This window comes from Salmo salar, chromosome ssa01 (assembly GCF_905237065.1).
Source record: "Salmo salar chromosome ssa01, Ssal_v3.1, whole genome shotgun sequence".
Taxonomy (NCBI): domain Eukaryota; kingdom Metazoa; phylum Chordata; class Actinopteri; order Salmoniformes; family Salmonidae; genus Salmo; species Salmo salar.
The window spans coordinates 161150869-161280653 of record NC_059442.1 but is presented as its reverse complement, the minus strand read 5'-3'; the positions used below and the strand labels follow the sequence as shown (position 1 = coordinate 161280653).

General features: G+C 42.9%; 2 protein-coding genes across 5 annotated transcripts; one reads left to right on the top strand and one right to left on the bottom strand.

The window, feature by feature from the left end:
- Positions 1-17792: 17792 nt before the first annotated feature.
- psmb7 (proteasome 20S subunit beta 7) lies at positions 17793-39648 on the top strand. Of its 2 annotated transcripts, XM_014143540.2 has the most exons (9): positions 17793-18033; positions 18847-18940; positions 19260-19357; positions 22939-23079; positions 23346-23461; positions 29432-29490; positions 38444-38595; positions 39030-39062; positions 39441-39648. In XM_014143540.2, the coding sequence occupies exons 1-9, from the start codon at positions 17972-17974 to the stop codon at positions 39550-39552; spliced, it is 867 nt and encodes a 288-aa protein (XP_013999015.1). In that variant the 5' UTR covers positions 17793-17971; the 3' UTR covers positions 39553-39648. The 2 variants fall into 2 exon arrangements, with proteins under 2 accessions (XP_013999015.1, XP_013999022.1); XM_014143547.2 differs by lacking the exon at positions 39030-39062.
- A 473-nt stretch (positions 39649-40121) lies between these two features.
- Positions 40122-127873, bottom strand: nek6 (NIMA-related kinase 6). 3 transcript variants are annotated; one of them, XM_045693385.1, is made up of 11 exons: positions 127574-127873; positions 121870-121948; positions 86767-86883; positions 79733-79861; positions 79168-79230; positions 72085-72195; positions 69097-69205; positions 61589-61696; positions 50436-50530; positions 43477-43590; positions 40122-41785 (listed from the first exon to the last, which is right to left on the bottom strand). In XM_045693385.1, exons 3-11 carry the CDS (start codon positions 86845-86847, stop codon positions 41675-41677), a joined length of 921 nt encoding a protein of 306 aa, XP_045549341.1. In that variant the 5' UTR covers positions 86848-86883; positions 121870-121948; positions 127574-127873; the 3' UTR covers positions 40122-41674. The 3 variants fall into 3 exon arrangements, with proteins under 3 accessions (XP_045549341.1, XP_045549340.1, XP_045549342.1); XM_045693384.1 differs by lacking the exon at positions 121870-121948 and having other exon boundaries at positions 127574-127871; XM_045693386.1 differs by lacking the exons at positions 121870-121948; positions 127574-127873 and having other exon boundaries at positions 79733-79871.
- Between the last annotated feature and the right edge of the window lie 1912 nt (positions 127874-129785).

Sequence of the window (129785 nt, the reverse complement as noted above, 5' to 3'; positions counted from 1 at the left end):
TTATAGATCCATCCCAACGTGTTCTCCAGTCTCATAAAACATTATAGATCCATCCCAACGTGTTCTCCAGTCTCATAAAACATTATAGATCCATCCCAACGTGTTCTCCAGTCTCATAAAACATTATAGATCCATCCCAACGTGTTCTCCAGTCTCATAAAACATAGATCCATCCCAACGTGTTCTCCAGTCTCATAAAACATTATAGATCCATCCCAACATGTTCTCCAGTCTCATAAAACATTATAGATCCATCCCAACGTGTTCTCCAGTCTCATAAAACATTATAGATCCATCCCAACGTGTTCTCCAGTCTCATAAAACATTATAGATCCATCCCAACGTGTTCTCCAGTCTCATAAAACATTATAGATCCATCCCAACGTGTTCTCCAGTCTCATAAAACATTATAGATCCATCCCAACGTGTTCTCCAGTCTCATAAAACATTATAGATCCATCCCAACGTGTTCTCCAGTCTCATAAAACATTATAGATCCATCCCAACGTGTTCTCCAGTCTCATAAAACATTATAGATCCATCCCAACGTGTTCTCCAGTCTCATAAAACATTATAGATCCATCCCAACGTGTTCTCCAGTCTCATAAAACATTATAGATCCATCCCAACGTGTTCTCCAGTCTCATAAAAGATTATAGATCCATCCCAATGTGTTCTCCAGTCTCATAAAACATTATAGATCCATCCCAACGTGTTCTCCAGTCTCATAAAACATTATAGATCCATCCCAACGTGTTCTCCAGTCTCATAAAACATTATAGATCCATCCCAACGTGTTCTCCAGTCTCAAATCAAATCAAATCAAATGTATTTATATAGCCCTTCTTACATCAGCTGATATTACAAAGTGCTGTACAGAAACTCAGCCTAAAACCCCAAACAGCAAGCAATGCAGGTGTAGAAGCACGGTGGCTAGGAAAAACTCCCTAGAAAGGCCAAAACCTAGGAAGAAACCTAGAGAGGAACCAGGCTATGAGGGGTGGCCAGTCCTCTTCTGGCTGTGCCGGGTGGAGATTATAACAGCACATGGCCTAGATGGCCTCATGGCCTCATAAAACATTATAGATCCATCCCAAAGTGTTCTCCAGTCTCATAAAACATTATAGATCCATCCCAATGTGTTCTCCAGTCTCATAAAACATTATAGATCCATCCCAATGTGTTCTCCAGTCTCATAAAACATTATAGATCCATCCCAACGTGTTCTCCAGTCTCATAAAACATTATAGATCCATCCCAACGTGTTCTCCAGTCTCATAAAACATTATAGATCCATCCCAACGTGTTCTCCAGTCTCATAAAACATTATAGATCCATCCCAACGTGTTCTCCAGTCTCATAAAACATTATAGATCCATCCCAACGTGTTCTCCAGTCTCATAAAACATTATAGATCCATCCCAACGTGTTCTCCAGTCTCATAAAACATTATAGATCCATCCCAACGTGTTCTCCAGTCTCATAAAACATTATAGATCCATCCCAACGTGTTCTCCAGTCTCATAAAACATTATAGATCCATCCCAACGTGTTCTCCAGTCTCATAAAACATTATAGATCCATCCCAACGTGTTCTCCAATCTCATAAAACATTATAGATCCATCCCAACGTGTTCTCCAGTCTCATAAAACATTATAGATCCATCCCAACGTGTTCTCCAGTCTCATAAAACATTATAGATCCATCCCAATGTGTTCTCCAGTCTCATAAAACATTATAGATCCATCCCAATGTGTTCTCCAGTCTCATAAACATTATAGATCCATCCCAACGTGTTCTCCAGTCTCATAAACATTATAGATCCATCCCAATGTGTTCTCCAGTCTCATAAAACATTATAGATCCATCCCAACGTGTTCTCCAGTCTCATAAAACATTATAGAAAACATCTCAGTGCCATTATCATTGTAAGGGAGGGTGCACAAAGTATTGAAAACGGGTGCCAATAATTTTGACAACTATCTTTTTGAGAATTTTTTGTATTACTTGTTAAACAAAATCACTTTCTCTGAGCAATTGTATTAGTATAAAAGAATATAATTTTCACATTTTTGGAGGATACAATATGTCGAGGTATTTGTATTATTTATTTTATAGTATTTTTTGCTCATCTTTATCAAAGGTACCAATATTTTTGGAGGTGACTGTATACACTAAACACACACACACACACACACACACACACACACACACACACACACACACACACACACACACACACACACACACACACACACACACACACACACACACAAACACAAACACACCCTGTCCATCTGTCCAGACTCTCACAGCAGAGAGAGGGGAAAACTCCCTTTCCCCTTGGAAAAGGGAGATGTTACCTTTCCTCCCTCAGTATGGAGAGAACATAGCAACACATCCTGGTCTCAGAGCAACACATCCTGGTCTCAGAGCAACACATCATGGTCTCAGAGCAACACATCCTGGTCTCAGAGCATTATTCTGAATGTAAATTCGAGAAACATTATTCAGTATGATATGTTACGTTTGTTGATGTCCATCACCCATTTCGTATGATATGTTACAAATTACAACACATGTTATGAATTTGCAAACGTATGATATGTTACGAATTCTAGCTCTAGCTGGCTAACGTTAGCTAGGCTAGGGGTTAAGGTTAGGGTTAAGTTTAGGAGTTAGGTTAAAGGGTTAAGGTTAGGTTAGGTTTAGGGGAAGAGTTAGCTAAATGGTTAAAGTTAGGGTTAGGGGAAGGATTAGCTAACATGCGAAGTAGTTGCAAAGTAGCTCAAAAGTAGTAAGTTGCTAATTAGCTGAAATGCTAAAGTTGTCCGTGATGACATTCGAACTCGCAAGCTTTGGGTTGCTAGATGTTCGCTTTATATGACCACCTATCCTCCCCGACCAACAACCCTACTTTCATTTTTGCCTTAAGTAACCATCTGTCTTATGTAATCATACCAAACGTAATACTAATTTGAGTGTCCCAGGTTTACGTTTACTATGTTACGTCTAGTCTATGAGACCAGGCTGAGCAACAGGATGTGCCACTGGGATCACAGTAAACGTCAAAACACTGACTCTGCTGTGTGGTCCCTGTTTAGACGTGGTGTCATTTTTATATTCAATTGACATTCTATTGGTAACAATGGGGCAAACAATGGCAGTGACTTCACAATGCATTTATCACCCACATTCATTAACGTGGGCATGCACTCACGCACACACATTGAAGTAAAAGAGAAATTGAGAAGTAAAACATTTTAATATATAGACTCCCCTAGCCACACACACACACACACACACACACACACACACACACACACACACACACACACACACACACACACACACACACCTTTTCTCTTGTACACACAGACCCCTACCACCCAGTTGAAAGAACTCTTGGCCTTGCTGTCTTTCTTTCCTAACCTTGTGCATTTTGTCTGTAATTATCCATCAAGTATCTATATAAATACTATGCTGTGCCGTGCAGCCTTAAGGTGAAGTGCAAGGGGAATGGTTGTCTTTGTTAGTTTGTAAATTGTTGAACACTATATGCACCTGGAGTTTTTCCACGTACAAGGCCACAAAGAGCAAATCAGATTTTCCATTAAAATGGTTGTGGGTGAAATAAGTTCTTAACTGTGTTTTTTTACTAACTATTTTCTGTCCTGTTACATCTGGCAAATTATTATTACGTTTGGTACTATTTTCACAAGTATGTGGTACATTTTCTCAACTTTAAGTGCGAAACTCCAAACTGGTCACACTTGCAACACAGCCAGTCTTTCATTCAAAACCTATCATTGTGTATTCATTTGGATTGTAAACATCTCTCATAACACAACCATTGGTTCAAAATATAAAATATAGAACATAGGTTGAATCACCAAAACAAAACATATTTTCAATTTAGTAGTCTTAACAACCAGGTAATCCAAAAGCAAATAATGCTAGATACAGTACGTGTTTCAAATGGCCCTGAGAAGTGTTGAAAGTAATATGCTACAGTGCTGAAACAGTATATTACAGCAGCTTACAGTAAATTACAGTTTTCACATGAGGCAATACGCTTACATTACCCAACAAAATGTCCATGATATCTATCCATTGTGTAATCAAAGGTGTGATCAATGATTTTATTTTTCAGATATAATTGCAATATAGGTGTCCTGTCTGCAATCAAATGTAAGAAATTAAATGAAGCAAATTAAATGAATTAAAATTAAACATTACATTTAGTACGCATTAATTTGCATCAAGCCTGTCTTGAGCATTTGGCCATAAATTCTCATCCACATTACAGTGAATGTCCTCATTGTTCATGTGCCACAGGAAACAGCTTTCGGCACAGTGAATCCAAGCTTGACATTGGTCTGTATTGATGTCGTCACATGCCTCATCGAGGGTCAGAAGGAGGGTGGCACGCTCATGGGGATGGCAATCTTACACCTTCTACCTCCATGCTGAAAAGATTCCTCAATAGGGTTGAGGAAAGGAGAGTATGGGGGCAGGTATAGGTTCACGAATCAGGGATGGGCCCGAAACCATGCCTGAACCACCTCTGCATGGTGGAACCTGACATTGTCCCACACAATGATGACATAGGTGACCCCTTCACTTTGACAGGCCTGCTCAATTTCATTGAGAAACACATTGAGGTGTGCAGCGTTGTAGGATACAAATAATGACCTACGTCCTACCACACCATCTTCAGAGATAGCTGAGCACGTTTGTCCAGGCACTTGTATGGCCAATGAGGTGCTGCCCACGGCGTCAAGTTTTGGCCAGGTTGAAGCCTGTTTCATTAACAAAGAAATACTTGTGATGGTTCACATCATCACCCTCCAAACATATATTTGGGTTAGTTATTTTTACAGTATAGTTCCAATATGATATTGTGAAGTAGCATGTGCCTCAAATTGTAACCATAATACAGTATATAGTGCTGTACCTGAACATACTCAGCCCGCAGTTGTTTCACCCAGTCGTTGTTTACCTCAAAAGGCACCAGGTCAATGTGTTTCATAGATAGCTGGTGCCTCTTCAAAAGGCGTGCGAATGTTGGTAGGCTGATGGATGCCACATTGGCAAAGGTGTCATCGTTCTCGTCAATGGCCTGCTTTATTTCAGACAGACGTATGTCATTCCTGGCCCTCACCATTTCACCACGGCCCACTACTGCTGGACGGTCAGCACACAGCCACCACCATGGGGTCTTCTGTCAATTCTGAGGGTAGAACAGAGTATACTGTCAACACATCATACTGTAATAATACTGGAACATGTTTTGTGAATTTACGTGCATTACAATAAATTATGTAATTTACTGTAAATGTAATGGTAAAGCATAGTGCATATCCTGCAGACTTACAGGTTTTCTTTGCGAAGTGTTCTCATGATTGAATTGACAGTTGATCTTTCCAGTCTCTGACATGTTTTTTTGTCGGCGGGAGGGGCTATATTGTTTATTAATTAAAAAAAAGATTCAGATTTATCAGCACACCTACTTCTCGCAGCTATGGACGCTCGCACAGACAGACGCTCGCGCAGGCAGACGCTCGCGCAGGCAGACACTCACACGCATGCATGCACACGCACACAGACACACATTCTCGCACATGTCCTCCCTCACATGTGTGTAATCAATTTCTATGTTTTTGATAGGAGAGATTCTTCTACAGCTTCTATCAGCACAGTTAGTTTCTGTTATTACCGTTTCTCTAATAACTGAAGGATGTTGCGTTCGCAACGCACAAGCATGTATACTGTATGTTTGTGCTGCTATGTTGGTTTTGCTGGTGTGTGTGTGTGTATGTATGTGTGTGTGCGTGTATGTATGTGCGTGCATGTGTGTCCGTGCATGTGTGTGTGTGTGTGTGTGTGTGTGTGTGTGTGTGTGTGTGTGTGTGTGTGTGTGTGTGTGTGTGGGAGGGAGTGAGGGGATATGTGTGTGTGTTTTAGGGCTTCTGGAAAGGCCTTATCTGTCCAGCACCTGGGCTGTGAAGACAGGAAAGGGCAGGGGAGAGAGACAGTCTGCGCTGTACCTAACAACACTGGCCAGACTGCCTGGTACTTCCCAAACTGGGCCAAAACACCAACAAGAGTACATTATAACAATCAGCAATACGGATACTTTGTTAATGGTCATCTTTCCTGGAAGTGTGTGTGTGTGTGTGTGTGTGTGTGTGTGTGTGTGTGTGTGTGTGTGTGTGTGTGTGTGTGTGTGTGTGTGTGTGTGTGTGTGTGTGTGTGTGTGTGTGTGTGTGTGTGTGTGTACATGTGAATATGCAGGTGTTTGAGAGGGAGATAGAGTGATGGGTCTACCGACAAAGGCTTGTGGTACTTCACTGTATGCAGTAGATGAATGAACATCTTTGTATTCTATCACCATGACAACCCTCCATGTCCTCTGTGATCTGGGGAAGAGTTGCCAATCAACATGAAAAGAGACACAAACATTTCCTCTATACTGTATATGGAGCATAGTCAATAAACAGTGTAGACATACTCACTTATTCATTCAAAACCAAACACACACTTACCTACATACATCAAAACATGCACAAATACATTGCGCACACGCGCAAGCACACAAATACACACGCACCCACTCACGTGAATGTCGAGCTTCATCTGTGTCTTCTCTTGCCCCCTGATTGTGATTCATACTGATATCAGGGGCTGAGAGGTTTAAAGTATTATCTTATAGTACAACATTGTACTGTATAGTATCTAACAGTACAACATTGTATAGTATCTAACAGTACAACATTGTACAGTATATTATCATTTTTATTTTTTATTTTACCAGGTAGGCCAGTTGAGAACAAGTTCTCATTTACAACTGCAACCTGGCCAAGATAAAGCAAAGCAGTGCAACCAAAAACAACAACACAATTACACATGGAATAAACAAACGTACAGTCAATAACACAATAGGAAAAAATATATATATAGTGTGTGCAAATGAGGTAAGATTAGGGAGGTAAGGCAATAAATAGGCCGTGGTGTCGAAGTAATTACAATTTAGCAATTAAACACTGGAGTGATAGATGTGCAGAAGATGAATGTGCAACTAGAGATACTGGGGTGCAAAATAAATAAATAAATAACAATATGGGGATGAGGTAGTTGGATGGGCTATTTACAGATGGGCTATGTACAGGTGCAGTGATCTGTGAGCTGCTCTGACAGCTGATGTTTAAAGTTAGTGAGGGAGATATGCGTCTCCAGCTTCAGCGATTTTTGCAAATTGTTCCAGTCATTGGCAGCAGAGAACTGGAAGGAAAGGGGGCCAAATGAGGAATTGGCTTTGGGGGTGACCAGTGAAATATACCTGCTGGAGTGCGTGCTACAGGTGGGTTCTGCTATGGTGACCAGTGAGCTGAGATAAGGCAGGGCTTTACCTAGCAAAGACTTATAGATGACCTGGAGCCAGTGAATTTGGAGACGAATATGAAACGAGGGCCAGCCAACGAGAGCATACAGGTCGCAGTGGTGGGTAGTATATGGGGCTTTGGTGACAAAACAGATGGCACTGTGATAGACTGCATCCAATTTGCTGAGTAGAGTGTTGGAGGCTATTTTGTAAATAACATCGCCGAAGTCAAGGATTGGTAGGATAGTCAGTTTTACGAGGTTATGTTTGGCAGCATGAGTGAAGGATGCTTTGTTGCGAAATAGGAAGCCGATTCTAGATTTAATTTTGGATTTGAGATGCTTAATGTGAGTAAGGAGAGTTTACAGTCTAGCCAGACACCTAGGTATTTGTAATTGTCCACATATTCTAAGAACCGTCCAGAGTAGTGATGCTGGACAGGTGGGCAGGTGAGGGCAGCGATCGGTTGAAGATGTATCATTGATGTATACAGAGAAAAGTGTCGGCCAGAGAAGAGTCGGCCACAGAACCCTGTGGCACCCCCATAGAGACTGCCAAAGGTCCGGACAACAGGCCCTCCGATTTGACACAAGTAGTTGGTGAACCAGTTGAGGCAATCATTTGAGAAACCAAGGCTGTTGAGTCTGCCGATTAGAATGTGGTGATTGACAGAGTCGAAAGCCTTGGCCAGGTCGATGAATACGGCTGCACAGTATTGTTTTTTATCGATGGCGGTTATGATACCGTTTAGGACCTTGAGCGTGGCTGAGGTGCACCCATGACCAGCTTGGAAACCAGATTGCATAGCGGAGAAGGTACGGTGGGATTCGAAATGGTTGGTGATCTGTTTGTTAACTTGGCTTTCGAAGACCTTAGAAAGGCAGGGTAGGATGGATATAGGTCTGTAACAGTTTGGGTCTAGAGTGTCTCCCCCTTTGAAGAGGGGGATGACCGCGGCAGCTTTCCAATCTTTGGGGATCTCTGACGATACGAAAGAGAGGTTGAACAGGCTAGTAATAGGGGTTGCAACAATTTCGGCGGATAATTTTAGAAAGAGAGGGTCCAGATTGTCTAGCCCAGCTGATTTGTAGGGGTCCAGATGTTGCAACTCTTTCAGAACATCAGCTATCTGGATTTTGGTAAAGGAGAAATGGGGGAGGTTTGGGCAAGTTGCTGTGGGGGGTGCATGGCTGTTGACCGGGGTAGGTGTAGCCAGGTGGAAAGCATGGCCAGCCGTAGAAAAATGCTTATTGAAATTCTTAATTATCGTGGATTTATTGGTGGTGACAGTGTTTCCTAGCCTCAGTGCAGTAGGCAGCTGGGAGGAGGTGCTCTTATTATCTAACAGTACAACATTGTACTGTATAGTATCTAACAGTAAAACATTGTACTGTATAGTATCTTATAGTACAACATTGTACTGTATAGTTTCTTATAGTCAGGGTTGGGTAGCTTACATTCTAAATGTAATCCGTTACAGTTATCTGTCCAAAATTGTAATCAGTAATGTAACTTTTGGATTACCCAAACTCAGTAACGTAATCTGATTACATTCAGTTACTTTTAGATTACTTTCCCCTTAAGAGGCATTAGAAGAAGACAATAATGTATGTTACCAATTGAACCACATCTATTGCAGGATAAATCAATGTGTCACGTCCTGACCAACAGAAGGTGTAGTTGTGTAGTATTTTGGTCAGGATGTGGCAGAAGATGTCTGTGTATGTTTGTTCTGGGTGTTGTGTTTCTATGTTGGTCTGTGTGGCTCCCGATCAGGGACAGCTGGTTATCGTTGTCCCTGATCGGGAGTCATATATTTAGGAGTATGTTTGTCACTTGGGTTTGTGGGTGGTTGTGTTAACACTGCTATGATTTTGTAAGTAGCCTGTCTGGAGTCGTTCGTGGTTATTGTTTTCTGTGTATACTTTGCTCTAAAAATATTTAAAAGATGAGTATCCACATTCCTGCTGCGTTTTGGTCAATTCAACACGGCAACAATTATGACACAATGTTTATGGGTTGGATCTGTAGGCTTCTTCTAACCCATCGCTTTCTACTACATATAATAATACGATTAAATTACGTTTACATTAAAAACCAAAAAGTCAATCAGAATTCCAGTCATTCTAATAAATGTTATAGCCCTTGATCTTCAAGAATCGGACTTGGAAATATGGATGTATAGATTAGTCAAATTGTTTTACCTGAGCATAACCCCAAAACAAAGGACTTATTAGCTAGCCCTACTCTGTCGTTTATGATTTTGTTGTCATGGAGGACTGATTGGGCTCATTGATTCCAGTTGAAAAATAAATGCTGCGCTCATGGAATAGTATGCATTGAGCACTACTGAAAAGTGCTATTTACGTGTGAAAAATGAATGCCATATGCTGCATTTGCTATAGGTCTATTGTTTACCTTTTTGTTGATGACACTTTGATATCTTGACAATCCACAGATGAAACAATAACAAACCGGACTGACCATCCATGATATCAAACGTATTCTTTTAACCATGTTATGAGGCTATACAGTGTTTGCGTTTACAATGTTTAAAAATATTGGAGAAAAACAAGCTTATATTTTGGGTTCTCATATTTTTTTATCCGTAGGCCTAATGGACACGTTTGATAGACTTAAAGGGACAATCTGTAGTTGCTACATCCATTTTTGGACTTATAAAATATATATATATATATATATATATATATATATATATAGAGAGAGAGAGAGAATGCCAAGAATGTGCAAAGCTGTCATCAAGGCAGCTGAACTAAGGCATTTATAAGTTATATTCTTCAAGAATCAATAGATATACAGTACCAGTCAAAAGTTTGGACACACCTACTCATTCAAGGGTTTTACTTTATTTTTACTATTTTCTACATTGTAGAATAATAGTGAACACATCAAAACTATGAAATAACACATATGGAATCATGTAGTAACCAAAAAAGTGTTAAACATTTCAAAATATGTTTTATATTTGAGATTCTTCAAAGTAGCCACCCTTTGCCTTGATGACAGCTTTGCACATTCTTGGCATTCTATATATATATATATATATATAATAATTTATAAGTCCAAAAATGGATGGAGCAACTACAGATTGCCCCTTTAAGTCTACCAAACGTGTCCATTAGGCCTATGGATAAAAAAATATCAGCATGAATTAGATTGAGCAATAAAAGCTCCACATTTATTCCATTGGCTGGGATCTGCACTGTGCAGCTGTTGCAAGAGAACATTTTTCACTGGCTGTTCACTGATTTCAAAAACAATGATTGTAGCTTAAACTTCTTGAATTCAATCATTATTCCGGTCAAATACACATTTACAGTGGCTTGCGAAACTATTCACCCCCTTGGCATTTTTCCTATTTTGTTGCCTTACAACCTGGAATTAAAATGGCTTTTTGGGGTGTTCGTATCATTTGATTTACACAACATGCCTACCACTTTGAAGATGCTAAATATGTTTTATTGTGAAACAAACAAGAAATAAGACAAAAAACTGAACTTGAGCGTGCGTAACTATTCACCCCCCCAAAAGTCAATACTTTGTAGAGCCACCTTTTGCAGCAATTACAGCTCCAAGTCTCTTGGGGTATGTCTCTATAAGCTTGGCACATCTAGCCACTAGGACTTTTGCCCATTCTTCAAGGCAAAACTGCTCCAGCTCCTTCAAGTTGGATGGGTTCCGCTGGTGTACAGCAATCTTTAAGTCATACCAGATATTCTCAATTGGATTGAGGTCTGGGCTTTGACTAGGCCATTCCAAGACATTTAAATATTTCCCCTTAAACCACTCAAGTGTTACTTTAGCAGTATGCTTAGGTTCATTGTCCTGCTGGAAGGTGAACCTCCGTCCCAGTCTCAAATCTCTAGAAGACTGAAACAGGTTTCCCTCAAGAATTTCCCTGTATTTAGCATCATCCATCATTCCTTAAATTCCAACCAGTTTCCCAGTCCCTGCCGATGAAAAACATTCCCACAGCATGATGCTGCCACTACAATGATTCACTGTGGGGATGGTGTTCTCGGGGTGATGAGAGGTGTTCAGTTTGCGCCAGACATAGCGTTTTCCTTGATGGCCAAAAAGCTCAATTTTAGTCTCATCTGACCAGAGTACCTTCTTCCATATTTTTGGGGAGTCTCCAGCATGCCTTTTGGCGAACACCAAACATGTTTGCTAATTTTTTTCTGGACACTCTTCCGTAAAGCCCAGCTCTGTGGAGTGTACGGCTTAAAGTGGTCCTGTGTACAGATACTCAAATCTCCGCTGTGGTGCTTTGCAGCTCCTTCAGGGTTACCTTTCGTCTCTTTGTTGCCTCACTGATTAATGCCCTCCTTGCCTGGTCCGTGAGTTTTGGTGGTTTGTTGGCAGGTTTGTTATGGTGCCATATTCTTTCAATTTTTTAATAATGGATTTAATGGTGCTCCGTGGAATGTTCAAAGTTTTGGATATTTTATTTGAATTTTTTACCCCCTTTTTCCTCCCCAATTTCGTTGTATCCAATTGGTAGTAGTTACTGTCTTGTCTCATCGCTGCAACTCCCGTACGGACTCGGGAGAGGCGAAGGTTAAGAGCCATGCGTCCTCCGAAACACAACCCAACCAAGCCGCACTGCTTCTTGACACAATGCACATCCAACCCGGAAGCCAGCTGCACCAATGTGTCGGAGGAAACACCGTACACCTAGCAACCTGGTCAGCGTGCACTGTTCCCGGCCCGCCACAGGAGTCGCTAGTGCGTGATGAGACAAGGATATCCCTGCCGGCCAAACCCTCCCTAACCATGGGCCATGGGCCCCATGGGCCTCCCGGTCGTGGCCGGCTGCGACAGAGCATGGGCTCAAACCCAGGATATTTTTTTATAACCCATCCCTGATCTGTACTTCTCCATAACTTTGTCCCTGACCTGTTTGGAGAGCTCCTTGGTCTTCATAGTGCTGCTTGCTTGGTGGTGCCCCTTGCTTAGTGGTGTTGCAGACTCTGGGGCCTTTTAGAACCGGTGTATATATACTGCTCAAAAAAATAAAGGGAACACTAAAATAACACATCCTAGATCTGAATGAAAGAAATAATCTTATTAAATACTTTTTTCTTTACATAGTTGAATGTGCTGACAACAAAATCACACAAAAATAATCAATGGAAATCCAATTTATCAACCCATGGAGTTCTGGATTTGGAGTCACACTCAAAATTAAAGTGGAAAACCACACTACAGGCTGATTCAACTTTGATGTAATGTCCTTAAAACAAGTCAAAATGAGGCTCAGTAGTGTGTGTGGCCTCCACGTGCCTGTATGACATCCCTACAACGCCTGGGCATGCTCCTGATGAGGTGGCGGATGGTCTCCTGAGGGATCTCCTCCCAGACCTGGACTAAAGCATCCGCCAACTCCTGGACAGTCTGTGGTGCAACGTGGCGTTGGTGGATGGAGCAAGACATGATGTCCCAGATGTGCTCAATTGGATTCAGGTCTGGGGAACGGGCGGGCCAGTCCATAGCATCAATGCCTTCCTCTTGCAGGAACTGCTGACACACTCCAGCCACATGAGGTCTAGCATTGTCTTGCATTAGGAGGAACCCAGGGCCAACCGCACCAGCATATGGTCTCACAAGGGGTCTGAGGATCTCATCTCGGTACCTAATGGCAGTCAGGCTACCTCTGGCGAGCTGTGCGGCCCCCCAAAGAAATGCCACCCCACACCATGACTGACCCACCGCCAAACCGGTCATGCTGGAGGATGTTGCAGGCAGCAGAACGTTCTCCACGGCGTCTCCAGACTCTGTCACGTCTGTCACATGTGCTCAGTGTGAACCTGCTTCATCTGTGAAGAGCACAGGGCGCCAGTGGCGAATTTGCCAATCTTGGTGTTCTCTGGCAAATGCCAAACGTCCTGCACGGTGTTGGGATGTAAGCACAACCCCCACCCTCATACCACCCTCATGGAGTCTGTTTCTGACCATTTGAGCAGACACATGCACATTTGTGGCCTGCAGGAGGTCATTTTGCAGGGCTCTGGCAGTGCTCCTCCTGCTCCTCCTTGCACAAAGGCGGAGGTAGCGGTCCTGCTGCTGGGTTGTTGCCCTCCTACGGCCTCCTCCACGTCTCCTGATGTACTGGCCTGTCTCCTGGTAGCGCCTCCATGCCCTGGACACTACGCTGACAGACACAGCAAACCTTCTTGCCACAGCTCGCATTGATGTGCCATCCTGGATGAGCTGCACTACCTGAGCCACTTGTGTGGGTTGTAGACTCCGTCTCAAGCTACTACTAGAGTGAAAGCACCACCAGCATTCAAAAGTGACCAAAACATCAGCCAGGAAGCATAGGAACTGAGAAGTGGTCTGTGGTCCCCACCTGCAGAACCACTCCTTTATTGGGGGTGTCTTGCTAATTGCCTATAATTTCCACCTGTTGTCTATTCCATTTGCACAACAGCATGTGACATTTATTGTCAATCAGTGTTGCTTCGTAAGTGGACAGTTTGATTTCACAGAAGTGTGATTGACTTGGAGTTACATTGTGTTGTTTAAGTGTTCCCTTTAGTTTTTTGAGCAGTGCATATACTAAGATCATGTGACAGATCATGTGACACACAGGTGGACTTTATTTGACTAATTATGTGACTTCTGAAGGTAATTGGTTGCACCAGATCTTATAAAGGGGCTTAATATCAAAGGGGGTGAATACATATGCACGCACCACTTTTCTGTTTTGAATTTCTTCTCATTTTTTTCATTTCACTTCACCAATTTGGACTATTTTGTGTATGTCCATTACATGAAATCCAAATAAAAATCTATTTAAATTACAGGTCGTAATGCAACAAAATAGGAAAAACGGCAAAGAGGGTGAATGCTTTTGCAAGGCACTGTAGATTTGTGAACAGCCATCCACAACAACCACAATCCGTAAGGCGCAAATAGCTAAATGAGAGAGCAACAGTGTGTTTCACATCAATGCTCTATGTAGATAACAATAATAAGTGATATCCGTATCGCCGTAGACTACACCACTGTTGTCATCCTTACCTCCAAGCGTTTATTCAAGTTGGATGTTCTTTGGATACCGACAGCAGTTGCCCTATTGGAAGACATAGCTTGGACTGTAGTCTACAAAAGCCTATTCCTGCTATTTTCCCGCAATCCATCAAACCCATTTGGTGTGTCATCGTAGTGGTCTCTGACTTGTAGTCAGACCCGCTCAGGTGGAACAAACATATATTTGCACCTTTTTTCAATGCTGTTTTGAATGTCGTTGAGGAAAGTGTCAAATAGTCAAAGATGATTTTTTCATAACCTTCTTTCTGAATTTAAAAGTCATCCTCGAAGTAATCATCTAGTTTTTCAAAAGTATCTGTAATCTGATTACACTATTTTTGCTGGTAAGGTAATGGATTACAGTTACCGTTTTTTGTAATCCCTTACATGTAATCCGTTACTCCTCAATCCTGCAACATTGTACTCTATAGTATTTTATAGTACAACATTGTACTGTATAGTATCTTATTTATTTATTTATTTATTTGATTGAACCTTTATTTAACCAGGTAAGACCCATTGAGGTTAAAAACCTCTTTTGCGAGGGCGACCTGGCAAGAAGGCAAAACAGGGAAATAGCAGAGTGTACATAACATATTACAGAAAAATACTAAATACACACAAAAGACAAAGTGTCACAAGTTACAGACACAATTGAAGATTAGAAACAACTGCAGCTATCACAAACAGTGTTGTGATCAGAGTCTTAATAACAGGCAAGGACACTAACTCCCCTAACTTTAATATCTTTTGAAGCATGTTCCAGGATGAAGGGGCATTATGGGAAAAATATTGTTTCCCCATCTCAGTTCTAGCCTTAGGAACAGACAAGGACAGTAGCGACTGTGAACGAAGACTATATTGAGTGACTAATCTGGTCAGTAAAGAACAGAGATACAAAGGGAGTTGTCCTATAAATGCTTCGTACACAAAAATGTACCAGTGCTTTAGCCTCCTGGTGGAGAGAGAGGTCCATTGCACAATAGTATACAGATCACAGTGATGGGTGAGTGGTCTAGCATGTGTAATAAATAATAAAGCACCATGATACACTGTGTCCAGAGTTTTTAAGGTCCTTGCTGAGGTCTGCATATAGACATTATCACCATAATCCAGCACTGATAAAAAAAAGTGCTTTGAACAAGATCCTTTCTGACTAACATTGAAAAGCAAGATTTGTTCCTAAAATATAATCCTAATTTCAACTTCAGTTTCTTGGTCAAGTTTGTATCTTAAAGTAGTACAACATTGTGTTGTATAGTATCTTATAGTACAACATTGTACTGTATTGTACTGTATAGTATCATAGTACAACATTGTACTGTTTAGTATCTTATAGTACAACATTGTACTGTATATTATCTAACAGTACAACATTGTGCTGTATAGTATCTAACAGTACAACATTGCACTGTATAGTATCTTATAGTACAACACTACATCTACTGTAACCATAACCTCTGGTAGGCTGGAACATAGAAATAGAATCTTAGAGGTTCCAAGCCCTTTCTATAGATTATATTTCTATGGGCTGGAATCTGTGCTCACATTCATAGAGAAGACATTCTCAAGACCATGACAGACAGCCCATTGTTTGCCTAGTAACTGTCCCTGTACCATTTAATTTATTTAGGGTATGTTTAATTGTGGATGACCTATGCTCCCCAAACAGCAAAAGTGTTTAAGTAAGTCAAGTATATAAAATGTAGTTTGAGTTGCCAATCACTTTTGCACAGTGTTTCTGAATATGATCTTAGATGATTTGTGCTTCTGCCTCTGCATTGCTTGCTCTTTGGGGCTTTAGGCTGGGTATCTGTAAAGCCCTTTGTGACAACTGCTGATGTAAAAAGGGCTTTACAAAATACATCTGATTGATTGATATTCAAAATAGGTATCTTTCTCTCACACAGAGTTCCCATACCCATATTATTTGAAATCAAAGTGTCCTTGATTATGATACATAAAAAAAATCAGTGTAGGGTAAGCCATGTATCTTCACACATTAAAATATTATGCTACCTACTTTGGACTGCTATCGCATATTGCCCCCTCCTGGATTTACAAGATAATTAGCACTATTATAAGGTTTATAATATGTTATGTGTCTCTATGTAGGACATTTCAACAGAAACGGTATGTTATTTAGTCGGAATAATCATGAGCTAATGCATTATACTTGCAGGCTAAAGTTTGATCATAATTCCAATCCTAGCCAAAACACTTGTAGTCTCCAAATCTCGCTATTACAGTACTGAGTGGGCAAAATGAGCTGTCCTAATGATGAGGAAAGAGCACTTCCTCACTTCAAGAAAGTGTTTCAGACTAGGATCAATAGATGAAAGGTTTGGGCAGTGTGAACCATTGTTTGCTTCAAAACGTTACATGCTTTGAAACCCCAGTGGCCTTGAGCGCATCCATTCAGGGCTCCATACATTATCTGTGGTAATGGCAGATTTAATACAGATCTATTCTAGGCACATTGTGATAGAGGCCTCTGTACCAGGGATGAGAGGTGTTTATGTCACAGCTTCTTATAATAAATGTTTTCATAAAAGTGCTTTTTTCATCCTCAAAGCTGCTATATATTTCTGTTTCTCACCTCCTCATCAACATTCTCTCTTCACTCTTTAATGTGCTCTATCCATATTTGGGGTCACGTATAAAGGCCACAGCTTTTGGAGCAAAGGACAGCAAAGGAGCTCTGTGGAGGGTCCTTGTGAAGTGGCTGAGTTCAAATTGTTTTTTTGGCTGAATTTATAGTGCAGTCATAGATCTTGCCCTTATGTCTTAAAGCATTCTGAGTCCTAGTGTTTGAATAGCTGTGTGTGTGTGTTTGTATGCGTGCATGCGTGCATGCACATCTCAATGTGTGTGTTTCAATGTGAGTGTGTTTAACTTTTGTGGATCTAGTCTTTAAAATGGTCTTGGTTTATAACCAAGGCTCTGTGTTCTCTCGACCCATGATTGGTGCATTTTATGCCATAGCTCGGAACTCTTGTAACTGGTCCTGTTTATAACCAATAAAGACAGCAGTGATTGGTTCAAAGAGCATACCCAATTGTGTGCTTTCGTGACACACAACATTGACCCTAGATTTGATGAGAAAAAGGGGAAAATGGGGCTATGTTAAATTCTTTGGACCTACTGACCTCCAGTGGTAACATGTAGATGCACACTGCTCCTTATTTATGGGTAAGGAAGCTCATCTAGCGCTATGCACTGCTGAATGGGCAGACAACTTGACAGTAATTCAGCCTATTTGATAGGTCTACCTGTTTCTGATAGCTTTTCGTTGTCCCTCAGCCTAACTCTTCACATGTTTTTAAAGAAATGTATATTTTTCAACACCCATATTAAAAATAAGAGGAGATATGTAAGGAAGACATTTTAACCACTTGCCACAAGGACATATAATGTTTCGTAAATTAATTTCCTTCTGTTATTCCGGAGGACAATCTGTGTAACCCAAGGAGAAGTTACCGCTTTTAGTGAGCCACGCTTCCCGGAAGCTGGAATTCAGTACAGGAAAAATGGCGACTCTGTCAGTGTGCCAGCCGCAGCTCGGAGGTTTCAGTTTCGAAAATTGCAAGAGGTAAGGATTCAGTGAGATTTCAAAAAGAGCGGCGCATGTCCACGTGTTTAGTGACTTTTAGATTTAGAAATTATTTAAAAATGTATTCTCTGTGTTGAGTTATTTGATGTCGGGCCGCTCCGTTCTTTTCACGGCCTCCTCGAATGACTCAGACATTTCTCAACGCTGTTTTTCTTGAGTTATGTGATGAATGAAAGAATGGGGGGGATTTTACAAAATTATTTCGTAGGCAGCGACAATTTACACGTGGTGATGAATACTCACTTTTCAAACTCCCAGAAGTAAAACTGAGTAAAAGTTAGCTACAGTTTGAGTATTAGCTAGCCTAGCTATAGAGCCAATAGTAGCCAGCCAGTATTAGCCGGCTAGCGGAAAACGATGCATACCGTAGTTAGTTGGCGAGGTTAACCGACTTGCTGGCTAACTACAAGTTGTTTAATCACAACCGTGTTGAATTTCTAAATTCAAATACATATTGACTTGTCACATTTTTGGTGTCAAGTTTGACATCCATCTCATTTCCCATTGGCTTGGCTTGCACTCAACCCGCATCGCTGCCCGCCGATGATACAGCAGATTTTAGTTTGATACCTATCAATTTACCTGGCCAGATCGTTATCAAAGATTGTTGTGTGCAATAGGTGTTGAATATTATGGATTAGCTACATTTGATTTTGAATTGGCCTACCATTTGAACACATTCGTATTAAATTTGACAAGATGCATAGTCATCAAGGCCCCATGTAGTTCTGAAGTCATGTGTCGATGACTGTCTAGCATGCACAATTTCTGACCATGTTTCTGTTGTTTTAGGAATGCAGTCTTGGAAGCTGAAGTTACCAAATTAGGATGCAACATACCCGCTGCCCGGAAAACAGGCACCACAATCTGTGGGGTTGTTTTTAAGGTAAGGATAACTTTGTTTACATATTTATTTCACCTCTACCATAGTGAAGATGACACTCTACAAATGTACTGATGATAATACATGCTGCTGTGTTTTCCTGAAGTAACCTAAATTCAGACTGAGCGCTCTATAATTCCACCATTCCTTCCTTTATCCTGTATGTGGTTAAGTTTGATTTAATGTATAAAACTCCACATTTTGACACGAGAGCTATCAAACATTGAGCAAGAAATGCATGCAATATGGCTACAATCACTCTTTAAAAAATAGATATTTATACTACTTGATTGAACTCGTTTTTATTTATTTTTCCCTGTAGGATGGGCTAGTTCTTGGTGCTGACACCAGGGCCACAGAGGGCATGATTGTGGCAGATAAGAATTGCTCCAAGATCCATTACATCTCCCCAAACATCTAGTAAGTGACCCCTTGTCCAATGTTATTTTTCTGTTTTAATATTAGTTGTGTGATTTAGGACTGGGTGATATGGCTAAAATATAATATATGGTATTTTTCACATCATTGATGGTATTTTATAATATTTTATGTAGAGGTCGACCGATTAATCGGAATGGCCGATTAATTAAGGCCGATTTCAAGTTTTCATAACAATCGGAAATCGGTATTTTTGGATGCCGATTTGGCCAATTAAAAAAAAATGTATTTTTTTTTTTAGACCTTTATTTAACTAGGCAAGTCAGTTAAGAACACATTCTTATTTTCAATAACTGCCTTGTTCAGGGGCAGAATGACAGATCTTCTTCTTAACACTCTTAACACTTAAAAAAATCTTCTTTACACTCTCTTTGGATAATTCATTCCAATCATTTTAAAGTTAACAGCAGGTATTTTGCATGTAAGTTTAAGTATTTTGATATCTTCACAAATCTACAAAACAGCCGTTTTACATCCTGGCACAAAATGTATTTGTCAGCTCAGGGATTCAATCTTGCAACCTTACGGTTAACTCGTCCAACGCTCTAACCACCTGCTTTACATTGCACTCCACGAGGTTACGCGAATGCAGTAAGAAGTCAAGGTAAGTTGCTAGCTAGCATTAAACTTATCTTATAAAAAAAACAATCAATCATAATCACTAGTTAACTACACATGGTTGATGATATTACTAGTTTATCTAGCCTGTCCTGCGTTGTATATAATCGCTTAGGTACACATTGCTCCAACCATAAACATCAATGCCTTTCTTAAAATCAATACACAAGTATATATTTTTAAACCTGTATATTTTGTTAATATTGCCTGCTAACATGAATTTCTTTTAACTAGGGAAAATGTGTCACTTCTCTTGCAAACAGAGTCAGGGTATATGCAGCAGTTTGGGCCGCCTGGCTCGTTGCGAACTGTGAAGACTTTCTTCCTAACAAAGACAGCCGACTTTGCCAAACGGGGGATGATTTAACAAAAGCGCATTTGTGAAAAAAGCACAATCGTTGTACGACTGTACCTAACCATAAACATCAATGCCTTTCTTAAAATCAATACACAGAAGTATATATTTTTAAACCTGCATATTTAGCTAAAAGAAATCCAGGTTAGCAGGCAATATTAACCAGGTGAAATTGTCATTTTGCATTCATTGCATGCAGTCAGGGTATATGCAACCGTTTGGGCCGCCTGGCTCGTTGCGAACTAATTTGCCAGAATTTTACGTAATTATGACATAACACTGAAGGTTGTGCAATGTAACAGGAATAACGTTTTGTTTTCGAGATGATAGTTTCCCGATTCGACCATATTAATGACCTAAGGCTCGTATTTCTGTGTGTTATTATGTTATAATTAAGTCTATGATTTGATAGAGCAGTCTGACTGAACGGTGGTAGGCAGCAGCAGGCTCGTAAGCATTCATTCAAAATAGCACTTTCGTGCGTTTTACCAGAAGCCCTTCGCAATGCATTGCGCTGTTTATGACTTCAAGCATATCAACTCCCAAGATTAGGCTGGTGTAACCGATGTGAAATGGCTAGCTAGTTAGCCGGGTGTGCGCCAATAGCGTTTCAAATGTCACTCGCTCTGAGACTTGGAGTAGTTTTTTCCCTTCCTCTACATGGTTAACGCTGCTTCGAGGGTGGCTGTTGTCGATGTGTTCCTGGTTCGAGCCCAGGTAGGAGCGAGGAGAGGGACGGAAGCTATACTGTTACACTGGCAATACTAAAGTGCCTATAAGAACATCCAATAGTCAAAGGTATATGAAATACAAATCGTATAGAGAGAAATAGTCCTATAATTCCTATAATAACTACAACCTAAAACATCTTACCTGGGAATATTGAAGACTCATGTTAAAAGGAACCACCAGCTTTCATATGTTCTCATGTTCTGAGCAAGGAACTTAAACGTCAGCTTTTTTACATGGCACATATTTCACTTTTACTTTCTTCTCCAACACTTTGTTTTTGCATTATTTAAACCAAATTGAACATGTTTCATTATTTATTTTAGGCTAAATTGATTTTATTGATGTATTATATTAAGTTAAAATAAGTGTTCATTCAGTATTGTTGTAATTGTCATTATTATAAATAAATCGGCCGATTTAATCGGCAGCAGCTTTTTTTGGGGCCTCCAATAATCGGCATCGGTGTTGAAAAATCATAATCAGTCGACCTCTAATTTTATGTTTTTGAATAATAATAATAGTTCTAAATGTGGTTTGAGTAGTTCATAAAGCACATTTAGACCCCAGGGTGGCAACAGATAAATTACAAGTTATTTCAATGGGGTTTTCTCCACTCTGATAGTTTTATACTGTTTCAATCCATCTCCAAACAAAGTTAATTGTCTGCATTTTCATCACTTTCTGCACTTTTATTATAATTTACACACTGCTACGCAGGGCTGCATTATATGTACAAACATCTAGGCCTAGTTAACTGTTGGAATCATGGAAATAAAATAATTCTAATTCTATAGTTGTAATATTGTGGGCAGCACCTTGAATACATTGTTTGACAACAAATGAATACAGTAAGCCAGGGAGGAATTATTGACAGGGTAGGAACCAAAGAGTTGGTCAGCGTTTCCAGGTGGCCCTAATTAGATGTTACATTACATGTTTTCTTACCTCATGTAGCTAGCTAGCTAACATACTCATACTTCGCCTATTCCTCTGATAAGATACTGTTGCACAAATATGCTTATCTAGGCCTACCCCAGCACTGGTACCAGGCTGTATTAGCCTGCAAGGTTTTCTCTGACTCTTAGTACATTTAGCTAGCCAGCTAACTAGCGGTAAGCATTAGCGGCTAACACAATTTACTATGAAAAGACAAACTAGCAGACAGTGGAAAGCAGCATGTCACCAACATCTTGTTGCGTCCTTCTGATCATGCAGAGTAAACGGCAAGAAAGTGCTCTTGACTCTGGTCGAGCAACTGCTCTCTCCTTGAGTGACGGGGACAGGGCTTGGTGTGGTTAGCGACATGCAGCAGGAGGAGAGGGAGAAAGATGACTCCAGTAACAAATGGTAGTAAACTGTAAAAATGGACATTACACGCGTTGGAGATGTGTATCACATTTAACAAGCCAAACAATAAAATACTGTTATAGAAGGTAAAGTAAAAACCCAAACCAGTCCGTGCATCAATACCGGTGTATATAGTCAATTATAAGCTGGGTGGTTCGAGCACTCCGTGATGCGTCGTGCAAAAGAGCAGCACTTAGCTGTGGTATATTGGCCATATGTCCATGCCCCCTCGTGCCTTGTTGCTTAAATAAGGTATACCGCCAGCCCAAGGGTGAATGACCTAACAGTGTTGTGGTGTACTACTGTGTAACAGGAGTTAACGGGAATGACATGTCTATTGTGTATCGCAGTGCTTCAGTGAACACTGGTTGGAACATGTCCTGCCATTTCAGACTTTAGTATACATCAGAGGCATCACGTGATTTAAAATCAATGTTTGTTTCAAGTGTGGTTTCATAAATGTATGCCAACTCCATAATCCTGACCTCCACTCTGTTCCCTGTCCATCCAGTTGCTGTGGAGCGGGCACGGCAGCAGACACTGAGATGACCACCCAGATCATCTCCTCTAACCTGGAGCTGCACTCCCTCTCTACGAGCCGGCTGCCCCGCGTGGCCACTGCCAACCGCATGCTCAAGCAGATGCTCTTTAGGTATGCCACCTATCCTGACCCCCCCTGAGTGTCTGTGGATTTTTGCTCCTCCCTAGTACTTGATTGATGAATTATGGTCACTGATTAGTAAGGGACTCCCCTCACCTGTTTGTCTAGATCTTAATTGAAAGGGAAAAACAAAAACCAGCAGACACTAGACCCTCCATGGAATTAGTTTGACAGCCCTGATGTAGAGTAATGCTGGGTGTCTGTTGTGAAAAGTAGTCAATAGAATAGAAGGAATAGTTTGATTGTTGCGTTCTCAGATACCAGGGTCACATTGGCGCTGCCCTGGTGCTGGGTGGAGTGGACTGCAACGGGCCCCATCTCTACAGCATCTACCCTCACGGCTCCACTGACAAGCTTCCTTACGTCACCATGGGTGAGTTTGCCAGCTCACTACTTCCCTTTTTTGTGCTTTGTCTGTCTTTAATACTGCCATGCGCCACTAGAGGCTGCTGCTGTTTGCACTCAACTGCTTTTCCTGATGCTGTTATTCTCAGTTAAACCACATTACAAGTCTACAGATGTGCTCCATCCTGTCAGATGGGTGTATTGTCAAGTCACTTTAGAGAGAAAATGTGAGTTTGGTAGGCCAGGAAGATTTGTCGAAACCGCCACTAGCACAGACCTAATTTCTATTGCAAGACTAAGCAGGGATCCCATCCACGCACATCTACAAACTTCTTACTCACGTCAGTCTACCCTGGTCCAGCTTTTCTGGCTCCATTCAGCTTTACCTCTTTCAGTTGAATGAAAATGGGGAAAAGTCGACGAGGAGGCATTCTGCAAAATACAGACAGAGCTCAATTTTAAGAACAGCTGTGTGGGTTGAAATGAAGGGCCCTGGTCAGTTCCCACGGGACCCTCCTCTGTACTCATTCCATTGCATGTATATGAGGACAGCCCTCTCCCTTTCACCAAACACCTGGCGCACCAACCCTATCCCCACGTCCGGTTGATGCTTATTCAATTCTGCTGTGGGCGGCATCTTTTCTCCAAAGCTCAGCTAAACCTCATATTCATTATGTATGCTGGGTAAGACAACCGCCCCAAGAATTTTAATTGTTTAGGCTACTTCAAGTGTTAATTGTTGCTTTCAAAGGTTCCCTCCCTGAATATGTTATGAAATGTGGCCTATAAGCAAAAGAAGTCTATCTTAGTCTACAAATTAGGGATGGGAAGTATCCATATTTTCATATCTCATCCTGGGATTTACTGTATTAGCAGCTTAGTAAAACTGTGAAAAAGCCCGTTGGGCATCTATTACCAGAATGCATAAAAAAAAAAAAAAAATAGTGAATTTCCATGGCGGCTTCTAGCTAACGAGCGCAAATGAGAGAGAATTATTGCAAAGACAGGCAGTCCAGCTCATAACGTTATAGATATATAGGTAGGTGCTACCAAATGTAATTTTTGGTGAGTTTGGACATTTTACAAGTGAAGGTGAACGAGACACTTTGTGCAAATAAAGAGTACTGGCTCTGGAGCAGCATGTGCTCACACTGTTTGTGTGGAGTCTGGAGTTGCCAGGGCAATGGGCCTGTCTGCTCTGTTCGGAGAAGATGTGGGAGGAGCAGACTGGCTGAGATTGGAGAGGAGAAAAAACGCAAGGAAATCAAAAGGTGGCAGCTGTACAGAACTCATCCAAAAGGCTTTGACTTCTCAAACACGGCAGAAAGCCAACACAATATGATGCCCCGTCACCTTATTAATTCAGCCACTTACTTAGTTACTTAGTTAACTTGCTAGTTAATGCGGAATTCTTACATTTACATGCAGGGGAAAAAAGATAAAACGCATAAGAGAAACACAAGTCAGTTTGTAAAATTTCTGCCCTGCTAAAGCTGCCCCGGTCAACTTTTTAAGTGCTGTTATTGTGAAGTGGAGAAGTCTAGGAGCAACAACTGCTCAGCCTTGAAGTGGTAAGCCACCCAAGCTCATAGAAGGGGACCGCCGAGTACTGAAGTGTGTAGTACGTAAAAATCGTCTGTACTCTGTTGCAACACTCACTACTGAGTTCCAAACTGCCTCTGGAAGCAACGTCAGCACAATAACTGTTAGTTCTGGAGCTTCATGAAATGGGTTTCCATGGCCGAGCAGCCGCACACAAGCCTAAGATCACCATGCTCAATACCAAGCATCGGCTGGAGTGGTGTAAAGCTCGTCGCCATTGGACTGTGGAGGAGTGGAAACACGTTCTCTGGAGTGATGAATCACACGTCACCATCTTGGAGTCCGACAGACGAATCTGGGTTTGGCGGATGCCAGGAGAACACTATCTGCCTGAATGCGTAGTACCAAAGTTTTGTGTGGGAGGTATAACGGTCTGAGGTTGTTTATCATATTTCTGGCTAGGCCCCTTAGTTCCTGTGAAGGAAATCTTAACGCTACAGCATACAATGACATTCTAGACGATTCTGTGCTTCCAACTTTGTGGCAGCAGTTTGGGGAAGGCCCTTTCCTGTTTCAGCATGATAATGCCCCCGTGCACAAAGCAAGGTCCATACAGACATGGTTTGTTGAGATCGGTGTGGAAGAACTTGCCTGGCCTTCGCAGAGCCCTGACCTCAACCCCATCAGACACCTTTGGGATGAATTGGAACGGCGACTGCGAGCCAGGCCTAATCGCCCAATGTCAGTGCCCAACCTTACTAATGCTCTTGTGGAAGCAAGTCCCCGCAGCGATGTTCCAATATCTAGTGGAAAGCCTTCCCAGAACAGTGGAAGCAGTTGCAGCAGAAAAGGGAGGACCAATTCCATATTAATGCCCATGATTTTGGAATGAGATGTTCGATGACCAGGTGTCCACATACTTTAGGTCATGTAGGTTATCTTCCTGCGTTTTGTAAAGGCAGATCTAAAATGCTTCTTATTGTAATTTGTGCTCGTTGTCAGACTAATTTTGTTTCTTTTGCACTTCTTCACTCGGATGAGAATTCACGAACGGGCATTCTATCAGCAGACAGTGCTCTGACTGATGTGTACCAACTTTTCTCTGGCACATTTCTCGGTGTAGCCAGCCTATTTGTATTTTTTTTCCTCTAAAATGCAAGATTAACTTTAAGAAATACTGGCTACTTTCTATTATAAACTGAAATATGATGGCCATGCATAGTTTTCGCGGAAAATACTTTGCTTTTTCATTAAGCTCATTTAGCTTACTTATGTGGCTGCCAGCCAAATAGCATTGCACTTCTGTTGTCATCTGATAAATGAAGCTATTTTCTGCCTAATGTGTTGTACTAATGTTTTTTCCGTGAAGGAAAACTAGTTGCACGTCCCTGATCACTCTACTGAAACAAAAAAACAACAGACTTTCAATATAAAATGCGACCCCTGTCAATACACAGCTGGACTCACCTGCTCCTGCTTTCTCCCATTGTGCTATTTACAAACACATGACTGTTCTGGGGAACTATGGTAAGCTTCATCATGTAAAATAATGTGACCGGTGAAATGAAGAACGCGATCTGCTTTATCTCCTAACATATTGCACAAGTTGACTGCAGATATCTACTTAAAAGTAGCTACAAATATTAAAATGTATAGAAAAACGTCAAAGAAATAGGTTTGACGGTATTGAAAAACCATCTGGTGTCTATTTATATACAGTATATACCGCCCAAGCCTACTACAAATAGCTTTTTCTTTACTCGTTTGGGAGAATGTTGCTTCATGTACGAACTGGTTTGTTCGTTTGTGGTCATTTTTAAACAAGTTTATCTCCTTCATATTCGACTCTGGTATTTCTCTACTGAGCTACGTGGAAGCGGAGGGCAATTTGGCTGAATATTCAGCCACATGAATAATAGAAGCCTGTTTTAAATCCAGTCACTAATAAAAGGAGGCATGTGAGGATTGGGGGAAAGGAAGAGGTTACACACACACTTCCTGCCTCTCTCCGAGAAACGCTTTCCCCGGCGTTTACTCAGGAGGAGCGAGGCCGTCACTTGAAAGGCTGTTGTGCTGACAAAGAACCTATGGGGGTTCTTCCACTACACCTTTCTAGCCAACGCTGCAAGATTGTCTGCTTTCTCAGACTTTCCATGAAAATGTAAGAAAACGGGGGGACTAGCTACATACGAGTTTTTTTTTTTTTCTCCCACTCCTTATTATTTTACAGTTTTTTTTCGTTTAATCAATAGCTTTTTAAAAATGTTTTTTGTTCTTTTGTCCCTTCCTACTCTATATACAATAAATATCAACCTCTTAACCCCTCTGTTTTTCTCCCTCATTTATACCAACCCCTCCCCTTTTCCACCTTCTCTCCCTCTACAATATTTTTGTCTCGTTCCCTCTCTCCGGCCCGGCTCATTCATATTCATGTATCAGTATGTGGCATGTCAGCGAGCCGAGGCCTCATATTAGGGAGTCCCACCAGGAGCTCATGTCTGCCCCTTCTAGAGAGTGAAACATGCATGAGAAATGATCAATGGCCTCCTCACATTCCCCCCCCGACACCAATGTCAATTGAATATTGTGCATGTAGTGGAAGTCTCACCATACCAGAACAGAGCCCAGTGACTGATGAGCCAGGGTAACCAGTAGAGCCCAGTGACTGATGAGCCCGGGTAACCAGTAGAGCCCAGTGACTGATGAGCCAGGGTAACCAGTAGAGCCCAGTGACTGATGAGCCAGGGTAACCAGTAGAGCCCAGTGACTGATGAGCCAGGGTAACCAGTAGAGCCCAGTGACTGATGAGCCCGGGTAACCAGTAGAGCCCAGTGACTGATGAGCCAGGGTAACCAGTAGAGCCCAGTGACTGATGAGCCAGGGTAACCAGTAGAGCCCAGTGACTGATGAGCCAGGGTAACCAGTAGAGCCCAGTGACTGATGAGCCAGGGTAACCAGTAGAGCCCAGTGACTGATGAGCCAGGGTAACCAGTAGAGCCCAGTGACTGATGAGCCAGGGTAACCAGTAGAGCCCAGTGACTGATGAGCCCGGGTAACCAGTAGAGCCCAGTGACTGATGAGCCCGGGTAACCAGTAGAGCCCAGTGACTGATGAGCCCGGGTAACCAGTAGAGCCCAGTGACTGATGAGCCCGGGTAACCAGTAGAGCCCAGTGACTGATGAGCCCGGGTAACCAGTAGAGCCCAGTGACTGATGAGCCCGGGTAACCAGTAGAGCCCAGTGACTGATGAGCCCGGGTAACCAGTAGAGCCCAGTGACTGATGAGCCCGGGTAACCAGTAGAGCCCAGTGACTGATGAGCCCGGGTAACCAGTAGAGCCCAGTGACTGATGAGCCCGGGTAACCAGTAGAGCCCAGTGACTGATGAGCCCGGGTAACCAGTAGAGCCCAGTGACTGATGAGCCAGGGTAACCAGTAGAGCCCGGTGACTGATGAGCCCGGGTAACCAGAGCTATGTTCACTAGGCACGACGTGGAAGGAAACTCTGATCCGGAGTGTTACAGGGAGGTGCCTTCGGTACTTGTCCAATAAGAAACTGTAATTAGTGTTTTCTGTTACAAACCGGTGTGCCATAGCAAACTCGACAGGATAGCTAGAGACCAGAATGCTATGGCTCACATAAAAAACTTTAATGTTTGAGTGTAGACTTTAGATAAACCTTGGGTGAGGCTTTGGCCCAACAGCCATGCTTTCACGCATTTTTGTTCTGCTTTTAAGTCAACCTATTTACCTCTATCGAACCATTTAGATGGTCTCCAGGCCTTTTCCTCTCCTCTTCACCTTCTACTGTACTGGCAAATCACAATGAAACTCAGCCAGTGCAACTCCTTAATGACTCCCCTGGCAACCTGGCTATAAAACACCAGACAGCGGCCGCACACGGAGAGGAAGATGGCATGATGGATGCTGTGGGGTTAAGGAGAGGGGGGAGAAGGTATGGGAAAAATGACTCTTCTGTTGTAAGAGAGACACAGCTGTAGAGAAGTCCTAATGGCCAGTCTCCACCAAAACAAAGGGATTCTTCAACTTCCTGCTTTTTGCTTTTGTCACAGATAAGCACTTTCTTCATCGGGCTAATTGCCCGCCCCGCCTGAGGCGCTTTAGAAAATGGACTCCAGGCGCGTCGTTACATAGTGTTTCTTTAAGAAGTGGGCGTTGGAAATGAACAGTCGGCTGAAACCTGAACCAGACATTCAGTCATGGTTACCAGGAGGGACCTTTGTAAGCATTTTTGAAAGTGGTGTTTTTCAAACTTTGTATTGTCCTCAACATTTTACTTTCCACTGGGACTGTCGTAAACCATTCGGCCCATGTCTTAGTAAGTTGACCCTTAGTCTTGTCTCGGTCACTGGTCATTTTTTTGTTTGGATGGTTTAATTCTGGTCACTCTAACAGTCATTAACCATGCAGTTTTTGTGTTTCTCTGTTCTTTCCCAGGTTCTGGCTCTCTGGCTGCCATGGCTGTATTTGAGGATCGCTATAAGCAAGACATGGAGGTGAGTTGGACCTGGCCCATCTGCCATTTTCTATATCCGCCACACGCATCATCTTCATGTATCAAGATGGAGGAATACATGGCCATACACCACCTATTTTAAACCACAATAGTCTAAACAAACCCGCAATTTGAAACAAGTCGACTATGCTTATGACAGCAGAGAATATACACCTGCTTTACCTCATTGTGAAGCTTCTCTGGATTTGGCGACGCCCTGGGTCAACGGTATGGATAGTCATGTTATGAGCATATACATCTAAGCCACTTTGTCCTGTTGGACTCCAGCATTTAACTTTCCCTCCCAAGATGGTACAGTTTGGCTGTATGGCTCGGTCATTGCCAGGCCCTGGGTGTTAATGGTTGGAGATGGGGCCACAGTTCTCCTCTCAGTGGACTTCCATTAAACTGATCAAGACACACACGCACACACAAATAATCATGCTACATACACAGTGCTGTGATGGCCATAGACTTTTGTATGACAGTTGTTTATGTGATACATGTGTTCACCCTAGTTATGAGGGTTATTTTCATGACTATACAATTACCGTGCCAGCCCTACATAGTGTCATGCCAACACATCCCTAAACACAATATATTTTATCCTCCCTCCCACACTGGTGTTAATATAAATCCTGGCTCTATTTTTGCCTCTCCATCACCGATTCACCCAAAGAGGAACTGATGCATTTTATCTTCTTTTTAAGTGCCATCAAAGGCTTTGCTGAACAAGGAAGCAGAAATATGCCACAGTCGTTTTTGCTATTTGCACATCTTCAGTTGGGTTGCAGGGGGAGGGTGGCGTGCGTGTCCGCACAGTTATCGGAATGCTGCTGTATTTTATGGCAACCTGAGTAATGGAGACTCTCATACACTCAGAACCTGGCTTCGTGTGTGTGTGGCCGGAGAGAGCAGAGCAGCAGACATCCCGGGGGTCTCTACTCCCTCAACGGGTGTTGGCTAGCTACCTGTCCCAGGGCCACCCCACAGCACCAATCCACTTGCAAATGAGCAGCAGAATTTGCGCCAGGATAATGGAGGGAACCAGAAATAATAGAAAAACAGTAATTGGGGGTGAGAGGACAAGGATAGGGAGAAGTGGAGTTGTCCCCCCCTTTTTTGTTTTTTGTAACCTTTTGTCTCTGTCGTTTCATTGAAGCAGGGCTTTCAGGCGCATCAACCTACAACGTTTCAATGGAGTGAACATGCTGGTAATCAACATCCATTTGAAGACGGCGGAAGGCTGCTGTGGTTGTTGCTCTTGGCACATACTGTAGCAAATTCCCCGGAGACGCCTGTCACAGAGCGACTTCTACTGAATTAAAGGCATTAACGGGGTTTTGTGCTAGTGTTTATATGGAGGCTTTTGTGGTAGTGTTCTTATTGAAGGGTTCAGGTGTTTCTCATTAAGGGTGGAGATTGGGGTCATGGACTGCCTATCATTGGGGCAGTGGCCATCTGCAGTGCCTTGTGAAAGTATTCACCCCCCTTGGCATTTTGTCTATTTTGTTGGCTTACAACCTGGAATTAAAATAGATTTTTCGGGGGTTTGTATCATTTGATTTACACAACTTTGAAGATGCTAAATATTATTTGGGGTGAAACAAACATGAAATATGACAAAAAAACAGAACTTGAGTGTGCATAACTATTCACCCCCCCCCCAAGTCAATACTTCGTAGAGCCACCTTCTGCAGCAATTACAGCTGCAAGTCTTTTGGGGTATGTCTCTATAAACTTGGCACATCTAGCCACTGGGATTTTTGCACATTCTTCAAGGCAAAACTGCTCCAGCGCCTTCAAGTTGAATGGGTTCCTGCTGGTGTACAGCAATCTAAGTCATACCACAGATTCTCTCTGGAAGACTGAAACAGGTTTCCCTCAAGAATTTCCCGGTATTTAGCGCCATCCATCATTCCTTCAAATCTGACCAGTTTCCCAGTCCCTGCCTATGGGGAAAAACAGCATGATGCTGCCACCACCATGCTTCACTGTGGGGATGGTGTCCTCGGGGTGATGAGAGGTGTTGGGTTTGCGCCAGACATAGCGTTTTCCTTGTTGGCCAAAAAGCTCAATTTTAGTCTCATCTGACCGGAGTACCACCTTCCATATGTTTGGGGAGTCTCTCACATGCCTTTTGGTGAACACCAAATGTGTTTGCTTATTTTTTTTCTTTAAGCAATGGCTTTTTTTGGCCACTCTTCCATAAAGCCCACCTCTGTGGAGTGTACGACTTAAAGTGGTCCTATGGACAGATACTCCAATCTCCGCTGGGGAGCTTTGCAGCTCCTTCAGGGTTATCTTTGGTCTCTTTGTTGCCTCTGATTAATGCCCTCTTTGCCTGGTCTGTGGGTTTTGGTGGGCGGCCCTCTCTTGGCAGGTTTGTTGTGGTGCCATATTCTTTTCATTTTTTTAATAATGGATTTAAATGGTGCTCCGTGGGATGTTCAAAGCTTTGGATATTTTTTTATAACCGAACCCTGATCTGTACTTCTCCACAACTTTGTCCCTGACCTGTTTGGAGAGCTCCTTGGTCTTCATGGTGCCACTTGCTTGGTGGTGCCCCTTGCTTAGTGGTGTTGCGGACTCTGGGGCCTTTCAAAACGTGTGTGTGTGTGTACAGTGGGGGGGGAAAGTATTTGATCCCCCGCTGATTTTGTACGTTCGCCCACTGACAAAGAAAGGATCAGTCTATAATTTTAATGGTAGGTTTATTTGAACAGTGAGAGACAAAAAAATCCAGAAAAATGCATGTCAGAAATGTTATAAATTGATTTGCATTTTAATGAGGGAAATAAGTATTTGACCCCCTCTCAATCAGAAAGATTTCTGGCTCCCAGTTGTCTTTTATACATGTAACTAGCTGAGATTAGGAGCACACTCTTAAACGGAGTGCTCCTAACCGCCGCTTGTTACCTGTAAAAAAGACACCTGTCCACAGAACCAATCAATCAATCAGATTCCAAACTCTCCACCATGGCCAAGACCAAAGAGCTCTCCAAGGATGTCAGGGACAAGATTGTAGACCTACACAAGGCTGGAATGGGCTACAAGACCATCGCCAAGGAGCTTGGTGAGAAGGTGACAACATTTGGTGCGATTTATTCGCAAATGGAAGAAACAAAAGAACTGTCAATATCCCTCGGCCTGGGGCTCCATGCAAGATCTCACCTCGTGGAGTTGCAATGATCATGAGAACGGTGAGGAATCAGCCCAGAACTACACGGGAGGATCTTGTCAATGATCTCAAGGCAGCTGGGACCATTAGTCACCAAGAAAACAATTGGTAACACACTACGCCGTGAAGGACTGAAATCCTGTAGCACCCGCAAGGTCCCCCTGCTCAAAAATACATATACATGCCCGTCTGAAGTTTGCCAATGAACATTGAATGATTCAGAGGACAACTGGGTGAAAGTGTTGGGGTCAGATGAGACCAAAATGGAGCTCTTTGGCATCAACTCAACTCGCCGTGTTTGGAGGAGGAGGAATGCTGCCTATGACCCCAAGAACACCATCTCCACCGTCAAACATGGAGGTGGAGACATTATGCTTTGGGGGTGTTTTTCTGCTAAGGGGACAGGACAACTTCACCGCATCAAAGGGACGATGGACGGGGCCATGTACCGTCAAATCTTCGTTGAGAACCTCCATCCCTCAGCCAGGGCATTGAAAATGGGTCGTGGATGGATATTCCAGCATGACAATGACCCAAAACACACGGCCAAGGCAACAAAGGAGTGGCTCAAGAAGAAGCACATTAAGGTCCTGGAGTGGCCTAGCCAGTCTCCAGACCTTAATCCCATAGAAAATCTGTGGAGGGAGCTGAATGACTTGGAGAAGATCTGCAAAGAGGAGTGGGACAAAATCCCTCCTGAGATGTGTGCAAACCTGGTGGCCAACTACAAGAAACGTCTGACCTCTGTGATTGCCAGCAAGGGTTTTGCCACCAAGTACTAAGTCATGTTTTGCTGAGGGGTCAAATACTTATTTCCCTCATTAAAATGCAAATCAATTTGTAACATTTTTGACATGCGTTTTTCTGGATTTTTTTTGTTATTCTGTCTCACTGTTCAAATAAACCTACTATTTAAAATTATAGACTGATCATTTCTTTGTAAGTGGGCAAATGTACAAAATCAGCAGGGGATCAAATACTTTATTCCCCCACTGTGTGTGTCTGTGTGTGTGTGTATATACTGAGATCATGTGAGACTTAGATTGCACACAGGTGGACTTTATTTCATTAATAATGTGACTCCTGAAGGTAGTTGGTTGCACCAGATCTTATTTAGGGGTTTCATAGCAAGGGGGTGAATACGTATGCACGCACCACTTTTCCATTTTATAATTTTTTGAAACAAGTTTTTATTTTTTATTTAAAAAAATTGCTTCACCAATTTGGACAATTTTTTTGTATGTCCATTACATGAAATCCAAATAATCATTTTAAATTACAGGTTGTAATGCAACAAAAAATAGGAAGAACGCCAAGGGGGTGAATACATTTTCAAAACTCTGCATGTGATGTGTGCCCTAGTGTACTCCTTCGCATCTTCAACCCTTGTAGCAATCGCGCTCTTCATCTTCAAACCTTGTCGCAATCGCGCACTTCATCTTCAACCCTTGTCTTAACATTTCCTGCGTAGCAGGCTGGGATTGAGGTGCTGTTCCTTCCTGTCACGGCCTGGTTCTGTTCAAGCCACCTCCTCTGGCCCCCCAGAGAGAAGTAGAGTACAGGCCCTGGGCCCAGTAAGATGGATGACCCATAGCCAGAGTGACACTCCACCAGTCTGTCTGATTTATGAAGTGCCCCTCTGCTGCTCTGTGGGACTGAGGAGGGTTTATGAGACAGCGTGAAAGTGTCAGCTCTTCTAGGCCTATATACTTCTCCAGTGTTTTTATATATATTTCTCTACTCGCTCTTTCTCTCCTGGAGAATAAACACTAACCCTGCTTATTTATCCTCGACATGAGATGTCATGAACTGTGTTTTGTTGTAAATCTCTTACTGAGCCTAGTGATCTTAAAAGTGAGTGGTGTGTGATGTTACGGGCTAAGCTGGGGACCTGCTCCAACATGCTTCTCCGTTAACTCTCCTAACTGTGCCAGAAGGGGCTCCGTTGTGTGTTTGAGAAACGCTAGGTGACAATGGCAGTGTATTATTGACTTGTCGCTAAACCAGATTTTTGATGATGAACAGTATAGAGCATCTGACTGAATTGCAGATATTTTTTTATTCTGCTGTTTTCTTGACCCCCCCCCCACCCCAAGACCTCCTTTTATATCCTCATTAGCAGCAAGTTGAAATGGCTCTAAACCAGAACAGACAGCTGGAACACGCCTTGTCATTTTCCTCCCCTTGTCACTCAACCTCCACTTCCTGCATCTCCACACCCAACACCCAACACGATTTCTAGTTATTACAAATGGAATATGACAGGGGGGGGGGGGGGTACCGGCTGCGTACCAATATGTAAAGGGGTCTCTGGTAAAGGGGTCTCCATGGGAAAGCGGTGTAGTAAACTGCTGCTTTTATTTGGCACGTGGCCCAATTAGAGATCAAGCCTGCCCCCCGCTCCCGGGAGTCGCCAATACCCTGAAGACGACAGATGTTGAACACTGTCTTCTGTGGCATATTTAATATGGTTATGAAATATTGAAATGGTGTGTGTTGGTGCCGTGGGGAGGCTGTATTATAATGTGGGGCAGGAGGCAGCAGTTGTGTTGTTCACACACTGATTGCAGGGGAATACATGTGTCTCAAGTGTGCGTTTACACACTTTAGTGTGCATTTTTATTTCACTCGAGTCTTACTTGAGATGGGTCTCTCAAACTTAGCTTTTCAGTTTACACGTAGGATCTTTTGGATTGTCTCCTATATGGTACATAATAAACATGCTTGATTTGACTTAGCTAGATGGACCATTTCATATTCGTGTCAGGGTCCATGATATTTTAAGTCCAACCCAGAGCTGGCAGCCATGTTGAATGATGTCATGGGTATATGGCAATGTCGATATCAATGTTATTATAGTGAACTAAAACTAATCATGAAAAAACTATTTAGTGAACTGAAACAAAATAAACCAGTTTGAAAAACTGAAACTCTGACTCCAAATCGAACAAAAAAACATGGTTATGTTGTAGTTTTCTGGTCCTATTGAGATTTAGTTTATCATTTAAAGGTGAACTCAGCGTGATGACGTTGCCACGAGCAACACTACAGATATTCTGCGGGTTTGAGTGGTGACGCTAAAGCAACTGACTGGACGAAGTCGTGAAGTTGGAGGTGCATCTGTGACAGCCAAAAGTCGGACACTAAGGCTCAGATCAACATGGCACTGTTGCCATTGTTTATAAAAGGTTTTCTTTAGAATGTCAAAATAAGTATGTATCTAACCCCATATCACACATTCACACTCTGAAATGATAATATACAGGGAGTGTACAAGACATTAGGAACACCTGCTCTTTCCATGAGACTCAGCTATTATCCCTTATTGGTCACCTGTTAAATCCATTTCAATCATTGTAGAAGAAGGGGAGGGGACCAGTTAAAGAAGGATTTTTAACTCTTGAGATAAGTGAAACATGCAAGACAAAATATTTAAGTGCCTTTGAACGGGGTATGGTAGTAGGTGCTAGGCGCACCGGTTTGTGTCAAGAACTGCAACGCTACTGTGTTTTTCACACTGAAATCTTTGCTCGTCTTCAGACCAATCAAAAGCAGACAGTGCTTTGACCAATGGCAGAGGGGAAGGACGCGATGGTTACTTTTCTCAGGTAGTTTTAGCAAGGTAAAGCAATATTAACTTCATGCAAAAGTAGCTGGCTACTTTCTATGGTAAACGTAATATCTGATGGCCGTGCATCATCTTTGCAAAAAATAACTTGCACTTTCATAGTAAGCTGATTTACTGTGTGGCTGCCAGCCAAATAGCGTTCCACTTCTGTTGTCATCTAATGAAAACAATGCTATTTTTTTTTTCCTGCTAAATGTTTTTGCATAAATGTATTTTGTGATGGAAAACTAGTTGCACGGCCCTGATCACTCCACTTGAAGCAACAACAATAAACGACCTTTCAATATAAAACGAAGGTGAAATGATTTAAGACACAGCTTTTTTGATGGACTGCATTTTGAAAATGCTAATTTCTGAAAGCTACTGCGTCCCCTGGTCTTTGTCTCTCCTGTATCATAAATCATATTTTAGGAACTAGGGTGTCTCAGCCCCACAGCAGCTGCCAGACTCGGCTGAATAATTGATGAAACCGTGGACACACGGACACTTTGTAGAAACATAGCAGTCTCTTCCTCACCCACACCAGTACCTCACACCCCCGCTTTAGTGTGGTTCCTCCAGCGACCATGGACTGTGAGGGTTTTGTGTTACTCTGAGTGGTGCCGTTTAAAAACACCAGGTGTCTGCTGGTGTCCGTGTAATGACGTCCCAGTAGGCCACCCAGCCCACTGCTGGTCAGAGAACCATGACCCAGCCCCTGCTAACCTCAGCACTGTGCTGGTGGTGTCACACACTGGGGATTAGGACAAACTTGGAGGATATTTCTTAACATCGTGTGTGTGTGTTTTGCGAAAGAGAATTAGACTGCTCAGGTTTCCACACAGCTAGGGGTGTGTGCGCCACTCATCTCTTGTCATCCAGTCAGATGTGTTCTGCTTTGTCTCTGTTGATATTACCTTAATAAAAGGGTCTGTTCCATAATAGAACAAAGTACTTTAGACCCCTCGGCTGTCTGCAAACCTAAACCAATCTCTTCCATGTTAGATGAGACACAAGCTGTGGGCAAAGTGTTGCCGGTGGCAGTTGAAGCTAGTGGATATTAGATGCATCCCTACCGGGAACGTTTTGCCTGTTTAGGATGTAGGAATGGTAGGAAGACATTTTGGCATCTTGTTTAATTACTGTAGTCATTTCTCTCTGCAGGGTTATACTTAAAACCAAGGTAACCTTATTAAATCCAGTGGGGGTAAAAACAACGATGAAACTAAGAGATATTGAACAACTGTGGAAATTGTAATTCTGTGAGTGGGATCGTAACCATGGTGTTCTTGTGGACAGCACAATACACTAGTGGAGTTTGATACGTGGTCACCAAGTAAGCTAAATATGCTTATTTAGCAGATGTCTTTAAACTTAGTACGTGCACAGTATGTGTCCCGTCTTGCAACATCAGGTACCTTATCATAGTCAAAACAGAGGGACTGTGCTGGTCTTAAATGCTCCTGTAGCAGGGCTGAACTTTACCACTCAGACTACAGAGGAAAGGCCATGAGTCTGACACGCCGCATTTACTCTTTCATTTGATTTATTTTTCATTTTTTTTGTCAGAATGCATCTCTAAACTCCTCACACCCCCATTAAACGCCAAGGTGAATTATGAAGCGCTCTTCGTCCCAGATATCAGGTGAAGAGCTCTGAGGTGGCGATGGCCTCCACTGTGGAGTCTGGTAGAGCTCACCTGGGAGCATGTCTCCTCCGTTAGCCATTGTGTTAAAACGCTCTGGCTGAGGAGGACCATTTATCTTGCGTGATGTGACAGATGCATTTATCACATGGCCTGGAGAGGATGGGGGGACGCTTGAAAATGAGCATTTAGCTCTACAGTACTTCAGGAAGGCGCTACTGCTCTTAGCGATGATGGTCAATAGAGGGAGCCCTTGCTTTTCCCATGGTGTTTGTAGATAGGTGGGTATCCCCACTCACTACTTCTTGCTCAGGTTGAGTTGTCTTCTTTCATAAGCCACAGCTATAGCCTGATCCAGACACAACCATGTGACAGACTTGTGCAGAAGGTTTGTATTTAGGGCTGCTCTATCCCGCCATCTTGAGCAGTAGTGGAATAAGCATTGGATTAATTCACTCAGTAGATGAAGAGATGATATTGGTCATGTTTACAATAATGATTGTTGTTTTTCCTCTCCTCAGGAGGAAGATGCCAAGCGGCTTGTTCGGGATGCCATCGCGGCTGGCATCTTCAACGACCTTGGCTCCGGCAGCAATATTGACCTGTGTGTCATCACCAAGGGCAGGGTGGACTACTTGAGGCCTCATGACATGGCCAACAAGAAAGGTGTCAGGTAAGGCCACCTACCCACCAACAGTCCCCACAATCTCCCCTCAATAGTCCCCACATTTTGATAAATTACTTGTCTTCATAATGTCCCTTCATTTGTCACCATGTCCCATCAATGTTATTGGTCTCACTCAATCTGGATTGCCTCGTCAATACAAGCACATTAACAAATGGCATAAATTTGTGCATGTTTTGAGTGCAAGAACCTTTTGCATGGTTTGAGTATTATTCCTTTCCAAACCCTTATTCACCCATGACAGAGAATGTTTTTTCCCCCCACAGCAGTGCATTGTTATTAATCATCCAATTTCTGAATGAGTTCTAGTCATGTGTCCTTTTTCATTTGTTAAGAATGTATTGTTGAGTTGCATTGTTGGTAATGAATCATCTGTAATGGCACGGCAAATGACCCATCCCTTTGGCCTGTTCTGTTTGAAGATGTGTGTATGAGTATGAAGCCTTGCCCCACCTGTGAGTAATACATACCTGGTTCTGTGTGGAGTGCACTAGACTTTAACCATAGCATTTTGCCTCACCCACCTGAATACTCTTGTTTGACTACTAACCCACTTAACCCAGCAAGTTTGCTTCTCTTGCCCTCGGCTGCTTGTTTAATTTCATAGAACTAAGTTGCACGTTTGTTTTTTGTCGTAAACCCCAAAAAGCGCCGTGGCGCAGTGCTAGAAAAAAATGCATTCTCCAGAGTCACGTGACTCATGGAAGCCATTTTTGTGTTTTACATCCAAGAACTAGCTCCCAGAGGCTCATCAGACCAGTTTATGCTGTATTGAATAATATGTCTATATATATTTTTTAATTAGAAGCTAATTCCTTTATTTTTCCAATCAGAACCGGTAATTACAAGTACAAGCAAGGAACAACCGGAGTCCTGACGAAGTCCGTGATCAAATTGGATCTGGAGGTGGTGGAGGAGACGGTTCAGACTATGGATACCTCTTGAAGTCTCAACGGAACATTCTGTTTTCCCTGTTACTTCCTTCAGTGGAGATGGCATGTTTTTCCATGGTTTAAAATAAAGTTTGCGTTGAGTCTTAAATGTCTCCTGTTTTGTGAAGATGTCCTCTCAAATGGTATGTAATTGCTTAGCTAGCTGGCAGTTTGACAAACACGTGAATTGTTATAATTATTGAAGTTTGAAGAGGGAACAAGTCGGTCTGTTTTAGGGAATAATATATATTTTTTAAACCAGGAAATATAAATGATCAGAATGTTTACTAGTGTGCTGGTGAATTCATTGATCCCACTGCGTGAACTACCACCTTGTCACAGACAACGATGTGGATGTCTCTTTGGTCAGTATCTAAAGATCACAGGTCAACCAATGTCAGTGCTGTTCCAGGATTGACAGATGTCTCTGTTTGCCAGCTGTCCAGTCAATATATAGCACAATATTCCTTATTTTAACAACTTATTGTAGGGTGTTATTCATTGATGGTTGTTAAACACAACTTACTGTCTTATAACGCAAACACACTTCGGGTAAGAAAGGAATTGAAATTGGATCAAATGTAAGAGTATAAGAATTTATATTTTATAAACCTTTTATCTACTACAAAATGCAAAAAGGGAAACACTTGAACGTGATTCCAGAAAATCATGTCAAATCCCCACAGGAAAGTACAATTACTAAATAAAACCATAATAGCCTACACAATACTTTTGAGTGAAAAATCATTACAAAGAATAGTCGTTGAAAGCTCTAGATATTTTACAAGCACATATAGTAGAATTGCTAAAATATTAGTACTGAGGTTTTTGCAGTCTTCTAAACTAGTAAACTTTGACTATCTAGCGTCTATCTGCCGCTTAGTGCTGTCAAGGCAAAACCATTTTCTAAAGGTTCTTCTTGCTGTTTCTACATGATGTAAATCATTTCACAGTACATCTCAAATTAAAACCCTTCTCTGAACGAAGTCATCAGTGGACAGTCAACTGCATTTATGATTATACACACAATTACAATATGTCACGGGTGTCAAGCAATAGCATAACACCCATCACCCAGGCAGTTTCCTGCAAATAACTTTGTTGTTGAAAAACCTAGTCTAAAGTTTTACAAAGCTCAGGCCATAAGCCTTGACAATGTTCTATATTAAGCCATTTGAGGTCCTTGAAAAGGGAGACATCAAGTCCTGAAGTCCATTTCAAACCAGTGTTGCTTGGTGGTTGTAGCAAGCGTCTCATGTTGCAGAGAACTCACGAGGTGTGACCTGGGAAGACCTAAAGCTAACTCAAATGTTTTGCATCTTATGGTTAATTATGAAACAAAGTCCACTTAACTGAATACCTTAGGATCACAAACGACACACAATGAATGCAAAATACAGATCAGAGGTATTTAAAGCAACATTTAAAAAAAAAAAAATTATAATTCTAAACAATGTTAAATGTGTATAAGGCAGAAAAATAAACAGCACTGAAAGAGATTTCTATTTAGGCCTTCAATTCATACGGTTTACCTGAAAAAGACAGGATCTATTTGGAATGCAACCCCTGCCTAGTCAAAAAAGGCCTGCCTAGCTGATGAGAGAACCCTCTGTGACATTGTGAAACAGAGCTCTCTCCTGTTAGCGAAGAGGCCAGACAAGATGCTGTCACCTTCCGCTGGAATCACCGCAACACCGTCTAAAAACAGAAATCCCCACGACCACCGTCGAAGCGACTCCCCAGGTCATTGAGGACAAAAACAACTGGACTTAAACCGCGTTCACATAATGTCGGAAATTTGCGACTCGCTAACCTAGGCGGAAGAGTCGGATCCCGAATTTCCCCACTTGGGAGGTATCAGAATCAACCCTAGAGGAAGTTCTACACAATTAACTCAGAGGTCCCGAGTTTCCGACGCGACCTGAACGCGGCATTAAGTCTAAGTCCTCATTTGAAGATAAAGAAAGTCAGTCCAGTTATGCCAAAGTCTCGATCGTTTCATCAGTTCCTCGATTTCTGAGACGCGAGCTAAACAACCTGGTCCAAGTGAGACCAAGCCAGGCAGGTTGGCAGTGGGTCTGGTGGTCTGTGGTTCAGTCAGGATGGGGGTCCACACGGAGGACTGAGGGGGGGGATCAGGTGCTGGAGGTCCACAGCTGCATCTGTTTGGCGATCTGCAGAACAAACACGATGTCAGGGCGCTGGCCCGGGTCGGGCTTGATGCACATGCTGACCAGGTCTCGCAACTGTGGATGACACAAGAAGCATTCAGTTTATTATTTATTGTACGAAACATAACTGCCCATTAAGAATATTCTAACACGAACATATGAGAAACATCACAGACCGAAGAGAACTTTCAAAACTACTACATAAGAAGTGTAATTGTTAAAGCTAAGTTCAATGCATTTCCACATCCATGAACATACAATACATTGGGAGAGTCTGCCCCTAGCTAAGGGTGAAGCAGCTGTCATTTATAAGATCAGAACTTCCTAACCAAGGGACTCCAGAGCACAGAGAAAGTTAAACTGTAACTGAACCACACAAGGATGGATCAGATCTCTTTGACTTCTAACATTTCATCACAAGACATTTTGGCATTTTAAAACCATGTGCAGAAGCTGCGGCGAATTGGCGAACAACGACTTCTTTTGTCAGCTGCAGGAAGAGCCTAAAGCATGAGTAATGCCTACAGAAAGTTGTAGTTGGTCTGTGCCTTGTTGTTTTGTCAGTTTCGACAGACAGAGGGCCTCTAATGCCAATCAAAGGCGATTGGGGGGGAGAAACACCTCAGTGACACAGCGTGTCCTGCGCCTATCATTAAACCCCATTTCCAGAGCTCTGATTTGAGTGGCGACATGAGCTGTTGGAGTCCTGACCTTTAAATCGCCAAAGCAGCTAACACCGAGCTGTCACTTCGCTCAGCAAAAAACAAGACCGGGGAGAGGGAGCAAGACGAGAGAGAGAGATGGAGAGACACGGAAAAGGGGAGACAGGTGCAGCACCAGAAGAGAGAGGGAAAAAGAGAAGGAACAAAAAGATAGGGAGGAAAATAGACAAGGGCTGCACTCAGAGAACAAGATGAGGAGAGAGAATGGGACAAAAGAGCGAGAGATGGAGCAGCAGAGAGACATGCAGGCAGACAGATTGGGGCTACACCAGAGCGAATGAGAGAGAGAATGAGAAAGGGCGAGATGGAGAGGCATGGTGGTGAAGGGCAGAAAGTGCTATGTGTGGAAGGCTAATCTGGTAGAGTGATGGTGTACAAGGCTTTGTCTGGCCTCATTTAAAGTGCTGTCAGTCTTGCTCCTCTTCTGTCATACTGTGCCAGTGGTGTAGTGCTGTAGCTATTCAGTCTCTGACACTGTGCTCTCTTAAACTGCCAATGACTGAAAAGAGTGGCTCAGACTGAGGCCTTTTTCTCTCTACCCCCCCACTTTCCCAGTTGGATAATGCTGAGTAGCACATTGAAGCAGCATAATGAAGCCATAGGCTAACATCTTCATTGATGACCCCTAATGGAATGCAAATCACCTAATGTCGTGGCGTTGTCTGAATTGTGTGAAAATCACCTAAAGATGCACTGCAGAAATCGCTCCGCCATTTCCTGGTTGCTAAAATTCTACTGGTTTGCCTCATTTCAGTTTGTGACAAAACAAGCAAGTATAGTGTACAGCCTTTCAACTCAACTCTGGACCTCAAAGCCAGTTCCACTGCATTTTTTCATTGTATTTTCAGCTGTTTGAAGCTGGTGTACAAAACCCAAAGTAAAAGATGCAAAAACGTAACTTAATACCGAGAAGCATAAAATTAGCACACATAGAACAGATCTACCACTTCTTAGACTTTCTTTCAATGAAAATGACAGTGTGAAAATCAACTTAATGCAGCTTCCAAATGAGTTCTTGGAGGTTCTACTCTGACCTGTTCTTACCTTCTCAGAGTAGTGGTCAGGTGGGAGTGGAGGGTAGTCACACTGCTCAATCTTTTGGCACAGAGAGAGGAGGTTCATCTTGTCCCCATAGAATGGACTCTGCAACGCAGCCATCTGTTACAGAAAAAAGATTCTAGATTATAACAATGCCATTATAATAACAAAATCACACCAGTGGTTATTGGGTGGATGAGAGACATAATGGACAAGTACAAAAAAATGATATAAAAATAGGATGAAGCAACATCCTGTATTGCACTTCCTGCCTGCAAGGAAGTGCACCTTCCTGAAAGTATTTATATTGTATGAATGTTGGGTTTGTCATTGCCCAGAAACACTTTTTATTTTATTTATTTAATCTTTATTTAACCAGGTAGGCAAGTTGAGAACAAGTTCTCATTTACAATTGCGACCTGGCCAAGATAAAGCAAAGCAGTTCGACACATACAACAACACAGAGTTACACATGGAGTAAAACAAACATACAGTCAATAATACAGAAGGAAAAATAAGTCTATATACAATGTGAGCAAATGAGGTGAGAAAAAAGGCCATGGTGGCAAAGTAAATACAATATAGCAAGTAAAACACTGGAATGGTAGATTTGTAGTGGAAGAAAGTGCAATGTAGAAATAGAAATAATGGGGTGCAAAGGAGCAAAATAAATAAATACAGTAGGGGAAGAGGTAGTTGTTTAGGCTAAATTATAGATGGGCTATGTACAGGTACAGTGATCTGTGAGCTGCTCTGACAGCTGGTGCTTAAAGCTAGTGAGGGAGATAAGTGTTTCCAGCTCAGAAACACGGGCTAATATATACAGGACATACTACTATGTGTTTGGAAGGAGTGGTTGTATGGATTATGTAACCTGGGTGATAATATGCCATTCATGCTGTGTGCTTTAGAGTTCATACTCTTGTGATGACTCATTAGTTAGGATAATAATTTCATAGAAAAATGACAGGACACTAGACTGGTGCACAGCTTTTACAGTAGGTAGGTGTTTACTCAAGCTAAACTCAAGCCATCATTACCACAAATTAGGCAGATTTAAAGAAGCCAACTCAGACATCTGACCATATGAGCTTCTCAGTTCATAAATCATGAAAGTAGAAATAAAAAGCATTTTATACCCTCTTTATGATTAAGCAATAAGTCCCAAAGGGGTGTGGTATACTGCCAATATACCACGGCTAAGGGATGTTCTTAGGCACGACGCAACGCTGATACAGCCCTTAGCCGTGGTATATTGGCCATATACCACAAACCCCCGAGGAGCCTTATTGCTATTATAAACTGGTTACCAAAGTAATTAGAGCAGTAAAAATAAATGTTTTGTCATACACGTGGTATACGATCTGTTATACAACGGGTGGGTCTAATCCTGATTGCTGATTGGTTAGTACCGCATTCCAGCCAGTGTCTATTCCACAAGTTACCACCGGCTAAATTTACAACGTTAAAATTCCTATTTACTCTGTTCCATCTGACTGCGCAATCCACTGGATCATCAGCTCAGCCAGGCAATTTATAAACTTGATCTCCACTATAAAAAGCATCTAGACATTATCTCACATTTCTTTTAGACTAACATTAGGTTTTCAACAGCAGAGATTTGTATAAACCTTGCTGTCTGTCTCTGACATTTGCAACATTGTTTGATTATTCGAATTCGATCTCCAGCTGTGTCGGGAGTCGGGACGAGACAGACAGACAGGCAGCGTTTCTTAGCCAGTCGAAATCATGAATCAGCTGGCATCATTTTTATGGATATGTACAACAAAAATTCTATTAAAAAAGGTCAAACAAAACGCAGCTAATTTGCAGTCTTTCCAGCTTCATTTTAAAGTGAGTGTGTTCCTGTAGCTGTGTTGTTGGCTAGCTCCTCTGAACAACAGTGTCCTGACGAGTGAGCACATTTTCTATGCCAGGCAAAATCGCGCCTCATTAGCTCATTGTTATGATGTATTTAAATAAGTGTCACTAGAAAACAGCTTAAACAAGTGCAAATGTAACTACATTTCTGTTATTCTGGCTGCACTTTTTGACGTGACTAAGTTAGCCGTAGTTGGCTAGCTATCAAGCAAGGGATAAGAACGTTGCCAGCCAGTATGACAATGGAACATTTTAGAACTAACAACTGGGTCGCGTCCATAGATACAGAACATAAAGACTGAACGACTGGTTCGAGGCCATAGATACAAAACAAAAGACTGAACGACTGGTTCGAGGCCATAGATACAAAACAAAAAGACTGAACGACTGGTTCGAGGCCATAGATACAAAACAAAAAGACTGAACGACTGGTTCGAGGCCATAGATACAAAACAAAAAGACTGAACGACTGGTTCGAGGCCATAGATACAGAACAAAAAGACTGAACGACTGGTTCGAGGCCATAGATACAAAACAAAAAGACTGAACGACTGGTTCGAGGCCATAGATACAAAACAAAAAGACTGAACGACTGGTTTGAGGCCATAGATACAAAACAAAAAGACTGAATGACTGGTTCGCGTCTCTAGCAACCCTAGATTTGTGTTGGGACTATGTCTTGTGGAAGGATGAAATAGTATGAATAAATTAATTAAAATAAAGTTAATGAAAATATGTCAATCATTATTTGAATATGGTGGTAACCCGTGATAATAATAAAGCCGGTGTTTGGAGGATATATTGGCACTGTCAGCCAATTAGCATTCAGGGCTCGAACCACCCAGTGTATAATAAGAAATGTATTTCATCATTACTTATTATCTCTCAATCTCTCATTTCTTTCATTCTCATGCCTGGTCATGGTGAGATGGTCTGAGTGGACTTGCCTGATAGAGATGGTTATATTTTTAATAGGGAGGAATCCGATAATTATTGTAACCTTTGACCCCGAGCTGTGACCCATGCTCATTAGCATGATCAGTGGCCCAATCCCAAATAGACCTCTAAACCCTATGCACTTGTGAAGATCTGAGACGATATGATCGGTATAAGCAACATGGTGAAACTTACACCTAGCTAGCCTATCAGAGGGCAAGGGGAAATGCTCTCAGATCTCCACAAGTGCATGGGGCATAGGCCTTAGGGATTGATTTGAGATTGGGCCAGACAGAGGGTAGGCGAAGGGAGAGGATAGGGGACACACACCCACCCACCCACACACAGGGAAGGAGGGGGAACTATACAGCACTGTTAAGATACAATGCTTTCAGAAAGGATATCGCTACCCTCCTTGTCTTTCAGAAAGCATTCACATATTTATTCATATATATATACAAAGTTTCTAAATATGAATAAATATATGAACATATACAGTAAATAGTTTTCTGTACTACATGTTAATGGACTGAAACTAAACCCACACACTCCTTTACAACAAAACAGACCCCAAAATATTCAATCACAAAGGAAGGAACACTTCTGTTTAACTAATAGTCTCTTAGCAACGGGTGCATGTATTTGCGAGCGTGTGGAAGAAAATGGTGAAAGAGATTTGTAATTGTGGTTATATTGGCTCCCACCTTCCGTGTATCTGTATATCAATCAGCCAAGTTCTTTGAAGATTATCATGGTGTCTGCATGAGTATGATTATATATATATATATATATCTCTCCAGTACTTTCTTTGGAAAAACATCTGAGTCTAAATAGCTCTAGTCCAGTGGAATTGTAATTTCAGAATCCAGAACCACTAGCGAGCTACTCAATTTGAACATTTATGTTAACAGTCTGTCAAGCGAGATTCTTGGAATGAAAATCAAATCACTATAACATTGATGTTCTCTCTCTGATTCCCATTTAAAACTCTGTGAAGCTCCCTATCAATATTCTTGATTTCGATATTGTTTGTCCCATGGCAGAGGAGAGCAAGTGAAAGAGAGAGACAAGGAAGGGGGAGACAGAGGGACATTTTATATGTAAATATAAGCAGAGACCAACAGAGAGAGAGTAGTTGAGAATTACATTCCATGCAGTTACCTGGTGATGCTGCATGGAAGATGTGAGAGAGGCATACTACTGGCCATTCAGCCTCCCTCACAACACATACTGCTGGCCATTCAGCCTCCCTCACAACACATACTGCTGGCCATTCATTCTCCCTCACAACACATACTGCTGGCCATTCATTCTCCCTCACAACACATACTGCTGGCCATTCAGCCTCCCTCACAACACATTCTGCTGGCCATTCAGTCTCCCTCACAACACATACTGCTGGCCATTCAGTCTCCCTCACAACACATACTGCTGGCCATTCATTCTCCCTCACAACACATACTGCTGGCCATTCAGCCTCCCTCACAACACATACTGCTGGCCATTCAGCCTCCCTCACAACACATACTGCTGGCCATTCAGTCTCCCTCACAACACATACTGCTGGCCATTCAGCCTCCCTCACAACACATACTGCTGGCCATTCAGCCTCCCTCACAACACAGCACACAGCTCCTTAGGCCCAGCGAGCTCTAGCCTTCATCCCAAATGGCACCCTATTCCCTATGTAGTGCATTATTTATGACCGGGGCCCATAGGGCTCCCATAGGGTTCTGGTCAAAAGTAGTGCACTATATAAGGAATAGGGTGCCATTTGTGATGCAGCCCTAGTATTTATCAACAGGGAATGCCAAGTCCATGACTGACTGAAGAAGCATTGTTATTGACAGTTTAATAATGCTGACGCAGCGTCAGCATCCAGAATAATGGAATTGTGAGCTGTATGAATGAGCTGTTTCTGTTATTTTTGTGTGTTTTCACACACACACACACACACACACACACACACACACACACACACACACACACACACACACACACACACACACACACGGATGCGTACACAGTTACGCACACATCCGTACAGCAAATAATTAGTGGGGAGGGAAACTATAAAAACTTCAACAATTGAAGTGGGGAGAAGTAAAAAAAATCTAACTTTTCTCCATACTATATTTGGTTTGAAAACTCAGTCACTATACAACACTGAGGTGAGATATAAAGTGTCTTGTCAGGTGTCCCATAAATGCCGACGAACAGCCCCAGACCAATATTCCTCCTCCACCAAACTTTACAGTTGGCACTATGCATTTGGGCAGGTAGCGTTCTCCTTGCATTCGCCAATCCCAGATTCGTCCGTTGGACTGCCAGATGGTGAAGCGTGATTTATCACTCCAGAGAACGCGTTTCCACTGCTTCAGAGTCCAATGGTGGTGAGCTTTACACCACTCCAGCAGACGCTTGGCATTGCGCATGGTGATCTTATACTTGTGTGCGGCTGCTCGGCCATGGAAACCCATTTCATGAAGCTCCCGACTAACAGTTCTTGTGCTGACGTTGCTTCCAGACACAGTTTGGAAATCGGAAGTGAGTGTTGCAACCGAGGACAGAGGATTTTTACATGCTGAGCAATTCAGCACTTGGCGGTCCTGTTCTGTGAGTTTGTGTGGCCTACCACCTCGTGGCTGAGCCATTGTTGCTCCTAGACATTTACACTTCACAATAACAGCACTTACAGTTGACCGGGGCAGCTCTAGCAGGGCAGACATTTGACAAACTGACTTGTTGGAAAGGTGGCATCCTATGATGGTGCCATGTTGAAAGTCACTGAGCACTTCAGTAAGGCCATTATACTGCCAATGTTTGTCTATGGAGATTGCATGGCTGTGTGCTCAATTTTATACAGCTGTCAGCAACGGGTGTGGCTGAAATAGCCGCATCCACACATTTGAAGGGGTGTCTACATACTTTTGTATATATAGTGTATATTACTGTTTTATTTTTCATACATTTTTTCAAATGTTTGAACTTTCTTCCGCTTTGACATTACTTTGTTAGAAGCTAATGGGGATACATAATAAATACAAAATACAAATACTTAGAGAATTTTGTGTAGGTCATTCACAAAAAATGGCAAATCCATTTTAATCCCACCTTGTAACACAACAAAAGCCATACTTTCTGAAGGCACTGTAATGTTTCCGCCATCGTTTCCTATGACCTAAAAGAGCTTCTGGACATCAAAGCAGTGATCACTAACCTCAATTTGGATGACAATTTCTACTACAATGAATCGGAAGTGAAAGACATACTGCTCATCTCGGACCAGTTCCAAATCCCTGACACTCGGAGGAGGAAAAGACAGCGTTATAGAGGCCGGCGTGCGGGATACCTGACGGGACTACGTCGGCGAGTGGATAAACTGCCTCCACCATCCGTTGTATTGGCGAACGTGCAATCCCTGGAGAATGACCTGGACGAGCTCCATTCGAGACTATCCTATCAACGTGATCTGAAGAACTATAATATCCTATGTTTTAAGAGTTGCGGATGAACAAGGACATGGAAAATACAAATCTAGCTGGGTTTTCTGTACATCAGCAGGACAGAACGGCGACGTCAGGTCAGGGGTGTGTCTCTGTTAACAGCTGGTGCGCAATCGCTAATATTAAGGATGTTTTTTATTTTTAAATGTAACCTTTATTTAACTAGGCAAGTCAGTTAAAAACAAATTCTTATTTACAATGACGGCCTACCCTAGCCAAACCAGGGGTATAATTTCCATTGAATTGTATTAGGAATAGTAATCAGTGTTTCAACTACAATTACATAGGCCTCTCCATCTAGATATGTTTCTCCCAGCCAAGCAGGATTTGGTTTAATTGATAGTTTGAGTGTCCGCAGCCCTACTGTGTTTCAGATGTGTAAATGTTTCCTGGAGAGCTAGTGGGTATGCAGGAGTGTGATCTAGCCGAGCACTAACTCTCACCTGTTAAGCAGCAGGTAGCCTAGCGGTTAAGAGCGTTGGACCATTAATTGAAAGATCGCTGGTTCAGACCCCCGAGCCGAATAGGTGAAACATCTGTTGATGTGCCCTTGAGCAAGGCACTTAACGTTAATTGCTCCTGTAAGTCGCTCTGGATAAGAGTGTTTGCTAAATGACTAAAATGAAAAAGCAGTAAACCTACCTCATAGAGAAGGCATCCCAGGGACCAGATGTCTGACTTGAAGTTGTAGCCACCCTCGTGGATCCTCTCTGGAGACATATAGTACGGTGTCCCCACTGAGACAAAAAGGTCTGGTTTTAGACAACTGCTTTTTAACAATAAATCGTACATTTGAAATTGAGACAAGTACATAGGGCTTGAGCAATCATTAATACATAGCTTTACTGATGACTACAGCAACACTTTGCAATTCCAATTGATTTGCCAATGGGGAGTGGATAGTGACAATACAAAATACACTTAAAAGGTTGAGTAAACATGAATTCTGTCCACAAATGTACCGACATTTATTTGTCAATCGTTTATGATTAGTCAATGCCATAATGTAGTTATTTAGTTAGATATGTTTCTCTATTAGCTGAAATCTTGTTTTTTCAAAGCCATTTTAGCTGTCGTGCTAGGTGTTCGGTCCAAACAGATTCACAAATCATGGGACTTTGTCGCTCAATGCATATGTTGACTTCGAGGAAGGTGTTGCTAGGCACCCCCTGAACTTTCCGGGGCAGGCCTGTTCCCTCCGTGGCTAAAGCCAGTGTGAGAAATGTGCTAACAAACCTTTGTGCTATGAAACGAAATAAATACTGCACTCTGACCCACAAAACGTATTTGCTAGATTCATGAGTGTTGTTAGCCAAAACAAGGAAAGTGAACTTCAAAACGTGGAATTTTGCAGCTGTTGTTGGTAAGTTATGAATCTGCTAGCTTCTGACATGACTTACTGCATATTTTTATACCCAAAATCATTTAGCCAACTTTTGATTGAATAGGGCCCCAAGACCAGCAGCTAATAATGGAAAGAGAATCAAATACAAAACACCTCACTAGCGACAATACACTGATACTTTTGTTTGGGTGACAAGTCAATCCACAAAACCAACAGGCGTCATACGCTAATTGGTTCGACAATCATTCCATCTTCAGCCCCACAAATCCCAGTCCATCTATTGGTTTGACAATCATTCCATCTCTAGCCCAAACCCCCTAAAACCCAGCCCATCTATTGGTTTGACAATCATTCCATTTCCATCCCAAAACCCCCTAAAACCCAGCCCATCTATTGGTTTGACAATCATTCCATTTCCATCCCAAAACCCCCTAAAACCCAGCCCATCTATTGGTTTGACAATCATTCCATTTCCATCCCAAAACCCCCTAAAACCCAGCCCATCTATTGGTTTGACAATCATTCCATTTCCATCCCAAAACCCCCTAAAACCCAGCCCATCTTTCCATCTCTACCTAAAGGGGGGAAAGCAGACACTGAATATATTTGCATATGCAAACGCATGCGTAGGTCAGCAACCTTAATGGAGCATGACACTGTGAGCAGTTGCCAAGGAGACCGAAGAGGGTTTGTTAAAAAGGTGCTGCTCTCTGAGGCTAGTTTTAGTTTTTAGTTTTATTTATTTGCACCAAAGAAAACAAGTGATAGACAACAATACAGATAAATAAAAACAATGTGCAGGTGTGGTTGGAAGCCCAAGGGCTGATATGAAAACCACACCACAAAAAAATATATACAATACCTAAGTACAAGAATAAAAAAGGTTTGCTAAAACAGATAACAAAACATACTAATTATAAATGTATGAATGAATTGATCAGTAATCCCCCCAAAATATATATATATATTTGTTTTGTTTAAATGTGTGAGAGTTAGGCTATATGGAGAAGATTACTGAGTAGTTTGGTTCATCAGGCTGACTGACTCCCAGTGCAGATGGAGACAGGTAATTAGAGGAGGTGGCTAGTCTTGCAAATGTATTTTGCAGGATGAGTAAATTGTGTACGTAGAAGGCATATGTACTGGCCCAGAAAATATTACAGTAAATGAGATATGGGTAAATTAAGCTATAGAATAGAGTTAAGAAGCAAGACTTATGAACTAAAACACTAATCTTTCTGATGATACTAGGCAGGTATCCTAGTGGGGGCGGCAGGTAGCCTAGTGGTTAGAGCTTTGGGCCAGTAACTGAAAGGTTGCTTAGTCAAATCCCTGAGCTGACAAGGTAAAAATTTGTCGGTCTGCCCCTGAACAAGACAGTTAACCCACTGTTCCTTGGCTGTCATTGTAAATAAGAATTTGTTCTAAACTGACTTGCCTAGTTAAATAAAGGTAAAATACTAACAGATTTGATCACTTTCTTATTCTTACTAGTGAATACAAAAAAAGTTAGATTTTTTTACATTTAAAGATCATTTGTTTATCTGGAACCATTCAGAAAGTTTGGCCATGCCTGAGTTTACATTTACGTCATTTAGCAGACGCTCTTATCCAGAGCGACTTACAAATTGGTGCATTCACCTTATGATATCCAGTGGAGCAACCACTTTACAATAGTACATCTATATCTTCTTTTTTTTTTTTGGGGGGGGTTAGAAGGATTAATTTATCCTATCCCAGGTATTCCTTAAAGAGGTGGGGTTTCAGGTGTCTCCGGAAGGTGGTGATTGACTCCGCTGTCCTGGCGTCGTGAGGGAGCTTGTTCCACCATTGGGGTGCCAGAGCAGCGAACAGTTTTGACCTGGCTGAGCGGGAACTGTGCTTCCGCAGAGGTAGGGGGGCCAGCAGGTCAGAGGTGGATGAACGCAGTGCCCTTCTTTGGGTGTAGGGACTGATCAGAGCCTGAAGGTACGGAGGTGCCGTTCCCCTCACAGTTCCGTAGGCAAGCACCATGGTCTTGTAGCAGATGCGAGCTTCAAATGGAAGCCAGTGGAGTGTGCGGAGGAGCGGGGTGACGTGAGAGTATTTGGGAAGGTTGAACACCAGACGGGCCGCGGCGTTCTGGATGAGTTGTAGGGGTTTAATGGCACAGGCAGGGAGCCCCGCCAGCAGCGAGTTGCAGTAATCCAGACGGGAGATGACAAGTGCCTGGATTAGGACCTGCGCCGCTTCCTGTGTAAGGCAGGGTCGTACTCTGCAAATGTTGTAGAGCATGAACCTACAGGATCAGGTCACCGCCTTGATGTTAGCGGAGAACGACAGGGTGTTGTCCAGGGTCACGCCAAGGCTCTTAGCACTCTGGGAGGAGGACACAATGGAGTTGTCAACCGAGATGGCGAGCTCATGGAACGGGCAGTCCTTCCCCGGGAGGAAGAGCAGCTCCGTCTTGCCGAGGTTCAGCTTGAGGTGGTGATCCGTTGGCTTCATTAATTTGTGAATCAAAATTCTTGTGTGATAAAATAAAATTGGTATCATCAGCAAAGCGAATAGGAAGTACGGTAGAAGACCCAGCAGCAAGGTCATTGATATAGATTAGGAATGACAAAGGCACACCACAAGATATCTTGGCCCTGGTAGATGCACAGCCATTTGCATCGACACATAATTCTCTAACATTTAGTCAATTACAGTGCATTCGGAGAGTATTCAGACCCCTTGACTTGTTCCACATTTTGTTACCTTACAGCCTTATTCTAAAATTGATTAAATTGTCATTTTCCCCCCATCAATCTACACACAATACTCCATAATGACAAAGCAAATTTTCTGCAAATCTATATAAAAAAAACTGAAATATCACATTTCCATAAGTATTCAGACCCTTTACTCAGTACTTTGTTGAAGCATCTTTGGCAGCGATTACAGACTTGAGTCTTCGTGAGTATGACGCTACAAGCTTGGTACACCTGTATTTGGGGGGTGTCTCACATTCTTCTCTACAGATCCTCTCAAGCTCTGTCAGGTTGGATGGGGAGCGTCGCTGCACAGCTATGTTCAGGTTTCTCCAGAGATGTTCGATCTGGTTCAAGTCCGGGCTCTGGCTGGGCCACTCAAGGACATTCAGAGACTTGTCCCGAAGCCACTCCTACGTGTTCTTGCTGTGTGCTTAGGGTCGTTGTCCCATTGGAAGGTGAACCTTCACCCCAGTCTGAGGTCCTGAGCGCTCTGGAGGAGGTTTTCATCAAGGATCTCTCTGTACTTTGCTCCTTTCATCTTTCCCTCGATCCTGACAAGTCTCCCAGTCCCTTCCGCTGAAAAACCTCCCCACAGCATGATGCTGCGGCGATGTGGGGATGGTGCTAGGTTTCCGCCAGACGTGACGCTTGGCATTCAGGCCAAAGAGTTCAATCTTGGTTTCATCAGACCAGAGAATCTGGTTTATTATGGACTGAGAGTCCTTTAGGTGCCTTTTATCAAAATCTAAGCGGGCTGTCATGTGCCTTTTACTGAGGAGTGGCTTCCGTCTGGCCACTCTACCATAAAGGTCTGATTGGTGGAGTGCTGCAGAGATGGTTGTCCTTCTGGAAGGTTCTCCCATCTCCACAAAGGAACTCTGGAGCTGTCCATCGGGTTTTTGGTCAACTTCCTAACCAAGGCTCTTCTCCCCCGATTGCTCAGTTTGGCCGGGCGGCCAGCTCTAGGAAGACTTGGTGGTTCCAAACTTCTTCCATTTAAGACTGATGGAGGCCACTGTGTTCTTGGGGACCTTCAATGCTGCAGAAGTTTTTGGTACCCTTCCCCATATCTGTGCCTCGACACAAGCCTGCCACTGAGCTCTACGGACAATTCCTTCGACCTCATGATTTAGTTTTTGCTTTGACATGCACTGTCAACTGTGGGACCTTATATAGACAGGTGTGTGCCTTTCCAAATCATGTCCAAGTATAAGAATATTTTGAAGATAAATACACAATGCAGAGGATGAGAGTACTAGAATTAATGGTCAATAGGGAATTGTTCATGTAAATAGGAGTTGGGTTTCGGTTCAACATCTGTTTAGAATCTGTGGAATGTCACTCCTGAACTCAGAGCTACGTGTTCCACGTTTTCATTTGTCTGTACATTGAGTCGAGAGCAGGATACTTGTTATTTGGCCATTGGACAAGTTGTACTGCAAGGACTTCTGATTGGTCAACCCCAGGCTAGGGTGGGGGGTTATAAATGGCATCCTGTTCCTTTGTTCATTGGAGAAAAGCTGAGGAGAGGGGAGACTAAACATCTACCTCCCACATCTTGATTTGTCCTTCTCAAATAAACCTATTTTTCTCCCAGTGATTTGCTTTGGAGTTGGTGTTATTGAAGAATAACTTAAATTGCTAACACTTGGTGCCGTGACCCAGATAAATTGGTCTGAACAACAACAACAATAAGAAAACTTATCAACTGTGTGTTGATCCAGAGGAAAGAGAGAAGGCTGTGCACAACCCACTTTGGGGAGTCAACTCTTAATCTCCTGATTGATGGCAGAATTGCTGGGTGAGTCGAGACCAATATCATTTTAAAAGAACCAAATCAGGTTAAAACAGTGCATGCAATGAGTGATATGTATCTGTGATGTATAAGTGTTCAAGTACTTTGTTTTATTACAGAGTTTAGTCCTTTGGTACTCTATTAAAAGGTTGGAGCCCTTACTCTATTAAAAGGTTTGAGGCCTCTGACTTTGTGAAATTTTCTTGTTGTATAGAAGTAGGTTGCTAGTTGAGAGGCAATTTTTTGAGGGTGAAACCTTGTTGCATAGAAGTGAGTTGTTAGTTGAGTAGCAATTTTTACACGTATGGTTAATGTAAACCTTCAACAAACTTTTTGAAGTGAACATACATTTTTATGGGTAGCCAGGCCCTACAGAGACAATTTGTGTTCTAGAAGAGTTTTGAGTCCTCAAAAAGGGTTTTATATATACTGCTCAAAAAAATAAAGGGAACACTTAAACAACACATCCTAGATCTGAATGAAAGAAATCATCTTATTAAATACTTTTTTCTTTACATAGTTGAATGTGCTGACAAAAAAATCACACAAAAATAATCAATGGAAATCCAATTTATCAACCCATGGAGGTCTGGATTTGGAGTCATACTCAAAATGAAAGTGGAAAACACCACTACAGGCTGATCCAACTTTGATGTAATGTCCTTAAAACAAGTCAAAATGAGGCTCAGTAGTGTGTGTGGCCTCCACGTGCCTGTATGACCTCCCTACAACGCCTGGGCATGCTCCTGATGAGGTGGCGGATGGTCTCCTGAGGGATCTCCTCCCAGACCCGGACTAAAGCATCCACCAACTCCTGGACAGTCTGTGGTGCAACGTGACGTTGGTGGATGGAGCGAGACATGATGTCCCAGATGTGCTCAATTGGATTCAGGTCTGGGGAACGGGCGGGCCAGTCCATAGCATCAATGCCTTCCTCTTGCAGGAACTGCTGACACACTCCAGCCACATGAGGTCTAGCATTGTCTTGCATTAGGAGGAACCCAGGGCCAACCGCACCAGCATATGGTCTCACGAGGGGTCTGAGGATCTTATCTCGGTACCTAATGGCAGTCAGGCTACCTCTGGCAAGCACATGGAGGGCTGTGCGGCCCCCCAAAGAAATACCACCCCACACCATGACTGACCCACCGCCAAACCGGTCATGCTGGAGGATGTTGCAGGCAGCAGAACGTTCTCCACGGCGTCTCCAGACTCTGTCACGTCTGTCACATGTGCTCAGTGTGAACCTGCTTTCATCTGTGAAGAGCACAGGGTGCCAGTGGCGAATTTGCCAATCTTGGTGTTCTCTGGCAAATGCCAAACGTCCTGCACGGTGTTGGGCTGTAAGCACAACCCCCACCTGTGGACGTCGGGCCCTCATACCACCCTCATGGAGTCTGTTTCTGACCGTTTGACCAGACACATGCACATTTGTGGCCTGCTGGAGGTCATTTTGAAGGGCTCTGGCAGTGCTTCTCCTGCTCCTCCTTGCACAAAGGCGGAGGTAGAGGTCCTGCTGCTGGGTTGTTGCCCTCCTACGGCCTCCTCCACATCTCCTGATGTACTGGCCTGTCTCCTGGTAGCGCCTCCATGCTCTGGACACTACGCTGACAAACACAGCAAACCTTCTTGTCACAGCTCGCATTGATGTGCCATCCTGGATGAGCTGCACTACCTGAGCCACTTGTGTGGGTTGTAGACTCCGTCTCATGCTACCACTAAAGTGAAAGCACCGCCAGCATTCAAAAGTGACCAAAACATCAGCCAGGAAGCATAGGAACTGAGAAGTGGTCTGTGGTCCCCACCTGCAGAACCACTCCTTTATTGGGGGTGTCTTGCTAATTGCCTAAAATGTCCACCTGTTGTCTATTCCATTTGCACAACAGCATGTGAAATTTATTGTCAATCACTGTTGCTTCCTAAGTGGACAGTTTGATTTCACAGAAGTGTGATTGACTTGGAGTTAGATTGTGTTGTTTAAGTGTTCCCTTTATTTTTTTGAGCAGTATATATATATATATATGTATATGTGTATATATATGTGTATATATATATATATATATATATATATATATATATATATATATAAAAAATGAGGTTAAATGTATTTGGCTAAGGTGTAAACTTCCGACTTCAACAGTTGAAGTTAAAAATTCCCTGTCTTAGGTCAGTTAGGATCACCACTTTATTTTAAGAATGTGAAATGTCAGAATAATAGTAGAGATAATGATTTATTTCAACTCTTATTTCTTTCATCACATTCCCAGTGGGTCAGAAGTTTACATGCACTCAATTAGTATTTGGTAGCATTGCCTTTTAAATTGTTTAACTTGGGTCAAACGTTTCGGGTAGCCTTCCACAAGCTTCCCACAATAAGTTGGGTAAATTTTGGCCCATTCCTCCTGACAGAGCTGGTGTAACTGAGTCAGGTTTGTAGGCCTCCTTGCTCGCACACGCTTTTTCAGTTCTGCCCACAAATGTTCTATAGGATGGAGGTCAGCGCTTTGTGATGGCCACTCAAATACCTTGACATTGTTGTCCTTAAGCCATTTTGCCACAACTTTGGAAGTATGCTTGGGGTCATTGTCCATTTGGAAGACCCATTTGCGACCAAGCTTTAACTTCCTGACTGATGTCTTGAGATGTTGTTTCAATATATCCACATAATTGTCCTACCTCATGATGCCATCTATTTTGTGAAGTGCACCAGTTCCTCCTGCAGCAAAGCACCCCCACAACATGATGCTGCCACCCCCATGCTTCACGGTTGGGATGGTGTCCTTCGGCTTGCAAGTCTCCCCCTTTTTCCTCTAAACATAACGATGGTCATTATGGCCAAACAGTTCTATTTTTGTTTCATCAGACCAGAGGACATTTATCCAAAATGTATGATCTTTGTCCCCCGTGTGCAGTTGCAAACCATAGTCTGGCTTTTTTATGGTGGTTTTGGAGCAGTGACTTCTTCCTTGCTGAGCGGCCTTTCAGGTTATGTCGATATAGGACTTGTTTTACTGTGGATATAGATCATTTTGTACCTGTTTCCTCCAGCATCTTCACAAGGTCCTTTGCTGTTGTTCTGGGATTGATTTGCACTTTTCGCACCAAAGTACGTTCATCTCTAGGAGACAGAACGCGTCTCCTTCCTGAGTGGTATGATGGCTGTGTGGTCCCATGGTGTTTATACTTGCGTACTATTGTTTGTACAGATGAACGTGGTACCTTCAGATGTTTGGAAATTGAAGGTTGAACCAGACTTGTGGAGGTCTACCATTTATTTTCTGAGGTCTTGGCTGATTTCTTTTGATTTTCCCATGATGTTAAACAAAGCGGCACTGAGTTTGAAGGTAGGCCTTGAAAGACATCCACAGGTACACCCCCAATTGACTCACATGATGTCAATTAGCCTATCAGAAGCTTCCAAAGCCATGACATCATTTTCTGGAATTTTCCAAGCTGTTTAAAGGCACAGTCAGCTCAGTGTATGTAAACTTCTGACCCACTGGAATTGTGATACAGGGAATTATAAGTCCGTAAACAATTGTTGGAAAAATTACTTGTGTCATGCACAAAGTAGATGTCCTAACCGACTTGCGAAAACTATAGTTTGTTAACAAGAAATATGTGGAGTGGTTGAAAAACGAGTTTTAATGACTCCAACCTAAGTGTATGTAAACTTCCGACTTCAACTATACCCTATGGCTGACAATTAAAATGCATTACAGCACTCTATAGGAAAAATTACAATATGATCTTCATGTAATGTAATAGATTATCATGTATTGTATATTGGAACCTAAGGCAAGAGATGTTTTGGGTTGAAACCTAAGTGTATGTAAACTTCCAACTTCAACTGTAGATGAGGAGATACAGATAAAATATTCAAAAAGTCAGATGTCAGTGAGTGGTTCTCACTTTTAAATAAGTTTGTTGTAATCACCCAATAGAAAACACATTTTATTTGAATTATTAATGAAATCCAAGGTTGATGCAAGGATATACATGAATCTACCAATGTTCGAATCGGGTGGCCGATAGATGCATCTAATTACCACTTTTTTACTCCCAAAAAAATGAACAGGAGGGAATTTCTATGAAAAGAGATTCAACATCAATGTTATCAGATGTAAGTGCGAGGTCCTCTCCTACAAAGAATTTAAAACGTTTATGAACAAAAATGGCCCCTCCTCCCACTCTTGAGGTTGTACAGTGATGAACAGCATTATTAGGAGACAAGTCATAAAGCTTGGTTGTCTCTTCAGTCAACCATATTTCTGAAAGGGCAACAATGGAATGATTGAGAGAAGACGGATAATGAACAAGGTGGTCATGATTTTTAGGAAGACTGCGAATGTTCAAATGAAAGATAGAAAATAAGCTTGTCTTGAAATTAGATCAACTGCTATACAGGTTGTTAAATTGCTTAACATTATAGTAATCACAAGTGATAGACTCATCTCTGGTAAATCTCAGGAAATTTGAATCAACACAATGATTATATTTATTGTTTATATTTACTCTTTATTAATATCTAATGGGTTAAAGACCATGTTATCAGGGTTGATATGTTATCAGGGTATGTTATGTAGTCAGGGTTGGTATGTTATCAGGGTCAGTATGATATCAGGGTATGACTTCAGGGTTGATATGTTATCAGGGTTGATATGTTATCAGGGTATGTTAGTGTCTTCAGGGTATGTTATGTTATCATGGTATGTAATGAATCAAGGTATGTTATGTTGTCAGGGTCAGTATGATATCAGGGTCGGTATGTTATCAGGGTCGGTATGTTATCAGGGTCGGTATGTTATCAGGGTCGGTATGTTATCAGGGTCGATATGTTATCAGGGTCGATATATTATCAGGGTTGATATATAAAATCAGGGTTGATATATATTATCAGGGTATGTTATCAGGCAAGATATGTGATCAGGGTCGGTATGTTATCAGGGTTGATATGTTAGCAGGGTATGTTATCAGGGTTGATATGTTATCAGGGTATGTTATCAGGGTTGATATGTTATCAGGGTATGTTATCAGGGTCGGTATGTTATCAGGGTTGATATGTTATCAGGGTATGTTATCAGGGTTGATATGTTATCAGGGTATGTTATCAGGGTTGATATGTTATCAGGGTCGGTATGTTATCAGGGTTGATATGTAATCAGGGTATGTTATCAGGGTCGGTATGTTATCAGGGTTGATATGTTATCAGGATATGTTATCAGGGTTGATATGTTTTCAGGATTGATATCCTGACCAACTAAGAGAGATACACAGTCGGAATCATCCAGAGAATGGAACAGAAACATAGAAGTGCAAGCCTCACATGTCCAATACAAACATACATTTGTGTTAGTTTTATCAATAGGGGGGCACTTCCTATGGAATGCACACATAGACCACAGGACATCTTAATTGGGGAGAACGGGCTTGTGGTAATGACTGGATAGGAATCAGTGAAATGGTATCAAATACATGAAATACATGGTTTCCAGGTGTTTGATGCCATTCCATTTGCTCTATTCTGACCATTATTATGAGCCGTTCTCCCCTCAGCAGCCTCCACTGATTGACACAGTCCACATAACACCACTGAAGACTTTTTTGGTCATGAGGTTATGTGAAACACATGAACAACGTAGAGTAAATATGTGTGTGTGTGTGTGTGTGTTTATGTGTGCCAAATCACTTGCCTATAGCGCAGTCACTTGCCATAGGCCTACGACTGTTAGAGGAGTCGTGTGTGTGTGCTTTCCGTACAGTGAGTAGATGTTTACTGAATTCAAATGCCTGTCCCTGGCATTTTTTTGTGTTTTTCAATGAGATTTCACGTGTTTTTTTGTTGTTGTGCGTTTGTGTGTACTTTCCTGTGTGTGTTCCTGTGTATGACTGTTTCTGTTTCTGTGTGTGTGTGTGTTACCTAGGGAGTGTGCGGCGGTAGTCTTGGAGCTGAAGAAGCGTCCCAGTCCCAGGTCTCCCAGCTTCACCTCTCCTGTAGCAGTGATGAACACGTTGGCTGGCTTGATGTCTGTCTCAAAGAAAGAGAAAACAGTTCATGTTATTTATCAAGGCTGTTAACAATACTGGGTTTATATATTGTGGCAAAGAAGGGGGTCGAGTGATAAATGGCAGATATGTGAGGGCAGAACTAATAAACGGGCTCTGCCCGATCACTAAAATGGCCACCCCGATCAGAACTACAGATCACAAAATGGCCGACTGCCAAAACTACAATTCCCAGAAGCAAGGGGAACCCTCAGAAGGTGGAGCCGACCCACAGATAAAAGGTCAAGAAAAACCAGGAAGAGAGAGAGAGGGCGGGAAGGATCTATGAACCATAGAGAAAGAGACTCTGAATTGGCTGGATTTACCGTGTACGAGCTGGACTGTTTTGGACTTACCTGTTGGCGTTTAGACCTGGACCTACCGAGAACCAGATTTGTGTACCGAACCCTGCTATCCTTGACCTTACCTGTGGCCTGGGTGGACCAGGACAGCGAAACAAACACACAGGTACTGTCATGTTCGAAAGAACTTTCATTCTGGGCTGACTTTGGTGACAGTTTCCCACTTAATTTGTGACAAACGCTCCTAACTTTGAAGAGGTTTGCCACAATATGTAGGTCATCTATGTTCTCTGCATTGGCATGGTAGTTTTAGGAGCATTTCAAATTATCAAATAAATTCAATCAATGTCCTAGGTCAGTGTTTCTCAACCTCAGGTCTGTGCACTGGCAGTTGACTTTGGTATAGTTGGCTATGGCAACACTTTTCCCTTGATGGTGTGTAGGGCACTGTGGTGTGTGGGGCGCTGTGGTGTGTGGGGCGCGCTGTGGTGTGCGTGGGGCGCGCTGTGGTGTGCGTGGGGCGCTGTGGTGTGTGTGTGTGGGGCGCTGTGGTGTGTGTGTGTGTGGGGCACTGTGGTGTGTGTGTGTGTGGGGCACTGTGGTGTGTGTGTGTGTGGGGCACTGTGGTGTGTGTGTGTGTGGGGCACTGTGGTGTGTGTGTGTGTGGGGCACTGTGGTGTGTGTGTGTGTGGGGCACTGTGGTGTGTGTGTGTGGGGCACTGTGGTGTGTGTGCTGTGGTGTGTGTGGGGGCACTGTGGTGTGTGTGTGTGTGGGCACTGTGGTGTGTGTGTGTGTGGGGCACTGTGGTGTGTGTGTGTGTGGGGCACTGTGGTGTGTGTGTGTGTGGGGCACTGTGGTGTGTGTGTGTGTGGGGCACTGTGGTGTGTGTGTGTGTGGGGCACTGTGGTGTGTGTGTGTGTGGGGCACTGTGGTGTGTGTGTGTGTGGGGCACTGTGGTGTGTGTGTGTGGGGCACTGTGGTGTGTGTGTGTGTGGGGCACTGTGGTGTGTGTGTGTGGGGCACTGTGGTGTGTGTGTGTGTGGGGCACTGTGGTGTGTGTGTGTGTGTGTGGGGCACTGTGGTGTGTGTGTGTGTGGGGCACTGTGGTGTGTGTGTGTGTGGGGCACTGTGGTGTGTGTGTGTGGGGCACTGTGGTGTGTGGGGCACTGTGGTGTGTGGGGCACTGTGGTGTACTGTGGTGTGTGGGGCACTGTGGTGTGTGGGGCGTGGGGCACTGTTGTGTGTGGGGCGCTGTGGGGTACTGTGGTGTGTGTGTGTCGGGCACTGTGGTGTGTGTGTGTGTGTCGGGCACTGTGGTGTGTGTGTCGGGCACTGTGGTGTGTGTAGAAAATGGTTTTTAGTTAACTTTTCCTTTAATTTCGGTTAACTGTCCCTTTAACTGCAGGCACCTCTGAGCCATAGAGATGTATAAATATCGCAACTTATTAGTCCTCAATGGCGCTGCCCATACTAATACAGGCTTTTGGGCACTAGAGTCCTCTTTGCATCTCTACGCTATGAGCACACCTGCAACCAATTTCCCCTGTTAAATACCTGAGCTATGTCTTTTAGTTCAGTGTCAAACAACCCATGCAGTTGTGAGAAATAAAATCTGGACCCCTACAAATCAGCCGGGCTAGACAATCTGGAACCTCTCTTTCTAAAATTATCCTGACGAAATTGTTGCGTCCCCTATTACTAGCCTGTTCAATCTCTCTTTCGTATCGTCTGGGATCCCCAAAGTTTGGAAAGCTGCAGTGGTCATCCCCCTCTTCAAAGGGGGGTGACACTCTAGACCCAAACTGCTACAGACCTATATCTATCCTACCCTGCCTTTCTAAGGTCTTCGAAAGCCAAGTTAACAAACAGATCACCGACCATTTCGAATCCCACCGTACCTTCTCCACGATGCAATCTGGTTTCCGAGCTGGTCATGGGTGCACCTCAGCCACGCTCAAGGTCCTAAACGACATCATAACCGCCATAGATAAGAGACAATACTGTGCAGCTGTATTCATCGACCTGGCCAAGGCTTTCGACTCTGTTAATCACCACATTCTTATCGGCAGACTCAACAGCCTTGGTTTCTCAAATGACTGCCTCGCCTGGTTCACCAACTACTTCTCCGACAGAGTTCAGTGTGTCAAATCGGAGGGCCTGTTGTCCGGACCTCTGGCAGTCTCTATGGGGGTGCCACAGGGTTCAATCCTCGGGCAGACTCTTTTCTCTCTATACATCAATGATGTCGCTCTTTCTGCTGGTGATTCTCTGACCCACCTCTACGCAGACGACACCATTCTGTATACTTCTGGCCCTTCTTTGGACACTGTGTTAACTAACCTCCAGACGAGCTTCAATGCCATACAACTCTCCTTCCGTGGCCTCTAACTGCTCTTAAATGCAAGTAAAACTAAATGCATGCTCTTCAACTGATCGCTGCCCACACCTGCCGGCCCGTCCAGCATCACTACTTGGATGGTTCTGACTTAGAATATGTGGACAACTACAAATACCTAGGTGTCTGGTTAGACTGTAAACTCTCCTTCCAGACTCACATTAAGCATCTCCAATCCAAAATTAAAACTAGAATCGGCTTCCTATTTCGCAACAAAGCATCCTTCACTCATGCTGCCAAACATACCCTCGTAAAACTGACTATCCTACCGATCCTTGACTTTGATGTTATTTACAAAATAGCCACCAACACTCTACTCAGCAAATTGGATGCAGTCTATCACAGTGCCATCCGTTTTGTCACCAAAGCCCCATATACTACTCACCACTGCGACCTGTATGATCTCGTTCGCTGGCCCTCGCTTCATATTCGTCGCCAAACCCACTGGCTCCTGGTCATCTATAAGTCTTTGCTAGGTAAAGCCCCGCCTTATCTCAGCTCACTGGTCACCATAGCAGCACCCACCCGTAGCACGCGCTCCAGCAGGTATATTTCACTGGTCACCAGTGGAACCAACAGCAAAAATCGCTGGAGACTCATATCTCCCTCACTAGCTTTAAGCACCAGCTGTTAGAGCTCACAGATCACTGCACCTGTACATAGCTCATCTGTAAATAGCCCATCCAACTACCTCATCCCCATACTGTTATTTATTTTGCTCCTTTGCACCCCAGTATCTCTACTTGCACACTCATCTTCTGCACATCTATCACTCCAGTGTTTAATTACTATATTGTAATTATTTTGCCACTATGGCCTATTTATTGCCTCTACCTCCCTTATCCTACCTCATTTGCACACATTGTATTAAGACTTTTTCTATTGTATTATTGACTGTATGTTTGTTTATTCCATGTGTTGTTGTTTGTGTCGCACTGCTTTGCTTTATCTTGGCCAGTTCGCAGTTGTAAATGAGAACTTGTTCTCAACTAGCCTACCTGGTGAAATAAATAAAAATAAAAAAAGAACTCGCCCGCATTTATCCTTTTATCTGTGACTCCCCAAAGCCAACACTTCCTTTGGCCGCCTTTCCTTCCAGTTCTCTGCTGCCAATGACTGGAATGAATTGCAAAAATAACTGAAGCTGGAGACTTATCTCCTTCTCTAACTTTAAGCATCAGCTGTCTGAGCACCTTACCGATCACTGTACCTGTACACAGCCAATCTGTAAATAGCACACCCAATTACCTCATCCCCATATTGTTATTTATCTTCTTGCTCTTTTGCACCCCAGTATCTGTACTTGCATATCATCATCTGCACATCTATCACTCAAGTGTTAATGCTAAATTTTCATTATTTCGCCTCTATGGCCTATTTATTGCCTTACCTCCCTACTCTTTTACATTTGCACACACTGTACATAGATTTTTTTTATATTGTGTTGTTGACTGTACGTTTGTTTATGTGTAACTCTGTGTTGTTTTTGTCACACTGCTTTTCTTTATCTTGGCCAGGTCACAGTTGTAAATGAGAACTTGTTCTCAACTGGCCTACCTGGTTAAATAAAGGTGAAATAAATATTAAAACTCACAACCAATGATGTATATAAACCCTGGATTGCTGATGCTATGTATTGGCCAATGAAAGGCTTTGAAGCCACCGGTCGGCCATATTGGCACTCCCCAGTACAGCCGTGGCCAAAAGTTTTGAGAATGACACAAATATTAATTTGCACAAAGTTTGCTGCTTCAGTGTCTTTAGATATTTTTGTCAGATGTTACTACGGAATACTGAAGTATAATTACAAGCATTTCATAAGTGTCAAAGTATTTTATTGACAATTACATAAAGTTGATGCAAAGAGTCAATATTTGCAGTGTTGACCCTTCTTTTTCAACGCCTCTGCAATCCGCCCTGGCATGCTGTCAATTAACTTCTGGGCCACATCCTGACTGATAGCAGCCCATTCTTGCATAATCAATGCCTGGAGTTTGTCAGAATTTATGGGTTTTTGTCTGTCCACCCGCCTCCTGAGGATTGACCACAAGTTCTCAATGGGATTAAGGTCTGGGGAGTTTCCTGGCCATGGACCCAAAATATCGATGTTTTGTTCCCCGAGACACTTAGTTATCACTTTTGCCTTATGGCAAGGTGCTCCATCATGCTGGAATAGGCATTGTTTGTCACCAAACTGTTCCTGGATGGTTGGGAGAAGTTGCTCTCAGAGGATGTGTTGTACCATCCTTTATTCATGGCTGTGTTCTTAGGCAAAATTGTGAGTGAGCCCACTCCCTTGGCTGAGAAGCAACCCCACACATGAATGGTCTCAGGATGCTTTACTGTTGGCATGACACAGGACTGATGGTAGCGCTCACCTTGTCTTCTCCGGACAAGCTTTTTTCCGGATGCCCCAAACAATCGGAAAGGGGATTCATCAGAGAAAATGACTTTACCCCAGTCCTCAGCAGTCCAATCCCTGTACCTTTTGCAGAATATCAGTCTGTCCCTGATGTTTTTCCTGGAGAGAAGTGGCTTCTTTGCTGCCCTTCTTGACACCAGGTCATCCTCCAAAAGTCTTCGCCTCACTGTGCGTGCAGATGCACTCACACCTGCCTGCTGCCATTCCTGAGCGAGCTTTGTACTGGCGGTGCCCCGATCCCGCAGCTGTATCAACTTTAGGAGACGGTCCTGGAGCTTGCTGGACTTTCTTGGGTGCCCTGAAGCCTTCTTCACAACAATTGAACCGCTCTCCTTGAAGTTCTTGATGATCCGATAAATGGTTGATTTAGGTGCAGTCTTACTGGCAACAATATCCTTGCCTGTGAAGCCCTTTTTATGCAAAGCAATGATGATGGCATGTGTTTCCTTACAGGTAACCATGGCTGACAGAGGAAGAACAATGATTCCAAGCACCACCCTCCTTTTGAAGCTTCCAGTCTGTTATTCGAAGTCAATCAGCATGACAGGGATCTCCAGCCTTGTCCTCGTCAACACTCACACCTGTGTTAACGAGAGAATCACTGACATGATGTCAGCTGGTCCTTTTGTGGCAGGGCTGAAATGCAGTGGAAATGTTTTTTGGGATTCAGTTCATTTGAATGGCAAAGAGGGACTTTGCAATTAATTGCAATTCATCTGATCACTCTTCATTACAATTATTATTTGTGTCATTCTCAAAACTTTTGGCCACGACTGTAGTTGCAGTCCTCCATAGGAATGAATGGAATTCCACAGTACTTCAATTCAATTACATTTATTTAAGTATTTTTTTGTAGTAGTGGGGAAAGTAACATTAGTACTCTCTAAAACAATATACTTTAAGGAAATTATTGTTGTTTATCTCACATAATATCATTTAAAAGTATGCATTGAGGTATTTGTAATAGAATAAATGTGTCAAAAATGAATGTAGACATTAATACATGCATTTCTATAGCTTCCAAAATATATTTTTTTACGATTGAGGAGTACCAAGATGGCTGCGCGGCGGCTTCAATACAGCGCCCCCTGTCGGTCATCCAGGATTTATTCGCATCATTGGTCACAATATCCAACATGAGTAACCCAAAATATTGTTTACATTTACTTTGTTTTTCATGTGTTTATAGATACATTGTTGTTGAGTTGTTGCCACGTCTAGATATGTAAAGGAATGTTTGCATACGTATTGAAATGATCAGATTTATACACTACCATTCAAAAGTTTGGGGTACTTAGAAATGTCCTTGTTTTTGAAAGAAAATCACATTTTTGATCAGAAATACAAATTGATCAGAAATACAGTGTAGACATTGTTAATGTTGTAAATGACTATTGTAGCTGGAAATGGCTGATTTTTAATGGAATATCTACATAGGCGTTAAGAGGCCCATTATCAGCAACCATCACTCCTGTGTTCCAATGGCACGTTGTGTTAGCTAATCCAAGTTTATCATTTTAAAAGGCTAATTGATCATTAGAAAACCCTTTTTCTAATGATCAACAACAGCATTTGTGGGTTCGATTACAGGCTCAAAATGGCCAGAAACAAAGAACTTTCTTTTGAAACTCGTCAGTCTATTCTTGTTCTGAGAAATGAAGGCTATTCCATGCGAGAAATGGCCAAGAAACTGAAGATCTCGTACAACGCTGTGTCCTACTCCCTTCACAGAAGGCTCTAACCAGAATAGAAAGAGGAGTGGGAGGCCCCGGTGCACAACTGAGCAAGAGGACAAGTACATTAGAGTGTCTAGTTTGAGAAACAGATGCCTCACAAGTCCTCAACTGGCAGCTTCATTAAATAGTACCTGCAAAACACCAGTCTCAACGTCAACGGTGAAGAGGCGATGCCGGGATGCTGACCTTCTAGGCAAAGTTCCTCTGTCCAGTGTCTGTGTTCTTTTGCCCATCTTAATATTTTATTTTCATTGGCCAGTCTCAGATATGGATTTTTCTGCCTAGAAGGCCAGCATCTCGGAGTCGCCTCTTCACTGTTGACGTTGAGACTGGTGTTTTGCAGGTACTATTTAATGAAGCTGCCAGTGTAGGTGTAGAATGAGAGAAGGGGAAAGGGGGGAGAGGAAAGGTGGGACTGATTAAAAAGAGGGGGAAACGAAAAGGGGGATTAGAGAAAAAAGGTTAATAGATAAGAATGAAGGTAATAAGTGAGAAAGGAATAGGAGTTAATGAAAGTGGTTGTTTACCGCGGTGCATGACTCTACGGGAGTGCATGTGCTCCAGGGCACTGCACAGCTGGACAAAATATTTCCATATTGTTCTCTCCGGGATGAGCCGCCTCTTCTTCTTAAAGTGCTGCGAGAGAGAGAGGAGAAGTTAGGAAAATAGACAGAAACAGAGCTGTGAGTAAAGCCTGGATTCTCTCTCTCTCGCCAACGCACACACATCCCACACGCGCACACACACACATCCCACACGCGCACCCACAAACACACACACTGCCTTCCCTCTCTCCCCAACAAGTGCACACACACTCGCCTCAAAACCCCCTGATTCAATGTCAGACAGCCCCCAAAACAGTGCGGAACATCTAAAGAATGAATCTGTGCATTACCATTTACCCTGTATTTGAGTGTGTAATGAGAAGCCATTTGGGAGAGGTAGCCTAACGAGAGTTGACACTGCCAGCGCACAGAGCCAAGCACCTAATTAACAATAATCTGGCTAATTAAACTGCCAAAACTTTGTTTAATGCCCCAAAACAACAAATGTTAGTATTTTCTTTCAACTTTTTTTTTCTCCATTCCCCAAACTTCTTCAGGTTTTTTGGAAGAAAACACCTTTTTTAATTACAAGGACATTTGCCGCCAGCAAGATGTTTTTGACTGTGATCTGCATATCGGTTGAATTGAGAGCTTGGAATTAGGAATCTCTTTCTACATCATTATAATGATGCCTTAAAAAGATAAGACAACAATAAAGTCAAACTGAAGATGGGAAAGGGATTAGTTTGGGATTTAAACTTTTTGGGAATGAGAGGATAGAAAAAGACAGATGGACAAGGAGAGGACAAGATGAGGAACAAGCAAGAGACAAGGAGAAGAAAGAGAGGAAAGAGAGGAAAGAGACAAGGAGAGGAAAGAGACAAGGAGAGGAAAGAGACAAGGAGAGGAAAGAGAGACAAGGACAGGAAAGAGAGACAAGGACAGGAAAGAGAGACGAGGAGAGGAAAAAGAGACGAGGAAAGGAAAGAGGAAAGAATGACGAGAAGAGGAAAAAGAGAGACGAGGAGAGAAAAGAGAGACGAGGAGAGGAAAAGGAAAGAGACGAGGAGAGGAAAAAAAGAGAGACGAGGAGAGGAAAAAGAGACGAGGAGAGGAAAGAGAGATGAGAGATGAGGAGAGGAAAAAAAGAGATGAGAAGAGGAAAAAGAGACGAGGAGAGGAAAGAGAGATGAGGAAAAAAAGAGATGAGAAGAGGAAAAAGAGACGAGGAGAGGAAAGAGAGATGAGGAAAGAAAAGAGGAAAGAATGACGAGGAGAGGAAAAGGAAAGAGACGAGGAGAGGAAAAAAGAGACGAGGAGAGGAAAAAAAGAGAGGCGAGGAGAGGAAAAAAAGAGAGGCGAGGAGAGGAAAAAGAGGCGAGGAGAGGAAAAAGAGGCGAGGAGAGGAAAAAGAGAGGCGAGGAGAGGAAAAAGAGAGAGACGAAGAGAGGAAAGAGAGACGAGGAAAGGAAAGAGGAAAGAATGACGAGGAGAGGAAAGAGAGACGAGGAGAGGAAAGAGAGACGAGAGGAAAAAGAGAGACGAGGAGAGGAAAAAGAGGCGAGGAGAGGAAAAAAGAGACGAGGAGAGGAAAGAGAGATGAGGAGAGGAAAGAGATGAGGAAAGGAAAGAGGAAAGAATGACGAGAAGAGGAAAGAGAGACGAGGAGAGGAAAAAAGAGACGAGGAGAGGAAAAAGAGAGGCGAGGAGAGGAAAAAGAGAGACGAGGAAAGGAAAGAGGAAAGAATGATGCTGAGAGAAAAGAGAGACGAGGAGAGGAGAAAGAGAGACGAGGAGAGAAAAGATGGAAAGGAAAGAGGAAAGAATGATGATGAGAGAAAAGAGAGACGAGGAGAGGAAAGAGAGACGAGGAGAGGAAAAAGAGAGACGAGGAGAGGAAAAAGAGAGACGAGGAGACGAGGAGAGGAAAAAGAGAGACGAGGAGAGGAAAAAGAGAGACGAGGAGACGAGGAGAGGAAAAAGAGAGACGAGGAGATGAAAAAGAGACGAGGAGAGGAAAGAGAGAGACGAGGAGAGGAAAGAGACGAGGAGAGGAAAAAGAGACGAGGAGAGGAAAAAGAGAGACGAGGAGAGGAAAGAGAGATGAGGAGAGGAAAGAGAGACGAGGAGAGGAAAAAGAGAGATGAGGAGAGGAAAGAGAGAGATGAGGAGAGGAAAGACAGACGAGAGGAAAAAGAGAGACGAGGAGAGGAAAAAGAGAGACGAGGAGAGGAAAGAGAGACGAGGAGAGGAAAGAGAGACGAGGAGAGGAAAAAGAGAGATGAGAGGAAAGAGAGAGATGAGGAGAGGAAAGACAGACGAGAGGAAAAAGAGAGACGAGGAGAGGAAAGAGAGACGAGGAGAGGAAAAAGAGAGACGAGGAGAGGAAAAAGAGAGATGAGAGGAAAGAGAGAGATGAGGAGAGGAAAGAGAGAGATGAGGAGAGGAAAGAGAGACGAGAGGAAAAAGAGAGACGAGGAGAGGAAAGAGAGACGAAGAAAGGAAAAAAGAGATACGAGGTAGATGCGGAGAGGGAAAGCGTGTGGAGGATATATGATTTTTATGTGCATCTTTATGTGTGTGTGTGTGTGTGTGTGTGTGTGTGTGTGTGTGTGTGTGTGTGTGTGTGATGGGGCGTGACAGCGTCAGGCCGGTGGAGGTACAGAGAGGCTAAGTAGAGGTTGTGTCTGTCAGTGCAGGCTGTCAGAGCCTGGGGGACTGTTCTCATCTCTCTCCCCTGGTCTATCGCTCTCTCTTCATCTCTCTCTCTCTTTCTCCTCTCCCCTGATCTCTGTCTCTCTCTCACACACACATCCCCCTCTCCCCACTCCCAGTCCCTCTCTCCTGGCCCTGTCCATCCCAGCAGGCGAGCCAGGGGGATGCTATTCAAACCCGTGAAGGTTTAGCCTCACTCTGCCATGCACCACCTGAGACCAGCCACCAGTGACCAGCCGGTGTCTGACCTCTCACCTTGATCATCTGAGAGAGGTCGCCGGCATCCGCCAGCTCCAGCAAGATGTTGAGCTCGTTGTCCTCGATGAAGGAGTCCAGGTACTTGATCACGTTGGGGTGGTTCAAATGCTGTGAGGAGAAGAAAACAGCATGCCAGTTCAGGTTCTACAGTCAAATGCTGTGAGGAGAAGAAAACAGCATGCCAGTTCAGGTTCTACAGTCAAATGCTGTGAGGAGAAGAAAACAGCATGCCAGTTCAGGTTCTACAGTCAAATGCTGTGAGGAGAAGAAAACAGCATGCCAGTTCAGGTTCTACAGTCAAATGCTGTGAGGAGAAGAAAACAGCATGCCAGTTCAGGTTCTACAGTCAAATGCTGTGAGGAGAAGAAAACAGCATGCCAGTTCAGGTTCTACAGTCAAATGCTGTGAGGAGAAGAAAACAGCATGCCAGTTCAGGTTCTACAGTCAAATGCTGTGAGGAGAAGAAAACAGCATGCCAGTTCAGGTTCTACAGTCAAATGCTGTGAGGAGAAGAAAACAGCATGCCAGTTCAGGTTCTACAGTCAAATGCTGTGAGGAGAAGAAAACAGCATGCCAGTTCAGGTTCTACAGTCAAATGCTGTGAGGAGAAGAAAACAGCATGCCAGTTCAGGTTCTACAGTCAAATGCTGTGAGGAGAAGAAAACAGCATGCCAGTTCAGGTTCTACAGTCAAATGCTGTGAGGAGAAGAAAACAGCATGCCAGTTCAGGTTCTACAGTCAAATGCTGTGAGGAGAAGAAAACAGCATGCCAGTTCAGGTTCTACAGTCAAATGCTGTGAGGAGAAGAAAACAGCATGCCAGTTCAGGTTCTACAGTCAAATGCTGTGAGGAGAAGAAAACAGCATGCCAGTTCAGGTTCTACAGTCAAATGCTGTGAGGAGAAGAAAACAGCATGCCAGTTCAGGTTCTACAGTCAAATGCTGTGAGGAGAAGAAAACAGCATGCCAGTTCAGGTTCTACAGTCAAATGCTGTGAGGAGAAGAAAACAGCATGCCAGTTCAGGTTCTACAGTCAAATGCTGTGAGGAGAAGAAAACAGCATGCCAGTTCAGGTTCTACAGTCATGTCTGTTTGAGAAGGTGGGGTTTTCTATCTCAAATCAGACGAACCAAACTGTTCCAGTTAGACAAGGTTAACATGTCTTGTTGTCCTCACTCAAATGTATTAACATGTCCCCGCTGGACAAATATAGCCACAGTACACCACAACAAGTGCAGCATGATAGCCAGTCGTTGTACACGTTCAATGACTAACCTCCATTGAAGAGAGTATTATGGCTCATAATAACATGACCGTCCTGAGCTTTGTTGAAAGTCTGAGTGATGGTTGACTTCCCATTAAAAAAAATCATGGAGGTTTCAATGAGGTCCTCCTCAATGAGAGAGCCTAGTGACGCCAAACAGTGACTGATAGGAATATGACACTATAGGCTAGGTGGGGTAATACACAGCTAACAAAATAAACAGTAAGCCAATACAGTGAAGCTCAGGTTGAGTCATACCAAAGACTCTTAAAATGAGACCAGGGCCCATATGTATCAAGCATCTCAAAGTTTTAGAATTCATTTCAAGATTCTTTTATTGGTTTTTAAATCAATCCACGATTGTGCACCCCAATACATGTCAGACATGCTTTTAAGTTATGTACCCAGTAGGTCCCTCAGGTCCTCTGCCACTGGCCTTTTAACAATCCCAAAGCCTAGGACCAAGAGACATGGAGAGACAGCCTTTAGTTATTATGCCCCCAGCCTCTGGAATAGCCTGCCAGAGAACATGAGGAGGTCTGAAACTGTGGACATATTTAAAAGAGATCTTAAAACACACCTTTTTAGCTTTGCTTTTCCTTACTGTGCTTGGTAGTCGTTCATTTTTTATTGTTATTATTTTGTTTTTATCCTCTTATGTTTGTTGTGTAGTAAATATTCAAGTTTTTATTTTAATTGTTTTTATTCGTTTTTTCCTGTGACGGACATTGCGTCGCATTCCATGTCTGAAATGTGCTGTATAAATAAAGCTTGATTTGATTTGAAAGTAGGAGTGATGATCTAGGATCAGTTTAGACTTTTAGATTATAATGAATATGATTGTATGGGCGGGAAGAACCCGATCCTAGATCAGAACTCCTACTCTGAGAAGCTTTATGAATACTGGACCTGATGCCTTTCTGCTTGGCACTAAGTAGAAGAATTGGGGGTAAGGCCTTACGACAGACTAGTGTGCTATCCAGGGGTAGTACTTGTACATCAAACTGCCGCACGCTACAGAAACAGGAGATGGGATCCTGCCCTATGGGCCGTTCTGACTCAGACAAGGCTTACTTACTCCCTAATGCAGTGAAGCGATTACTGCATTCAGTAGCCTGTGTGGCATCAAAGGTGCTGTAGGAGGTGTAGACCATATTATCACCCTGTTTGGGCTGTCAGAATCAGCCCGTACATCACTCAGAAATCCCTGAAGCGTTTGGTTGGGATAGGAAATCAGGATCATACTATAGCAATCTCACCTACGGGTGTGTGTGTGTGTGTGAGCGTCTGGGTAAGTGTGATCGTGTGAAGATATAGTGTTGGTCCGTGAGCCTGTGCACATGATTTACGTGTGTGTGTGTTTGTGTGTGTGTACGTGTGTGTGTGTGTGTGTGCCCTCTCTTCGTTCGTATAGAGTCAAATGACCAACAGACTCTGAGACAGCTTCTACCCCCGAGCCATAAGAATAGCCAGACTGCTAAATAAGTTAATTACATGGTTAGCCAAACTCTCTCACACACACACACACACACACACACCGACACTCCCCCACATAACTCCCATACACTACACACACACACACACACACACACACACACACACACACATACATACATACATACATACATACATACATACATACATACATACATACATACATACATACATACATACATACATACATACATACATACATACATACATACATACATTACATACACTCACACACTTTTACATTTGCTGCTGCTACTCTGTTGGTTATTTTACTCTCATTATTATTATTATTATTATTATTATTATATCCTAATGACTTGTCACTTTTACCCTGCCTAATGTACATATCTACCTCAAATACCTTGAACCCCTGCACATTGCTCTGGTACTGGTATTCCCTGTATGTAGCTCCACATTGATCTGGTACTGGTATTCCCTGTATGCATTCACTGTATGGAGCTCCACATTGATCTGGTACTGGTATTCCCTGTATGTAGCTCCACATTGATCTGGTACTGGTACTTCCTGTATATAGCTCCACATTGATCTAGTACTGGTACTCCCTGTATATAGATCCACATTGATCTGGTACTGGTACTCCCTGTATGTATTCACTGTATGGAGCTCCACATTGATCTGGTACTGGTATTCCCTGTATGTAGCTCCACATTGATCTGGTACTGGTACTCCCTGTATGTAGCTCCACATTGATCTAGTACTGGTACTCCCTGTATGTAGCTCCCCATTGATCTGGTACTGGTATTCACTGTATGTAGCTCCACATTGATCTGGTACTGGTATTCCCTGTATGTAGCTCCACATTGATCTGGTACTGGTATTCCCTGTATGTAGCTCCACATTGATCTGGTACTGGTACTCCCTGTATGTAGCTCCACATTGATCTGGTACTGGTATTCCCTGTATGTAGCTCCACATTGATCTGATACTGGTGCTCCCTGTATGTAGCTCCACATTGATCTGGTACTGGTATCCCTGTATGTAGCTCCACATTGATCTGGTACTGGTATTCCCTGTATGTAGCTCCGCATTGATCTGATACTGGTATTCCCTGTATGTAGCTCCACATTGATCTAGTACTGGTATTCCCTGTATGTAGCTCCACATTGATCTGGTACTGGTATTCCCTGTATGTATTCCCTATAGGCTACAATGTTGCGCAGTTCTTAGAATATCAGGTACGTTTTCACATGATGTTCTTTAGGGGGCAGGAGAATTACAGAGGAGTCAAATGTCAATTCTTAGAATATCAGGTACGTTTTCACATGATGTTCTTTAGGGGGCAGGAGAATTACAGAGGAGTCAAATGTCAATTCTTAGAATATCAGGTACGTTTTCACATGATGTTCTTTAGGGGGCAGGAGAATTACAGAGGAGTCAAATGTCAATTCTTAGAATATCAGGTACGTTTTCACATGATGTTCTTTAGGGGGCAGGAGAATTACAGAGGAGTCAAATGGGTTCCGGAACGAAACAGTCCAAAACTGAGAGGCTCAAATTAAGCACTGGTGGTGATGTGCTCCTTTATCACGGCAGCCACACACACACACAAACGTCAGTCTTTTTGTATGCTAATCTGACCCACTCTTCCTGACAGGGGTCTCTGCCCACAGATGCACACTTCAAGTCCCTGTCATAAACTCCACTTTAGCGCCCGGCCGCCTCGCACACCGCCCCAAAACAAATGTCACCCCTGATGATGATGACAACAAACCACTTTAATTTATGCCACCGTAAAACCCCAACTGCCAGCGCAGCCGCCAATCACTCCGGGAGGCGTAACAAGCAGCAGATGGGGCGTGTGATTTGACGGGTTGTTAAAGTGACAGGCGGCATTGACAGGCGGGCGGGATCAAGGACCTGACAGGGCCACCTCCCTCCTTTTTCTTCTCCCTCTCTTTCTTTCTCGTCCTCTCATGGCTTTTTCTGTGGCTGTCCCTCCCCCCACACCTTGCGATGACATAAACGCACACACACACTGCCGACTCTAAACAGAGCTTCACAGTCAGCGTGAGATGACAGCAAACACACTTGGAGTGTCAGAACAGAGGCTCTCTTTGATCCCGTACAATGACAAAGAGTAACACACACACGTGAACAGACGGAGGACTATACACACTTAACAATACTCCAAACACAGGTGTGCATAAGTGTGTGTGTGTGTGTGTGTGTGTGTGTGTGTGTGTGTGTGTGTGTGTGTGTGTGTTTATATATAGATATATATATACAGTACCAGTCAAAAGTTTGGACACACTTACTCATTCAAGGGTTTTTCTTTATTTTTACTATTTTAGGCATTGTAGCATAATAATGAAGACATCAAAACTTTGAAACAACACATATGGAATCATGTAGTTACCAAATAACTGTATTTGAGATTCTTCAAAGTAGCCACCCTTTGCCTTGATGACAGCTTGGCATTCTCTCAACCAGCTTCACCTGGAATGCTTTTCCAACAGTCTTGAAGGAGTTCCCACATATGCACTTGTTGGCTGCTTTTCCTTCACCCTGCGGTCCAAATCATCCCAAACCATCTAAATTGGGTTGAGGTCGGGGGATTGTGGAGGCCAGGTCATCTGATACAGCACTCCATCACTCTCCTTCTTGGTCAAATAGCCCTTACACAGCCTGGAGGTGTGTTTTGGGTCATTGTCCTGTCGAAAAACAAATTATAGTCCCACTAAGCGCAAACCAGATGGGATGGAGTTTCGCTACAGAATGCTGCGGTGGCCATTATGGCTAAGTGTGCCTTGAATTCTAAATAAATAACTGACAGTGTCACCAGCAAAGCACCCCCACACGATCACAGCTCCTCCTCCATGCTTCACGGTGGGAACCACACATGCAGAGATCATCCTTTCACCTACTTTGCGTCTCAGAAAGACACATCGGTTGGAACCAAAAATCTCACATTTGGACTCATCAGACCAAAGGACAGATTTCCACCGGTCTAATGTCCATTGCTCGTGTTTCTTGGTCCAAGCAAGCCTCTCCTTCTTATTGGTGTCCTCTAGTAGTGGTTTCTTTGCAGCAATTCGACCATGAAGGCCTGATTCACTCAGTCTCCTCTGAACAGTTGATGTTGAGATGTGTCTATTACTTGAACTCTGTGAAGCATTTATTTGGGCTGCAATTTCTGAGGCTGGCAACTCTAATGAATTTATGCTCTGCAGCAGAGGTAAGTATGGGTCTTCCTTTCCTGTGGTGGTCCTCATGAGAGCTAGTTTCATCATAGCGCTTGATGGTTTTAGTGACTGCACTTGAAGAAACTTTAAAAGTTCTTGAAATTTTCCGGATTGACTGACCTTCATGTCTTAAAGTCATGATGGACTGTTGTTTCTCTTTGCTTATTTGAGCTGTTCTTGCTATAATATGGACATGATCTTATACCAAATAGGGCTATCTTCTGTATACCAACCCTACATTGTCACAACACAACTGATTGGCTCAAACGCATTAAGAAGGAAATGTACTTTTAACAAGGCACACCTGTTAATTGGAATGCATTCCAGGTGACTAACTCATGAAGCTGGTTGAGAGAATGCCAAGAGTGGTGCAAAGCTGTAATCAAGGCAAAGGGTGGCGCGTTTGAAGAATCTCAAATATAACATATATTTTGATTTGTTTAACACTTTTGGTTACTACCTGATACCATATGTGTTATTTCATAGTTGACGTTTCATAGTTGACGTCTTCACTATTATTCTACAATGTCGAAAATAGTAAAAATGAAGAAAAATCCCTGAATGAGTAGGTGTGTTCAAACTTTTGACTGGTACTGTATATATATCTGCCACTGCACAAGCCTGTATGTGTGTGTCAATGAATGTGTTTATATGACTGTGTGTATTATTAACTACAAACACATACATTGACACAGGCCCACTCACAGTCACAACCACACAAAGGCTGCCCCAACACACACGTTCGGCCCAGATCCTGTGACAAAGGGCCATAGCAATCTAAAACCTTACCATTTCACTGGCATAAGACTCAAGCACCCTGACACTATCACCCTCATCTCTAAAATGCTTCCTTACCTACACCAGCTGGATTCAAGTGCATCCTACAGTTAAACCAGATTATAAGAAACCCCTGAAGAGACCTAGCCAGAGAGAATCTCAATTTAATTTCTTTGATTCCTCACGTTCTCTCTCCTTGCCTCCTTCTCAAAACCGATTGGATGAGGAACCTCTGACCTTCTCATCCAATGAGTTTTGAGAAGGAGGCGAGGAAAGAGGCCTCAAGGAATCAAGGAAATGCAATTGAGATTCACCCACTGAGAAATAATTCCACCAGCCTTACCTTCAGCAGGTCAATCTCCTTGATGCAGTCCTGGCGAGCCTTGGCGTCCATCATTTCAAATATCTAAAGAAAAGAACAACAAAGTTTGTAACGTTATCTGACTACATTGTCAGAGGTATTCCATAGAATCCTCAGACAGCTCTAACACAAAACCCCAGTTCCCAGCGTAACACCAGTGATTTTCACATCTAGTCCTGTAGAGCAGAAGTGTGTCTAGGCCTCTCATCCAAACACTAACCAACATGGTTCAGTGGTTTCTAGCATTAGGCTGGGGAGAAAACTGCACACACTGTGGCCTTCCTGGTCCAGACGTGAACTACACCGCCTTTGCCAACCCTTGGCTGTATCTCAATAGTCCTTGATTAGCACTGATGTGAAAGGACGATGTCAGTGAAACAAATAGCTGGTTTGGTATAGCCAGGTATTCACCATATCGTCTTCCCCTTTTCTATGTTTCACAGAGCAGTGCACATGAAGGAGGGTAGACAAGGAGAGAAAGACACTTTAGACTACTGAGATGTACCTATAAAGTAAATGCCAAAAAGGATAGGACTCAATATAGTACCTGGACTTTCTTCAGAGCCACATGCTGGCCCTCCAGAAGGTAGGTGGCTTTGTAGACCTCGCTGAACTGGCCCCTGCCAATCTTCTTCTCAATGCGGAAGTTGGCCAGCGTGCAGCAGTACTGGTGGCTCTGCATGTTTCTCAGTGAGGGAAAGAAGAATGGACAGTTTTAGTTAGGGAGAAATACTGAAGTAACCTGTTGATAGAGAAGGTTCATATGCCCATGTTGGCTTGGATAGGACTGGCACATCTATATATGTGCGTGAGTGACAGTTGTCTGGGATTTGAATAAATGTGCCTTAATATTACTCAGGTGAGTTATTCATATAAACAGTGGCATTAACATTTGACAATGGCTACAGTTTTCTCCAAGGTTGGACATACATGCACTGGTATGTCTGTAGCATCCTTGAGCGACACAACAGTAACTAAAACCCATCTGAAAAATGTAGAAGAGTAGCAAACGTTTTTGTGTACTAAACATGTCTGTTAGTTCTAGGAATTAAACTCAGCAAAAAAAGAAACGTCCTCTCAACTGCGTTTATTTTCAGCAAACCTAACATGTGTAAATATTTGTATGAACATAACAAGATTCAACAACTGAGACATAAACTGAACAAGTTCCACAGACATGTGACTAACAGAAATTGAAATGTGTCCCTGAACAAAACGGGAGTCAAAATCAAAAATAACAGTCAGTTTTCTGGTGTGGCCACCAGCTGCATTAACCTGTTAGGGCTAGGGGGCAGCATTTGCACGTCTGGATAAAAAAAATGTACCCAATTTAATCTGGTTACTAATCCTACCCAGTAACTAGAATATGCATATACTTATTATATATGGATAGAAAACACTCTAAAGTTTCTAAAACTGTTTGAATGGTGTCTGTGAGTATAACAGAACTCATTTGGCAGGCAAAACCCTGAGACATTTTCTGACAGGAAGTGGATACCTGATGTGTTGTATTGACTTTAAACCTATCCCATTGAAAAACACAGGGGCTGAGGAATATTTTGGCACTTCCTATTGCTTCCACTAGATGTCACCAGCCTTTACAAAGTGTTTTGAGTCTTCTGGAGGGAGATCTGACCGAACAAGAGCCATGGAACGATGATGTCCCATTAGACACCTGGCGCGCGAGTTCATGTTGGGTACCCTCGTTCCAATACGTTATAAAAGAGTATGCATTCGTCCACCTTGAATATTATTCATGTTCTGGTTAAAAAAGGCCCTAATGATTTATGCTATACAACGTTTGACATGTTTGAACGAACGTAAATATATTTTTTCCCCTCGTTCATGACGAGAAGTCCGGCTGGCTTAGATCATGTGCTAACAAGACGGAGATTTTTGGACATAAATGATGAGCTTTTTTGAACAAAACTACATTCGTTATGGACCTGTGATACCTGGAAGTGACATCTGATGAAGAGAATCAAAGGTAATGGATTATTTACATAGTATTTTCGATTTTAGATCTCCCCAACATGACGTCTAGTCTGTATCGCAACGCGTATTTTTCTGGGCGCAGTGCTCAGATTATTGCAAAGTGTGATTTCCCAGTAAGGTTATTTTTAAATCTGGCAAGTTGATTGCGTTCAAGAGATGTAAATCTATAATTCTTTAAATGACAATATAATATTTTACCAATGTTTTCTAATTTTAATTATTTAATTTGTGACGCTGACTTGACTGCCGGTTATTGGAGGGAAACGATTTCCTCAACATCAATGCCATAGTAAAACGCTGTTTTTGGATATAAATATGAACTTGATAGAACTAAAAATGCATGCATTGTCTAACATAATGTCCTAGGAGTGTCATCTGATGGAGATTGTAAAAGGTTAGTGCATCATTTTAGCTGGTTTTATGGTTTTGGTGACCCTGTCTTTGACTTGACAAAACATTACACACAACTCTTGTAAATGTACTGTCCTAACATACTCTAAATTTATGCTTTCGCCGTAAAACCTTTTTGAAATCGTAAAACGTGGTTAGATTAAGGAGATGTTTATCTTTCAAAGGGTGTAAAATAGTTGTATGTTTGAAAAATTTGAATTTTGACATTTATTTGGATTCAAATTTGCCGCTCTTGAAATGCACCTGCTGTTGATGGAGTGCACCACGGGTGGCACGCTAGCGTCCCACCTAGCCCATAGAGGTTAAGTACTGCAGTGCGTCTCCTCCTCAGGGACTGCACCAGATTTGCCAGTTCTTGCTGTGAGATGTTACCCCACTCTTCCACCAAGACACCTGCAAGTTCCCAGACATTTCTGGGGGGAATGGCCCTAGCCCTCACCCTCCGATCCAACAGGTCACAGACGTGCTCAATGGGATTGCGATCCGGGCTCTTCGCTGGCCATGGCAGAACACTGACATTCCTGTCTTGCAGGAAATCACACACAGAACGAGCAGTATGGCTGGTGGCATTGTCATGCTGGAGGGTCATGTCAGGATGAGCCTGCAGGAAGGGTACCACATGAGGGAGGAGGATGTCTTCCCTGTAAAGCACAGCGTTGAGATTGCCTGCAATGACAACAAGCTCAGTCCGATGATGCTGTGACACACCGCCCCAGACAATGACGGACCCTCCACCTCCAAATCGATACCGCTCCAGAGTACAGGCCTCGGTATAACGTTCATTCCTTCAACGATAAACACGAATCCGACCATCACCCCTGGTGAGACAAAACCGCAACTCGTCAGTGAAGAGCACTTTTTGCCAGTCATGTCTGGTCCAGCGATGGTGGGTTTGTGCCTATAGGCATGGTTGCCTATGGGCAGGACCTGCCTTACAACAGGCCTACAAGCCCTCAGTCCAGCCTCTCTCAGCCTATTACGGACAGTCTGAGCACTGATGGAGGGATTGTGCGTTCGGGTGTAACTCTGGCAGTTATTGTTGCCATCCTGTACCTGTCCCGCAGGTGTGATGTTCGGATGTACCGATCCTGTGCAGGTGTTGTTACACGTGGTCTGGAACTGCGAGGACAATCAGCTGTCTGTCCTGTCTCCCTGTAGCGCTGTCTTAGGCGTCTCACGGTACGGACATTGCAATTTATTGCCCTGGCCACATCTGCAGTCCTCATGCCTCCTTGCAGCATGCCTAAGGCACGTTCACGCAGATGAACAGGGACTCTGGGCATCTCTCTTTTGGTGTTTTTCAGAGTCAGTAGAAAGGCCTTTTCAGTGTCCTAAGTTTTCATAACTGTGATCTTAATTGCCTACCGTCTGTAAGTGTCTTAACGACCGTTCCACAGGTGCATGATCATTCATTGTTTATGGTTCATTGAACAAGCATGGGAAACAGTGTTTAAACCCTTTACAATGAAGATCTGTGAAGATATTTGGATTTTTAAGAATTATCTTTGAAAGACAGGGTCCTGAAAAAGGGACGTTTATTTTTTTGCTGAGTTTAAATGGCACAGCTAAGGGTCCGCAAGCCACTCAGTCACTCCGTAAAAGATTCTCACTCATACTGTATCACAGTGTTGACACTGGATAACATGCTGAAAATATAGTTCAGTTTGTCTTCCATTTACACAGAGCATCAGTCGTTCACACAGTACATGTACCCAGCCAACCAAATGTTCCTGACCATGTCACATTTCAGGTTCCAATTCAAATCAGTTCACACAACAATGTGCATGCTGTATACAGTTCCATAGTGGCCACTGTCACACCCAGGTTTCTCGGGCAAGATGGTTTCTAGGGCAAGATGGATTCTAGGGCAAGATGGATTCTAGGGCAAGAAGGTTTCTATGGCAAGATGGGTTTCTAGGGCAAGATAAAATGCTGAGAGGAAAGTATCTCCCTTTATGCCACTTAGAAGACACTTTTATCCAGGAAAGTGAGTGCATACATTTTGAGTATGTGATCCAAGCGGGAATTGAACCCACAACCTTGATATTGCTGGTGTCACTCTCTTACCAACTGAGCAACATAGGACCAGCATAGCTGGGTGGTTCAGTTGGTAAAGCAAAGCATCTGTGGTCATTTCTGTCTCGGTGGCACAAGCTTCCCAACGGCTCCCCTCTTTGACAGACAGACAGCCGTTATTGACGCCATTTGTAATTGCCGTAATTGTTTCGAGGGGAGGGCTGGGGTGTGTCTGTGTGTGTCGATGCTAATACTGAAGGACACAAACCCTGGGTGACACACACTCTGATGCTTGGCGCCATGGAATATTCCCAGCTGCTCATTTACATATGCCCTGACCCAGATTAGCATGCTCTATTACAGAGTGCCACTGCTAATTAGAGCTAGCCTGATATGCTAATATGCTAGCCGGGCTGCTATCTTTACCTAGATTAGTCATTATATAACCCCATACTCCAAAACGGTGGCTCTGTCATGTTTGGTATAACACTACCTACAACTGTTATTTTTCTTTTTTCCCATCAATTAATTACAAAGCAATAGAGGAGAAATCTGTGTCACTGAAGAGTGACAAGTTGTTTGTGAAGTAAACCTCACTATTAGTGGGATGCTTTAAAAAGTACTAGGATATGCAGACTTACATCCCCCAAACATTGATTACATCTCCTCAAACCTGGGGTCCATTCAACACACCTGAGCTGACGGGGCAGAGTTCAGAGCCTGACCTTACAGAGCATGAACCGGAGCAAGAGGGAATTCTGTGCTGCTCCATTCATCCAGGATGGGTTCAGACAAACATGGCAGGACAGCAAGGAGGTTTGCTCTGCTCACTAAATACATACACTTCTACTATGCTTGAGTTGGAGAGTCATGTCCTTTAGAATTTATCTTTACATGTTTGTAATGCAACTAGGGCAACACTACGGGTTAACAATAACTTGAACTGGAATGCACATGGTACTTTGTCCCCCTGTTTGTTTCTAGGGCCTAGTATGGACAGCTGAGAGTGTTGAAGTTATCCTCTCAGTGCTCAGTGGGCTGACCAAAGACAGCAACAGCTTAATACTGGACTGGACTAGCCAGACTGGACTAGATGAATGTTGACACACCTGTGCTCTGTGGGAACCTTCATTACTCGTCGACTCACTGTATACTATCTGGTTTGCCTTTGCCGAGTGGCGCAGTGGTCTAAGGCACTGCATCACAGTGTTGTGGCATCTCTACAGCCTGGGGTTTGATCCCAGGCTGTGTCATGACTGGGAGACTCATAGGGCGGTGCACAATTGGCCTGCATGTCCTGTTCAATTACATTGTGGTCCAGTGCTGACTTAAACAATGGCTTTCATTTGAACCTATCACCTCTGCAGAAAACAGCCCTATCATCTACTACGAAACAACAACAGCGAATAAAAATGTCGGTTTTATCTACCATACTTGATCTGGCATTCACTTGTCAGCATCGACACGTCAACAAAACGTATCCTTGACTCAATGGGGTCTTTGTTCCTTGAATGTGCATCACAAAAAAGGCCTGAAGTTAACATTAAATCATTACATACCATAAAGCAAAATTGTATTTTTCTTTCCTTTTCTCAATTCCTCTCACTGGCCAAGAAAAATCTCAGGGGCTGCATATTACTCCTGACATTCAAGAGGGTTTAGCCATTCATTGGGCTATTGAAACAGTAGAGCATGCCCTGTGGATTACTGGGGGGGACTTACTACACTGCTCAAAACTGAGAGACACAGAGACAGAGAGACAGAGAGAGAGACACAGAGAGAGAGACACAGAGAAACAGAGAGGCAGAGAATTATAGAGTCAAAGCCCTTGACTTCCCTCCAGCTCCCAGCTTTCAGCTCTCCGCTCCAATCCACATGTGCTTCATCACTTTGTACTGCGACTGACGGCGAGAGCCCGGGGTGAACTGGAAAAGCTCTTCCAGAATCTCAATAGCTCCTAACGCTATCAACATCATTTTTCTTTCCCTCTTTCTTTTCTTTTTACGTTCTCTGGCCTTTGGAGCGTCATAAAATCAGCATCAAGAGAAACAAATGGCTTTGCCATAACGGATCTCCCCGAGTCCTGAGACGCTATTAGCTAATCCAGAGTGACGTTGGCTGATTGGTCTTTGGCTCGTTGGGCTGTGGTGTTAACTCAAGTACTCTTCGCTAGCTGCTGCAGTGGCGGTGACGTGCTGTGTCAGATCTGGCAGCTGCCGTGCTGCAATGATTGTGGGAGACTCCCTGATGATGTTTCAAGGGTTGGCCGCAGAAATGCGCAATTGTTGTAAGTGGTCGATTCCTGTATTTAGGTGGAGGGTGACTGGTATTTGACTTGACACAGATTAATGCCGTTAGGGAACTTATTTGATAAAATGTGTAAAATCCTCAAAAAACAAATGAAAAGACCATCGATACCATCAATACTGAAGTAATTGAGGTTGAACATTTTCAGTCACCAAATTCTTAACTTCAGTGGCTTCTGTGCTTCAGTGGCTATAATCTGTGGCAAAACGCTGAGGTTTGACCCTCTCATCACATTGAAAAGCCCCAACTATAGGGAGGAAGGAAGAAGGGGTAGAGGTGGTCAGAGAGGTACCATCATGGAAAATGATGATGGCATTACGCTAAACAGAACAGGTTTTCATTTCTTCCTATCACCATAGCAGATGTTCAATATCATTGGCTAATTGCACTTAAACACTATGTAATGACAGACTCCGCACCGCGCCACTAAGTAACACAACAACATCCATTACCTCACTATCTACCCGGCACAACAATTTGTCACATAATCGCCCTCACGCAGTTGAAAGCCAATGAAGAGGCGATTAAGGCTAATTTCTTCAACAATTACCACTTATTATGTGCAGAGTCAAGAGCAGGCTTTGACTACTGTTAAAAACCTGAGCTGTTTTTTCCATCCCAGTCAATCATCTTAAGTCCTTCTATGCTCTTTGAAGCATTGTGAAACTGCATTTTGCGTTTATCTATTAGCATTACACTTAGGTCCGAAAACAACGCAACAAACAACAACAGACAAATTATGTGATGTTGTAAAATGTAAAAATTAACTGTAATTAGTTTATTCAAAAGCAGACATGAATGCGCACGCACGCACGCACGCACACCAGTGTAGACTAGAATATGACGTCTCACCTGATCTTGTCCAGGCATCTTGTAGAGGTTCTTGTTCTGGTTGTCTAGGTTGTGCTGGTGATGGCTGTTCTGTGCCTCCATGGTGGACTTGGCATACAGTACCAGGCCCCTTCACCCCTGGTAGAGACAAGAGACTAACTTAGCCGTGGTTGAGAGTGTGTGTGTGTGTGTGTGTGTGTGTGTGTGTGTGTGTGTGTGTGTGTGTGTTGTGTGTGTGTGTGAGTGAGAAGTGTAGCTAGTCTTATTCTGAGCCATGGGGACTCCTTGCATAGAGTCAGTCCAGGGGTGGGCAATCATTTTGTCTGAGTGATTTCTTCAAAATCAAAATCAATTTGCAGACCGGAAAAGTGGCCGTAAAACAAAGAAAAGCCAGTACAGGGCTTTACCCCTATAACACTGCCTCTGACAGATTAGACTGCCAGAGACACACAGCATCCTATACCACTGCCTCTGACAGATTAGACTGCCAGAGACACACAGCATCCTATACCATTGCCTCTGACAGATTAGACTGCCAGAGACACACAGCATCCTATACCACTGCCTCTGACAGATTAGACTGCCAGAGACACACAGCATCCTGTACCCACTGCCTCTGACAGATTAGACTGCCAGAGACACACAGCATCCTATACCACTGCCTCTGACAGATTAGACTGCCAGAGACACACAGCATCCTGTACCCAATGCCTCTGACAGATTAGACTGCCAGAGACACACAGCATCCTATACCCACTGCTTCTGACAGATTAGACTGCCAGAGACACACAGCATCCTATACCACTGCCTCTGACAGATTAGACTGCCAGAGACACACAGCATCCTATACCCACTGCCTCTGACAGATTAGACTGCCAAAGACACACAGCATCCTATACCCACATGAGGATAGACAGGTCAATAAGCCAAACAGCTACACACATACCAAAACACACAGATATGTATTATCTACCTAAGTAACCCAAAGTGAATGTAAAACATACGTCCATATACGATAATAGTCCAATGAATGATGAGATCCCTATGTATCTGTGTACACACACACACATTTATTTTTCTGCCGAGTACACACTTTTACACCCTATTTACAGAGCTGAGGAAGTGGGCCACATTGTGAAGGCGTCAGCAGAAAATGCAGATTATACAAAACCAAGGCCATGCACACACCCCCCCCACCCACACGTTGATGGAGAGAGAGTGAGCGGAGAGAGATGACTCAAGTAACGAAGTAAACTATAAAAAACGACTAAACTACTAAAAATGTACATTAAACATGGCGTATCACATTTAACAAACCAAACATGCAAATACCGTTATAGGAGGTAAAGTAAAAAAAATGAACTGATCTGTGCATCAATAAGGGTATATCGTTCAATACAGTATAGAGCCCAGCCCTACTTCTGCCATGAGCTGGCAAGACACTGAACGACATTACATAATCTTACGACTTACATTATCATCATCATCATGCCACAGTTATATAGACCTTATTCCAAAGCGCTGAACTGAGTAAACTGCAACCTAACAGTCTAACCCTGACCCTGTGATGTAATGTGGAGCAATACAAATCTGAACTCAACTGGCAGAAAGAGCCACATCTAAAATAGTAGACACTATTGTACTAGCTAGAGTCATAACAGATTACTGGACAACCTTGTAAAGAATGACTGGTCCACCGCGGGCTTTTAACACACATTATTTATTTGAATCCACAAATCAAGTCACAGTCAAGAAGGATTCAAACATTTCACAGGTCATGGATATACACTACCATTCAAAAGTTTGGGGTCACTTAGAAATGTCCTTGTTTTTGAAAGAGAAGCACATTTTTTTGTCCATTAAAATAACATCAAATTGATCAGAAATACAATGTAGACATTGTTAATGTTGTAAATGACTATTGTAGCTGGAAATGGCAGATTTTTTATGGAATATCTTCATAGGTGTACAGAGGCCCATTATCAGCAACAATCACTCCTGCGATCCAATGGCATGCTATGTTAGCTAATCCAAGTTTATCATTTTAAAAGGCTAATTGATCATTAGAAAACCCTTTTGTAATTATGTTCGCACAGCTGAAAACTGTTGTCTGATTAAAGAAGCAATAAATCTGGCCTTCTTTAGACTAGTTGAGTATCTGGAGCATCAGCATTTGTGGGTTTATTTACAGGCTCAAAATGACCAGAAACAAAGACCTTTCTTCTGAAACTCGTCAGTCTATTCTTGTTCTGAGATATGGAGGCTTTTCCAGGCGAGAAATTGCCAAGAAACTGAAGATCTCGTACAACGCTGTGTACTACTCCCTTCACAGAACAGTGCAAACTGTCTCTAACCAGAATAGAAAGAGGAGAGAACATGAGAACTGGCAGCTTCATTAAATAGTACCCGCAAAACACCAGTCTCAACGTCAACAGTGAAGAGGCGACTCCGGGATGCTGGCCTTCTAGGCAGAGTTCCTCTGTCCAGTGTCTGTGTTCTTTTGCCCATCTTAATCTTTTATTTTCATTGGCCAGTATGAGATATGGCTTTTTCTTTGCAATTCTGCCTAGAAGGTCAGCATCCCGGAGTCGCCTCTTCACTGTTGACGTTGAGACTGGTGTTTTGCGGGTACTATTTAATGAAGTTGCCAGTTAAGGACTTGTGAGGCGTCTGTTTCTCAAACTAGACACTCTAATGTACTTGTCCTCTTGCTCAGTTGTCCACCGGGGCCATTTACAACATTAACAATGTCTACACTGTATTTCTGATCAATTTGATGTTATTTTAATGGACAAAAAATGTGCTTTTCTTTCAAAAACAAGGACATTTCTAAGTGACCTCAAACTTTTGAATGGTAGTGTATATGGACACTTATGAATGAAAACACACACACACACACACACACACACACACACACACACACACACACACACACACACACACACACACACACACACAATATCCATATCTGCCATATCTGCGAGGGCTCTAGATAAACTGTTATAGACCTGAACATGCACGGCTGTGAGAAGCCATACGACCAGCCTGGAACGGATACTTGTAGGGGTGATTCAGCTTTTTTGTTTAATATATGATTATACTCTGTGTGTGCCTGAGGGTTAAGGGCTTAAGCCCAAGGTCTTTTTTTGAGACTCTCATTGAGCTCTCTAGAAGGATACGTTTTCAATTCGTAATCAATGGAGGTAGAGGGGTGAGGGGTTGATGTTTTATCAGTTTTTCTGAGCTCATCTTTGTCTGACTTATCGGAAGAGATTGGAGATATACAGTACAGAGAAACAGATTTGTTCCGTGTGAGGTACAAATGAGAGATTGATAAAAGAGAGAAAAATTTAGAAAAAGAGTGTGACTATACACTAAAGCAGAGGATGGGCAGTGGTTGCAACTCAAAATCACTGCACGGGTTTGAGCAGGTATGTGTGTGTTTGAGTGGGTGTGTGTATATTTGAGTGGGTGTGTGTGTGTTTGAGCGGATGTGTGTGAGTGTATGTGCAGATGTGTGTATGTGTGTGTGTCTGCTTTCACAGAGAACTGTAACGTGTGGCTCACACAGGGTTCGTCGCTCATCTTATAATTGAAATCTGGCCTGTGGGATACCACAACAACACTCACATTTTATTCTGCACCTCTGACTTCACAGAATGGAAACAATTTCATCTTAGTTTAGAGAAACTGAACACTGCATCACATTCAGTTCTTAGAAAAGGATTTCTGAGGAAAGAGTTCCGGGCTAGCGCTTTCAGGGGTGGAAAAAGTTCTAAATTGTCATACTTCAGAAAAAGTAAAGATACGGTAATAGAAAATGACTCAAGTAAAAGTCAAATGCACCTAATCAAATCAAATTTTGATTTGATTTTACCTAGTGAAATACTATTTGAGTAAAAGTCTAAAGGTATCTAATTTTAAATGTACCTTGTCCCTAGTCGGTGGGTATTCCACCCAGGTAGTGGCAGTGCTGGTGACACTAGCTGCAGTAACCCATGGGGAGGGGGTCACACTCGGACAATCAGAGAGGGAGCAAATTATTGTGACCCTGGCGGTACAAAATAATCAAAAGGTCTGACTGCTCAGAGATGCTTGGGAAAATGGTCACAACGGGGGACCAGCATGTGTGTGTTTCAGGGGAAAGGGGCGTATCTGACCTCCATCAGGTAGGACTTGACATTGGTTAAGCAAATCTCCCCATTCTTGCTCAATGTTACATGTCTTCTAAACAGCTACAACTGTATATGCATTCGCACATCAAGTCTTCTTTTTTGGGCTCAAGGATGGAACAACTGTTGAACATCTGAGCTTGTGGTTGTTTGTGGGGAGGGTGTGAAGCAGAATTTTTTTTCTCCCAAAATAATAATTGCTTGCCAAAAACTGTAATTTTTGTTATGCCAGTTATGTCTGGTTATAGGTAACAATCCTTCATATGAAGTGCCTACATTATTCCACATATTATTTGTTAATAAATTAAGATATGGAAATAAATTAAGATATGCAAGATTTATGTATTTATTTATTTTAATAAAAAAAAACAGTATACAATAACATCGGGGTGAGGGCATTGGAAATGTATTTGGAAGTTAATCTGCTTCTGTTCGGTAGGTGGCACTGTGTGCTCTTTTTAAAGGATGGGTCCCCATCTCTCAAACGCCCTAGGATCCAGGTGGACAAGGGTGGTCTGCCAGTCACTGGGACGACAACCCAACTTGGGATGGGGGGAGGTTTTAGCAAGTGGAATAGTGGACAAAAATTGGACGTTTACTCAATAGCAGTGCAAATATCATGGTACAGCTATATGGACACTCAATCACCATGGTACTTTTTTAATGGTAAGTTTACAAACATATACTGTATTATGATAAATAGAATTTAAACTTGTATCTCATTATTGTAAATGGTGAAATAAGTATAGCCAGTTATAATTGTAATGGCTCAGCAGATAATAAGAAAATACAATCAGTATTTACCTAGCTAAAAGAGAAGGAATATAATATCTATTGTTTACAGGAAACTCATTCAACAATTTTAGATGAAGTTGTGTGGAAAATGGACTGGATGGGTGAAATATACTTCTCCAACGGCCCCAAAAACTCAAGGGGTGATGATATTAATTAACAATCATTTTGATCCGAATATGCAAATTGTACAAAATGCTTGCAACCAATAGAATGTTATAAATATATGTGACTCGTTTCAGGAAACTAGGCGTACGTCGCACGTCACTACTTCACAGGAGTGCCATTTGAAAGTAAAATTATGATTTTTTTTATCAAAATGCAGTTTTTGGCAGAAATGCCTTCTGAAACATGTGACCTTTCATGTGCCTTACTAACAAACTTGTATGCCATCTGTAAATACAATAAAATTGTTACATTACGAGCCTAGTTGGTTTAGCCATGGAAAAAGTCAGCAACCTTCCCGCTAGCCATGAATTGCTGAGATAATGAGTGGGCTGGAGGACCGAGTTTTGAAATCAGTGGAATTATAGTATGATAGCTGAGATGGAGAAAATTCTGGCGTATGATTGTAAATATGCAGACGGAGTCGAAAAGAGAACACACAGAAGGCTGTTGTATAAAACACCTGTCTCCGGATTACATCTTCAAACTAAGGGCAACCATGGCATCCGTGACAGAGATGGAGAAGCGTCCATCCATGTATACAGGTAAGAGAGTCTAGTAAGCTACATTTTCAGATATTACACATTTCTAATTTTGTCATGAAAGTTGTTTTCATTTCAAGTTAAAGTGTACTGTTAGCTAGCTAGCTAACGTTAACTGGCTGGCTAGCTAGCCAACGTGTAGTAATATTTGTATCTCAGAGCAATTTGCATTGCTAGATATAGCCTAATGTTAGCTAGCTAACATTGAACCTGGTTGGTTAGCTACCTGCAGATTCATGCAGGGTAGTAACGTTATGAGTTGGGATTATGGTTAATTGTTTAGCTAGCTAGCTACATGTCTAAACAAAAGACTCCACTATGCAAGTAACTATTTCAATAGAATGTTTATGATGTCACTGCGACAACTGTCGATAGACGTAGCTGGTAAATTTGCTCTGGCTATCTACTCTGATTTTAGAGCACTCTCGTCTGAGTGTGCCAGAGCGCTGAGTCTCTACTTTTATCCAATGCAAAAAAAAACATTTCAAATAACAAAAAAACAAGATAACTAATGTAAAATATACTGTGTCCATAAAATATATATAGGTTCAAAACATCACAGCACAGTTGAAAAATATATGGCAAATAGAAATCAAAACTGGATGGTCTTCATAGATAGATGGGAGGGGTTGAGGGTAGCTGAAGGATGGGACTAAATACAAACAAAAGATAACTATTGTAAAATATACTGTGTCCATAAAATGTATATAGTATGTATAAGCTGGAAGTAGAAGCCTAAGTGTTGTTGTCCATTAGTTTACTCCAATTAGGGGAGGGGTGGTATATATATACACTGCTCAAAAAAATAAAGGGAACACTTCAACAACACAATGTAACTCCAAGTCAATCACACTTCTGTGAAATCAAACTATCCACTTAGGAAGCAACACTGATTGACAATAAATTTCACATGCTGTTGTGCAAATGGAATAAACAACAGGTGGAAATTATAGGCAATTAGCAAGACACCCCCAATAAAGGAGTGGTTCTACAGGTGGGGACCACAGACCACTTCTCAGTTCCTATGCTTCCTGGCTGATGTTTTGGTCACTTTTGAATGCTGGCAGTGCTTTCACTCTAGTGGTAGCATGAGACGGAGTCTACAACCCACACAAGTGGCTCCGGTAGTGCAGCTCATCCAGGATGGCACATCAATGCGAGCTGTGGCAAGAAGGTTTGCTGTGTCTGTCAGCGTAGTGTCCAGAGCATGGAGGCGCTACCAGGAGACAGGCCAGTACATCAGGAGACGTGGAGGAGGCCGTAGGAGGGCAACAACCCAGCAGCAGGACCGCTACCTCCGCCTTTGTGCAAGAAGGAGCAGGAGAAGCACTGCCAGAGCCCTGCAAAATGACCTCCAGCAGGCCACAAATGTGCATGTGTCTGCTCAAACGGTCAGAAACAGACTCCATGAGGGTGGTATGAGGGCCCGACGTCCACAGGTGGGGGTTGTGCTTACAGCCCAACACCGTGCAGGACGTTTGGCATTCGCCAGAGAACACCAAGATTGGCAAATTCGCCACTGGCGCCCTGTGCTCTTCACAGATGAAAGCAGGTTCACACTGAGCACATGTGACAGACGTGACAGTCTGGAGACGCTTTGGAGAACGTTCTGCTGCCTGCAACATCCTCCAGCATGACCGGTTTGGCGGTGGGTCAGTCATGGTGTGGGGTGGCATTTCTTTGGGGGGCCGCACAGCCCTCCATGTGCTCGCCAGAGGTAGCCTGACTGCCATTAGGTACCGAGATGAGATCCTCAGACCTCTTGTGAGACCATATGCTGGTGCGGTTGGCCCTGGGTTCCTCCTAATGCAAGACAATGCTAGACCTCGTGTGGCTGGAGTGTGTCAGCAGTTCCTGCAAGAGGAAGGCATTGATGCTATGGACTGGCCCGCCCGTTCCCCAGACCTGAATCCAATTGAGCACATCTGGGACATCATGTCTCGCTCCATCCACCAACGCCACGTTGCACCACAGACTGTCCAGGAGTTGGCAGATGCTTTAGTCCAGGTCTGGGAGGAGATCCCTCAGGAGACCATCCGCCACCTCATCAGGAGCATGCCCAGGCATTGTAGGGAGGTTATACAGGCACGTGGAGGCCACACACACTACTGAGCCTCATTTTGACTTGTTTTAAGGACATTACATCAAAGTTGGATCAGCCTGTAGTGTGGTTTTCCACTTTAATTTTGAGTGTGACTCCAAATCCAGACCTCCATGGGTTGATAAATTGGATTTCCATTGATTATTTTTGTGTGATTTTGTTGTCAGCACATTCAACTATGTAAAGAAAAAAGTATTTAATAAGATTATTTCTTTCATTCAGATCTAGGATGTGTTGTTTAAGTGTTCCCTTTATTTTTTTGAGCAGTATATATATGTATTAATGGGGGATTGGAAATGATGCAGACAATTACATTGATAGAAGCCACAATATATTTGCAATATTAAACCTGATCCACCCCCTAAAAAACGGATTTAAAAAAGTACAGTGGTGGAAAAAGCACTAAATTGTCATCGTTTTTTTACTCCAACACTCAGACATAATTTACAAACGCGGTATGCGTTTATGTGTTTAGGGTTTAGGCATTAGGGATGACAGAGCGTTAATATTGATAGGTGTGTGAATTGGACCATATAGTTGTCCTGTCTGAGCATTCAAAATGGAACGAGCACTTTTCAGTGTCAGGGAAAATGTATGGAAGGAATGTAGCAGAGTAAAAGTAAAAGTTGTCAAAAATATCAATAGTAAAGTAGTTTTTTAAAAGTATTATTACTTAAGTACTTTACACCACTGAGCAGTTTGATAGTGTGGGTATGTGTGTGTCTATTCCAGTCTATGCAGTTATTCACAGGTTTTGAATATTGTAAATACCTGCCTGTATTTTCAGTCTTTTATTTGTGTGTGCGTGTGTGTGCGTGCGTGTGTCAGACCTAGATTAAAATACCTTCAAATTTAACGAATTGTATTTTAAACACTTATTTTCTGTCTATCTGAAGTATTTTCTAATAATTTCCTATAAAAATACTATTTTTAAATACTTATTTCCAAATACATTTAAAATACCCAAACAGGCATGAGTTCAAATGCATGGAGTATTTCAATATTTGTATGCATTTGATTATTTTCAAATACATGCCAATCCTTTCCAAATGTGTTTTCAAATACATTCCAATATTCAGCTATTTGCATTTTCAAATACATTTTTTCCAAATACATGTACTCACTTTAAAATATATGTGAAAGTAATTGAAATACAATAAACAGTATCTGAATGCAGGTCTTGTGTGTGTGTGTGTGTGTGTGTGTGTGTGTGTGTGTGTGTGTGTGTGTGTTACAGGATTTGCTTCTGTACTAACATTGTAGCCGTTACGGTTGCAGCAGCAAGAAAATATGATCCATTCTTCCAGGGCAGATAAAAGAATGTGTCCTTGGACTTTGCGTTTTATCAACATCTTCTGGGAGTTATTGGAATTTATGGCATTTTCAAAGATATTATTGTGTCCCGAGTCTTTTGAAAGAACATAGTATCGTTTTCAAGACGAATCACCAACGAATGTAGCTAAATCGTTTTGGTACACAATTTCCTCAAAAAGAGTTCCCTGTCTTCTTAGGGGTCGTAAGGTTCAACGGTGAAACTTTGAACAAAGTTTATCTTATGAAAGCTGAGTAAAGCCTTCATAAACCCTTTATAAAGCCTACATAGAATATACTTTGTTTAAAAAGTGTGACCGCTTCAACTGACAGTAGTATTTGAAAAGGCCTGAAGCATATGTAGCAAATCCATCCATATGATATACATTGAGGTGTGCCTGCGCTGCTGGTGTGAGACAATGACCTTGTAATGACCTTGCCAAGGGGCTCCTAAAGGGAAATTGAATACTTTATTTTTAACCTCTGGGCGGCGAGGTTAAATCATCCAGCGAAAAATCCTATCGCCATTAGCATAACAAAATTTAATATATATATTATTTTCAAATATAGGACTATGTTATATCGTTTTATAGATACACCTCTCCTGAATCGAACCACGTTGTCCGATTTCAAAAAGGCTTTACAGAAAAAGCAAAACATTAGATTATGTTAGAGGAGTATATCGTAAAAGTAGCCACATAGCCATTTTCCGACCAACCACATGCATCACAAATAACCAAAAAACAGCTAAAAGCAGCACTAACCTTTGACAATCTTCATCAGATGACACTCCTAGGACATCATGTTACACAATACATGCATTCTTTTGTTCGATAAAGTTCATATTTATATATAAAAACAGCATTTTACATCGGCGCGTGACGTTGACTGTCACGTCCTGACCAGTAGAGGGTGTAGTTGGGTGAGGACGTGGCAGAAGGGAGTGTGTGTTTTTTATTGTTTCATTGATTTTGGCCGTGTGACTTCCAATCAAGCACAGCTGTAGAGGGTTGTGGTTGATTGGGAGTCACACATAAGGAGCATGTTTTTCCTTTGGGTTTTGGTGGGTAATTGTTTCTTGTTTAGTGTGGTTGCACCTGACAGGACTGTTGGCTGTCAGTTTCCTTGTTTTTGTTTTTGTATAGTGTTCTTTCCAATTAAATTGAAGGATGAATACTAACTCTGCTGCATTTTGGTCCTTTCCTGAAGACAGCCGTTACAGAATTACCCACCAAACAAGGACCAAGCAGCGGAAGAGGAGGGAGCAGCGACAGGAGAGAAAAAGGGAGGAATGGACATGGGAGGACGTCCTGGATGGCAAGGGAGCCTACACCTGGGAAGAGATCCTGGCCGGAAGGGATCGCCTCCCATGGGAACAGGTGGAGGCACTCAGGAGAGTGGAGGCAGCTGGACAGAGGAACCATCGGGAACGTTACGCTGGAACACGGTTGGCTAGGAAACCCGAGAGGCAGCCCCAAGATTTTTTTTGGGGGGGGCACACGGGTAGCTTGGCCAGGCCAGGGAAGAGCCGTAAGCCAGCTACCCGTGACTACAGGGAGGTGCATAGGAGGTGGAGGGCGTCATGTTACGCTGAGGTATGCACCATCTCGCCTATACGGACGCACAGCCCAGTTCGCCCAGTACCAGCGCCCCGCAGGTGCCAGGGCAAGGTGAGCATCGAGCCGGAAGTGGGGATGTCAACCCTGCAATCAAGACCGCCAGCGCACCCTTTCGGTCCGGTGTTTCCCTCCAGACGCACTAGCATGGAGGTGCGTGTCTCCAGGCTGGCACGTCCTATACCAGCCCCACGCATCAGGAGTCTAGTGTGTCAACCGAGCCTCGCCAGTCAACAGTCGTCAGAGCTGCCCGCCAGTCAACAGTCGTCAGTGCTGCCCGCCAGTCAACCATCACCAGAGCTGCCCGCCAGTCAACAGTCGCCAGAGCTGCCCGCCAGTCAACAGTCGCCAGAGAGGTCAGACTGCCCTGAACTGCCGGAGTGGCCAGACTGCCCTGAACTGCCGGAGTGGCCAGACTGCCCTGAACTGCCGGAGTGGCCAGACTGCCCTGAACTGCCGGAGTGGCCAGACTGCCCTGAACTGCCGGAGTGGCCAGACTGCCCTGAACTGCCGGAGTGGCCAGACTGCCCTGAACTGCCAGGGTGGCCAGACTGCCCGGTTCTGCCAGGGTGGCCAGACTGCCCGGTTCTGCCAGAGTGGCCAGACTGCCCGGTTCTGCCAGAGGTGCCCGCCTGCCCGGTTCAGCCCGAGGGGCCCTCCTGTCCCCCGGCCCAGCCCGAGGGGCCCTCCTGTCCCCCGGCCCAGCCCGAGAGGCCCTCCTGTCCCCCGGCCCAGCCCGAGGGGCCCTCCTGTCCCCCGGCCCAGCCCGAGGGGCCCTCCTGTCCCCCGGCCCAGCCCGAGGGGCCCTCCTGTCCCCCGGCCCAGCCCGAGGGGCCCTCCTGTCCCCCGGCCCAGCCCGAGGGGCCCTCCTGTCCCCCGGCCCAGCCCGAGGGGCCCTCCTGTCCTCCGGTCCAGCCCGAGGGGCCCTCCTGTCCTCCGGTCCAGCCCGAGGGGCCCTCCTGTCCTCCGGCCCAGCCCGAGTGGCCCTCCAGTCCTCCGGCCCAGCCCGAGTGGTCTGTCTGCCAGGGTCAGCCCGAGTGGCCCGTCTGCCCGGCGCAGCTATCGGCGCCACCAAAGTGGGCGACGCCGAAGGTGGAGCGAGGTCCACGTCCTGCACCTGAGCCACCTCCAGGATAGATGGGTTGGGGAGGGAGGGTGTAGCACAGTGCCGTCGGTGACGGCAGCCACCCTCCCTTCCCTCCCTTATTGTTTAGGTGTTCCTTTTTGTTGGGGATTTTCTTGTGTGTTCTTTTTTTAGGTGCATCCCGGGGTCTGCACCTTGAGGGGGGGGTACTGTCACGTCCTGACCAGTAGAGGGTGTAGTTGGGTCAGGACGTGGCAGAAGGGAGTGTGTGTTTTTTATTGTTTCATTGATTTTGGCCGTGTGACTTCCAATCAAGCACAGCTGTAGAGGGTTGTGGTTGATTGGGAGTCACACATAAGGAGCATGTTTTTCCTTTGGGTTTTGGTGGGTAATTGTTTCTTGTTTAGTGTGGTTGCACCTGACAGGACTGTTGGCTGTCAGTTTCCTTGTTTTTGTTTTTGTATAGTGTTCTTTCCAATTAAATTGAAGGATGAATACTAACTCTGCTGCATTTTGGTCCTTTCCTGAAGACAGCCGTTACAGTTGACTAACTATTTTCCCTCAAATGCATCCGGTGAAACAGCGCTACAATTTACTAAATTACTATTCGAAAACATTTTTAAAATGTAATATTGTCATTCTAAGATTTATAGATGAATATCTCTTGAAAGCACCTGTAATGCCAGATTTAAAAATAACTTTACTGGGTAATCACACTTTGCGATAAAAGGGGATGCGATACTCAGAAAAATAGGCTACCGTTACAGGTCAGCGCCATCTTGGAACAATCGCATATCAAATCTACTCTTGTATACTATTGGCAATAATCCCTTACCTTTGATTATCTTCATCAGAAAGCACTTCCAGGAATCCCAGGTCCACAACAAATGTATTTTCGTTCGAAAAAGTTAATCCTTTATGTTCCAATAGCTTGTTCTTGTTAGCGCGTTCTGAAGGCTGCTCCAAAAGTTCCGTCGGCCGCGGGACTCCTCTTTCAACAAAATGCATTTTTTTTTAAATTTAGGTTCGTTCAAACATGTCAAACGTTGTATAACATAAATCTTTAGGGCCTTTTTCAACCAGAGCTCCAATAACATTCAAGGGGGACGATTGCATTGTCTTTCAAAATGTTTCGAAAGGGGAGGGTAGCCAGGGGCGCCGGCGTCATAATGGTGATGGCCCTCCATGTGACCACGTTCCACAGACTCTCATTGTGTCAGTTTTCACAGTAGAAGGCTCAAACCACTTTGTAAAGACTGGGGACATCTAGTGGAAGCAATAGGAAGTGCTCAATGAACCATTGCTCACGGTGTGATTTATAGGCAAAGTGATGAAGTTGAGTCCGCAATTCAGAATTCCACTTCCTGTTACGATCTGTCTCGGGGTTTTGACTGCCATATGAGTTCTGTTATACTCACAGACACCATTCAAACAGTTTTAGAAACTTTAGGGTGTTTTCTATCCACAAGTATTAATTATATGCATATCCTAGCTTCTGAGTTTGAGTAGGAGGCCGTTTAAAATGGGCACTAATTTTTTTCAAAAATCGCTGTGGCGCCCCCTATCCTAGGCGACCGTCAAGAGGTTAACACCAAAATGACGATCGCAAATTACGATTCAACCCTCTAAGACTAGTATTAAGTTAGGATTCAGCCCTCTAAGACTAGTATTCAGTAAGGATTCAGCCTGCTAATAGGCTGACCACACATGTTGCAAAATACATTTTGAAATCCATGTTATTCAATTATTGCACCCACACTGCTCGCGTGCGCCAACAAGCGTCTGCGTAGCCAAGGGCTAAAATAGAAATCAGTTCTATTTCTGACGCAGATCGCGCTGCAAGTCCTGCCTCTCCCATCTCCTCATTGGTTTGTAGAAGCAGGTACCCACGTGCCATCTCCTCATTGGTTATACCCACGTGGGTGACTGAAGACGAACGAGGTCAGTGGCGGTAATGCACCTAATTTATGAAAAGTTGCCAATCGCAATATAAAGTCAAGAGATGAAAAAGCCTGGAAGGAAGAGAGATGACTAGAAACGATTCGGTTGACCGTTTTATGTGTGGATTAATTGGCGGAGTAGATGACCTTGGGCATTTCAGGTAAGATAACAACTCAATGTTTATATCCCAGGACAAATTAGCTAGCAACAGCAAGCTAGCTAAATAGGACAAGTTAGCTAGCAAGTGCAAGCTAGCTAGCTAAATTGCCATACATGTTTAATGCTTTTCGACCTGTCCCCAAATTAATGTAATTGGTTCAGAGTTTGTTTTGATATTTTAACCTGCGTGTCGTGATCGCGTTTGGTGTGGGGGGACAAAATACATTTATGCACGATGGCGCACGCGCGCAGCCGGTTTGGGTTCCATGTTAGACTAGTATTAAGTTAGGATTCAGCCCTCTAAGACTAGTATTAAGTTAGGATTCAGCCTTCTAAGACTAGTATTAAGTTAGGATTCAGCCCTCTAAGACTAGTATTAAGTTAGAATTCAGCCTTCTAAACCTAGTATTAAGTTAGGATTCAGCCTTCTAAGTCTAGTATTAAGTTAGGATTCAGCCCTCTAAGACTACTAAATTATATACAGTATGACATCCTTCTATGCTGGAGCTCACCTCTCTGCTCCAATCTAATCACCATAGCCATCATTTCCCCTTCCTGCTTCCTTTAAAGCTGCACTGCTAGAACACCCTCACATCCTCTTAAGCAGGCCATGAAACACACACACACACACGCACACACACACACACAAACCAGGGTTTCCGTTCGGAAAATCTGGCGCCGGACATTTGACCGGCAGTATTTTAATTTACTGGACATTTAAGAAATTTACCGGACCCATATGCACTGGATGAGTAACCTGATTAGGGAGTCCACCCATAGTGCTCAGAATGACAGAAATCACATTTAGATTATGGTAATTCATATTAACAGAACATGCAAGTCGAGGGAGAAACTATGTGTGGTCCCTTCTTACCGAATTCTGATGTGCACTTTGAACATGTTAGATTAACTGTCCACATTTACTTTTCCTCAGCCAACAAGATGAGTAACAAACAGCAAAATCATTTTTACATTTACATTTTTAGTCATTTAGCAGACGCTTTTATCCAGAGCGACTTACAGTAGTGAATGCATACATTTCATACATTTTTCCCCCCCGTACTGGTCACCCGTGGGAATCAAACCCACAACCCTGGCGTTGCAAACACCATGCTCTACCAACTGAGCCACACGGGACCCGTGTGGCTAGCCTGTCAATCTACTATCCCCCATAGTAAAAACGTTCACCTATTCTATTGGTCAGCTTGTCAATAAATAAATAAATAGCCTATTCCAAACAGACTCTGGGACAGTTCTTGGACGATCCCAAATTCATACCATTCAAACCAGTAGGCCTAGGCTACATACATTTTTTTTTTTTTAAAGCAATTAGTCTGATGGAACAGATCGGCACATGCAAGCAGTTTCATGTGACAGAGATGAAAATACCCTATTAGAAATGTAGAAAAAGAGCCTACTGAGTGGCGCAATGGTCTAAGGCACTGCACCACAGTGTTTGAGGCGTCACTACAGACCCGGGTTCGATCCCGGGCTGTGTTGCAGCCGGCTGTGACTAGGAGACCCATGAGGTCGCAATTGTAAATGAGAACTTGTTCTCAACTTGCCTACCTGGTGAAATAAATAAATAAAATGAGCATCGTTAGGGGAGGGTTTGGCTGGCCGATATGTCCTTGTCCCATCGTGCTCTAGTGACTCCTTGTGGTGGGCCGGGAGCATGCACGCTGACACAGTAGGCAGTTGTACAGTGTGTCCTCGAACACATTTGTGCGGCTGGCATCCGGGTTAAGCGAGCAGTGTGTCAAGGAGCAGTGCAGGTTGGCAGCGTTGTGTTTTGGAGGACGCGTGGCTCTCGACTTTCGCCTCTCCTGAGTCTGTACGGGAGTGGCACCGATGGGACAAGACTGTAACTACCAATTGGATATAATGAAAAATGGGTAAAACTAACACATTTTTGGGGAAAAAGGGGAGATCTAATATGCAACAACTAGCATGGGTTTCTAATAGGGGTTCGGTTAAATGCAGAAGACACATTTCAGTTGAAGGCATTCAGTTGTACAACTGACTAGGTATCCCCCTTTCCTTTCCTAATATGACTACGATTGTGGCTTTGGCTACTGGACAATGAAAGAAAGTATATGGTCCGATTCAAAGGCTACTTTGAAGCAAGGTAAGACGTGGTAAAATATTCAGATTTCAAACAATTAAGTATATGTTTTCAAAATGCATCCTCCCTCCAGCTAATTGCAAAGTGGTATGTGACACACTGATGAAGCCTGCCTTCCATTGCCTACATTTTCTGTTTGAGATACTGTAGCAGTAGTTCTTGTGCTGTCTGACAGATTTTCTGCTCAAAGGCTCTGTATCTGTATGCATGTGCTAAATAAGATACATAACAAATTTACTGTACACGCACCAATTTACTTCCACAAAATTATGTAAATTAAACTATAGACCGATAAGCATGACAAGTTAAATGTATTTCCATCAACTGGTATTTCCATCATTGAAGAGGCTAAAAAGCAGCATTTTCAAATTGAATTTTTTCTTCTTCTCCCGGACAATTAGCTAGCGGCAATTTTATTTATCAGCTTTCTATAAATGTATTTTTTTCAATCGGCCAAAAGCCAGCTAACGTAAACCCTGACACACACACACACACACACACACACACACACACACACACACACACACACACACACACACCCTGACGCACACACACACACATAGGACACATGACATACATACTGAATGCATTACATGACTTCTCAACCCCTCAATAATACAAAATTGGATATACAAGGATTTTATAATTACAAGTACACACACACACAGTCTCCTGAATTTACCCTGCCTACCATTGTATTCTTCGCTCTCTCTGTGGGCCTAGGAACATTATCGAGACAGGAATGCACTGAACTCTTATCCCTACGACCATGTTGTGCTGACTTTGGCAGACTTGTACTTCTCAGTGGGTCTGGAAAGCCATAACATAATCCAGTCTGGGAAGTCAGTGATAGGACCGTTTTCATAATACAGTAGAATAATGCTTAGGAAGCTGTTAAATCCAGTGGAGTATAGAGTTTACAACCTTCATCATCTTCATCCCCTTGCCATCAAACATCATCTTCCTCATCATCATCAACGCCATCAACCATCATCATCCTAATAATCATCAACCGTCATCATTATCACCATCAACATCATGGCCATCAACCATCATCTTCCTCATCACCATCATTGCCATCAACCATCACCATGGAAATCAACCATAATAGCCATCAACCATCAACCATTAACCATCATCATCATAGCCATCAACCATCATCATAATAATCATCATAGCCATCAACCATCAACCATCATCATCATAGCCATCAACCATCATCATAATAATCATCATAGCCATCAACCATCAACCATCATCACCATAGCCATCAACCATCATCATAATAATCATCATAGCCATCAACCATCATCATCATAATCATCATAGCCATCAACCATCAACCATCATCATCATAGCCATCAACCATCATCATCATAATCATCATAGCCATCAACCATCAACCGTCATCATCATCACCATAATCATAGCCATCAACCATGATCTTCCTCATCACCATTAACATTATCACCATCAACCATCATAATCATAACCATCATTGAGATTGCTATGAGGCCAGACTGTTTTGCATGGTAATGATAATAGGAATAGGGAATAGCAAGACAGATCTGTGACCATCTGGTGAATTCTCTTGGCCCAAGGGATTGGTGAGCGGACCATCTGGTGAATTCCCTTGGCCCAGGCACCAACTGTGCCTACATAAGGACAATGGTACTGTGTGCGTGCGGTGGTGTGATTGGAGGGAGGTGGATGACGCCAATCGAGAGTTGCATGGTGCAACGCTGCAAGCCACCGCTCACAGAAGTTTCATTGTGGGGTTTCACCGCTGGACTAAAAGGGTGCATGGCCTTTTATACACACACGTCATTTCTAACCACACAGTCATTGCGATGATGCACGGAAGTTTCACACACACACACACACACGCAGGTGGTTAATATCAGAACTTCTATGGTAACGATCGAGGAAATGAGAGGGAGAGAGACAGAGCGATAAAAGGGGAACCAAGTAAAAGTAGCTCAACGTCTGAAACTTTCAGGTCTTCCAGCCTTAATCTTGGTCATTGAAATTGCTATGGAGGATTGTACTGCTTAAAAACGTAAGAACGGGAAGCATAGAAATAGTGCACATAGAACTGATCTACCACTTCTTAGACTTGCTTTCAATGAGAAAAACAGATCTATAATACACAATTTTTTTTCCTTTAATGATCAAATCCATCTATCCATTGTCATGTGTTGTGGCATTTCCCGACAAGCTCTATGCCATCCTTATAACAATGTGGGTGTGGTGAGGAGATTTGTTTCTCACTTAAGTCTCAGCTAGGCCTAAAAAACAAACATTTATATTTGAGTCATTTTACAACCCACATTCTTATCCAGTGTGTCTTCTATTGCGATATACAAGGGGAATAGAACGGCATACAAATTAGTTTCACAAGTAAAACTCTTCAAAAGTAAGGTATCGTTTAGACCAGGGCATATTAATTGCATTGAATTCTCATCAACATATCATCAATGCTTCTCTTCACTACTGCTTTTTTTTGTAGACTTGTAAAGTATACGTGAAAAAGTCTTCACAAAGAGTCCAATAGCGTGTTCACCTGACCTTTTTTCTTTAGCCTCAGCTCACACCTTTTCTTCAGCGTTTCCTTTCAAAATTAGTGGAATTCGTCAACGTGATGTACGCGGAAATCCAAACCTCACGAGGCGACCTCAGATTAGAGAAATTATTAAGCTCTTACTTGTGGCTCTAACCAAACTCTCCCTCTTCACTCACGCACACCAGTGACTGACGTCAATATCAGTTCAAAAGTTCCTCACTGTCAAGTGTCAACCCAATACTCTAACACCACACAACCTGCACTTACTAACTTAGCACAGTTTACGACATCAGAGTACTGAGTACAGGACTGCTGGGAGAACATTCACACACACAGCTTTATTTTTAAGACATTTCAGGACTTTTGGGGGAGTACATCTTTTTTTACAATTAAAAATCCTATTTTTCCTAACCCTACCCATTAACCTAACCTTAACCCTAAACCTTAAGCTTAAAATAGCATTTGAACAAATTCTGGACACAAAAAAAGTTATTGTTTTCCAACCCTGTCAGGACATTGGGGTCCTGATAAATTAGGAAAACAAGTACACACACACCGCAATGTGAAAAAACAATCTTACCCATTTCCCTATGTGAAAGTCATTCACTTTTTGACAACAATGCTAGGCTAGTTCATTAGCGCTTGCTAACCTGGATTAGCAGGCTATGACTATAATCTTATCAGGGTGGTGAGTTAATGGACAGAAGCTATGCTGGGTTATTAATTCATGGGAATTGACTGGGTCTGTCCAATAACTCGCTAACACCTATAGTACAGTGCTGCTAGGGGATCAAGGGTTATGGCTCAACCCTGCTAAGGGATAGTTTTCTGTGTTTTTTTTACAACCGCACCCCACCAACATCTCCATCACCACACACCCTTACGGCTGTCCATTAGTGCCGCGTCATCTCCCAGCAGATGTAGATAGGTCCCTCAAATAAAATGGCTGCTAATAAGAGAGAAAAGAGCAAACCCGGTGGTCTGATAATAGATCCAAGCTGAGTTTGAATGCAGGGGGCCCTCTTGGATTGGGTGAAAAAGGGGGTGTGGGGTAGTTTATTAAGGAATGCAGCTGTTTGTATCAGTTTACCGCTAGGCCCGTACTACCTTCGCTACTCCCAGAATGTGGGCTAACCCTTCCCACATAGCATCTGGGTCAAGTCTTCCTGTTCCTCCTACATGGAAAAGGCTGCAATGTGGTACTCATTGGATTAAAGAGATTTGTGGGTAGATAGACATTTTGGGGGTTTTGACCATTTGCAGTACAACCCCATTTGCCACAAGTCTACTTGCTCGTCGACATGAATATAGCTGCGGGATTTGTAGGTAGAGAGACAGATAGTAGCTAGATGTTGAAATGAGTATGTGCTCACAACCTGCCTGTCGGCCAGAAACACTGTAGTTTGTCATGCACGGATGTAAAACCTATCCATCCTAGGTAAAGGCAACTCTGCTACCTTTTTCTTAAGATTTACAGACAGTCTCTTTTTGTGGGACTCTAAGTACTGTTCGACTTGTACGAACATGCTAGTGTTCGGTTTGATCTCGAGACAATAAAGGAAAGGTGATGCAGTGAATCAGAGGCCTTATTCTATTTTTGGGTTCTATCTCATGCGGTTAGTACTTTTAGTTCTACCATGGTTTTCTTCTATTTTTTGTTGCTGCAATTCCTTTAAAGGTTTCTTTGCCAAGTGGAGCAAGCCTAATTCGTCGTCCCTCAACACCATTGATACACCCAAAAGCGCACAAACCGAAGCAGTACTGTATGAACACGTGCGCACACACAGTGTAAATACTACACACATGCACACCTGCACCAACATACACAACCCACACACCCACACTCACCCACCCACACACACACACACACACACACACACACACACATACATAATCTTGTGCTCTCCAATGACTCACACAGCCACCATTTACAAGGAAACATTTCAAAATGGATATTGTTCAAGTCTGCCTTGGTCGGACTAGTGCCTAAAATCCCTCTGGCAGATAGCAGATCTAAACTCAGAGACGGACAAGCCGAGGGTAAGAGAGGAGAAGGAAGACAGGATCTCTTTTTGTCTTTCTCTCGCTCTTCCTGGTCTCCCTCTCCCTGTCTGTCTCTCTCCCTCTCTACCTCCAAATGAACTCGAGTCAAGTTTTAGGCTGACTAGCACATGATCCTCAGATGAGGGAGAGGTGGCGTGCACCCCGGACATTTGACAATGAGACAGAGAGCCAGGTCTGGATCCTTCCCTTCACTGCACTGTAGCCGCTTGGAACTTAGTCAGCAGCATACTGTTATAAACTACAGCAGCAGTGGGCATGGAGTTGCTTAGCAACATCAACATTGTATTTTCTTTTGTGTTTTCTTGCAATTCGGTCTTGGGTATTCTGAGGCCAGGATTAAAGAACGCTATCCTGCAGTATGGAATTTGAATCTAGGTTTGCATTTACATCTCAGTATAATCCAAGTCTAAGCGTGTAGTTGCATTGATGTCTTCTGAGTGGGTCCAGATGGAAATTCCTCATGCAGATAGAAAATATTTGAAATCAGTCTATAATTAAAATACCTACAGAATTAATTAAACTCAAACCGTATACTGCAGGGCAATTCCACGGTAACGGAATTATGCCGAGACTGATTTTTCACTCAGTATAATTCTGTTACCATGGAATTGCCCTGCAACAAAACAACAGTAGCTACAGTTTTTCAAAGCAAAATGCTGTCGACCACTTAAGATCTGATCAACAGCTGTTGATCAAAATACTCTGCCAGGTTCTAAGAGCTTGCCATACTAATGCAGAGAGTAAAGAGAAGCTTGCAGTGTTAACTGTGGACCCTAAAGCTCAGGATTTTCCCCACGTTTCTGGAACTCTCTCGCTCTCTCTCCCCCTCTGATCATCTCTCTCTCTCTCTCTCTCTCTCCCTCTGTTTCCTGAAGGAATCAGAGGAACGTACATTACATGATCAAAAGTATGTGGACACCTGCTCGTCAAACATCTCATTCTAAAATCATGGGCATGGAGTTGGTCCCCCTTTCCTGCTATAACAGCCTCCACTCTTCTGGGAAGGCTTTCCACTAGATTGGAACATTGCTTTGGGGACTTGATTCCATTCAGCCACAAGAGCATTAGCGAGGTTGGGCACTGATGTTGGGCGATTAGGCCTGGCTCGCAGTCAGTGTTCCAATTCATCCCAAAGGTGTTGGATGGGATTGAGGTCAGGGCTCTGTGCAGGCCAGTCAAGTTCTTCCACACCGATCTCGACAAACCATTTCTGTATGGACCTTGCTTAGTGCATAGGGTCATTGTCATGCTAAAACAGGAAAGAGCCTTCCCCAAACTGTTGCCACAATTTTGGAAGCACAGAACCGTCTAGAATGTCATTGTATGCTGCAGCATTAGGCCTAGCCCAAACCATGAAAAACAGCCCCAGACCATTATTGCTTTAATAAGCACAATCCTTGTGCAACAATTCTAAAGGCAATCGCGTAAAAAAAACAAAAAACAATGGCCACGATTAAAAAGAGCTACTATTTTTATTTCTCAACTGGTAATTGCCATGGGCAAGTAGGCAGGCTTCAGCGTGTCACACACCACTTAGAGTAGACCTTTCTTTTCACAGGAAAATGTTAGCCTTTTAAAAAACACATTTCATGCAATTCTACTGCACTTTATATGACTGGAGACATCAGCAGAATCTGTTTTAATACAACAGAAATGTCAGGGTAGCCTACTCTGCTGACACTGACAAACTGATCAATAAAAACTACGTATGATCCATTTATAAGGCCTATGAAAAGGGGACACACAAATACAATATGACGTCCATCTAACCTGGAGGAGGAAATTGTTGTCCTAAAACAAACAAAAGTGGTATTGACTCAATGATAAAGACAGTGAATGTGCACACTAACCAGGTATATGGCTGATGTTCTCCGCTCAATGAAGTTGAGAATTTTGATAACTAAAAGGCAGATTAGAGTATTTTCATTGTCTTCTCTTTCCAGCAATAGACATTTGTTTTACAAACTGTTTTTCCGCAATTGCATTTTTAAATATTACGATATGCCTGGCTGGGTCTCTCTGCTTTTCACTGACAGTCGCAACTCAACAATCATGTATTTGGTATTTGCCACGCACTCTGCCCAAATTGCAGGCCCTTCCGACTGTAGGCTATGCGCTACATTTTTTTTAAATGTAGGACAAAACACACATCACGAGAAGAGAGACAACACAACACTAAATAAAGAGAGGGCAACAACAACACTTCATGGCAGCAACACATGACAACACAGCATGGTAGCAACACATGACAACACAGCATGGTAGCAACACAACATGACAACAACACGGTAGCAGCCCAAACATGTTACAAACATTGTTAGGCACAGACAACAGCACGAAGGGCAAAAAGGTAGAGACAACAATACATCACGCGAAGCAACCACAAGTTACAGTGAGCGAACACACACACACCACATGTGAGCTATACATACACCAACACACAAACACAGACAAACATGAGTATTAGACACTAAGTTGAATACTTTGGGGAATATTCAGAGGTGGAAACTTTCCGTGGGAATTAACGAGAATATATGGGAATTAACGGTAATATATGGGAATTTAGGGAAATATATGCAAATAAATTTTAATTGCATTTAAATATAGATGTTTTTTGCATTGGATATATTTACCATATCACATGGAGACAGAAGCATACAACTTTTACCTTATAATAAGTAGACATAATTGAAAACGATGAAATCCTTACAATATAAATAAAATTAAAAAGATTTAGTTACGAATTGAACTTTAATTAAATGAGTTGACTCTTCACATGGGATGATTTCACTGAACAACAAAAGAAAGGGAATATTGAATGATCCATCGCATCTCCCAAAAACGTTTTCAACATACAGTTGAAGTTGGAAGTTAACATACACCTTAGCCAAATACATTTAAACTCAGATTTTCACAATTCCTGACATTTAATCCTAGTAAAAATTCCCTGTCTTAGGTCAGTTAGGATCACCACTTAATTTTAAGAATGTGAAATGTCAGAATAATAGTAGAGAATTATTTATTTCAGCTTTTATTTTTTTCATCACATTCCCAGTGGGTCAGATGTCTACATTCACTCAATTAGTATTCGGTAGCATTGCCTTTAAATTGTTTAAACTTGGGTCAAACGTTTCGAGTAGCCCTCCACAAGCTTCCCACAATAAATTGGGTGAATTGTGGCCCATTCCTCCTGACAGAGCTGGAGTAACTGAGTCAGGTTTGTAGGCCTCCTTGCTCGCGTACTCTTTTTCAGTTCTGCCCACAAATATTCTATGGGATTGAGGTCAGAGCTTTGTGATGGCCACTCAAATACCTTGACATTGTTGTCCTTAAGCCATTTTGCCACAACTTTGGAAGTATGCTTGGGGTCATTGGCAACTTGGAAGACCCATTTGCGACCGAACTTTAACTTCCTAACTGATGTGTTGAGATGTTGCTTCAATATATCCACATAATTGTCCTACCTCATGATGCCATCTATTTTGTGAAGTGCACCAGTCCCTCCTGCAGCAAAGCACTCCCACAACACGATGCCACCACCCCCGGGCTTCATGTTTGGGATGGTGTTCTTCAGCTTGCAAGCCTCCCCCTTTCTCCTCCAAACATAACGATGGTCATTATGGCCAAACAGTTCTATTTTTGTTTCATCAGACCAGAGGACATTTCTACAAAAAGTAAGATCTTTGTCCCCATGTGCTGTTGCAAACCGTAGTCTGGCCTTTTTATGGCGGTTTTGGAGCAGTGGCTTCTTCCTTGCTGAGTGGCCTTTCAGGTGATATTGGACTCGTTTTCCTCCAGCATTTTCACAAGGTCCTTTGATGTTGTTCTGGGATTGATTTGCACTTTTGGCACCAAAGTACGTTCATCTCTAGGAGACAGAACGCGTCTCCTTCCTGAGTGGTATGACAGCTGCGTGGTCCCATGGTGTTTATACTCGCATACTATTGTTTGTACAGATGAACATGGCACCTTCAGGCATTTGGAAATTGCTCCCACGGATGAACCAGAATTGTGGAGGTCTACAATTTTCTTTCTGAGGTCTTGGCTGATTTCTTTTGATTTTCCCATGATGTCAAGCAAAGAGGCACTGAGTTTTAAGTGAGGCCTTGAAATACATCTACAGGTACACCTCCAATTGACTCAAATGATGTCAATTAGCCTATCAGAAGCTTCTAAAGCCATGACATAATTTTCTGGAATTTTCCAAGCTGTTAAAAGGCACAGTCAACTTAGTGTATGTAAACTTCTGACCCACAGGAATTGTGATACAGTGAATGATAAGTGAAATAATCAGTCTGTAAACAATTGCTGGAAAAATTACTTGTGTCATGCACAAAGTAGATGTCCTAACCGACTTGCCAAAACGATAGTTTGTTAACAAGAAATTTGTGGAATTGTTGAAAAACGCGTTTTAATGACTCCAATCTCAGTGTATGTAAACTTTCGACTTCAACTGTACATCTGTAAAATGATAGTCTAGAAACTAAAGCTTTGGTTGTCTTCTTCTCAGGCTTCCACGTCTTCTTCCTGGACCTCCTCAATGTCCACTCTGATGCCTCATCTTCACTGTCACTTTCCAACCTTGCTGAGGATGGCTCGTTGTCAGGCTCAAAAAGACTCAAATTTGCCCGGATGGCCACCAACTTTTCAACCCTTGTATTGGTAAGTCTTTGCTGTGTGTGTTCCCAAACAAGGACCAGTTGCGCTCTGAGGCGGCTGACGTTGGTGGGAGTTGGAGGGTGATGGAGGCAACAGGGGAAAGAGCCTCAGATTCATAAAGTCCCTTCCACCATGTGGCTGATGAGATATTTTGCCACAATTGCCATATTGCATCTCCATCCCAAAGCTCTTGCTTGGAAGTGTACTTCACCAGACTGCCAAGAACTTTGCCCTCATCCAGGCAAAGGTGGCGAGACACGGTAGTGATGACACCATAGGCCTTGTTGATCTCTGCACCGGACAGGATGCTCTTGCCAGCATACTTGGGGTCTAAGCTGTACGCTGCGGCGTGTATGGGCTTCAGGCAGAAGTCTTCACGCTTTTTGATGTATTTCAGAACTGCAGTTTCCTCTGCTTGGAGCAACAGTGAAGAGGGCAGGATGGCATTGTCTCCCTCAATCCACGCAATGGCTACTGCTATAGGTTTTCAGGTTGCTTACCACTCTCAAATTACATCATCCAGGAGGATCCTCTTGACGGGGCTGTCCATATCGGCAGACTGTGATATGGCCATTTCTTGGAGAATCCTTCCCCTCCAGGAGACTGTCAAACATGATGACAAGACCACCCCAACGGGTGTTGCTGGGCAGCTTCAATGTGATGCTCTTATTCTTCTCACTTTGCTTGGTGAGGTAGATTGCTGCTATAACTTGATGACCCTTCACATACCTAACCATTTCCTTGGCTCTCTTGTAGAGTGTATCCATTGTTTTCAGTGCCATGATGTCTTTGAGGAGCAGATTCAATGCATGAGCAGTACAGCCAATGGGTGTGATGTGAGGGTAAGACTCCTCCACTTTAGTCCAAGGAGCCTTCATGTTCGCAGCATTGTCTGTCACCAGTGCAAATACCTTCTGTGGTCCAGGATCATTGATGACTGCCTTCAGCTCATCTGCAATGTAGAGACCGGTGTGTCTGTTGTCCCTTGTAGAATACTGGTTGAGGGGTGGAGATGATGCAGTTAATTATTCCTTGCCCACGAACATTTGACCACCCATCAGAGATGATTGCAATGCAGTCTGGTTTCTCTATGATTTGATTGACCTTCACTTGAACTCTGTTGAACTCTGCATCCAGAAAATTAGGAGATAAAGCACATCTGGTTGGAGGGGTGTATGCTGGGTGAAGAACATTCAGAAATCTCTTCCAATACACATTGCCTGTGAGCATCAGAAGTGAACCAGTTGCATACACAGCTCGAGCAAGACATTCATCAGCATTTCTCTGACTACGTTCCTCCATTGAGTCAAAAACACTTCTGATTCCAGGAGGACCATGAGCTGTTGCAATCGTTAAGGTGTCGAATAGAAGTAGAGGGACTTTTGTCAGAGGTTGCTTGTTGTGAGCACTGAGGGAACTTTATGCACTTGGCCAGATGATTCTGCATCTTTGTTGCATTCTTCACATATGATTTCGCACAGTATTTGCAAATGTACACAGCTTTACCTTTTTACATTAGCTGTATTGAAATGTCTCCACACATCAGATAGTGCCAGTGGCATTTTCCTGTAAAGATTAGATTTTTTTTTTTTTTTTAAACCAAATACAACTCCATGTACAGATAAATAGTTATGCAGTTACTAACAACTCCTTTGTAAGATAAATGTTTTAAAATGAAGCATGTATGGAAACAGGTGAATTAACACTCCTCTGTTAGCAGGCTCAAACAAGCTAAAACCCACATGGTAGCAAAAATTAACTAGCAGAAATTGTTAACAAGTTAGAAATGATTTAAACACACTTTGCTGTAGGCTACTATTTACTAGTTAACTAAAAAATAATGTATGTCATATGAAATATATTCACCCCACCCAGTATTGTAATCAAAACTTACCAGAAAGCATGTAGTCCTTGGCTCAGACAGTGCAGCAGTGCGGGCTCAATAGCATCTCATTAGTGTGCAAGTGTGCAAGATCTTGAGAATCAGCTGTACATGTGATGGAAGAGTGCACTGTGCATGCAAAGGGCTGCAATTCCATTGAATTGGGGATAGTTTAACCAAAATATGCCACAAGACCTAGAACTGCCTTATGTGTACCCCACAAAAAAGGTTCACTGTTATTATAAGCTATCTTTTTTTATGAAATTTACCGGAAAGTTTCCAACCCTTTGCAAACCCATTAGACACACACCACTCACAAAAAAAATATGCACACCACAACCACACAATTCTCTCTCTCTTCTCGACTCTCTCTCTCTCTCCCCCATCTCCGCTGTATAATGAAGCATGCTCTGTTCCTAAACAGTGGGCTGTCTAAAAGCTGCTCTGTTCCTAAACAGTGGGCTGGCTAAAAGCTGCTCTGTTCCTAAACAGTGGGCTGGCTAAAAGCTGCTCTGTTCCTAAACAGTGGGCTGGCTAAAAGCTGCTCTGTTCCTAAACAGTGGGCTGGCTAAAAGCTGCTCTGTTCCTAAACAGTGGGCTGGCTAAAAGCTGCTCTGTTCCTAAACAGTGGGCTGTCTAAAAGCTGCTCTGTTCCTAAACAGTGGGCTGGCTAAAAGCTGCTCTGTTCCTAAACAGTGGGCTGGCTAAAAGCTGCTTCATTCCTAAACAGTGGGCTGGCTAAAAGCTGCTCTGTTCCTAAACAGTGGGCTGGCTAAAAGCTGCTTCATTCCTAAACAGTGGGCTGGCTAAAAGCTGCTTCATTCCTAAACAGTGGGCTGGCTAAAAGCTGCTCTGTTCCTAAACAGTGGGCTGGCTAAAAGCTGCTTCATTCCTAAACAGTGGGCTGGCTAAAAGCTGCTCTGTTTCTGCTTTTTAAGACTTGTTTGCAGTGTCCTGGTAAAGACCAGAACCTCTTTAGGCAGATCAAAGGACCACAGCTGCTTCTCCCTCTGAATGTCAATGAGGATGCAGCCTGCTTTCACTCCACTTCTCTCCTTTTCGTGACAGGGCCTCAACAGGGCCCCCCCACAGACACACACCCTAACATCCACGACAGCACCACAGTAAAGGCTGTCCATGTAAAAGCTTCCAAGACCAGTGGCAGACAGGCAGACAAGACAGGCAGACAGACAAGACAGGCAGACAGACAAGTCACTACCCTGTACAACAGTACTGCATTCAAGGCTACTTCTGACATACACTCAAGTCATACACACCGAGTCATACAAAACCACAATACCCACATGCAGTGATTGATACATGACCCAAACACACGGACAAACACATTTAAACCACCAAGCCTAATTAGACACTCCATCATAGTAGATACAGTACACCCCCCCTCCACCTCTCCATTTCACCACACAGTGACTGCTGGGTGATGGAGGAGCAAAATGAATGGCAACTCCTACATCTAATAGATAGGGGTTACGCATTAATGGGGACGGTCCCTGTAAACCATGTTCCGCCCTCGCCCCTGTCCCCAACCCACCTCTGATTAACCCCCTAGAGTCGATGTCCGCGCCCCCATTGAAATCTAATTAGCATAATAATAAAGAATCAGTCAGTTTAAACTAGAGATATCTGTTTTTTTGCATGGGCTGCATCTCAATCAATCGCATCTGCCGTGGTCAGCCTTCCGCATCTGAGGTGAAAGGTGGCAGAGCTAGAGAGGTGTTTGTCAGACCATGAGACATCCTAAAAATCGGTATACTCACGAAAACGTCTGTAGCGTCCGAATGGTTTGGCCTAGAAAAACAAACTCCATGGAAAGATGAGACTCTCACGAACACAATGGTGTTTTCAGTTTTGCTCTACGACCCCCACAAGCACCACGGGACTTGTCTAAAGTCGGTACAGCCGATCTGCCAACTTTTGTCTGTAGAGTCCGAACAGGAAAGGTGGGCCTCTCACGAACACGTACACGTTGTTTGTTTTGCTCTAGGACACACAAAAGCCTCACAATACCAGTCTGAAGGTAGCCAGGTGCCAGTTTAAAAAATGAATGGAAGTATAATGCATTCGGGAAGTATTCAGACCCCTTCCCTTTTTCCACATTTTGATATGTTACAGTCATATTCTAAAATGTATTCAAATAATTTTTTCCCTCATCAATCTACACATAATGCCCCATAATGACAAAGCGAAAACAGCTTTTTATACATTTTTGCAAATGTATATATATATTTTTAAAAGAAATTCCTTTTTTACATAAGTATTCAGACCCTTTGCTGTGAGACTCAAAATTCAGCTCAAGTGCATCCTGTTTCCATTGATCATCCTTGAGATGTTTCTACAACTTGATTGGAGTCCACCTGTGGTAAATTAAATTGATTGGACATGATTTGAAAGGCACACACCTGTCTATATAAGGTCCCACAGTTGACAGTGCATGTCAACCAAGCCATGAGGTCGAACGAATTGTCCGTAGAGCTCCGAGACAGGATTGTGTCAAGGCACAGATCTGCAGCATTTGAAGTCCCCAAGAACACAGTGGCCTCCATCATTCTTAAATGGAAGAAGTCTGGAACCACCAAGACTCTTCCTAGAGCTGTCCGCCAGGCTAAACTGAGCAATCGGGAGAGAAGGGCCTTGGTCAGGGACGTGACCGAGAACTCAATGGTCACTCTTGAAGGAGCTACAGAGTTCCTCTGTGGAGATGGGATAACCTTCCAGAAGGACAACCATCTCTGCAGAACTACAGCAATCAGGCCTTTATGGTAGAGTGGCCAGACGGAAGCCACTCCTCAGTAAAAGGCACGTGACAGCTCGCTTGTCATTTGCCAAAAAGGCACCTAAAGGACACTCAGACCATGAGAAACAAGATTCTCTGATCTGATGAAACCAAGTTTGAACTCAGGTCTGGAGGAAACCTGGCACCAACCCTACGGTGAAGCATGATAGTGGCAGCATCAGGCTGCGGGGATGTTTTTCAGCGGCAGGGACTGGGAAACTAGACAGGATCGAGGGAAAGATGAACGGAACAAAGTACAGACAGATCCTTGATGAAAACCTGCTCCAAAGCACTCAGTACCTCAGACAATATAAAAACTCAGCAAAAAAAGAAATGTCCTCTCACTGTCAACTGCGTTTATTTTCAGCAAACTTAACATGTGTAAATATTTGTATGAACATAAAAAGATTCAACAACTGAGACATAAACTGAACAAGTTCCACAGGCATGTGACTAACAGAAATTGAATAATGTGCCCATGAACAAAGGGGGGGTCAAAATCAAAAGTAACAGTCAGTATCTGGTGTGGCCATCAGCTGCATTAAGTACTGCAGTGCATCTCCTCCTCAGGGACTGCACCAGATTTGCCAGTTCTTGCTGTGAGATGTTACCCCACTCTTCCACCAAGGCACCTGCAGACATTTCTGGGGGGAATGGCCCAAGCCCTCACCCTCCGATCCAACAGGTCCCAGACATGCTCAATGGGATTGAGATCCGGGCTCTTCGCTGGCCATGGCAGAACACTGACATTCCTGTCTTGCAGGAAATCACACACAGAACGAGCAGTATGGCTGGTGGCATTGTCATGCTGGAGGGTCATGTCAGGATGAGCCTGCCGGAAGGGTACCACATGAGGGAGGAGGATGTTCTCCCTGTAAGGCACAGCATTGAGATTACCTGCAATGACAACAAGCTCAGTCCGATGATGCTATGACACACCGCCCCAGACCATGACGGACCCTCTACCTCCAAATCGATCCCGCTCCAGAGTACAGGCCTCGGTGTAACGCTCATACCTTCTACGATAAACACGAATCCAATCATCACCCCTGGTGAGACAAAACCACGACTCGTCAGTGAAGAGCACCTTTTGCCAGTCCTGTCTGGTCCAGCGACGGTGGGTTTGTGCCCATAGGCGACGTTGTTGCCGGTGATGTCTGGTGAGGACCTGCCTTACAGCAGGCCTACAAGCCCTCAGTCCAGTCCGATCCTCTGCGGATGTTGTTACACGTGGTCTGCCACTGAGTGCACGATCAGCTGTCCGTCCTGTCTCCCTCTAGCGCTATCTTAGGCGTCTCACAGTACGGACATTACCATTTATTGCCCTGGCCACATCTGCAGTCCTCATGCCTCCTTGCAGCATGACTAAGGTACATTCACGCAGATGAGCAGGGACACTGGTCATCTCTCTTTGGTATTTTCAGAGTCAGTAGAACGGCCTCTTTAGTGTCCTAAGTTTTCATAACTGTGACCTTAATTGCCTACCGTCTGTAAGCTGTTAGTGTCTTAACTACCGTTCCACAGGTGGATGTTAATTCATTGTTTACGGTTCATTGAACAAGCATGGGAAACAGTGTTTAAACCCTTTACAATGAAGATCTGTGAAGATATTTGGATTTTTACGAAATATCTTTGAAAGACAGGGCCCTGAAAAATGGACGTTTCTTTTTTTCCTGAGTTTATATATACAGTTGAAGTCAGAAGTTTACATACACCTTAGCCAAATACATTTAACCTCAGATTTTCACAATTCCTGACATTTAATCCTAGTAAAAATTCCCTGTTTTAGGTCAGTTAGGATCCCCACTTTATTTTAAGAATGTGAAATGTCAGAATAATAGTAGAGAGAATTATCAATTTCAGCTTTTATTTCTTTCATCACATTCCCAGTGGGTCAGAAGTTTACATACACTGAATTAGTATTTGGTAGCATTGCCTTTAAATTGTTTAGCCTGTTATGGCTAGGGGGCAGTATTTTCACGGCTGGATAAAAAACGTACCCGATTTAATCTGGTTACTACTCCTGCCCAGTAACTAGAATATGCATATAATTATTGGCTTTGGATAGAAAACACTCCAAAGTTTCTAAAACTGTTTGAATGGTGTCTGTGAGTATAACAGAACTCAAATGGCAGGTCAAAACCTGAGAGATTCCTTTACAGGAAGTGGCCTGTCTGACCATTTATTGTCTTTCTTTGACATCTCATTCAATTACAAAGGATCTCTGCGGTAACGTGACACTTCCCACGGCTCCAATAGGCTCTCAGAGCCCGGGAAAAACCTGAATGTCGTCATTCCAGCCCCAGGCTGAAACACATTATCGCCATTCTCAAGTGGCCGATCAAGGGACTGTGGGCTTAGGCGCGTGCACTGGCCGCCCCCGTCTTTGTGTTTTTTCCTCTGTTTGCCGAAAAGGAGATTCCCGGTCGGAATATTATCGCGTTTTTACGAGATAAATTGCATAAAAATTGATTTTAAACAGCGGTTGACATGCTTCGAAGTACGGTAATGGAATATTTAGAATTTTTTTGTCACGAAATGCGCCATGCGCACGACCCTGATTTACCATTTCGGATAGTTTCTGGAACGCACGAACAAAACGCCGCTATTCGGATATAACGATGGATTATTTTGGACCAAACCAACATTTGTTATTGAAGTAGCAGTCCTGGGAGTGCATTCTGACGAAGACAACAAAAGGTAATCAAACTTTTGTAATAGTAAATCTGATTTTGGTGAAGGCTAAACTTGCCGGGTGTCTAAATAGCTAGCCCGTGATGGCTGGGCTATGTACTTAGAATATTGCAAAATGTGCTTTCACCAAAAAGCTATTTTAAAATCGGACATATCGAGTGCATAGTTTAGTTCTGTATCTATAATTCTTAAAATAATTGTTATGCTTTTTGTGAACGTTTATCGTGAGTAATTTAATAAATTGTTAGTAAATTCCCCGGAGGTTTGCGGGGGTATGCTAGTTCTGAACGTCACATGCTAATGTAAAAAAGCTGTTTTTTGATATAAATATGAACTTGATTGAACAAAACATGCATGTATTGTATAACATAATGTCCTAGGTGTGTCATCTGATGAAGATCATCAAAGGTTAGTGCTGCATTTAGCTGTCTTCTGGGTTTTTGTGACATTATATGCTAGCTTGAAAAATGGGTGTCTGATTATTTCTGGCTGGGTACTCTGCTGACATAATCTAATGTTTTGCTTTCGCTGTAAAGCCTTTTTGAAATTGGACAGTGTGGTTAGATAAAGGAGAGTCTTGTCTTTAAAATGCTGTGAAATAGTCATATGTTTGAAAAATTGAAGTTTTTGTATTTTTGAGGAATTTGTAATTCGCGCCACGCCTATCATTGGATATTGGAGCAGGTGTTCCGCTAGCGGAACGTCTAGATGTAAGAGGTTAACTTGGGTCAAACGTTTCGTGTAGCCTTCCACAATAAGTTGGGTGAATTTTGGCCCATTCCTCCTGACAGAGCGGTGTAACTGCATCATGTTTGTAGGCCTCCTTGCTCACACACGCTTTTTCATTTCTACCCACAAATGTTCTATGGGATTGAGGTCAGGGCTTTGTGATGGCCACTCAAATACCTCGACTTTGTTGTCCTTAAGCCATTTTGCCACAACTTTGGAAGTATGCTTGGGGTCATTGTCCATTTGGAAGACCCATTGCGACCAAGCTTTAACTTCCTGACTGATGTCTTGAGATGTTGTTTCAATATATCCACATAATTGTCCTACCTCATGATGCCATCTATTTTGTGAAGTGCACCAGTCCCTCTTGCACCCCCACAACATGATGCTGCCCCCCCCGTGCTTCACGGTTGGGATGGTGTTCTCGTCTTGCAAGCCTCCCCCTTTCTCCTCCAAACATAACGATGGTTATTATGGCCAAACAGTTCTATTTTTGTTTCATCAGACCAGAGGACATTTCTACAAAAAGTACGACCTTTGTCCCCATGTGCGGTTGCAAACTGTAGTCTGGCCTTTTTATGGCGGTTTTGGAGCACTGGCTTCTTCCTTGCTGAGCAGCCTTTCAGGTTATGTTGATATAGGACTTGTTTTACTGCGGATATTGATACTTTGTACCTGTTTCCTCCAGCATCTTCACAAGGTCCTTTGCTGTTGTTCTGGGATTGATTTGCACTTTTCGCACCAAAGTACGTTCATCTCTAGGAGACAGAATGCCTCTCCTTCCTGAGCGGTATGACGGCTGCATGGTGTTTATACTTGCGTACTATTGTTTGTACAGATGAACATGGTACCTTCAGGCGTTGGGAGCAATTTCCAAAGGATGAACCAGACTTGTGGAGTGCTACACATTTTTTTTTTCTTTTGATTTTCCCATGATGTCAAGCAAAGAGGCACTGAGTTTGAAGGTAGGCCTTGAAATACATCAACAGGTACACCTCCAATTGACTCAAATTATGTAAATTAGCCTATCAGAACCTTCTAAAGCCATGACATCATTTTGAAGAATTTCCCAAGCTGTTGAAAGGCACAGTCAACTTAGTGTATGTAAACTTCTGACCCACTGGAATTGTGATTAAGTGAATTATAAATGAAATAATCTGTCTGTAAACAATTGTTGGAAAAATTACTTGTGTCGTGCACAAATTAGATGTCCTAACCGACTTGCCAAACTTATAGTTTGTTAACAAGAAATTTGTGGAGTGGTTGAAAAACGAGTTTCAATGACTCCAACCTTTGTGCATGTAAACTTCCGACCATATGTATTTTTTGTTGTTGAAAGATTTCTAAAAAACAGTTTTTGCTTTGTCATTATGAGGTATTATGTGTAGATTTATGAGGGGAAAAAACTATTTAATCAATTTTAGAATAAGGCTGTAACTTAACAAAATGTGGAAAAAGTCAAGGGGTCTAGATACTTTCCAAATGCACTGTATATATGTAGATAGTTTAGTGCCTAAAATAAATACATGTAAAAAATACAAATTAAATTAAATTGGTTCCCGATCTTTCTTGTATCTCTCAGATATAAGACAGACACTTCAGCACAAATTTCCTATGGATATATTTGTTTTACCTATGACGCTGTTAATCATTGCGTTTCTTTGGGCTAATAGCAGTAAGTCCAAATTCAATGTTTCATAAAATTATTTGTTTATATATATTTTTTGATACCTTAAGGCAGGGATCATCCACTAGATTCAGCCGTGGACCAATTTCTTCTTGACAGGATGGTCTTTGGGCCGGAACATAACTAAGAATAAGAAGCCCAAACAGATATAATGTTTGACTAAAACAATAATTTCAAACCTTGTTTACATTTGTATACGATCACGTGTCTCTATTATGCATGGGAATAGATTTCTTAAATGAATTAATTAAAAAAATATATAGATATTGATTTTAGCATTTGCAAATAGTCTTAGTCTCGTAGTGAGGAGCCTATAGTTTGATAGCTAGATTCATTGGATCTGATTTCCTGGTGTTTTTACAGTCTTTTATGTCCAACAATGAAAAAAATACAAAAGTATATAAATGTTTTTATTTTTACTCAGAAAACTTGGGGGGCCAAACAAAACCAGTTAGGGGGCGGCCAGTTGGGGAACCCTGCCTGTGATTCAAAATAAAATAGCTAAATGATCCTTGGTATGACCATCTTAAAACAATTCCATATGTTAGCTTAGATGTAAGGATTACAGCAATTAAAAGCACTGGGCCACTACTGGCTGCCAATGGTTCTGGGCCTGACCTAGATCCCTGGATTCCCTGCTTCCATCTTCCATCCTGCACGGAGAGGACAATGGATCCCTAGTGGTACCTGAGCGACATTAATGATTTCCAGTTGGCTTGGCTTTGCCCTGGGACTGGGTCATTGACACCGAATGGGAGGTGGTCACCAGGGTGACGGGGCGACCTGCCAGACTCAGCTGGGGGAAGCAGTCCATGACCTTTTGACAGTTTGGCAGATATTTCTCACTTTTCTAGTTCCTCGCAATCCTCCACAGAGGGAGTATTTGTTCTGTTGCTTTTTTTCCACTCAGTCGGGGAAATAAGGACTGAAAATGTGACTAGATTACTATTTATGACATTAAAATGACCAACAATCTTGTTTGTTGGAAGAAAACGTGAGTCACAAATCCAGTTCTTAAGAAAAAAAGGGATCACACATGGCTCCTTAAACAATAACAGCATGGGCGTGCCGAGATTTGTCTTTCCTGTCCTTCCGAGCATTAAAAGCATTATTTTGCATTTGACTTACATTCTCTCTCTTCTTCTATATCTTTCTCTTTCCCGATCTCTGATGATGAGTCAGTCATAATCGCTTACTGGAGTCTGAGACCGGTGCCAACTGGCAAGCGACCTTAACCTCCTCTGCACCTCCAATACAGCTGCATTAATAACCGTTGATTAGTTACAAATGACAACCGGGCCTGGTGCCATGATGTTGGGCACATGTTGAGAGAGATGCATGTGTAGTGAGGTGCTACAAAGCATTTAACTTGGCCATTGTGGTGGCTGTAGGTCCCCTACTTGGTGTTTAATTGAGGAATTAGCACTTGGGCTTCAGACTTGGGCTTTAGCTCGGCAGGCTATGGCTCTCATGTAGCGGTTGGGCATTGTGCAACCTTTACACGGGGTTTGTCTTGGGTTCTACTTTGATACCCTCTGGCTGGGACATGTTTTGAAATTACAATTATTACACAGTAATCATGTGTCAAAGTACATCTTCCTGTACATCTTAGAAATAATATTCCAAGAAGGCAACTACAGCAGTAGATCTTCCCTGGAATTTCTCTTTTAAATCTTCTAAACCGATCAAATAAAGAAACACATCAATAAATAAATAATCATGGCAATGACAGCAGGGGAGACTCCAGGAGGTTCCTTCCAGAAACGGTGCTCGTCTTCTACTCTCCTTTCATCTCTCCACCAGTGAAAAGAAAGCTCAAAAGGGAGCGAGCAGCTAAGCAAGACGCAGAGCGCTAGCGACGACACTAATATGTGACATTGTGTCAGCTCCAGCCCCATGCAGCTGTTTCCCCTTCTCCCGTCAGCTCATAGCTCCACACACTCCAAGCCTCCCAAGAATGCCTGGGAAAGTTCTGAGGGGGGGAAAACAGACGGGGGACTCTCCGGATATCAATGGCTGAGGCACAGCCCTCTACCACAGAGGAGGAGAAAAACAGCTTATTTTGCATGTTTTTCTTGCAACACTTCTGTCTTGTGTTACATTTTAATTAGCATGCTTGGTTGATTTAGACTCATTTTCCGAGCAGTCAGACTCAGATATCAGAGGGGAAGTGACAGTGAAGAAGTGATCATTTGCATGATAGGAAGTAGGTTTCAGATTGGAAGGAACCGGCAAGATTGGGTTGATTTAGCACAAGGTCTTTTATCACATAATGATAATGTGTATCATATCAGCAATACCATCTGAGGTAGGTAGCTATGGTCCATACCTCCATAAAGATACCCATACATTAGTCTTTCTCCCTCCAGCAATCCTTCACTGGTCCATCATCCCCACACTCGTCCATTATACTGGATGATGTGCCGTCAACATCATCCAGTTTAAAGCCCACCTCCCGACCTTGTAACTCTGTGAACCGCATATATTCACCTTCTCTTACTATTATCACCTTGTGCATTTGGTAACGTTAATGATATTATTGGCAACTGCACTGGAAGAGAGGGAAATAAAACTGCCCTTTCTCTACTAGCCATCGGATATCTCTGAATAAAAGTACTGAAAATCATAGGAAATATTTCCTACCATGGCGTAGCATGATGTGTTGTTTTGACCGACAGGGGTTTGAACCTAGCTCATATGCGTGACTGTGTTGGCCCTATGAGCAAAAGATTATGCATTAGTTCAGGCGGGCTTATGCAAATCTTCAGGTTTAAGGCAAGTTTACTCATCAAGTGAGCTTGGTTCACCAATCAACATAGTGATACATAGTGAAAAATGGGTCTTCAGTCATTCTTATGGTAAGGAGCTCGATACATAAACCTGGCTAATACTAGACTAAACGGTTGTTTATAGACAAACGACATCAAAGTCAAATATACATAATTACTTGCATGTTAGAGTTTTTCGTCATGAATCTTGTTCCGGAGGCAGCTCGACAGAGTTGTCACTAGCTGACACAGCCACAGTCATCAAATCAGATTTTAAACCTAAACCTAACCTTAACTCGTAACCTTAACCACACTACTAACTCTAATGCCTAACCCTAACCTTAAAGCACATTTTTGTTTTCATGAATCTTTACAGTATAGACAATTTTGACTTTGCAGCTGGCCTATCTTATGGGAAATTGCTCACTTCTGCCTCCAGGACAAGACTCGTGACAATAAATTTCAACCTGCTCAAAACTTGGTAATAAGGACATACATCTTTTGATCACTAAGTGTAGTTCAGTCCAGGATCAGTCTTAGGTTCCCTTTTGGTGGTTGTGTGTGTGAGTTATATTCCACAAACCACAGATGTTATCTAATACATGTTGCTTTCATAACACTGATGAAGCAGATATTGACTTTAATAGGCTTGGGTACGTCGTCACGACTGAACTGGCCTGATTCTTCAGACACGCGGGTCCCTGTTGATCTGCTTGACGGAGGCCACATTTGTTTTGCCCATCCTCTTGCAGTTGCCAAAATTGTTGCATTGGTATTTCACCTCTAACTCCTGGCCATAGTTTCGTCAATCACACACACTGTCAGTGCCCAGTCTACAGTTTATTCAAATAACTGCGAGTGACGATGGGGTATTTTCGTGCCGTTTTGAATGACAGTGGCTTACAGAAATGGCCTGTTCCATTTTAAGAACGCTGTCCTACACACGCCCTTACTGCATCCAGGGCCCAAGTGGGCCGAACCATGCGTACGGGTGAGTGGGGCGGGTGGAAGTGGGCGATATCCAATTACCAAAGAGCAATGAGTTAAAGTATGGGTGAGATGGTCTAAAAATACAAGCGTCTATATCGGGCCTCTTGGTCACTCCTTTTGCATTTATGTAGTGTTCTGTGTGACAGCTGCGTTGCGTCAGATTGTAAAAGCCATCAGTCCACGGCCTGCTTTCTATGAAAGAGACAAGAGGATTCTGTACTCACACAGGCTCAGAGTGGTTTCAGGAAAGAAAGACACATATTTGGACTTTAGTTCCACCTATGAGCATCTGCAAATAGCAACAAATGTCAAAAAACTTTTTGGAGCAGCCATTTTGGTTCTCTGGATCAACACCAGACCAGTGCAAAACAAGGAGAGGTCACTTCCCAGTGAACTTTGATTACCTCCTAGCCTTTTCAGAAGCATGATGCCTATGTATTGTAGCAGCCCATGGGAATTGCATGAAGGTCTCTGAAATGTGCATTGCATCTTGGCACGTCATGCCAATACTATTCCAAACCAAAGGGCGAGAGGAGCTGTTCGCTTTCTACATGCTGGTGGTGTTAGACCCTTGTTGTAGCACTCACCACTAGCACCTACCCGCAACGCAGCTGACACGTGACTAATTCTAGCGAGGTATTGGGCCTGGTATGGCCAGGCATCCTAACAACCTCCAACCACCACTCAGTTCCCCTCATACCAACCCTTCAGTGATCACCCCTGCTCTGGTAACACGCGTCATATTAGTTTATACCACCGCATCAATGACAAATAAACAGGAGCGCCATGATGTGCATCATACTCCGATTTCACTGTAAACAAATGGATCTCTCAAATCGAAACCTGGGCTAACATCTGGTTATCATTTTCTGGTTGTCGAAAAGGAGAACGTGTAATACAACCTGTTACTTTACACATTAGTAACGCTGTTGTTTCACTTGTATTTAAAAAAAAAAATTCAAACCACAAAGACCAGGGAGATTTACCAATGCCTCACAAAGAAGGGTAACTACTGGTAGATGGGGGGGAAATAAAAAAATGGCAGACATTGAATATCCCTTTGAGCATGATGAAGTTATTAATTACACTTTGGATGGTGTATCAATACACCCAATCACTACAAAGATACAGGTGTATTTTCTAACTCAGTTGCTGGAGAGGAAGGAAACCACTCAGGGAGTTCACCATGAGGCCAATGATTACTTTAAAACAGTTACAGAGGCTGTGATAGGAGAAAACTGAGGATGGATCAACAACATTGTAGTTACTCCACAATACAAACCTAAGTGACAGAACGAAAACAAGGCACTAAAGCAATACTGCTTAAAATGTGGCAAATCAATTAACTTTTTTTCCTGAATACAACATGTTATGTTTGGGGCAAATCCAATGCAACACATTACTGAGTACCACTCTCCATATTTTCAAGCATAGTGGTGGCTGCATCATGTTATGGGTATGCATGTAATCGTTAATTAAGGACTGGAATGTTTTTCAGGATAAAAAATAAACAGAAGGGTGCAATGCACAGGCAAAATCCCAGAGGAAAACCTGGTTCAGTCTACTTGCCACCAATTCACCTTTTAGCAGGACAATAACGTAAAACACAACGTTTGGTGTGGTAAACTGTCGCAACATATGCAACTACAGTATGGTTGTCGAATTTGACCAACCCTGTTTTTGTCCAATGCTGCCAGTCAGTACGGCAGCCAAACTTCCATACCCTGTAACTACAGTATTCTTTGACGAATGATTCAGCGCAAAATCTAGATTTATAACTTTTTTTGACAGTTCCCCAGAACGCATGAGACACAGGGAGACACTGGTAAACACTCCCTGAACGAAACAAAATATGCAACAGAAATGACAGCCGAGTCCCGCGCTACTTTGTAACTTGTGTCACCAAGTCAAGTGCTGGACTGTTTTCAAGTTTGTAACAATGACAATGGTTCTAAAAATGTAATGAATTCAACACGTTTGAGTATTTTACCTGATTTTGCAGAGTATTTTCTCTTCACGCTGACGTTTTGGAATAAGGAAGGTGTAAACAGAGTTTCATTAATCCGTGTTGTGCAACTCCCCCTTCGACAGCTCTAAAGTTCTCTTTCTCTCTCTCTCTCTCTCTCTCTCTCTCTCTCTCTCTCCGTCGCTCTCTCTGTCCCGCGCCTCTTTTGCTGTCGCATGCCACGAAGGCCAGTCAAACGAATCTGACCACACGTCTTCTTTTACCGGGAGAAGAAACTGTAGGAGGAAGGTCGCTTGTGCAGTCAATTCAATAGTCGAGGGCGCGAATCAACGTCACATGGACTGCATGTTTTTCGAAAATTGGGTCAAACGTCAAATAGCACAGAAACTCAACCCACTGCATATTACTGATGAATAGAGGAATAGGCTGCAAGAATATTTGCCAATGTAGCATATCTATAGCCTACTCAGTTTCATAAAGTTATGGCAGACAGTATATATTTTTGAACCACTATCACAAAACCCTGCTTTTTTTCCTTCAGAGTAGGCCTAATAGTTATACAGTCAGGGCACGTGAAGCATGGTCATGCACTTTCGATACAGATATAATTTAGCACCTACAAAGTTAATTTATGTAACTTCCAAATCACACTTTTTTATCTTGATGATATACACCAAACATATTTCATTTATCAACTTGTATTGTTGTATTATTGTATGATTGTATAGGTTGTTTAGATTAGTCTATGTGACTGTTTTGAATTCTGCATATAACGATTACTGTATAGACTATGTTCAGACATCTTTAAAAAATATATATTTAACCTTTATTTAACTAGGCAAGTCAGTTAAGAACAAATTCTTATTTACAATGACGGCCTACCCCAGCCAAACCCGGATGACGCTGGGCCAATTGTGCACCGCCCTATGGGACTCCCAAACACAGCCGGATGTGATTCAGCCTGAATTCAAACCAGAGACTGTAGTGTCGCCTCTTGCACTGAGATGCAGTGTCTTAGACCGCTGCGCCACTCAGGAGCAGGTCATTGGTTGAGAACTATGCAAGGAAGGATGGTTATCATAAAGTATCTTGTGTCAACACTTCAGACTGAGGATAAGTTGGCAAATATGTTTTGTCAGAGCTCACCTGACTGAATGAATTTGTTTATTTTAAAAGTGAAATCAAGGCAATAAAAACTGTAGTTATACAACTCAATTTGACATTCTACATCAAGAATATCTACAAGAAATCTCTTTGAACTGTAATCTTGTGTGTTGACCTGTCTTATTGGCCTATTAGATTAACATTTAAAAAAATGATTAGGTCAAAATTACCGTACAATAACCCCAGTGTCCTTCGAAACTACCAACAGATATAGAGTCCATACTGTAAAAAGCTGTGCAGTACAGTACATTCTGTAGTAGGCTATGCATTGATAGACTGACATGTTAACTTCTCTCTGACTTTTAGCCAAGCAACAGTTAAAGGAAAGATACATTCTCATAAAGGAACTCTTGTTCAGAGATATTCCCAATAGTTGTGCTCTGGTGATTTGTGTAATGCCTTGTATGCCCTGGGGCTGTGCATGTTGTGAAACATATTTTTCACCAGAAAAATTAGATGCATTGCACTGATTCGGAGGCCCACAGCTTTCGAGGCGAGTGGTAGGACAAGCAGACACTTGCTCATAATGTCTCTGACACAAGAATGAGTAACATGGCCTGCATATCCTGTAGGACAGGGTTTCCCAAACTCGGTCCTGGGGCCTCCCAGGGGTGCACAAAGCTTGATGATGAGATGATTATTTGAAACAGCTGGTCACTAATAATGTTTACATGCAATTTCACCCACTTTAAATGTACGGTATATACTGTATTCTATTCATGTCTTATCCCATATAACTACTGCTGTACACCTTTTATATTCGAATACTGTCTTTACACTCCCCTTGACTTTTTCCACATTTTGTTACATTACAGCCTTATTCTAAAATGTATATAAAAAACAAAAAATCCTCACCAATATACACACAATATCCCATAATGCCAAAGCAGCACTATTATACGTTGTCGAATAATAGTGAAGACATAAAAACTATGAAAAAACACATATGGAATCATGTAGTAACAAAAAGGGTTAAACAGAGGGTGTAGAGCTGCCATCAAGGCAAAGGGTGGCCACTTCGAAGAATCTCAAATCTCAAATATCAAATATATTTGTTTAACACTTTTTTTTG

What these genes read in the sequence shown, in the direction of transcription:
- psmb7 (XM_014143540.2), top strand. Translation starts at nt 17,972, where the DNA reads ATGGCGACTCTGTCAGTGTGCCAGCCGCAGCTCGGAGGTTTCAGTTTC. An exon ending in TACATCTCCCCAAACATCTA is followed by an intron (nt 19,358 to 22,938) that starts GTAAGTGACCCC and finishes CTGTCCATCCAG; the next exon opens with TTGCTGTGGAGCGGGCACGG. An exon ending in GCCAACAAGAAAGGTGTCAG is followed by an intron (nt 38,596 to 39,029) that starts GTAAGGCCACCT and finishes TTCTGTTTGAAG; the next exon opens with ATGTGTGTATGAGTATGAAG.
- nek6 (XM_045693385.1), bottom strand. Translation starts at nt 86,847, where the DNA reads ATGGAGGCACAGAACAGCCATCACCAGCACAACCTAGACAACCAGAAC. An exon ending in TGGCTCTGAAGAAAGTCCAG is followed by an intron (nt 79,231 to 79,732) that starts GTACTATATTGA and finishes TCTTTTCTTTAG; the next exon opens with ATATTTGAAATGATGGACGC. An exon ending in ACCTCTCTCAGATGATCAAG is followed by an intron (nt 69,206 to 72,084) that starts GTGAGAGGTCAG and finishes TCTCTCTCGCAG; the next exon opens with CACTTTAAGAAGAAGAGGCG.